Source organism: Sceloporus occidentalis, unplaced genomic scaffold (assembly GCF_023333645.1).
Source record: "Sceloporus occidentalis isolate IW3139 unplaced genomic scaffold, rSceOcc1.0.p SCAF_26, whole genome shotgun sequence".
In the NCBI taxonomy this organism is placed as follows: domain Eukaryota; kingdom Metazoa; phylum Chordata; class Lepidosauria; order Squamata; family Phrynosomatidae; genus Sceloporus; species Sceloporus occidentalis.
This window is the reverse complement of record NW_028317006.1, coordinates 11497055-11641233: the sequence shown is the minus strand read 5'-3', so window position 1 is coordinate 11641233 and position 144179 is coordinate 11497055. Positions and strand designations below refer to the sequence as shown.

General features: G+C 39.3%; 1 protein-coding gene across 1 annotated transcript; it reads left to right on the top strand.

The window, feature by feature from the left end:
• Positions 1 to 70001: 70001 nt before the first annotated feature.
• On the top strand, positions 70002 to 136556 carry LOC149300168 (anthrax toxin receptor 1-like). Its single transcript, XM_089485581.1, has 18 exons — positions 70002 to 70138; positions 88267 to 88338; positions 88455 to 88526; positions 89787 to 89868; positions 90295 to 90328; positions 91216 to 91295; positions 93620 to 93688; positions 94628 to 94708; positions 98851 to 98911; positions 99823 to 99921; positions 100156 to 100225; positions 101269 to 101347; positions 103514 to 103609; positions 107586 to 107627; positions 115641 to 115736; positions 117153 to 117320; positions 120515 to 120595; positions 136281 to 136556. The coding sequence occupies exons 1-18, from the start codon at positions 70002 to 70004 to the stop codon at positions 136554 to 136556; spliced, it is 1695 nt and encodes a 564-aa protein (XP_089341707.1).
• Positions 136557 to 144179: the final 7623 nt, after the last annotated feature.

Here is a 144179-nt window from a genome sequence, read left to right as displayed (position 1 = left end):
CAGCGCCACTTGTCTGCTTATTAATACATCTGCGCCACAGATAGGCGGCCTTGACGTTTCCGTAAAACATAATCTGTTTTTCCAGAGGCTTGACCTATAATCTACGGGGGGACTTGTGTCGTGTTGCGCGCTTTGCACCCAAGTTCACACGGACAAGTTCTGACAGCACGATGGAGGCTAGGAGGCAAGTGTCATTAAGTACGAAATAAAATTGTCTGCTATAGCCAAATCCCTGTTAGAAGGACAATTATTTTGGCACACAGTAATGTATACAGTGGCGTCAAACAAGTTATGTATTATATTGTGTTATATAGTTTGATGTTTATGTGATTCAAAGTGATCCATTTTAAATTAACATCTGCAGATGTTCACAACACAAGTACATAGAATTCACAACAAGTAGATCTTTCCACCTGTCCAGGGTTTTTGAACCGTAGATGTGTGTATCCCATATCATTGTGACTCATGTAACTGTGATGAAAACTAAATAAAAATATTTAAACATAAAACAATGTATGTACTGCATTTTATTCAGAAATAAGGATTATCTTGACCTAAAGATAGACCTCACCCTTAAAGTGGGATGCATTTGGAAATAAAATCTGATTTAGATTAAGTCTGGTAAAGTTCCGCCTATAGGCTGTTCGTCAGGTTTATGATTGATATATTTAGGGAAAAGGGTGAGGCTCATGTTCAGGCCAATATGACATTTCCATTCAAAAAGTTGAAGATGGACACTTGTTTCTGGGAATGGGTAGATGTTTGGGGCAAAACCATTTTGGATTTTAAAGTATCTTTGTGCCTTAACTGTACTTTTTTTTCAAGGAAAATTGTGAAGTTTCAGTTGTGAATTGTGAATTGTCAGTTTTAATAAACAACGTTTGAAATCATTTTCTCAATCACACAGACAGGGAACTTCAAGGGCTTCACATAAAGCTAACTATAACAAAACACACTGTTTTAAATGATGCTCTGTTTCACATCTCACTTAATGCTAACAGTGAAATCTCATTGGACTTCCCCTTTAAGATTCTAAAACCATTCATAAATTAGTTTTTGGAGCAGCTCTATGTCATGGACATATACAGTATTTACAGTATTTGGCATTGAGCCAATGCATATTCAGCCCACTTGGGCACCTGCTGAAGTAGTAGATTGGTGTGTATGAAATAATGCTGGCCAGAGGACCACCGGTGCCAGTCTGGGTCTGAATAAGGTGGCTTATATGATTACATAAATACCCATAAAACAGAGTTATGATTAATGAGCCACTACAAAGTGTATTATATTTTGGGATATATTGTATTATTTATTAATTTATTATGTTTTTATAGTTGCAGGATTGTGTTAGAATAGAAGCATACAGTACCCCTTCCGCTAGACATGCACGAGAGCTACTCTGCAGCAGCTAGTGAGCTACCAGTAGCTTGCAGGCTACCTATTGGAGGCCCTTATATAATGACCTTATATACAAGATTTGCATTCTTAATACTAAATATTCCTTTATGACCTTCTCACTCTATCTTTAAGGGCAATCATTTCGGGGAAAAAATGCACTTTTTAATGCAAGTATTGATTTGGTTATAAAAGAGTTAAACACAGAGAGCTCCACATTAACTCTTATTTTTTTCCTTTTAAACTTCACTCCAAAGGGAGGTGGATTTGCCGTTGACAGAGAGGGGGTGGAGGTGAAGGGGGGCCTTAGGGAATACACATCACATTACATTTTCTCATTGGTTTTGCCAAAACTGTTTAATTTTATTCATGTGTTTCGGATGCAAAGTCAGCATGAAAGCTCAGCTCGGAGCTCTAATATTCAGCAAGACAGGCTTGATCTGTGGGTTTCCTTTCCCCTGGTCAAGTGCCTGGGTTCTTAGGAACTTCACAATTCTTTTTTTAATTTTTATTTTCCTGTCTATAACTAGTGAAATGTTTTGTATATTGGGTTGATGGTGTGATATTCTACTTTAATTCCGCACAGGAAACCTTTTCCCCACACTTGGACTGACGTTTCCAACTGTGTCTTCGGAACTGGTATTCTCGAGCGCCCGGTTTTTAAGAATATGCCTGCTTGGGTGTTTCAGGACTGAATCTCTGTTGAGGTAGAAATGTTTTGTTGAGGATGCTGGTTGGCATCTATACATTCATTGTATAAAGGCCTGCTGCTGACTCTTATGCTGGGTTCATTGTAGCTTATTCATTTCTATTTGTGAGTATGGAGGTGGTTATTTCTAGGAAATTATATTATGGCCTAGTCATACAGCCAAGGGTAGACTTGGCCAAGGGGCATTTGCCCCCTGGTCCAGGCATTCCCCTAGGCCTGCTGGCTCACGCCATTGATCAGTTTCTCGGTGAGAGATTGACTGATAAGAGGTGAGGTGAGAGCAAAGTCCTCTCTGTCTATGTGTAGGCTATGTGACTGTGTGCGTATATTTCTGTGTATGTATAAATAAGTGTGCATGTATGTCTTAGTGCATAAAGTAATGTAAGCAAATTTAAAAAATAGATGACATTTGTATATTAATAGATTCAAATTTGAAACTAGCATAAAGATGTATTTGCGCGTGTGAACATGTGACTTCCCTAAATGTATTGGTGCAAATCTAGTCCATGAACCCTTGGTCTTTGCTATCATTCAGTAGGCTTGCCATCATTCAACAAAACCTGGAACACACACAAGTCCATATTTTCAGTGCATATAATGGATTTTACCGCATTATTTATCATTAAGGCTATAGACCCTTGGAAATGGTTAGTTTCTACCCTATACATTCATATATCTACCATATGTGCTGGAATAAAGTTGTATATGTGTGTACATTTGTGTATACATTTGAGTAAATAAACAAAGTGTAAAGACAGTAATGAACAGGCTCATAGGCCAGGATGATACCCAAAGGGCCACAGTCTGGTGATTGCCCCCCAGGCAGGTGGCTACCAGCAGTCTCTGTATACCGGAACCTTAGTATGTGGAATGTGAAGCACGTGGTTCTTCCCCATTTATTACATGGTCCTCCGGCATGTTCATGAGTTCAAGATAAATTCTACATTGGTGATTTCTGCTCTCTCCGCTTCATGTGTTAAGAAGGTATGTTTAGTCTTTTGTTAGCTAAAAATCCAATCAGGTTTGTTTTAAGATGATGATCAATACTTAACGTTCATGAGCATTAAGCTGCATAATGCAAGACAGCGGAACATAATCTGAAGTAAAGACACCAACATAACATTTTGGATACATGAAATAAGAATACTAGATTCAAAGATAAAATATGTGAGATGTAATTCTTGTGTCCAAGCATTATTAAATCAGGGTTACAACTTTTGATTGGGTTTATGGTTTTGAAGTCACTAACTTCTCTACATTCAATGAAGTTCTAAGACAAGGGTTGGAAGCTAAAGAATAGCTTGGTTTAGGCGAATTAAAGAAAGGAGGATGTTGTAGCTGCGTTAGTCACTGTAGCTGTGGGGTCACTCAACCCGCTCAACCCTGCATACTTCAGATGGGGTTTAACACGGATATGTAACTAAAACACAACAATTATCCATGTTTTACAAAAAAGTAGATGGGTAAGTTGTACATCCTGCAGTATAATTATATGATTCAATGGTGGATGGGTTACAAATTCCATATTGTTCTGCCATTGGGTTGTGGAGCCTCATGTAACATAGTAACATAGTTCATAAGGTTGAAAAAAGACCAAAGTCCATCATGTTCAACCTATATACATATTGTGTCCCTACTGTGTTGATCCAGAGGAAGGCAAAAAACCCTTATGAAGCAGATGCCAATTGCCCCATACCAGGGGGAAAATGTGATTTGTAGTTCACCAACATATACACATTACAGATTCTGGAAAGCATGTTATTCATGTTTATTTTTTATGACATGTTTCATAGGCTTAGACACATCATGTGAGTAGTTGATGGAATTATACATTTAAACATACTGCATTAAACGTGAAGAGGACTCTGTTCAAAAGATTTTGTTTCCTAAAGCAAGGAAGGGTATACAAGATAATTGTACAATAGCTTATGCAATATTCACTCAGCTATTGGGTATAATAGACTGCCAGACAGGCACATATTTATTTTGGACCCATTTCGCCAACAAACGGCTTCCTCAACTCGGCAACTGAGGAAGCCACATATTGGTGAAACGTGTCACGTGGTGCAAGTGGCCAGAACATTTAGGTTACAATCTTAAAAATTGCGTACACTTTACCTAAGGAAATCTATATTTTTTCTGGAGTTAAACTATTCATAGACACCTAGCTTTGGCCAAACTGTGCATCACATAAAAAATGTAGTGGTAAAATCACAAAAAAAATCCTCAAAAGCCATTTCCTCCTATAATTTTCTTCAGAAATCCAAACCAAATAGTAAAAGCAATGAAATTTTTCTTGAAAGCTCCCACCCCCCTTAGCAAATGTATGTAATAGATCTGGTAACACATATATGCAGATTGTACAAGTAGCCAACATAGGTGACATAGGTCACATTATAACTCACTTTAGGCACACATAGGAAGGACGTAAACACACAAACTATAAGCAGAAAATACACATGTCCAGAAGTGCGGCACCCTTTTTGCACACCTAGTGTACCTACATTTTGGGGCTTCAACTCTCACCACACTTATTTTGGTTGTGTTTTCAAAAAGGTAATTTTTTTATTAAATAAAATAAATATATTTATATAAAATTTGCCTCTTTCTCTTTTTCATTTATTTAAATTTTTCATTGATTTTACTAGGAGTGGGATGTCATAGCCCCTGATCCCTGGATGTCAGCATTGACATTGACAGATTGTTTCGCTGGTTACCATGGTAGTGAGCAGCCATATTGTCTGCCTGTGCCATGGCCCTAAATACTGTCTAAAGGAAGTAATCAGGGTTTTTTTTTTTAACTTTAATGAACTTAGAGAGAAGCTGCCGATTGGCAGTTTCTCTTCTCCCCCACACAGTGCCTCACATTTAACAGTAATCACGAGGCATGTGTCTTTGACCAAAGTCTCGTGGGTAGTATTTCACTTGGAAGACTTCCGCTTCAGGAGGTAGGACAAAGCTGCCCATCAACCTAGAAGGGAACAAGCCGCCCACTACACTACAGAAAAAGAAATTACATTTACATATAAAACCATATTCCATACCTTCCAACAGTCCTGAATTTGCCAGTACAGTCCTATTTTTGGGTCCAATGCTGTAAAATTTGGGTCTGTCCCGGCTTATAAATACTGCCTAAGCACAATGCATTACACTGCGCCCAAGCGGCGTTGTGTTTACGTTGTGTTTACGTTGTGTATGTCTCAGAGATACTCACAGCCGAAACGCTGACAAATGAGCTCCAGATACCCCAAGACAGAATGGGGTGAACTTTAAAGTAGGTGGAGTTGCACAGTTCCACAGAACTCCACCCAGTTTAGGCTCTACCCCCTTTATGTCCCAGGACACATGGAGCAAAAGTTGACCAGTATAATATTCTGACCAGTCCAATACACCAATGCACCCAGTAACCAGCCTAACAAATGCTAGCGTACCACAAAAAACAATCACATTAGACATGTTTTCATCTCATTACAGATTCATCTAGTTTTCATCAAAAATATAATCCAAAACATTTGTTTAACAAGACCAAGTCAGGATGTACTTAGCGCACTATGCTAGTTGCCAGTGCAGTGTTCCAATTCTAACTTTGCCAGTGTCCACTGCTTGACTCCCACCATGACTTTGCTCTTAAATGTTCCTGCGTCTGATCTGAGTTCATATCTTGATTTCATTCAAAACAGATGTAGTGTCTGAATTCACTCATCTATGGCTGGCTATTTTGGCAAACCACTGACTCCCTTATCTGCTGAGTGCTTCTCAGACATGAAATACGCTACTATTAGAAGGTAGAGGGTAATACATTAAAGGAATTTAATTTACTTGGGACAGCAGGGATCAGAACTGGGCTTTGTACTTTATTAGGCAACCCATGTGCTTGCCTAAGAGAACATGCAAAGTACTCAATTCAGCTTTAATATTACTAAATATAAATTGTGCTTTGAGGGCAGTCCTAAATCTGCACCACTACTGGGATATAAAACAATACCAACATGTGGGCTCCAGCTCTGCCATACAATTGTCCACTTTGTGCCTAGATTCCACTCTCTATCTCACCCTGCTTTCCACGAATCTTCGTCTGGCTGCCACTGAACTTCTCAGAAGACACAGAGAGAGACAAGTACCAAAGAACATAGGATGCATTACTTTTGACTAGCAAGTATGATGACGTGTAATGATGACATACAGGCAGTAGGTAAAAGGTTTCAAGAATGGCAGAAATTGTGACTTGCTAGAAACATTGACAACCACAGTTGTTTGCATTGATAGAATATAGCCAATAGCAGGGGAGGGCTGGCAGCCTAAGGCCTGGGGGCAAGTCTAGTCAAGTGGCCCATTGTGCCACCAAAGTGGCTGCGAGCGACATTGAACGCGGCCGTCGTGCGGCAGTCACTCCACTGGCGCCTAATGAAATTAAAGCGGCCGGCGTGCATGCACCGCAGCGCCCAATAGCCGTGCCTCAGCTCTTTATCCCACCCCTTTTAAGACGTGGGACGAAGAGCTGAGGAATGGCCATTGGGCCTGACTGCCGCACGACGAAAGGGCGTACCTAGAGTATTCGGCACCTGTGGCAGATCCTGTATGTGGCACCCCCACCCACACACACACACACACTTTAAAAATTGCATAGTTTCTATGGTTAGGCAAACATTGACAGGGGTACAGCAAAATTGTTATCATTATATACTGAGGCACACATTGACGGTGGTACAGCATAACTATTATCATTATCTACTTAGGGATTATGCTGTACCACCGTCAATGTGTGCCTATACTATATACTAAGCCAAACATTGATGTGGTGAAGGCCTAACACTTCAGTGACTGGCTTAGTACATAGTAGGGATGCACCGAAATGAAAATTCTGGACCGAAACTGAAAATTCTGCATTCATTTGACCGAAAACTTTTAAAATAGTTTATTAAAAGTAACACACCAAAATTAGACAAAAAAAAAATCAATAACAATATTAATATATATATACATATATAACAGCAATCACAATCCTATCATGCCCAGGTTCTAGCATATACTGGCTGACTTAGCATGATAGGCGTGTGATTGCTGTTTGCAATCATATATATCTATTAATACTGTTATTGAATTTTTCTGTCCAATTTTGGTATGTAATTTACTTTTAATAAAAGTGTTGTTAACACACCATAGTTGGACAAAAAAAAAATTGATAACAGCAATCACACTCGTATCATGCCTAGACAGCCTCCCTATGCCATGCTATCCCCCCACACTTCCATGCAATCTCAAACCCTGATTCACAAACATTCATCATAAACTATAGCATAACACCCATCACTCTCACACACTTACTAATATTTTCCTACCTTTCCTCTGGCACTGTCACTTTTCCTCCTCCTCTTCATTCTTCCTCTTCTTCTTCTTCCTCTTCTGTGTCCCGTCCTTCCGATGCAGAGAGCGCGGAAGACGGTGGGCGTGGCTTCAGTGTTGTGCGCCGGGATTTGACATCAAGTCCCGACACACAGCCACAGTTGCCGGGCGCATCGATTTTGGAGGCGGACAGTCCCGGTGGCAGCCGCTTAGTTTTTAACTTTGCGGCTGCCATGAATGTTCGTCTGCCGGCCACCCCGCCGGCCCGGATTCAAGGCGGCCTGGGGGGCAATTGCCCCCCTGCCCCCCGGCCCAGCACGCCCCTGGCCAATAGACCAACCACTAGGTGATCCAATAACTCTGTACATTTCATATGTATAGGCAAATATGATTGTATGTTGTACATATATAGAGAAAGTGACCAGCCCTTTCATGCATCGATTTGTCACAATGTATGGATTGAAAATCTTTTGTTCGTGTTATCATCACCCATGATCTATGATCATCAAATGTAGAAGTTACAGAACAGGCAGGGATTGGCAAGTGTTTTCTGTTATAAAATTCGGTATTTTGACATCAACGCCACATAGACATCCGGTGTCTTCCACTTTCCTTCAGAGATTCCAGAACCGTCCTTTGCACTTTGTATGTTGAGGGCTCATTGTTTTAACCTTTCACCCTTGAAGTATTGTGGCAGTGCCTCTGGAATGTCATACACAAGATTGAAAAAGAATAGATACATTTTGCTTGGCTCTTATTCACCCACACATACAGAAAGTGGAAAGAGAGACAGATAAAGAAGAGAGTGCCCGATAAAGAAGCGAGATGCCATGGAATGTGGAAATGAACGCACCTCATGTGCGTCTGCAATTGTATTTTCTTTTGAAATTGAAATGGATGTGTGCTATCAATTACTAAAGGAACAAGACAAGACTTGCATATTATGACCAAGTATTCCAGAACTGTATGTGCTAGCCAAAGTAAAAATTTACACAGACATTAAACTATAATGTCTACAGTAGTCAGAACAGTCTTTATGATAATGGGTAGATGTCACTTATGGACGTCCAGGCCATTTGCTTTTTATGGCCTCATTTCAGTGCTCTATAGCACTCCAACAACTTTTGAAATTACAAAGGAGCTACAATTTTTGGAGGTGTCTTTACAGGTGTTACCTGGGGCAAGGCCTTACACTGAGACATACTGACTTTTTTGGAGATATTAACTTAAGGCACAAGGTGTTTTATGTACATAATTTAGTGCTCGTACCCAACAAATATTATAAGCTCTCTAAGAGACTTTTTAGGGGTAGAAAGAGGGACAGAGGTATTTGGATCATATAAAGAGACTATCCTCCATAGGGGGAAGGTAGTGCCCTCAAGACCCATTCTCTAAATGTACTGCGAGACGCATTGGTCAATGTATGTATGTATATAGGTGGTAGCCATGAATGCCATCATTAAGCACCAGATGATAGTTGGAGAACCAGCAGATCTACACTATAAAAAGCCCAACATGGTGGACGGCAAGTTGAACCCAATACTTTACTCGGTGTGCTTCTATATAGTTTTATTACAGAGAGACACATAAAGCATTGGTGTCTCTCTCATTTGGCTGCGGGTGGGATGATTGTAGAAGGGAAAACCTCATAAGATTCTATTTCAGTATAATTAGGATTGTCAAACTTTAGTGCATATTGTTCCTTTCTAAGCCATTTCAACGAGCTGTCTCTATTCTAGCCAAAGTATCAAAAAATCAACTTAACCTCATCTGCGTTTTTTATTGAAGGCACAGTAAACACTAGGGGACCTATTTAACTGAAGATGATTATAATAATTGCCTTGCAGGACAAAAAATATTTTCCGTATAACTTTTTAAGCTCCGCAGGTGAAAGTTAAATCTTACCTTATAATAAAAAAGCAACATTGATTTTTTGTGTACTATTTTTCACAAATAAACCTTGTGAAATAGACGTATTTGATATAGCTCATCCCACGTATATAGCAATGATCGCAGACCAAGGGTTCTAACTGGTTAACTGCCATGTGTTGGGCAGAGGTGTCTTAAGGGGAAGTATCAAATTGACTGGTGTGTTTTTGACAAGTTACAAACCCGCTAAACTATCTGTTTCACAAACATCCACCTTATCAGCTTCTGGACATTTCAAGAATTCCAGAGATATCATTACGAGGCTTCTTCTAAAAGCAATCTGTCTTAATTAGCGGTCATTTATATCAAAGTTATTGCTCACATGGAAAATTCCGTGTAAGTTTGTATTTGGGTTATCTGCTACATTTATCATACCCATAGAAGTGTATATATTATTTTATATCCTGCATTGATATCAGTACCCCTGTAGAATATCCGTTAAAAATGTCGAGGTAAAGGAAATAAAATTGAGATAATAGCTTCACAGTTAATGGCAAGCAGGTTAATGGTCTATTCATTCGGAGATAAAGTATTTCATGCATTTTTCTAAAGTATTAGAAACATAAAGATTTGGATGGATGTATATAACAACAGATCGTTACTAAATGGCCCCTATGAAAAAGGTACCTAAACTATTAACGGGAATAAATCACACTGTTCCCCTTAAAATTAAGTTTTTAATGAATTATTGCCATAAAAGATAAGGAAGGTGTTCTCATCAGACCAGCTCTGTATGTGCTGCAAGCTGACATGAAGACATAGAAGACTTAGAGTGAGTACTTTTAATGCGTCATTCTGGAAGTTAACCAAATATAGGAGTATCATGCTGGTATTTTTTTCAATGCAGATGTACATTTCAGGTTTCCTACCTATGTTGGTAATTAATTACCTACTATGAGTTCACGCATCCTTCATACGGTGAGGGAAAACACTTTAGATGTGCTGATCAGTAACAGGAATTATGTGTACTAAAAAAAATGTCCGATGTGATCACCTTAATCCCAATCTTCTAGGATTCTAGCTAGAAATTATGGCATATATTAAAAAAAGTACTTAAAGTTCATGTTCAATTTCCTTTGAGAATACAAATTAGTTGTCGCAGTATTTATATCATATAGTACAGGTACAGGGTTGCATGTATTCTTCACCAATTTAGGCATTGTATAATATGTCACCCAATTAAAGTGCCTTGCCATCTAATCTGAGCATTGTTTAAAGCACCTCACTGTATAAGCATCATGTCAGCATTCACATAACATATTGAAACTACACAGCTCACTTTACTTAGTTTCAAAAGCATTTCTGGCACAAAAAACACTCATATTTTCAGGAGACCTTTGAAGCCCATCACCTGTTTGCTATTTTTTTCTATTTTTTTCAACAGCAGACCTCAGGGAACCTCAAAGTGTCTTTGACTTTTTATAGGTTTGGTAATTCTTTAAAATATATTAATCGTACACAAAACTACAAAGACATTTAAATTGATATGTAAAAACATGGGACTATATAGAGTGCAGTGAAAAAGTATTTGCCCCCTTCCCAATATCTTTTATTTTTGCACAATTACATTTTTTAGATCATCAAACTAATTTTTTATATTACACAAATATAACCTTAAGTAAACAAAAAATCCCCCTCTATTTCTAGGGCTCTGGGTCTCCAGCAAACTACAGTGATTATCTGCAAATGGAGAAAACTTGGAACGGTGACCTTCCCAGGAGTGGCCGGCCTAGCAAAATTCCTCCAAGAGCACATCAACGACACATCCATAAGGTCACAACCAGTTATTCGTTTTAGGGGCAATTACTTTTTCATATGGGTAATATACTGTAGGTTTTGATTAACTCCGTACCTTCAATAAATGAAATGATCGTTTAAAATCTGCATTTTGTGTTTTCTCATGTTGTTGTCTTTGTTTATATTAAAAGTAATTGGATGATCTGAACCATTTAAATGTGACAAATAAGCAAAAATAGAAGAAATCGCAAAAGGGGCAAATACTTTTTCGCAGCGCTGTACTTTTCTTCCTTTTGTTGTGCCAAAATGTTGTACATCAAACTGGTACAGATAGACAGAGATGAAAGAAATACCCTTACAAATTTTAAAGAAAAACTGATGTGCTGTTCCCCCAAATGAACCAACCTTTTTTTCAAGCAGATATGACTGTGGAATTAATTTCTTACCTAATTCAGGCTTTAAAAATCTATGCAAAAATCTAGAATTTGGAAGAGACTGATAAATATTTAAAGAAGCTGCTCCATAGGTTATCAATTGGTTTCTCTCGTATGTTAAGCACATAAACCTTAGCCGATCCCTCATTTCATTCTGAATGTTTCAATAGATACATACAACACAAAAACCTTGAAGAAGCTTTTATATGACCACAACCTATCAGCGCCTGCTTCTATATCACTTGACGATTATGTGCTCCTGGCAAAAAAAATAAGAATAAACCATAATAAGTTATTAATTATTTCCTTATATGATTTAGACATTCAGCTGTGCTCAGGGGCGTACCTAGAGTATTTGGCACCCGGGGCAGATCCTGTAAGTGGCACCCCCCCCCCAAAATTATGTTAAGAATATTTATTGCACCAATTTGTAAACTGTATGTCAACTGTAAACAACAAGAAATCTGAAAAAATAAATTAATAACTTATAAGTAAAATAAATACGTTTAAATAACATTTACTGAACATATAATAGTGCTTTCTTTAATAACCCTCCAAAAAAACCAGCGTCCACATTGCCCACATAGAACCTGACCAGCACCCAAATTACACACACATAGGACGTGCCATCTTTGCCCCCAAACAGCCCAGCATGAGTCAGCATTGTTCCCAAACAGCCGAGTGTACGCCATCTTTGTCCCATGAACACGCTACCTGTGCCATCTTTGTCCCATAAACACCCTGCCTGTGCCATTTTTGTCCCATAAACACCCTGCTTATACCATCTTTGCCTTTTTGACAAATCAACTATACACCTATGATTAACACAAACACTTTTACAGTCACTCACTAATTCACTTTCATTCACACAATTCATTCACACAATCATTTATTCTTTCACACAAATTATTTACACATATTCATTGATGCATTCTCACAAATTCATTAATTCTCTCACTCATTCAAACAATTCATCCACATAATAATCCATTCACTTTCACTCTCTCATTCTGACTCTTTATTTCAATATTCTTGCTACCCTCCTTTCTCCCTATCTACCCATTCTCACCCCCTTCTGCCCTATCTACCCCTTCTCACTCCCTTCTCCCTATCTACCCCCTATCTCCGTCTCACTCCCTTCTCCCTATCTACCCTCTCCCCCCTTTGAAGTTCACTTACCTTTCAGGAGTCCTGCGGTGGGGGTGCAAGGCCTCTGTCTCCCAGCTCTGCCACTGTATGGAACAGTATAGAGTGATGGGAGTTATGATGTACTTTAGAGCATAATTATATAATGAAAAAGACATTGGAAATGGTACAGCATAACACCCATCACTCTCACACATTTACCAATCCACATTTACCAATCCACATTTACCAATCCACAGATTCCACACATACCAATCCACACATACCAATCCACAGATTCCACACATACCAATCCACACATACCACACATACCAATCCACAGATTCCACACATACCAATCCACATTTACCAATCCACAGATTCCACACATACCAATCCACACATACCAATCCACAGATTCCACACATACCAATCCACAGATTCCACACATACCAATCCACAGAGTCCACACATACCAATCCACTCTCACTGTCACTCTCACTGAATGATTTCCTACCGTTCCTCTTTTCTTCTTACAGCAGTAAGCTCCTTTTCTTCCTCTTCGCTCCTCTTCTTCTGTCTTCTTCGCTCCTCTTCTTCTGTCTTCTTCCGGTTTAGAGGGCACGGACGGCGGTGGGCGCGGCTTCAGTGTTGTGCGCCGGGATCTGACAACAAACCCCGGTGCACAGCAGCAGTTGCCGCGTGGATCGCAAGGGAGCGGTATCGGGTTGACGCAATATTTTAAATAAATCCTGTAATTCGCTTTCGGAGGTTAAATTGCTCCATTTCATTAGTGTAAAGCAATGACTCACTTTTTCACTTGGCTTGGTTGCTCTTATTTTTCAGTCTATATCTACACTGATTTCCTATAGCCAGAGCTAACAGACTACAACTGCATCCCAGATGTCCCATATGTTTCCAGTTACCGTCTGTACGCAAATGCAAGACTAATATTGAGCAATTAGATTTAGCAACAACAGGCTCTTACACCACTATCCATGTTTTACCATTTCAATAACACACATCCAAATGGCTCTAATACAGGGAACATAACTGCACATGCAGTAGTCACAAACCAACATATCACAAATAAGAGTGCTCTGATGATCATCAGCCACTGGATGACCCCTTCCCTCACAAGTGACGGTTGTCAGGGGGTCACCCAGGTCATACAGTAACACAACACAAACATTAGTAATACATTTTTTTATATTTTATATTTATTACATTACTAAATACTATCAATGATTAGTGACACTTTAGGTTCTGTCTCACTGATCAATGTCATTGGCTTAAACTTGTCACTTCCAAATGATCTGCTGTCAATTTTCCAACATTCATTTTTTAAGTAATTAATTGCTATCTTGTCACAGATTAGTGTCAGTTTAGGTGAATGATCATTGGTCTGTCTCACTGATCAATAGCCAGTAATCTGATCATCATCCCTGTCACTAACATTATTCATTGACTGTAACCTAACATCTAACCGTACACAACACTTTCACTACCTACTAACAGTACCCCAACTGTACTCCGTACACGATCCCCTACTAGAAATAATCGCTAAGCTGATTTGTTAATTGTTTGCATGCTAGTTTGTTTTGAGACACCAAAGTAAAAAGTTTTTAAAAATGGAGCGACCCGCAGACTATGAGGCTCTCTTTTCATTACTCATACCTCCTGTCCAAGACATACGTCCATCCCCCGTCTTATCGGGCAAGCTGGCATGGGGCCCTACAACAAACCTTTGAGGACGATGATTGGTGTAGAGCGGCGACTAACACACATCGCATTACTGCTAGCACAGTTATACGAGAGCGGTCCTACAAGGTTATTGCTCACTGGTATCTCTCACCGGTGCGGCTTTCCAAGCTCTGCCCTACTTCCGACGCCAACTGTTTTCGCCACTGTGGCGATGTGGGCACTTATCTCCACGCCTGGTGGTCCTGTCCGCTTGTCCTGCCTATCTGGTCCAAGTTTTTCCAGGATATCTCGACGGCATTGGGCACTCCGGTGACTGCTTCCCCCCAGACGGCTCTGCTGAACATGGATGTGTCGATAATGCAGCTGTCTGTACCTGGGTGTAAACTGATTCATCGGATCTCTGCCGCTATTAAACAAGCCTTGGCCAGGAGGTGGAAGGGAGTCCCTCCAACAGATGCTGAAATTCAATCCAATATTTGGCATATCCTCTCTATGGAAAGGATTACGGCTAAACTTCATGATGAGGATTGCTGCCTTTGCCCAGGGGAGCTCTGTTTTGCCGTTGGTGTCTCTCTGACTCACCGCTGGTGTGAGGTCTGTCCTATTGGGAACTTTATTTATTTATTTATTTAGTTATTTTTTTCTTCTTTCTCTTCTCTTTCTCTTTTTCCTCTTCTCTTCTTCCCCGCTTTCTCATGGTCATCTGCTCCCCTTCCCCTCCCCCTCCCCGTGGCTGCCATTTGCTGATTATACAGTGCATATGCCATCCCAATCGTTGTCTTTCAGCGCCTACGGCGCCGCCTGACGGCTCTGACGCTCTGCACAAGCGCTCATCGGATCACAAAAAAAAACAAAATCAGAAAATACTGTGCTGTCTGTTTCTCTTTTACGCCATTCGCTGTATTGCTGTCGACACCAATAAACATGTATAACATAAAAAAAATAAAAAATAAATAAAAAAAATGGAGCAACACCAGAAACATAAAAGAAAAAGCCCCAACACTGGGAAAGGAACTTCAGAAAAAAACATGGAAAAAACCATGAAAGAAAAATGGAGACTCCAATGTGTAAAATGTGAAAAGATAGAAGAAAAACCTCAATACCCTGTGTTTCTGTTAGATTTGTGGTTTTGATGGTTCATTTTGAAAGGTAAATGGGGTGTATTTGAGATAATTGGGCAATTTGCTTTCAAGGAATACATAGATTATGGAGGTTATTTTGATATTTAGGGGTAGTTTTACCCCCCAAAAGAACTTGAAACCACTTTGTGCTCTTATGATTTTGGAGTCTCTTGTAGCCATGTAACAATGAAATATCACATACATGTGGTCTGTATGTGTTCAGGGCTAGTGGAAGATTATTATTTTGTGTTTTCTTTCTTGTTCCAGGCAGCCCAGCATGCAGCATATATCCCAAAATGTGCCTGACATGTGAAAAGGTACAGAAAAAATACACTTGTCCAAGTTCTCAACTCAGGGTTTCTCATGGACACGTAATGCTAACTTACTACACATATGTGGCATATATCAGAAGACATGAGATATTATTTTTTTGGTTACTTTCTTGTTCTGGGTAGGTCAGGGTACAGAATCCATGCTGAAATATGCCTGAAACATGAAAAAACAAACAAGAAGTATCTGTTCTTGGAAGATTTGTGGTTGCTCTGTCCAACTTAGAAAGGTGAGCAGGGTGTCTTTGAAAACTTCAAGGGGTGTGCTTTTAGAAAACATATAGTTTGGGGGGAGGTTAAGGAGAATATACTCTGTGGAATTTACACTTTTATAACTAAAAGTAGCATTAGAATCATCATTCATAATGCTAGTAAACGTCTACACCCTTCAAAAAAAAATGCCTGGTGGATTGGTGCCCTATATTCCCAGATCTGCTGCTCCAACACACAGCATAAAAACATAACCTGCGGCTTTAATACTTTGTGACAAGACTGTTTTATGTACCCTCCATGACAATGGCTGTTTTAACATTTCTGTGGTATTTATGTATATATTTTCGAGACAAGAAGGGCTTTCTTTAGATACCCTTATTTTGATCATATAAAAAAAACACTTTTTCTGACTTTTATTTGAAAAGTATTTTACTCGTCTACAAAAGCTAATGAAAAAACTGCCAGATAGATTCTAATATTTGTGCTGATTTTAGAAATACCCAATGTTTTAGGGCAATAAGTACAAGTAGCGTATTGCTATATTAACACATTTTTTTTAAAATCTGGTCATCCTGCGCCCTGTTTGTGGTAGTAATTTTGTTTGTGTTTTTTCACACACATTGTACTTTAGCTATGAATTTACAGCTCCAGGTATATGTCACTGCCAAACAACACCCCTATATGTGTTCAGCAAAATCTACAGTACAGTTATATCTCCCTTCAGACCATACAAAACACAAGCACTCATAGATTGTTGCCATACAAAAGGGAAAGTAAACATTTTTTCTATTTATAGTTTTATTGGTGATTCTCCATTTTCATGCAGAGACAGTTTACAGCATAATAGAATCTCAAATGGAGCATCCATTTTAAATAGAGAAACAATAAAGTACAATAATTGGAAACCAAACATGTCTTGCAGGACTTCTGTTATTTTTATGTTATGAAATCTGTATTAAAAAAATACAGATTTGTTAAAATGTAGTTGCTTTACACGGCAGAGCGCAATTAATGTTTTGTCTAAGTGGATCAGAACCTTTAATAGGGCCTCTATTACATCCGCTTGCAGCATGTTCCATGTATCCACCAAACTTTCTGTGCCTCAGGATTTTCTGAACCTGCAGCTATAAACATTTGTTACTTAATACGCTGTTCAAAGGTTCATATGTAACAGTAATGGCAAAAATGTGTACATGTTTTCTAAAGAAATAAAAAGACATAAATATATATTTTAAGTACACATGTGTGTAAACTTAAAAATATATTTTGACATAAACATTTTTTTTTCCCTCTGCAATTACCATCTTAGCTCCCACGCAACTATAGTATATAGAGAAGAGGCTATAGATGGGACATTTTGTTGACCAGAAGAGTAATCTGCCCCCTAGTGGATCCCTCTGTACATTGAAGGGTAACTGGACTTCTTATCTTGAAGACGGTATTGGTGTGACAAAGCGACAAAAGAGGGCAATAGTGTTTCCAACTTCATAGCATATTTAGGAGAGCTATGTGCGCTTCCATGGAAAATAAACTGGAATTATACACTTCAAATCAGTTTAATTGTATGAAAGATATTTAGATTAGACATAGTCTAAATGTAGATTGTTCCTTCAAGTATAATGGAAACAAAAAAATGATACGACTGCGAACAGGAAGTCAAGATGGCTGCTTCTGTACTATACCAAAACATGTGTTTTTAATGTGGTTTTTTTCATACCAACTGTAGGATTTGGGCAAATGGCAGGTATGCTTTAGGGAAACTCCAAATTTAATAAAAACATTAGTAGATTCGTAGAATAATTTACGTTAAAATAGTTGGGGAAAGTGCAAATAATCTTAAATGGATTGCAAAATGTAATTTTGGAACCACGGCCAGATTTTGTGTGGAAATTCTGTGAGAAAATACAGGCACGTGCGTAGTGAAATATATATTCCAGATACACGGGAGAGCTTTAAGCTAGCACTCTATGTAATATAGTAAGGACGAGCAGTCAGGGGTGGATTCTCGACTAAATGAATTACCTCTCCTGAAAATATATCATGTACAACATCTACGGGCTGTAAACGGCTTTGGGACACTGCCCTATGATGCCTGAGATTATATAAGTGGAGTGTTTGAGTAAAACAGTTGATCTTGGCTCTGAATGTTGTCCAGCCTATGACTTGAGTAAATACGCTGCGTACAAACAGAGTTTCCCTTCCTCCCAATGTCAGATACATTAGGATTGCAAATTAAAATCACATATTTGCTCTGAAGGCTGTACCGGGGGTTATGAGCTGCTAATTTGATTATTATCGATGTGATTCCAATACCAACAAAGTTCTTACAAACTGTAGAACCAGATATTACAAGAGTAAGCAAACTAAGGCCTTACAGCTGTTGTTGGGCTGCAAATCCCATTATTCCAAGCCAACTAATGAGGGTCAGAAAAACAAGAAGGACCACAACTTTAACTATGATTTAAACCTTTTAGTGGCAGAGAGGGTAACAGTGATCTTGTTGCAGTGTCTCTTCAACATTTTGGGAGCGACACTTATAACTAGACTTGGGCACCAGGGGGCTCTTCGTGTTCGTCTTCGTGCTCGTCTTCGGGGAAAAAAAAATCTTCGTATTCCGCGAATATTCGCCCGTTCCTGTCTTCTCTTCGGGCGAATATTCGCGGACATTCTTCGTGCTCGTTTAATCTTCGTTTTCCTCCTGGTTGCCTAGCAGGGGTTAATACGGGGTTAATAACACATCACAGCAGCAGCAGCTGCCGTGAAGGTACGTGTGTGCAGCTCTATTGGTCGTTTCGGCAGGGGGCTGGTCTGGCATCAACGAGTGAATTGCAGAACTGCAGAATGCACTTCATTCGTTGATGGCAGGCGAGCCCCCTGCCGAAACGACCAATAGAGTTGCACACACATACCGAGGTGTACTGTCCATAGATGTTTAATAAAAGAATAGGGAATATTTTACATTTTTAAATTGATTTTGGACCACTTTACATGCCTAACATTTGCTACCTATTTACAATGGCATACTTTGCAACAACCCAACTTACTTATTGGACAGGACTGGAAAATAGCAGGACTGTCCACCAAAATCTTGGGTGTGTTGGCAGGTATGCTGATGGAAAAATGTTGGACAAGAACTAAAAAATAGCTTAGGGTTAATGTACGGTTATGTTTAAGATTAGTAGCAGTGCACTGGTTTGGTTAAAGATGGATTATGTCTAAATAATAATAATTTAATTTTAATGTTTTTTTTAAAAAAAAAATAGGGGTTTATTTAAATGTATTTTAAAGTTAGATTTATTATTTAGTACTTGATTATATTTATTAAATGTTTATAGTAGCGTTACCTACCGAGCTATAACTACCTATGTGTATTTGCATTTTGCATACCTAGTTTAGCTAAATTAGATGGGACAGGACTGGAAAAAAGCAGGACTGTCCCTGAAAAAGTTGGGTCTGTTGGCAGGTATGTGGATGGAAAAATGTTATAGGGTGAAGTGTGAGTTATAGTGTTAATGTAATGCTATTAGTGAGTGAAGGCCAGGGCAAATAACAAGGAAAAGGTCCTTGTGTTTTGTGCATTGTAAGTGTGTGTGTATGTGTGTTATGTGTGATGTCACTGTGTGTTATATGTGTTATATGTGTTATTGTGTGTGTTATGTTTGGTTGGTTGTGTATCAGAAGGAAAATAATGAAATGGAAAAGGAAATGGGAAAGGCAAATGAGTGGGCAATTGGCGACCCGCTCACCTGTTTCACCCCAGGGCAAAGCACCCAAACACTGTCAGTCTTAGACGTTTGGCAGCAGACTTCCAGAGCTCAGACACAAGGCCCTAGCGTAAGCTGGCCACTCCGGCGGAGGTAGCAGGCGTTGCCACACCGCAAACAGAGGCAGCCAGGGGGGAGAAACTGCCCTTACCATTAGGGACATTTTGGGCATGACTCTAGCCAGGAAGCGAACTGGCAGAGAAGAGATGCTGGCACCACCACCAGCAGCAGCATTGAAAAGGCGAATGAGTGGGCAATTGGCGACCCACTCACCTGTTTCACCCCAGGGCAAAGCACCCAAACACTGTCAGTCTTAGACGTTTGGCAGCAGACTTCCAGAGCTCAGACACAAGGCCCTAGCGTAAGCTGGCCACTCCGGCGGAGGTAGCAGGCGTTGCCACACCGCAGACAGAGGCAGCCAGGGGGGAGAAACTGCCCTTACAATTAGGGACATTTTGGGCATGACTCTAGCCAGGAAGCGAACTGGCAGAGAAGAGATGCTGGCACCACCACCACCACCACCACCACCAGCAGCAGCATTGAAAAATTGGAAAGGCGAATGAGAGGGCAATTGGCGACCCGCTCACCTGTTTCACCCCAGGGCAAAGCACCCAAACACTGTCAGTCTTAGACGTTTGGCAGCAGACTTCCAGAGCTCAGACACAAGGCCCTAGCGTAAGCTGGCCACTCCGGCGGAGGTAGCAGGCGTTGCCACACCGCAGACAGAGGCAGCCAGGGGGGAGAAACTGCCCTTACAATTAGGGACATTTGAGGCATGACACTAGCCAGGAAGCGAACTGGCAGAGAAGAGATGCTGGCACCACCACCAGCAGCAGCATTGAAAAGGCGAATGAGTGGGCAATTGGCGACCCACTCACCTGTTTCACCCCAGGGCAAAGCACCCAAACACTGTCAGTCTTAGACGTTTGGCAGCAGACTTCCAGAGCTCAGACACAAGGCCCTAGCGTAAGCTGGCCACTCCGGCGGAGGTAGCAGGCGTTGCCACACCGCAAACAGAGGCAGCCAGGGGGGAGAAACTGCCCTTACCATTAGGGACATTTTGGGCATGACTCTAGCCAGGAAGCGAACTGGCAGAGAAGAGATGCTGGCACCACCACCAGCAGCAGCATTGAAAAGGCGAATGAGTGGGCAATTGGCGACCCACTCACCTGTTTCACCCCAGGGCAAAGCACCCAAACACTGTCAGTCTTAGACGTTTGGCAGCAGACTTCCAGAGCTCAGACACAAGGCCCTAGCGTAAGCTGGCCACTCCGGCGGAGGTAGCAGGCGTTGCCACACCGCAGACAGAGGCAGCCAGGGGGGAGAAACTGCCCTTACAATTAGGGACATTTTGGGCATGACTCTAGCCAGGAAGCGAACTGGCAGAGAAGAGATGCTGGCACCACCACCACCACCAGCAGCAGCATTGAAAAATGGGAAAGGCGAATGAGTGGGCAATTGGCGACCCACTCACCTGTTTCACCCCAGGGCAAAGCACCCAAACACTGTCAGTCTTAGACGTTTGGCAGCAGACTTCCAGAGCTCAGACACAAGGCCCTAGCGTAAGCTGGCCACTCCGGCGGAGGTAGCAGGCGTTGCCACACCGCAGACAGAGGCAGCCAGGGGGGAGAAACTGCCCTTACCATTAGGGACATTTGATTCATGACACTAGCCAGGAAGCGAACTGGCATCGAAGAGACACTGGCACCACCACCAGCAGCAGCAGCAGAATTGGGAAAGGCGAATGAGTGGGCAATTGGCGACCCACTCACCTGTTTCACCCCAGGGCAAAGCACCCAAACACTGTCAGTCTTAGACGTTTGGCAGCAGACTTCCAGAGCTCAGACACAAGGCCCTAGCGTAAGCTGGCCACTCCGGCGGAGGTAGCAGGCGTTGCCACACCGCAGACAGAGGCAGCCAGGGGGGAGAAACTGCCCTTACCATTAGGGACATTTGATTCATGACACTAGCCAGGAAGCGAACTGGCATCGAAGAGACACTGGCACCACCAGCAGCAGCAGCAGCAGAATTGGGAAAGGCGAATGAGTGGGCAATTGGCGACCCACTCACCTGTTTCACCCCAGAGCAAAGCATCCAAACACTGTCAGTCCTTGGCGTTTGGGAGCGGACTTCCAGAGCTCAGACACAAGGCCCTAGCGTAAGCTGGCTACATTGGCGGAGGTAGCAGGCGTTGCCACACCGCAGCAAGTGCAACCAGGGGGGAGAAACTGCCCTTACCATAAGGGACATTTGAGGCATGACACTAGCCAGGAAGCGAACTGGCAGAGAAGAGACACTGGCACCACCACCAGCAGCAGCAGCAGCAGCATTGGAAAAGGCGAATGAGTGGGCAATTGACGACCCGCTCACCTGTTTCACCCCAGGGCAAAGCATCCAAAAACTGTCAGTCCTTGGCGTTTGGGAGCGGACTTCCAGAACTCAGACACAAGGCCCTAGCGTAAGCTGGCTACACCGGCGGAGGTAGCAGGCGTTGCCACACCGCAACAAGTGCAACCAGGGGGGAGAAACTACCCTTACCATCAGGGACATTCGAGGCATGACACTAGCCAGGAAGCGAACTGGCATTGAAGAGAGACACTGGCAACACCACCAGCAGCAGCAGAATTGGGAAAGGCGAATGAGTGGGCAATTGACGACCCGCTCACCTGTTTCACCCCAGGGCAAAGCATCCAAGCACTGTCAGTCCTTGGCGTTTGGGAGCAGACCTACAGAACTCAGACACAAGGCCCTAGCATAAGCTAGCTACACCGGCGGAGGTAGCAGGCGTTGCCACACCGCAGCAAGTGCAACCAGGGGGGAGAAACTACCCTTTCCATTAGGGACATCTGAGGCATGATTTCAGCCAGGAAGCGAACTGGCAAAAGATACTGGCACCACCACCAGCAGCAGCGTTGGAAACGGAAAAAGGTGAATGAGTGGGCAATTGACGACCCACTCACCTGTTTCACCCCAGGGCAAAGCATCCAAAGACTGTCAGTCCTAGGCGTTTGGGAGCGGACTTACAGAGCTCAGACACTAGGCCCTAGCGTAAATTGGCTACACCAGCGGAGGTAGCAGGCATTGCCACACCGCAGCAAGTGCAACCAGGGGGAGAAACTACCTTAAACATTAGAGAGAAAAAATTTAACTTTCCAAGCTAAGAGCTGGGTAACCCAATTTGGGCAGATTGAATTTAAGAAAGGCAATCTGCTCCATCAGATGAGGTGCCATGCGTGAGCGCTGTGGACTCAGTATGTTTCCAGTCATAGAAAACACGCGCTCACTTTGAACAGTGGTTGGCGGACATGATAGAAGCTGCTGCGCAACCCATGAGAGTGCAGGCCACACACTCTTCTTTTCATCCCAGTAGCTAAGAGGATCAACATTAGGAGCAGAAGGAACTTCACAGAGGTAAAGTTTGACCATTTCAGCAGCACTACTCTCCTTTCTGCTGCTAGCTCTGTCAGATGGTCCAACTATACTGCCAAGTGCCTCTTCCCAAAACGCAGCTGCTCCACTCTGCAGCTGTGTTGTGCTGCTTGTGGCACTGCTGCTGATGCTGCTGCTAGGGGTAGCAGACCACATCATCTCTTCCTCCTCCTGCACCTCACCCTCCTCGGACAGCATTCCCATTTTACGCTGCCAGTCACGCACCTTGTTGACCAATTGCTCCCGGTAGCTACTGAGAACATTGAATTTCAAAGCTAGCTTTCCCTTAATTCTTGGATCACAAAGGCACGCTAGCATCATTTCGGGACTCTCTTCCATTCGCTTGCGAAGGTGTACTTTTAGCAGATCCTTCAGCTTCCTGACTATGGCTGCTACGTCAGGATGTAGAGTGCCACCTTGAACAGCCTCACGGTTTCCAAGGAACACATCCATCTTGCTGCCTAGATGGGAGAACACTGGGATTACCTGGGCCAGACTGGCAGTGTTTGAGCTTAAATTTTCTGTGGCATCCCTGAATGGTTTAAGGACTGCCACTAGCTGGGCGATCACTGTCCAATCCTCCCTATTCAATGGAGAGGTAATCCCAATATTGTGCTCTGAGGCAAGATTATGGATTGCCCTCTGCTGCTCCAAAATCCTCTCTAGCATGTCTAACGTGGAGTTCCACCGTGTACTGACATCCTGACGTAGGCAGTGTACGGGAAGACCTGACCTCTCTTGCTCTTCCCTCAAAAGTTGGCTAGCCTTAACACTATGGTGAAAGTGCCCAGCGATCTTTCTGCAGCGGGACAGAACTACTGCTGCCACATTAGTTCCTTCTGACATTGCTGCCTTCACTACAAGATGGATGATGTGGGCTGCACAGCGCACACCAACAATATGACCATCTCGCAGCGCTTTCACCATATTGGCACCTCCGTCAGTTACCACAAAACCAACTTCAACATTGGTGCCCGCCTCTGCTCCCACCCAAAGGCTAAACATTTTCCTAATCGCATGCAGAATATTTTGGGAAGTGTGCTTTTCATCCATCACTTCTGCATGGAGAAGGAATGATCGGTAGCCTGCTGCAGCAACTTCCTTAGACACACCGGGCTGCCACCAGTGTGCTGTCAAAGAAAGAAAGGCATGCTGGGCGCTAGGTGCACTCCACAAATCTGTAGTGAAATGAACACACTGACCAGCAGCCTTGGAAAGCTCCTCTTTCACTGCTGCAACACAGGACCGATACAGCGAGGGGACAATGTTCCTGCTGAAAGTGGAACGTGACGGAACTGTGTATTGTGGAGCCACAGCCGCCATCAATTGTTTGAAAGGCTCCCCTTCAATCATGGAGAAGGATGCCCCTCCAACAGCAATGAACTGACCAATAAGTCGCGTTACTTTATTGGCCTGCTGTTTGGGCATCGTTCTCTTGGAGTGGAATGCCCCAAATTCTTCCAGGGTGGGCTGGGCATGCAGTGCTCCAACCTGCCTTGGTCTCTGGCTGCCAGCACTAGTTGCTGCTGCTGCTGCTGCTGCTGCTATTGGCTCAGAAGAAGAAGCTGTTGGGGTTTTTCCACGGCCACCAGCTATGCTGCCTGCACTAAGTTTTACCTCTGCATCTTTCCCCAATAGCACAGCGTTGTGTTGAGTGCTGAGGTGATGCTTCATGCTAGCACTGGTAAAATGGCCAGACACTTTCCCTCTGCTTATTAGCTTCCCACAATGTTTGCACTTTCCATAGCGCCCTTCTTCAACATTTTCAAAGTGCTCCCAAATTGGGGCGCGCATAGCCTTGGAGTGTGCCTTGGGTGCTGCTCTTACTGCTCGGGGTGGATGAACAGAGGCAGAACTAGTGGTGGTGGGACTGGTGGTAACAGTACTGGCCATAGTGGGACTGCTAATTGCTTTAGATTTGCTAGGTTTTGCTGCTGCTGCTGGTGGTGGTGATGGTGATGATCGTAGCGGAGAAGGTGGAGGCTCAGGGGAAAATTGTGCACTAGTCATTTGGACACTGCTCCCTGAGGAATCTGATTCCTGACCACTCATCTCCTCTACTTCCTCTGGCTCATAGTCTAGCTCTTCATTAGCCAGATCGAATGGAATTCCTGCTAGGCTGGAGCTAAGACTGATATCGTCGTGAGACTCGTGACTAGTAGTAGTGCGAGCAGGAAGAATAGACTCTGCACTTGGCCTCTCAGTCTCAGGCTCCTCTGCTACCTCGCTAGGTGGAGTTCCACTATGTGTAGCCCTCTCTCTAACTGTCTTTACAAAAATTTTGTAAGGACTTGGTGGCTTGCTAGAGGTACTAGGAGGACATGGCGTGGCGGTACCAGTGGGAACAGTAGGCGCAGCACTAGTGGTGGTAGAGGCGGGGGTGGTGGTGGTGGTGGTTTTCCCTACAAAGGAATGAGATCGCTTTGGTTTGGGACCCCTCTGAGTCTTGCTGCTAATTTGGCTCTGCTTGGTACCTTGCATGCTGCTGGTGGATGGGGAAGATGCTGCTTGGGGCAAAAGGCACTTCTTTTTAGTCACTGGGCTGGTACTACTTGTGCTACCCTTTAACTTTGAACGTGCTTCTGGTGCTTTAGGCTTTCCGTAAAAAACCATAGAGCTTGTGGGCCTAGCCGCACTACTACTGCCTGCTTTTGGTGCCTTTCCTTTACTTGATGATCCTTCAAGCAATGCTTCCCCAAATGATAAGCGAGAGCTTGGCCTACTTGGCCGACTAGACTGACGCAAAGGCTGCATCTTAGAGCTGGTGGTGGTGCTGGTGGTGGTGCTGGTGGTGGTGGTGGTGGTGGTAGATGGAGCTTGTCCCTCCTTAGTCCCAAAAGGAGGATCCATTTCAAATTTTGTGTTGTGTGTGTAGTGTAGTGTAGTGTAGTGTAGTGTAGTGTTTAAAAAACTATAAAAAAAAAAATAAAAAAATAAAAATAAAAAAAAGGAAAAACGAATTAAAGACAAAAAAATTAGAGGAAGTTCTCTTCAGTGCTACTGCTTAAAAAGTAAAACTATGCACTACTGCACTGTGCTGTGTGCAATCTGCCAAAATCCTAAAGTTATTGAAATTATTAACTCAAGATTAACTATTTAATAACTAGCAGTATTTTATTTTTAATTTGAATTTACACGGGCCTAAGAGCTTAGCCTACCACTATGCTAGCCTAAAGCTATATTTCCTTACTATAAGTCTACCTCTAGGCAGACGCTCTCAAACCCACTAAGCTAAAGTGAGGTTAAATCAGATTCAGTATATGATTTATTAATTAATATTAAGTTATATAATATTAATAGATTAGAACTAATTTACTTATATATTATGTATTATAGATAGAAGAATATAGATTATGAATTAGAATTTAGAATTAGAATTACTTATATTATAGATTATGAATTAGAATATTATTATTTATAATATATTATAGATTAAGATTAAAGAAGATTAGAATTATTTTAGTACTACAGCTAGTAGCTTGAAGCTTTGCTTAGTACAGCTCGTCACAGTCAATTTTTCTTGAAAAGAATTAGAAATAAAATAAAATGTCACAGCAAAACAGTTATCTTCACTGCTTGCTGCACTCACTAGCCCAACAAGTTCACTTCACTGATGGACTGAGGTGAGCAAAACACTAAGGGTACTTTTAATAAAATTGAAATAAAATGTAAAATAAATGAGAAAATCTTTGCAAAACAGTTAACGTCACTGCTTGCTGATCAAAAAAAAACACAGCACTTATGCGGCTGCACTCACTAGCCCAACAAGTTCACTTCACTGATGGACTGAGGTGAGCAAAACAAATGAAATAAAATGAAAGATTAATTAAGAAAAATTGACTTGGTCTCTTACTGTTGCTAAAACAAAGCACAAACTATAGAGCTGCAGCACCAGTACTAATAAGATTAGCTGAACTATACGCTAGTAGTAATTAATTAATATTATTACTTTTATTTATAGCTAATTTAATTAACTATTAAGATAAGAAAGAATTAGAGAATTATTGATATTACTGATTTTAGATTAGACACTAGTAGATGTTCTGAATGTCTACAGTACACTCTACACTAGTATACTATTACTAACTATAACTGACAAATATATATATAATTTTATAATGAATTCAATTATTAATTATATTAATTAATATTACTGATTTTAAATTAGACACTAGTAGATGAATGTCTACAGTACACTCTACACTAGTATACTATAGTATATATATATATATGACTGACAAATATATATATATATATATAATATTATAATGAACTATTAAATTATAGATTCTATTAAATTGTAATTTATAAATTCTATTTAATTTATTTAAGCAGGACAGGCAATAGGCACTAGTGCCAGCCCAGGGCAAGGGCACCCCAGTGCCACTGAGGCACTGGGTGCACTGTCAACTCAACAGCACTTACACTAAAGTTGATGACAAATTAATTTTAAAAAAATTAAATTAATCAAATTATTATTATTAAATATATTAATTAAGTAGCACTGAAGTGAGGATGAAGTACACAGTGAGAAATGGCAGGCTAAGGCTTACCAGTCTCACACAGAACAGAACAATCTCTCTCTGTAACGCTCGGATGCAGCACAGCAGTGTTGCCAAAGCAGTCACAGCGAAAAATGAATGGATCTCTCAGGCAAGCTCTGGTCTTATAAAGGCGCCTTCAGAATTCAAAAACCAGCAGCACAGGCATTGGACGAGACCCTTAGCGTTACGTCACAAGAGTGAGCTGATTGGACAGACGAGGATCAGCTCACTCCTGTTTGAAATTTTGGCGGTTGCGCGGCAAAAACGAAGACGATCACGAAGAATCTTCGATTCTTCGTGATTGTGAGTCTTCGTCTTCGCCTACGGTTTGCCGGCACTGTATTCTGTTCTACGTTCCTTCGGAACGAACAAAAAAACGGCCTCTTCGTGCTCGTTTTCATGTTCGCCCGAAGACGAATGCACAAGTCTACTTATAACCCTTTTGAATTCTGGGGGTCAGAAATTAGCTTCCCCCAGGAAGGCCTGTGATGTTTTCAGAGTTTTGCCTTATAAACCGCTTACATATAGAAATATGTAGGTAGTTGGGATAGAGTAAGTTATTCATAATGCCTACTTCAAGTGTGAAAAACATTTATTATTATTAATAATCCATACTAAATAAGAAAAATTACACAAAACTAAATTATTTTCTTATAAACACTGCCCCCCCCAGTAAAAGTGGCTGTTCATGCATAAATATTAGACACAAACCCCTTGTAAGTGACAGTACACAACTTAAAATGGGGGTTATATGTCATAAGTAAAACAAAGAAACACAATGTAGGTATAAAATACATATTTTCAAAATTTTTACACCCTTTCTGTATTTGTGCACCTGATTTTGTTGTGCTGGGGGTCATAAAATCAGTAGTCTACTATAGCTAATTTACCTACTTTAATGTAAACATTATGTTTACATACATTTGTAGGTATTTTATATGTTTCTTTTATTTTTATTTATTTATGGTGAACATGTAAATTAGCAGCTATGCTAAGCTTTGGTTATCATATACCGATCCCTGCTTAAAGGCAAATATCTGAGCAATTATTTTTTAATATTAATTTTTAAGATTACAATTTTAACCTCTTTTCAAAGCATTCTCATTTAAATGTAAATGTGAGACTTCCATAAACAACATTAATCCTGACTGGTATGACTTGACTGTAGTAAAAGGCATTAATGGAAAACATCTAACTTCCTTAATGCATTTTTTTAGTTATGAGACAAATTGCTAAGGATTTAAAAATTCCCAAAGAAAAAAAATATCTAAATGCATACCTTGTAATATATCTAAAAATCACAATAATCAGGATAAACGTGCAAATTGGTCAGCTGCACATGCTCAGAACATGTGGTATTCATGGTGAGATATATGTGAGAAGTTCTCAGCATAGCACAGATGGTTGGCTAATGATAACGCTAGTTATGTTCTTTAGCCTCTATTGATTAATGTGATATTTTGTTTTGATGACAGGTTTAATTTTATTACCTAAAACTACAACACAAATAAAAATCATGTTACTCAGCCGCACCCTGCCCTCTGGTTACATCTGCAAGATGGGAACATGGATACAACAGGTGTATGCAATTAAAGGCAGTTAAGTTAATATGTTTGGAATCAGAATGGTTTAAAATAAAGGGCTTTTTACGCAGATGAGGGAAAGCCAGGGAAATATTCATAGGGATAGGCTAACCTTGGAAGACTCGCAGTATTAGAAATGTTATATCAGAGAATCAACCATCATCTTGGGGGGTTTTAAGACATCAATGATTCCAAACTGATCAGAGTAAATCAAGCAATGGAAGGGGCAAATGTTGTGGTATGGTTGGTTTTTCCTATCGGCATCCGTTCACTACAAGGCTTGCAGTGGTCTTGAAACGTTTATTTATTTCAGTGTCCTAGCACAGTAACATCACATACCCTTATGAACCTGGTTGTATGCTAATAGCGGAGCATGAGTAACATTCTGACCCTAGGACAAACTCAGCCAAGTGACTCAGTAGTATAGTGCCACTCCTCTTCTTCCCTCCTTCTAATGCTAACATGCCCTCATCAGTCTCTCTCACAGTCAATGGTGCAATCATCTCTCCATCCCTTTATCCTCACCGCCTTGGTGTAACGTTTACCTGACCTCTTGTTCAACCCGCACATTCAGTATGTCTCAAAAAACTGCCGTTTCCATCTTAAAAGCATTGTCACACACACAAGACACCACTAAGGAACTTGTTGTTAGGTCAAGGCTCATGATTGATTGATTAAGATGAGATTGTCATTCTTGCCGTAACTGTACACACCAGAGGGAGCCAGAAGTTGCAAGAGCCTTCTGTGCCTAAACGCCATTGGCAGGCATGTTGCAGGTCAGGGTATAGGTGGAAACGTCTAGACAAGCTGAGGGAAGCAGGGTCAACAATAAGCCAAGGGTAACTACTCACTGAATAGTACAGTATAACTGTGCGACTTCCTAGTGTCAGGGCACGGATCTGCCCCCTCATGAGCAGGAACAACTGTTCCTGCATCCTCCATTGCCATAGGGATGTGTCTGTATTGAGAAATATTCATGACGTGCAGTCTCTTCCATCATCTACACATCCAGAGACAGCAGTAGAAATCCACTGGCAGAGACGCACATCCAACACATGATAAAAAGTCCCCCAAAAAATGGCAAAATATCTAAAAAATTGATCCCTCAGAGTAAGGAAAGAGATGGAGCGACAACAGAGGTAGAGTGGCCACTGATACCTGGAGTAAGGAAAGATATTGAGTTACTGAAGTAGGGCACAGGGCAGGCACTGGCAGACAGACACATCAATGATTTATTGTTTCGTGTTGTCCAAAAACTAGTTTTTTGCTGGTAGCGTAAATGTGCAGCTGTCTTAAACCCAAATCAGGGATAGTTTTTTAAGATTTAAACTCTGAAGGATAGATTGGTTTTCAGTTTTTAGTGTACCAACATAGCGTATTGATATTTCAAAACCATTTTTTCCAAATCTTTTCATTCTGCACCCATGAGGAGATCTTCAAAGCTGTACAATTCAATATACCATCAAACCATATATTTTTGTTATTTTTTGGTATTTCCATGCACTAATTCTACCACCAAATGCGCTGTTCCATTAAACCCAATTCAGGAACAATATAAACACAGTGTGTGCATGCACAGCACACACTTGCGTTCTGCCCAATTTGACACAAATATTTAATTATCAATGATTTATTGTTTTGTGTTGTCCAAAAATAAATGTGTTTTTTTTTCTGGTAGTATAAAAGTATTCCTAATTATTACAACTTAATGGGAAAATGGGAACACATGTAAAGAATTGGCTCCTGAATTTATTTTACATTGAAAAACAGCCCAGATATTAATAAAGTATTAGATAAAATGTAAAAAGGTATGCTGCATTTCCTGTATATCAATGATGAACTAATACTATAGACTACAGCTTCTCCAATCCAGCCCACAGTCTGTTACTGTCACTGACTGTCTCACTCACCAATGGCGTCAGCACACTTATATACCTTATGCTTGTCCCTCCCCTTGTAAATGCTGATTGGCCAGAGTGAAAAAGTAGGGGAAACTTCACGGGTTATTGTACCCATCGCTCACAGCCATAATCATTAATGAGACCCCCCCCATTTTTTGGCTAATTCAGTCATATGTACCGTCCTACGCGCAGTCCCTCCAACCTTGCATCGTCAAAAAGCGCCAATACACGTTGCAATGGTGGCATAGCAAACAAAATAACAAACCAACAAGATTTTGCCATTTATTTTCTTTTGTTTCAGCAGAGATTCAGACAAAAGCACTAAATTGCTAAATTCAATTGACAATAAAGTTTGTACCAATATGAATAAACAAGTCTAAAGATTAGCTTATGTGCTTTGAATAAAATACAGTATTAAGAACACCGAATCAATTAAAGTACCTGTTTATAGGTTTCATACTCAGGACTGAGTATTTTTTTGTAATTATAGTTGAATTGTTGGCCTACTAGCAATGGGAATGACCTCGGGGAATATGCACCCTTTCTCACGCATGTCACTTCTCAGTTCTGAACTATTTAGTCGGACAATGAGCCATTTTAAAAATGCAAAGTGTGTTCAGCTCAACAGCGAACCAACAAAGCTTTAATAGTTAATCCTATGGTGAATCCCCAATCTTAAATCACTGTTGCCATCACAGACGTAAACTCCGTTAGCAAATCGCACCCATTAGGCGAGTCCAGTTCCTAATGTCAGAACAAAAATTCTTACAACCTCAAATGAACATTTCTGCTTAAGCCTCCCCAGTGAGGTGTAATAAAATATGATTTTTTGGTATTTTTTTTTCGAATTCATGAATGTGTTTCTGAAAATAAGGTTTCGACAAAATGATTACATGATTGAATTTGATACCGAGTTCTTTCCAGCCCAAATAAATGTCATCACTATAGTGTTACACGGTCATAACGGGAAATTTGAGGGATGCAGAATTCCCAATATGTTTTGAGGATTAACAAAATCTGGCAAAAAATCTTGAGAAAGAAACGTATAATTGTATTTAACTGAAGTTTGAAAGATTTAGAAGAAATGCACAGAAAACAATTTTAACACAAAGTTGGTGGATTTTCCAAAAACAAAAAAGTGGTAATGTGGCGAGCCAGTCAGTGGGATGAAAGTCTTGGAGCCCCGTTTCACCTAACTTATCCCCGACTTACATTCCTTCTCTACTGATGAGCCGAAACAAACCTGGTGGTAGAAAAACTCAATCTGCAATGAATAAAAGTGATAAAAAGTGCCTGAATGACAGTAAGGTACTGCAAATCAGGGTTTGTTTGACCTGATAGGCAACCAATATAGAGCAATAACCTCCACTGGTTAATAACCAACAGGAAACTCCATACATCCCTGGTGGAGGACATCAATGAAATGTACATCCACCCAAAAGAGTTGTGTATCATATCTCTGTTTGTTTTGGATTAAGCTCTATTCAATCCCAATAAATAAATTTGCTTATTAAAAAATGTAAGATAAAGTTATCAGCCGTATGCGTCACTTTTCCACTGGTGAATATGCTGTGTATTTAACACCCATTCTCACTCATTTATATATATAGCAGACAGAACCCTTCGAGTCTCCTGCTCATACAGATCCTTCTCCAGGCAATATGAAGGCTCTAGTAAGTATTTCATGCTTCACATTCACCAGCTCTGATATTAACAAAATAAAGAGAGATCTATCATGCGATTTCTCAGGCACTTCATATATAAGATTAAACTGCAGAAAATATGGCTTTTTGTGTGTAACATTATACAGATAATATACAAAAATACATTGCAAAGTTCTTCTGGGAACTAGAACATGAAGAAAGTTCTTTTTTTTACTTTGATAAAGTATCCTTGGAAGCGTTTTTTTCTTGAAGTGCTTTAGACTGCATTATCAACACATGACACGGATAAAAATGATATTTTCTTGGATTTCAATATCTTGTCCGTACAAAAACATAAACGAAACCTTAAAAGATGATCAGATGATTCACAGGAATGCCCCGAAGTGTGATAACCTGGAGATCAACACTTATCCTGCTCCTATTGTATCTGCATTCAGGAAGCTTCTAACCGTCATTCTTGTCTCTGTCCTCTTTGCAGATTCTGCTCGCTGCCCTCCTTGGAGTGACCTTTGCAAGTGATGTAAGCTGGTGCCTTTAAAATATATATATTCTGTTTGTTTGCTTATCCATACTTTAGATTATGTCTTCATCATTACTTCTTTTCTGTTAAATGACATTTACTACATGACAGGGCCAAACTGGTGATAACGAGGCGGTCTTGACACCTTAAGGCCAACGGCTGCCTAATGACGTCAGTACGGTCGACGGCTGGAAATGAGAGGCAGCACACTATATGCGTGGGCCAAGAATATCCAGCCCAGGGCCGTGTGAAGCTATGTAGGGAAGCAGCCCTGGTGTGCCAGATGATCAGAATTCAATTCTTCAATTACTTAAATTATATATTCCAGATTAGAAATGGCTTTGTTTAAATTTTTTTTTATTTAAAACTCACGAGAAGAATTTTGAATCTTCTCTGTTTGTAGATGCTATGATGAACCCAATAAAATAGGAGGACTGTAAGTAATGTTTAGAAGATGTGTTCGGAAATGCCTTATCACTCATCTTGCTTGTTCTGCATATTTCCCTGTTAAAGCTTTAGTGTGTTATATTGTATTTTGTAGACAGTCGACATCAATAATCAGGGAAACACTGGTTCAAACGTCCATCAGACCGTTAACATTGATAACCATGATAACATTGCCAATGTGAACCAATTTAATGGCTGGCACTCATGGAACTCCATCTGGGATTACAACAGAGTAAGTGTCACTTATAAGAGCAAATAAAAAATATGGGGGATGGGAAAATAAGCAGGTTACGGGATCGAGAGCTAGCACAAAGGTAATTAACCTTATTGTTTAAATCCAGGGTCTCTTCGCTGCCCGCCTCATGTCCAAGAGAGCTTGTGTGGTGAGCAGGATTAACAGAAACGTGGTTCCCAGCTTAGAACAGCTCAGCAAGGCCAGCCAGGAGAAGCCGGTAATGTGAAATGGACACCAATCATAAAAAATGTTGCTGATAGGAAGATATATATATATATATAATTATATAAAGGTAGAACAAACATCATCATCTCGAACCAAACATGCGTTTATTTCCATTAGGGATAGAAAGAGTTGAGTATGCCTTGATATGAATATTTAATTCTTACATTATCTTTTAAAATCTGTGATTCACTGCAAAACTGTATTAAAACTATAAACTGTTTTTACAAGATAACTTTCCTGAATGGAAATTGCTTGATTTTAGCTGTTATTTTTTTTGCTAAAAAGCATTGCTGGTGAATTTGATATAAATTCAAAAAAAAAGGGACTTCACTGCTCTGTCAGATTGTAAATAAAATGACATGCAAGTCAGAACAGTCTTAATGATTATTACATTTATATAATTCAAAATGTATCTATAGCTTTTTATGTAAAACAGCTGATGTTTTTCCTTTTGGTTTTAGGATCTAATTTGCATTAACATCTACAATAATATAACTTGTGTTAATTCTTCTTTTAGAACCCTAATGCTCCCCCTCCACGAACCCTGACTTACACAGTGTCACAGACACGGGTTAAGAATGTGGCCCAGTTTGGCCCACATATCGAAGCCCTGTGTAAGGGAGTACCAACTTTCTTTGCTCAGGAGGTACAAGGTGAGTCCCCTACAAATCTGTACTGGACAGGTATCCATCAAGTATTCATTACGTTTAACTATATGCACCCGTAATCAAAGATACACAAGAAACCTATTGACACCAAAATATATGCACAGCAAACACACACAAGTTTTATTAGTACTATGGAACGGTAAATTTTATAGCTCAGTCGCTTTTTAATTATTTGTAGAAAAAAATTGTAATTCATATGAAATGTGTTGAGGAACCTTCCTATCCTCTTAAAGGGTCTCCTCTACGCATCCTATGTGTATAGCATGGGAGCAGCCATCCTCATGATGAAGAATAATCCTGTAGATCTTGAGAACAGGAAGTTATTACATTTAAATGAACTAAAATTGTTACATATCGTTGTTTTCTTATGAAAGTAAAATAAAAATATACGTGTCACACATGTATCCTCTTATGAGCAGACATTACGCTAAAACTCCTCTTGGTCTCTCTTAGGTACTGGCTTATTTTTGAACTGGCATAGCTGCACTAATCTCGGGATCTTGCGGTTTTTGGGCATCTCTCTTTGTGGGAATATTGGATGCTAAACCTTCTGCCCTGACTCCTCATAATCTGAATGAACGTGCCTGGCCGGAGTGATTTCATCCCCTTTCTTCCATCTGATCTTTTGTTTTATGTTTCCTCTTTTGTTTGTCCACTGGTTGGAGAGTCTGTTTGTTTATATAAATATTAATATGAAAACTTGCATTTCTTAAATAAAGAGCTTTCATTAATACATTTGCCTTGGTTTTCTAATTATTCTAAATTCTTTGCTTTCGCTCCATAAAATAATGCCTTTTTATGTATTTTTTTTAAGAGGAGACTGAAATTTTAACAAAATTTCACTAAAATATTTAGCTGTACACGTTGTCTTTATCCAGTATAAAAATCTATAAGAGCTAGATTATTTGTCATACTCCATATCAAGAAATATAAATCTCATCACTAATATATATATATATATATATATATATTATATAGTATATACATACATACACATATATATATATATATATATATATATATATATGTGTATAGATACATACATACTAGTGGACATTACTACAAATGTAATCTAAAAGTCTAATTTCTACTTTCAAATTGTGTTGTGCTTTATGACAGCCTACTGGGGCCTTTTTTAAATGCAGTTTTGTTTAGATTACCATGCGTAGCATAAAATAATTCACCAATGAATACATGGTGATTGATGTGCTTTTTACAAAATGTTTAGAAGGATGAAATGATATAGTGTTTCTGATACATGACATTATTATATAAACGCTAGACCGGTAAGAGCAGACAGCCCACAAAATATAGATATATGTGATCTTTTACACATGTCAGTAACATAGAAGGAGGTTATTGGTGGGTATGTGAGGTCAGCAGATACTTTGCTGTTCAGGGACCAAAACCTCACTTTTTTCTGGAGAATGGCAGTTATAGAAAGAAATGGTCCATTATTAATGTTATTTTTTTAAAGACATGTTAAAACTCACATGCTTACAGCTCTGAAGATTTACAGTTACAATATTATCCCCTAAAAAACATGATGCCCATTTAGGTGAAGGTTGTAGTTATATATTTTCGTATGAAAACGATATATGGGTTTGAGGACATTTTGGATCCCTGACCAAATGCTGATATTTAGATTCGCCTCTACAACTTTGTTGAAGGTGATTCAGGCATATTCTTGAAACAGGACTAACGATCACAAAGCTATTAAAACATAACAGACCTATGGATGATACTGGATCTTTGAATAAAATGCACTGAATGCCCAATAATTCTTGGTGACCAGGAAAAAAAGCTTTATTGTGTTTCCAAAAATATATTTTTCTAGAAGTGTGTTAGAATTGCTAAGTCTCCCAAGACATTAATTTCCAGGCAATACATCATATAATTGCTTAAGTCCTGTTTTTTTAATTGTGGATTTTTTTAGGTTCACAATCCAAACCATCAAGTTAGTAACTAGACTACTTACAGAGGGCTATATACTTATAGGGACTTTTAAAGCTCCCCAGGTATAGTCGTTATAGTGGCATTTACAATTAGTCTGGTCCCTTTACAAGAAATATGACATGCTTGCTCTTAAACGCAAAGGGCTTCCTATCATTTTTTTTAGTAAACCTCATCATCCTCAAAACACTTTTTTGAAGTCCTGATGTGGCTCAAAAACAGTTGTAGAATGATTGTGTGTTACATATTAGAACAAACATTTAGACTATTTATATGATAGTTGGGTAACCTCTTGCATTTTAGTGGTCCCTTGAAGGAAGCTCTATTAATGGGGGCTATAGCCCTGTATAAGCTGAGAGACAAAGGTTACCTTACCCGTGTATATACAAAAAGGACAGTTTGTGGGTATCGGTAAATATAGATTGATTTAATTTGTTGATATGGAAGTTTTGTGTTTTGTTGATTAAGGTTTATTATCAGGGCCGGCCCAAGGCAAAATTCCGCCTGGGGCGAATTTTAAAATGCCGCCCCCCCCTTATCTACCCTTCCTCTCCCTCCGTCCCTGCCGCCCCTCCCCCCTTATCTACCCTTCCTCTCCCTCCGTCCCTGCCGCCCCCCCCTTGTACTTGCCTCTCAGCAGTCCTGCAGCGAGTCTCCCTGTTCGGTCTCGGTGCCGGCTTGTAATGCTGAGCGCCGGAAATCTTCCGGCACTTAGCATTACAAGCCGGCACCGAGACCGAACAGGAAGACTCGCCGCAGAGGAGAGAGGGGCGCCGAGCGGGTACTGACAGCTTGGTAAGCGAAAACCACTCGGCGCCCCTTTCTCTCTCTTTCGCTTAAAAAAAAAAATAAAAAAAAAGGGCTTTGTGCCGCCTGGAGCGGTTGCCCCACTCGGCTCCATTGTCGGGCCGGCCCTGTTTATTATGAGCTCATTCGTGTTGAAGGAATACACAAAGCGTTTCAAGCGGATAACATTGTTGAATCTCTGTGGTCTGAAAATAATGTATTTTGGGCAACATGCTCCATATTTTCACTTCACCCATATGTTCTCCCTTCCATTTCTAAATCAATCCTATCTTGTCTTCTAGAGCCAAGTTTATACAGCAGCGGATGCAACACCAGTGGAATCATAAACATTTTGGGAATTACCATTTGCGGGGTACCCACCGGCTGCTAATTTGCTTGTCTATGAGAATGTAATTATTCTATCATATATTTTGTTTACAGTCACAAAACTAAATAAAACACTTTTCCACGCATACCCCGTGACAGATATTTCTATTATGAAATTGCTTGTGCAGAGAAAAATCATACACTGTAAATGTTATTCATTCGCTTTTTTCTAAAGACTTAACTCTATAAAGGAATCCGTGCTTTAACTAGTAGTGAGACTTTTATATACTTTCATCGCTCTAAGTATTTGGAGCGGAAGAGCCCCAGAAAGGGCTTAAGAAATAAGTCATACAGTAAAGTCCGCTGTTTATGGGTGAGTTTAATTAAATGCCGTGACGCAGCACGAGGATGTTGGCACTTTAATTTCTAAATCATAGTAATTTTTTCCTGCTTAACATAAAATTCTCATATCACTTTTATAACAAGGGGGAAGCTCCGAGGAAATGGAAATAAATACAAAAAAATGAATAAATATTTTTTTCAAATAATTATAGAACTTCAGATGTGACCGCAGTTTCATTTTAAATGGGACAGAAATGTGCATGTTTTATATGTATGTAAATACAATGTATTTTTTTGTTGTTGTAAATTATGGTTTTGCGTCACAGACAGGGGTAATAACAGACATGCATTTCTAGATATTCTCCAGAGAGGAACAGTGTAGTAAAATGTATACAGTAAGAGTAAACTGCGAGTAATGACAAGCCGGAAGGTTTGGGCTGGGTTTATATAGAATTTGTTGACCAATTATGACAAACTGAAGACGCATTGATTTGATCGAAATGTAATATGATAATAAATATAGCAGCGTTTCAGTAGCACTACAAAATACCAGTTTTTACATTAATTTCCATTGGAATCAATTGTTAAAACTGTAAATATTCTCACCATAAAAAAAATGCTATTGCTTATTAGTCGCAGGGAAGTTAGACCTTTTAGTCGACCAATGTTCTTAGTCAAAGACGATGAGTCACATAAGCTTTCAAGATCTCAGAGGTCACAAGCTGCTTCTTGTCACAAATTTCTTAGTAAATATTTTCAAAAAACGCATCTAAAAACATATGGTGGGCTCATGAAAAAAAAAGCTTTCAAGATAGGGTAGGGTTGCCACAAGTAAGAAATGACAGAATAAGGGAATGGACAGACCGCATGAGACAACTTGTGCTGAAGAGCATTATTGTTTTTTATGGATTATTACACAGATTTGGTTTAATAGATAAAGAAAATACAATGAGAAAAATGCAAAATTCCCACTGTGCACTTTGGATCCAGATGTATAGCTGCCAAATTGGCCCATGCAGAGTCGAGACATATCCCTGGGTGCCGTAACGGTTAATTTCCATCGTCCATCGACTATACCTGGGAACTTCGCAAGGCTGGCCCTTGGGAGCTCTCCCTCTCTTACTCTTTATAGAAAGAAGGGAGGTGGTGTATCTGTCACAGGAAAGGGCAGAGACAGGAATGTGTGGGACCTGGGCAGGGTGTGTATTGGCCAAATTGTGGTGGCTAGATGACTGGGTCAGAGCAGCTCCAAAACTGCATCTTTTCTGGGGGCCTAGGCTCATTGATTCACATGGAGGGCAAAGGCTGGCCCCTGTGGTCAAATCCAACAGATGAGCTACTGTAGCTAAAAAGGTAATGCTGGTTCTGATAGAAAGGTGTCAGAACACACAGTGCATCACAGTTTATTGTGTATGGGGCTGCATAGACCACAGACTGCTCAGGGTGCCCATGCTGACCCCTGTCCACTGCCAAAAGCGCCTACAATGGGCACGTGAGAACTGGACCACGGAGCAACAGAAGACGGTGGTCTTGTCTGATGAATCACGTTTTCTTTAACATCCCGTGGATGGCCGGGTGCGTGTTGGTCGCTTACCTGGAGAACAAATGGCACCAGGATGAATCCATGGAGGCCTCACCTTGCAATTTACAGGACTTAAAGGATCTGCTGCTAACGCCTTGGTGCCAGATATCACAGCACTCCTTCAGAGATCTAGTGGAGTCTTGACGGGTCAGGGTTGCTTTGGTGGCAAAAGGAGGACCTACAGAATATTAAGCAGGTGGTCATAATGTTATGGCTGATTGCTGTATGTATTTTTTTCTCTATAAAACCAGGTACTGAGACATCTTTGGTATCAGATCACATACCTATTAGACAGGTACACACATAGTATTTGTATGAGATTATATACCTATCAGACCTAAATGCCCCATGAACCACTGACTGCCAGTGCTCCAGAGGCAGATCTGGGGCATTAGTACGCAGCTTCTGGTTGGATATGCCTGTTCAAATGCTACATGAGCATAACAATGTAACGTGTGGCTTAACTTATCCTGCCATCGACCACACTCATGTCATGAGGGGGCTGCCAGCTTTAAAGTGCCAGGGCCCACTCATCATCACCGCTCCTTATTTACCACTACTGCCCAGGAAAGAATGCAACGTATCAATATACAAATAACCAAACTCCTAATGCTATAATTTTGCAATGGTTCCTTCACATTAAACCCATTTTTGCTGATCTGAAACCTCTAACTTTTTCATATAAAGATTTGTTAATTTGTAAAGATCTGGTGCCATCTAGTGGCGAGTTTGTAGAACTACACACCTTATTGGTAATAGCTGATAGATCACTGAAACCGATCTGTCATGTTCCCAAATCCTGCATTTGCTTGTTTTGGTTGCATATTGGTCATTTCAGCAGCACCCCAAAATGTGTGTGCTTGTTAGCTATTTTTTTCTGAATGAGCGATGTCTATTTGAAACGAGAAACTAGAAATGGCAATGTGTCAAGATAAGCAAAATAAGTAAAAAAAAAAAAAAAGTTCACCAAGTTTCCTTCCATGCTGCAAACTGACAAAAAAGAGAAAAAACACATTTTACCTCCACCCCACCGAATCTACGTTGATTTTGGAGCAGGGTGCAGTGATGTCTACATTCCACCAGGTTCCCTGTTACATGAATGAATCAGATTGTATCATTAATTCCAGCCCAATCTGTCAATAAGTCTGAACTCAACAAGATAAAAATTATCAGTAAGTACGTCAAACACTGACATGGATCTCTTCCAGAGCACGGTGTGTGTGTCCATGTTATCATTTGGCATCAGGTATTGATGACTGATTAAGAAATGAATATTCATTCAATCATTCGCTTCAATGAATTATCTCAAGCAAAGAAATATCTATAGGGAGGCACCGCTGGCGAAGAGTCAACGCACAGGGAACAGCACATCAAATGCTCAGCCAGGCTTTACGTCTTGATTCCCATTACATTTTGATTCACTTTGTGTTCAATTTGGATACATTCTTTACAAGGTGTTGTGGTCATAACTGTATTTAATGTTATTTGATATTTTCAGAACTCAAGAATTTATATATAGCAGTATAGTAGGATATTGGGAAGATGAGAAGGACAATGAAATCATTTTTTAATTGTAGAATATATATTCTAATTCTTGCACTTATTGGTAGATCTGGAAGAAGAAACCAAAAGCCATGTTAAGTAACTATACCGTTCAAGTCCCAGCACCACAGGGAGAAGTTCCCATTAAGAGAAGAAACACAAGCGATGACCTGGTGACATGGGGGGGGGGGGGGGGGGAATCTACATGCAGATCGGTTTTAGTAATTATTTTGGTCTAGGAAATGTAAAACTAGCAAGACATGCTTGGACAACATATTCTATATATCAGTGCACACGCATTCAAGAATGTCCATGGTTACCGTTTTGGTATACTTATGGTATGATTTTAAACTAATGAACTAAAAATGAAGTACAACCAGAAAGGTGTTGGCATTAGAAACACACAGAAACGCATAAGAACCCGCTCTACACGAGGAAGCTATGCGTGTATGAGAATCATCACGCAGCATGCCGGCAATCAGTTATTGGACAAAGGAGAAATGCCATAAAGTGATAGTAAAACATGTCTTAATGATGAATAAAAAGTCCTTCTCCCATCAAGGATAGAAAAGCGGAACCTGTGCCATTGTAAAATAAATAAGCACCATTAGTCCCTTGTGAGCAAGCAAGTTTTCTCTAATTATAGTTAAACCTGTAGATAACCTTCCCGTTCTTCAAAGTTCTACTGGCAGTCACATAGATGACAACTAAGAGCTAATTGAATGTTTAGTGGGCATTGTTGAGAAGGTCCGTATTGAGCTACTCAGGGATGCCCCTGGTGTCATCTACTACATAGATTGGATGTATAGAAAACAGTTGTTGGAGGCATTTGCACAGCATGCAAAAAGTAGCCACACACAATCTAGATGATGCCACTGTTCCTAGGCCATGCTACTGGGACCCAATGCATAAGCAAGCAACCCGTGATTCATGCTGCTTTACTTCTGAGATACCACTTATCAAAATGCTTGGTTGGACATACATTGCAAGCAACCTCATACACAAATGAGCTATGCTCCAAAAAAACAACAGATATTAAGTATCGTCTTTATTGTTATGTTAGTTCTGTGTATAAAGTGACATTAAACTTTTCTTTAACCCACTTTTAACAGTGAGGATCTAGAAGTACAAGTTAAGTAATTACGTTTTTACGCAAATGTTTGCGATAACAATTGTGCAAACCTCATCTTTTATAAGTAAGAATGCGTTTTCTCACGGGGAGGGGAAGCTCCTCTCGTTTGTACCGAGACCATTGATAATGTTCATCTTTGGTTATGTTCTGAAAAGGGTCTGGGGCAGGGCTGACATTATTATTCAACATAAGTTATCTGTTTTATAAGGGTTTATTGGAGTGCGAACCAGCCGGCCAATATATGTCTCCATTTCTCCTTTATCATGTCTGTATTTTTGATGGATGTGACCTTTTGCTGTTTATTGCTCAAATGGGATTTGACACCAAATGCTGTAAACGTCCCCCGTCGATAAAAAAATGCGTTTTCTTTTATTTTTACTTTAAGTTGCATGTCTTTACAAAACATTATGCCCAATACTCCATGAGTAGGCATAGTACCTTTCCAGGCCACTCTGAAGTAGCACAACACTCTGCCTTAATGCCAATGTCTTCATACATTTGGCCACACATTTTTGGACAAACAGTAAGTTGAATGACCTTAACATACCACAATGAAATAATTTTTAACACAGGAACTCTCGTATCTATCGTTAATAAGATAAAATCCACAATGTGTCTTTTTATTCAAGATATGGATATGATCCAAGAAAAGATTTGGACGCTGGCATGTTCTTTCTCCATCGACTATATAAAGGAGGTTCAGAGAGGGGTCTGTACCTTTTCTTTTCACTCTAACCTTGATTTTGAAGAAAGGCAATCAAAATGCAAACCCTGGTATGTACGGTTATTTTAAAATAAGATTCCTTTTGGAGTGTATAATTGTGTGTGATGGATTGGGATGTCCCGTCTGCAAAGGAGTCACAGTCTACAAAAAAAAGGTGGTAAATGGGTCGATATTGCCTAGATTAATAATTTAGCAGATCGTACACCTGTACATTTATTTGTTGAGAAATCGACTAGGAATATGGGTTTAGAAAGAAAAATCAGATCAGATTATAAACAAACATATGGTTATGTCTGATAATTCTATGAATATAACTTAACATGGATTTATTCATTTCAGATCATACTCACCACCATCCTTGGAACCTTATTTGCATCATCCCTTGCCAACGATGTAAGAATGGATTTTTGTTATCTCAGTTCAAAACCATGTGTCTTTAGTTTCAGCGGCTTTTTAACCCCTTAAGGACAATGGGCGGTCCCTAAACCCATTGAAAACAATGCATTTTGAGCCTGTACATGTACGGGCTTTGTGATTAAGGGGTTAACGGAGTTTGATTAGCTTGGAAATAAATAGATGAAATGTATAAAATTGATTTCTTTAGGAACACAGTATCACAATGTGAAGAATCAGTCCTTTTCTTAAGGAAGTTATGACAATGTCATTTTTCTTCACAGAATGTTGACATTAATAATGAAGGGAATGTCGGGAGCAACGTGCACCAGACTGTGAACATCAACAACCAGGATAAAGTGGCCAGTGTGAACACCCTCAATGGATGGGACTCCTGGGATTCTATCTGTGACTATGGCAGAGTAAGTGCTACGGGACACTGTTCACTGGCATTGGGTAGATAACCCTGGATGGATGAGCCTTTTTCCAAGGGTCCGAGTAAAAAACGATTATAAATCTATAAAAAAGACATTCTTAATAAATACTGAATTAAAATAATTAGTTGCTACGTAATTTGCACACTCCTTTTTAGTTAGATGACAGCATGAATAAAATACGTCATGTAACTTACTGTTACTTTAATATGACTTTTCCTTATAATTGGTTATAGAGTTTTCATTTTTAATTAACAAACAAAAGATACAAAGGAAATAGTAGGTAATAATCAAAATCTCATACACATGTAATAACACCCACCCTACGGCAGCAGGGAAGTCAGTTGAGGTCAAATATGTAGTTTATAATGTCTTACCTGTTAGTTTTGACTCTATATCAGTTTCACTGTCCTAGGCAAATTCAAAACTTATAAATTAGTCAATAGCTCAAATAGAATTTATCTTTAACAAAATGTATCTATTTTCCCGTATTTTTATACAAGGGGTTTGTTGCAACTAGGCCCTTTGGGAAGAAGATCTGCGTTGTGTCAAAGATGGATAAACAGGTGTTCCCAGGTCTGGAAGCAATAAGCACAACCACCCAGCAGAAGCAGGTAAGGACTTAACGGTCTTGAGGGTAAAATATTGACTGTGTAAGTGCCAAGTACCATTGCTTTGTAACCTTAACTACCGAGCTGGCGGATGTAAATAAACTGAAACAGTTAACTTTATGTATTCAGAGTTTGTGCATGCCTTACATTAATCTCAAAGGCCCAGTCTTGACCATTTTATTTTTAGTGTTAGTAAAGCAAAATAGTTGCTAAATTGTCCTTGTTTTGCAACTAAATATGCAATAGTTTGGCACTTCTCAGTGCTTCCACCTAGTGGTTGGCTTCAGCAATTAACCCAGACGTGATGCGGAAGCCTGCTTCGAGAAAAATGTTCGTTCAAAGAACATGTTGCACAAAAAAAACAGGCCGTGGGTTACCCTTTAAGCCAGTTTAACATTGGAAAATATTTTCGCTGTACTGAAGATGTGAGGAAGTTCTAATTTACCAAAAATAGAAAAAAATATATAATTATGACATCCTACATGGAAAAAGGACAAGCGCTTTGAATCCATCCAAATAGAATTTTTTACATTGTCATATGCAAGAAAAACAAATGCCTATGGATGCGACCAGCTTGGATGTATTACATTTCTTTGATCAAAGGCTATATATTATTTTCCCTCATTTGTAGCTTTCCAAAACTCCAGTCTTGTTAAAGTACAACATCAACCAGGTTCCTATTGCCAATATTGGAATATATGGTGTTCACATTGAGGCTTTGTGCAGAGGAATCCCATCCTATACAGCTGAGGTTAAACAAGGTAAGAGGTGTAGCTTTAATTGCCTTTAGTGTTACATGTCCTGTTATTCATCAAGGTTCTAGTGACAATGCATGTACGGTTTGAAATGTATATATGTGATAAGAGTGAGTAAGTTGGGATAGAGCTGTTGCTGTTAATTCAGTGTTGAGTATTCTAAATGTTTTTCAATTGTATCTCACCCGACACAGGACCCATCTCAGATATTGCACTTTGTGACACCGGCAGCATCTTTGACTTTGGTGGCATCAGCTTCTGCTTTTAGATTCATACATCTGTTCCTGCAACAATGCAAAGTTTTGATTCTTCGCACTCAGACTACAAGGATGTCTCTGAACCCATATCCCAATTCCTTTTTTTGTATTACAAATAAAGCATTTCTATAAAATGTTTGCTTGTCTTTCATGCTGTCACATCAAGTGTTCTTTGTAAATGTGGTTCACAATGAGAGTTTCATGGGGGGGGATATTGGAGCTACTTTGGAGGTCAATCTCTCCAATCGGCCCAGGATTCCTTCTGCCCACAAAAACGTGACTGTATTATGGAAAACTAGATTGTATGGTGGTATGTTTAAGACAGTGACCAAGCATTCACACGGAAACAAAAACTGTAGTAAAGAGTATAATACCCAGAAAGAGGTTTTTAAAATCACAGTAAAGTACAATCATCACATATGATCATATTGTGTGTTGGACAGAGTGAGGTCTCTACTCACCCTACATGCCTACTCCATATCCTTGATATCCCCCTGCCTAGCCTGACAATACCTCCATGTTAAGGTCATTATTCGACCTGATATACAAAAAAACATCTATGCATTCTTTGGTATATTTACTTGTACCGCCACACCATATACATATATAAATATGAAAAGAAGAATAAAATTCTGAAGATTTAATAAAAATATTAAATGCTGAGAATCGAAGACACTGAGAGAGACATCATTTAGGAAGGGAACTGAGGGAACAGTCGGTAGGGAGGTGTCTCCAAGTACAAGAAAGATGGCGCTAATACTCTGATGGTTTCTGCGTAAGAGTTAACATGAAAACATGCTCAGTACAAAGGAGTTCTTTAAAAAAGGCAACAGTGATAAAAAGAAGGGTGTCACAGTCTCCTAGCGGATACGTTTAAAATGAACAATTAAGGGACTAAAATACTACTAGATCCAAAAAAAAGAATATTGGAAAATAATTATGGAGGAATTACCATAAGTAAAGCAAAGATTTAAAAAACTGGACAATCACGACAAAGGCACATAGAGGTAGTGAAAGATTTTTCAGATTCAGGTTGTCTGAATGACCATGTTAAGACCACATGCCTTACCAAATGCTATTATGTTTCATACTTAAAACTCATTGGTGATAGCTGGACCCAAGATGATGCATGGATATTACGTTAGATTTAATAACCTCTAACAACGTTCTAACCAACCAAAAAGACTGAAACCCTACTAAGGGTATTTTGTAAGCATCCTGCAAGAGTTTCTAAGAAACCTATGCCTAATAAAACAGGCTTATGTTGATAATAAAATGGGCTTTTTTACAGTCGTAATGAAGTTTGGGGGATACAGGAGGAAGGTCTAAAGTGAAAGCAGGGTTTTATTGATGTTGTACATCTCTCAATGTGTGAGAGTCACTGGTAAATAAGAGTGAATTGCAGTGGACTCTAGGTCTCCTTTTAAATATAAAGGGACGTTTTCAACGCTGATGGTGACAGAAAAATCAACAATTATTACTTTTTATTAGTTCTGTGAACGACACAGTGTTCATTGGTACGCAGCTGTCTCAGGACAAATAAAACAGGAACGTCAATGACTTCTGTTGAGTTCCACAGCAAGCGTTGGCCTCCACTAAAAGCAAGTCTTTTAATCCATCTGTATTTATGTTTATCTCTGAACGCAGAGTCAGAGTGTATATGTTTCATGTTGGATTGTTGGGTCCGGAATTTTAGTAAATGGCAATTCAATGGATGCCCATTATTTTCTTTAAAGTAGGGTTACCAGATGACCTTTTTAATCCAAGGACACATGAAAACTGTATTTTGCAGGTCAAGATTAAAGTCACTGTCACCCTGCGTGTTGCATTTTTTTCATGGCTCCCAGTTGAAAGGGGTCATCAGGTTCTCCTACTGTGTTCCCTTTTAATCGGCCACTTTCTTAACCCATTTGTACGACCAAACATCTGGGTTGATTGAAATGTTTCAGTCACATCATCTCAATTGAGTCTTGATCAACGTTACTCAGTACTCCACACCTTTAGCTAATAATGGCGTATACTATACACCACCTCAGGAATCAACTGACTGATATCGCCTAACTTTCGGAACAGCCCTTTCATTTTAATGAGAAAGTCACATAAAACTGGGTAGGGCTTCTCTGTCGTATCTTGAATCCCATACTCGGCATATCAGCAGAAATAGCAAGTTAACTAATTCTAATACTGCTTGGCAAACATTATTTTTTTGGCTGTTCCTTGAACAAATAACAAGTGTGTATATAAATATATAGATGCCACTGGAGAGTACGTTACTTTTTCAGTCTTCATTACCAGGACAAAGCTCCAAAATGAAATTCCTTGTGAGTACAAATTATATTATTTCCATAAAACAAATTTTTTTTTTCGGTGTCATCCGCAACAATATAACCGCCATTGGTGTAAAATTCTATTGTAGATTGTGGCCGCTGCTCTCCTGGGAGTCTTCCTGACCCAGTCTCAAGCAAATGATGTAAGTAAATATGTTCAGGTATTTTTTTGTACAAGACAACAAATTTTAGGAACAATTTACAAGACAACTAATTTCAGGGACAATTTAGAATGAACAAACTTAGAAGCAGCAACCTCTATGGAGGTGGCAAAGCCTAAAAAATATGGCAGTAGACAATCTGATGCCAACTGCATTAGCCAAGAAAAGAAGTTTGAGAAATGAAATGTTTTTAAAGCAGACAGTATTATAAACTACAAATTGCATACAATATATTGACCAAAACACATCAATGACCTTGCCTTGCATATACGTTTAGAAATAATATTAGCACACGGGTTACCGATACAATGAATATGCCCAAATTGACATGAGATTCTATAACCATTTTGTTTGATTATTATTTGGGAGTAGGAACTGCACCATATCATACCTTCTGTCTAATACCGAAATGTTTTTATTTTCCAGAATATCAAAATCAACAACTCAGGAAATGACGGAGGAAGTGTTTCCCAGAATGTCAATATTAACAACCAGGATAACATTGCCAGTATCAACAACTTGAACGGCTGGAACTCCTGGGATTCCATCTGTGACTTTGGAAGAGTGAGTAATGTATAATAGCAACAATATATAATGATAATAATAGTAAACCGCATATCTCTGTGGAAGGAATGCCAGGCCACCAGCAACTGTTAATTTGTTGGATTGCAAAGCAGTTTTGTTGAATAGTAGTTGCGTCTGGCCATTAGCGATGTGGTGACCTCCATAGTATATGCTATGAAGCAATATCCTGGTGTTCTCCACAAAGAAGACCTACAGTAGAGGCTCCCTTGTTCTGGTAGGTCCAGAAAATGTCTGGGTTATTGCCCCAGGTCATGCCTGGGCCGCAAACCCATTTTTTACTATCCACACTAAATAGTTCTACTCTGAGTGTGGTTAGGCTTTTCTTACATTGATTGTACCTGTATACAAGAATAATGCAAAGAGATTCTGTTCTGTCATGTCATATTCTTTCATTCTCTTGCTCTTTAGGGATATGCTGCCACCAGACTGTACAACAAGAAGATCTGCGTTGTCACTAGCATGAAAAAGGGTTCCTTCCCTACCTTGGCACAGCTGAGCGCCATTGCAAAGGATAAAAAGCAGGTGAGAAATACTAAATATTCATGCTTTGTCAGAAACAGATATTTGTTCCAAAAGCTAAAAAATGTTTTATAGTAATCAGAAATATACATTCAAAATGCACAGTTACTTATTTGGGAGGTTTGTTCCTTAGTTGCTAAAAATATAGAAGTTGTAAGGAAATGTTTTTTGTTGATCCCAACAGACATATGTCTAGGGTTTTTGAACGTGTCAAACCTTGTCTCAAAAGCCCATAATATCTGTTGTATTACACCGTCAACATTCATGACATAGGCATTTGGTTATCCTAAATCTAAAGACGAGAGCCAAGGACTAATTAAGATTTGCATCTTTATAGCCGGAGAAAAGGGCAGATATAGCTTAGCTTCTCGATACCCTTTCCAAAAAAATATGGTTGTCCAATGTAATAATTCATGTTCTTGTTTCTAGACTGCACCCAATGCACAGCTGGTGACCTATACAATTAACCAGACTCCAATTGTTAATATTGGGGAGTATGGGCAGCACATTGAATCTCTCTGCAAAGGACTTCCAGCTTACACCGCTCAGGAAATGCCTAGTAAGTGTGCTTCTCATATCAGTAGGAAATGGGTAGAGGTTTAGGTTCTCTTCATCGCTTTCACATGAGGCAACGTAAATAACGGTTAAAGTGGAACATAAATGGTGAATACATGGAGATGCCTCATGGTTTCATACTGAATTGAAATTGAGATGCAGTGAAGTAACATGGATAGCTAATGGTCCACACTGGTGGTCTTGTTTGTTATTAATGCTGTTTGAAAGACAGACAGATTCTTACTGGAATCCAGAAACTACTTGATGTTCAAGGAATGCACATAAATGTAGTTGTACTGATTGAAAGGTTTAGGTATGAAATCTTCTATAATGCTCAGTAGGTAACTATTGATATGATGCGGAAAGCTTGAATCCTTAATATTTAATGTTATTACCGGTAATATTGTAATGTTTTTCTCTGTACAAATACTAAACAAATAGTAAGCTAGATAAGTTTACTAAAGATTGAGTTGTGGTTTAGCTCATACATATTGTGAAAGTTTGAGTTCGTACTGCATTACATGCGATTGGTATATGAGAGATCTTAGCTTAAGTCATAAATGCCGTTTTACTCAAAAGGCAAAGCTGCTCATTAATTATTAGACTTGTGCAACAGGATTTGTACACATTTTAATTATAACCAATTTGTGCATTCTTATGAATGTTTAAAAAACAAGGAGGGACATATGTCCCAAAACCTAGGTAAATATGTCCTAAGTTTTAAACATATATTTTGCTTAAGATGAAAACTAAAATGTATAAAATACACAGATCTTTGTGGGAAGTCAGATATATATATATATATATATATATATTTATAAAGTATATAAATATGTAAAACAGTAAAAAATGTGTACACTGCGCTTTTAATCACAGCAGCTGCAGCTTCCCTCTCTAGAATAAAAATGCATACAAATATAAATACATACAAACAAACAAAAGTGTGTTGTGCACTTAATACACCTTAGGTGTGACATAAATATTACAAAATGGCATTTTAAATCTTCTAAACAATGTTCCAAATATGAACATAAAAATAGAAATAGAATATAGTGAAATATGTTTATATAAAAAGAGATATTCGGATGGCTGTGGGTAATGGTCACTCGCTCTGTTTTCCTGTACAAAAATTCTGCCAGAAGACCCTTATATAAGACCCTTAAGGTCGCTGTGTTCCTTCATACAAAGACTTGTATTGTCATTCAAATATGACAGGTTTGTCATTCAAACAAGGTAGAGAAGTATTGCCATTAATAAAAACATACTTATTATAAAAAATATTTCAAAAAAGTGTTAAAAGGTGTTCCTATACAAGATAAAGCCTGGCTTCTCTCTGCTCACACTATATATATATATATATATATATATATATATATTCCGATTAAATAAATGCATTTTTATTGGGTTTTTTTTGTATTTAACTATGGAGGGTTTAACTAAAATCTCTCCAGTGAGAAACACAAACTAAGCTTTGGTCAATTCAGGATGTTTCAGGAAAACAAGAGCAAATAGTAAATATTAATAGTAATTACCCTTAATCCCAAAGATGAGTATGTAAAATATCTTCAGGTATGGATATTTAAAAAAATTGTATCTGTAAAAGATGATAAGTGGTAACACCATGGTAAAGTTTTCTAGGTAGGTCTTCCCTTACCGTAGGGTGCAATGTACCGACATCTACTGATAGAGCGGGTGACATTATCAGAATAATTCTATAGAGGCATTCGTCTTGCAGTTATTTTATGTTTATTAGTTTCATATATATATATATATATATATATATATATATATGATGTCTAAGACAATTTTATCATGAAACAGAGTAACTATTTGGAAACCTGTTGGAAAGCACTAAGGACACATTTAATATAATCATTGACAACTGTTGGTAAATATTAAAGTTCCCAATAGTTCCCAATGAATTGTAGAACGTGGCAAAAAAGGTTTCGAGGTTATGTAACTTTAAAAAAAAAAAGACTTTAATTTGCCATTTAAATTAATTTTATATTCTATTAAAAAAATCACCCTGCAAAAAAAAGGAGGAATATCTGTACGAAGGGCAGAGAAGAGGTTGTGTTTCTGCTTTTTATTATAACAAGCATATCTTTTCAGATTTCGAGGAGGGGTTTTCCTTGTGCAAAAGCAACAGTATCATCACAATTTTGGGAATCAGCTTCTGTTTTTAAGATGTTCATTCAAACGACCACAGCCTTCTGAGTGGACGCATTGAGATGCCCTTAACCTATTCCACCTGTGGATTCTCTTCATATACTTTCAATGACATAAAATAAAAACATTGCTCTCCAGCTATTGGCTGCTTGTGTCTTCTTAAAGTAATTGCCAGATCAAAATATGAGATTAAATACAAGAGAGGAATACTTATCGTTGTGTTGCTTATAGGCTACCACTTTTTTATTCAGCAAAGAGAAAGAATCAATGAGTAGAATCAGAGGTTATTGCTGAACTGCCAGTTGGGTTCATAGTAAAGAAAAACTTTTATGTGACTACCAAAATCACTTGCTCTAGATAAGTACAGATAATATTTCTGCTATCTGCATCAACATTCATCCTCCTGATGTTCTATTAAAAATTGTTTGTAAAAACGTTCTATTCATTTCCACTACTATCCAACAACCACAAAGTATGTAATTTTTGTTTTTTTGCTTGTTTTGAGAGTTTGAGTGCAGGTATGAAATTTCTTTGATAAATATTTCTTTGATTGAGGGAACAGAAAAAGTCACTGACAGGTTCCTTATGTGTCCTCCACCCAGCCTCTTCTATTCTAATCCCGAGATACTTTAATGTATATTTATGTGGTTCCTCTTAAGTGAATAAAACAAAACATTTGTAGTGTTTTGTTTCATAGTTTATCAGTTTATTTTCTAACAAACCTCCCTTTTCAGGTACTGGAAGAGGATTTGCACGCTGCTGCAGCTCCAGCATCATCACCGTTTTGGGTATCAGCCTCTGTTTTTAAGATACGCAGATCAGTTCTCCTCCTTGACAAGATCGCTGCACACACCACCTACAGTTTGCTACAATGAATACATTTTCATTCTCATCTCACTTCGAATAAAATAAGTCTTTGGGGGACAGGTGTGTGTTTTGTTTTATATGAGGCACACAAAAATGAGTGTAACCACCTCTAGGCAGTAGTAGGCACCATACTCATCCTTGGTTACCTCTTAACTGCAACAGGTAAATTGGATGATTTTGCTATTTCCATGACGAAAAGTCAGGATTTTATTAAAGACACGGAGGCGAGTATTGCTTAACTCTTTCTTTACGGAAAATAAATAGCAGCAAGAATATATGAATAAAAATTTATAACATAATGAATCAAACCAAGTACAACATGTGGCCCCAACAGCCAATCCTTAAGCAGCATCTTGTATAACTGTCAGCTCCTCCTCCGGGGCCTCCTCTTTCTTTGACTGACGAACGTGATCACCCGAACAGAAAACAGAGCAGTCCTCCCAATGCGAACAATGAAGGCAGCAAAAACAGGTGTTAACTCCACCTCGAACACGGTCTTTCCAATGGCACAAGTTACACTGGAAAAATACAAGGTGACAGTAAGGGAGCATAGGGGTAATGCATGGAAATGAAACAAGCGAACCAGCATAATGAAAACATAGAGATCCCCATATGATAAAACAGAGCAACGCATTAAGAAACAAACATACGAAAAACCAGGAATCTGCATACACAACGTCAAAACTTACCATACAACTCATAAACATCGACCAAAACTTACCATATAACCCACAAACATCGGGTGGGAGAGAGTTCCACGACACAAGGGTGGGAAGCAATACTCGCCTCCATGTCTTTCGTCATGGAAATAGCAAAATCATGCAATTTTATGACAAGACACGGAGGCTCCTATTGCAAGTTTAAAGCTGATCCATGATAGAGGCAAACATATGTGGAGAAGGTTTGAAATAAAATTCTTTAAATGTAGAATGTCTGGACCAATCTGCCGCTTTCATCAAATCTTCTAAACAACCACCGAGTGACATGACTTTGGTTGCAACCGCACTTCTAGATGAATGAGCCCCAAAAACGGAGGTATCCACCCCCGGCGAGACCCAAAACACGCTTTAACCATCGTGCCAAAGTCGTTGAAGATACCGGTGCGAATGAAGCCTTAAAGGAGATGAAAAGGTTCGGAAAAGAAGAAGATCTCAAATTCGAAGTGCGATCTTCATATTCCCGAAGGCAAGCTACTGGACACAAAGAAGGATTAGCAGGAAAAATCGGATAAGACACTGATTTGATAGAAGTCTTGGTGCATCTGGAGATGTTGAAAGTAACTCCTTCGGGACCGTAAGAACGTCCGTCAATGTCTAGGGCACGGACATCAGCAACCCGTTTGCATGAAACTAAGCAGAGTAGAGTAACCAACTTGGCTGATAAATCTTTCAGGGAAAGATCTTCATTCGAGGGCCATGAAGCCAGAAAAGAAACGACACAAGAGACATCCCAAGTGGACGACTACCTAGGACGAGGGGGTCTGCTAAGCCGGGTGCCTTTCAGCAAACGGCACACCAAAGGATGCTTCCCGACCGGACATCCATCTATACCTGCATGGGAAGCTGAAATTGCAGAGCGTTAGACGTTGATGGTTCTCTAGGCCCGGCCGTCCTCGAAGAGAGAAGTGAGAAATTGAAGAACCGCGTTCAAAGGTGCCGAAGTGGGATCCAAGTCCCTAACCACGCGCCAATCAGACCAAACTTTCCAGGCTGATCCATAAGCCTTTCTAGTTCCCGGGGCCCAAGACTCTGCCAGAAGACGCGAAGTCGTGTCCGATACTCCGTGGAGAGTCCAAGGTCCCCGGAAATTAGCCAAGCTACTAGCTGCAATGATCTGTCCTGAATCAGCGGATGAGGTTGACCGTCTGGGTCCAGTAGAAGAAGAGGTGATGGTGGCAACAATCTGGGGTCGTCGATCGACATTTCCAGTAGTGGAGGGAACCATGGTTGCGACCTCCATAATGGGGTGACAAGGACCAACTGGATACCCTGACACCGATTTTGAAGTAAAGTTCGGGGAATCATGGAAAAAGGTGGAAACGCGTAATGGGTGCCCCCGGACCAATCCTGCGTGAATGCATCCACTGCTAGCGCTTCTGGATCCGGCGGCCAGCTGAAGAAGTCCGGAAGCTGGGTGTTGAGCCGGGATGCAAACAGGTCTGTACATAGTGGACCCCAAAGGGAAAATATAGAAAGGAACACCTTTGTATCTAACCTCCAATCGCTGTAATCCCAAAGGTATCGAGAATTCCAGTCGGCCAAGGTATTGTGGAGCCCGGGTAGGTATTCCGCTTGGACCGTAATGTTCCTGTGCAGACAGTAATTCCAAAAATCCAGTGCCAAATCCGCCAGAGCTTTGGAGTGGGTACCCCCCAAGTGATTTATGTAACGTACCGCGGAGATGCTGTCCATCCTGATTTTGATGCAGATGTTGGCACAGTCCTTGGAGAAGCTGCGAACCACGAACGATCCCGCCAGAAGTTCCAGGCAATTGATGTGAAGCCCAGTTTCCGTCGCTGACCATCTGCCTCCTGTAGCGAAACCCTCGCAATAAGCACCCCAACCCTGCAAGCTGGCATCTGAATCTATGGTAAATTTTGGCTGAGGACCTATAATGGCCCTGCTGTTCCAAGCGTCCAGATTCTTGATCCACCAGTGTAGTTTGTCCTTCGTTTCTGTATCCAATGAAATTAGATCCGAATAGGACGCTCCCTCGCGGAGATGGGCAATCTTCAGATGTTGAAGGGCCCGATAGTGGAGGGGGGCTGGAAAGATCGCTTGGATAGAAGATGTCAACAATCCTACAAGCCTGGCAAGGAAACGAAGCGATATGAGCGGGCGTCTGAGGGCACGTGTCAGTTCTTTGCGAATAGCACGAACCTTGGAAGCCGGGAGGCTGAGTGTCCCTGCCGTCGTGTCCACCATGAAACCCAAAAACTCCATTGTCTGGGACGATTCCATGCATGACTTCTCCCTGTTTATGAGAAAACCTAGATTGGAAAGGAGAGAAATCGCCAACTGTAGATGAGATAACAGAGTCTGACGATCCTGTGCCATGATCAGCAGGTCGTCCAAATAAATAATGAGTCTCACTCCTTGTGTGCGAAGCCAGGTCACCACTGGACGTAATAACTTGGTAAAGCACCAAGGAGCCGACGAAAGCCCAAACGGAAGACAAGTAAAACGCCATTTCTGATTTTTCCAATAAAATTGAAGGAGATCTCGAGACTGGTCTGCTATGAGTATAGTGAGATATGCCAACTTTACCAGCCAATCGCCTGGTAATAGCAAATCTCGAAAGAGATGAATACCCTCCATCTTGAAGTGCTGGTACCGGACCAAGGTGTTCAGCGATCTTAGATTGATCACCGGCCGAAAACTGCCTCTTTTTTTCTGAACCAGGAATATGTTGCTGACATAACCTGGAACCCCGTCCTTGGCTATTTCTATAGCATCTTTCTCCCTCAGGGAGGTTAACTCTAAGTCTACCAAGATTTGCTGGTGACTCGAAAACAAAATAGGGGTAGGCATTGCTGTCTGGTAAGGAAAATCTACTAATTCTATGACGTATCCCTTTACACAGTTTAGGACCCATATGTCTGCCGTGAGACTTTCCCAAACATGGAAAAAAAATGACGGAGACGTCCGCCCACCTGAAGATGGAAAGAAGGGATGGTTAAATGTGTACTCACCATATGGGAGTCTATGTGAACCTCTGGACCCTCATGGTCTAGCTCTGGACGGGAAGAAAGGTGAAGTCTGCTTGAATTCCCGGTTATTGGGGAATTGCGAGAAGGAGCCTCTGGAAATCCGTGAGGAACTGGAAGCATTGCGGCCGGCCAGACGGCCCCTGAATCTGCCGGCCCTGGTGGAAACCCGATTCTCAAAAACACGCTTCATGGATGATTGTGCTTTATCCAGAGCGGTGAAAGCACCTACAAACTTGCCAAGCTCCTTAATAAAGGAGTCCCCAAACAAAAGACCTTGAGCATCTTTGCCTGCCTCTGTTAGCGCTAGGTTGGCTAGTTTAGGTTCCACCTTTAACAGGATAGCTTTACGTCTTTCAATACAAAAAGAAGTGTTTACATTTCCTGCAATGCAGATAGCCCTTTGAATCCATCCCAAAAGGGTATCAGGTTCAATGACCGTAGCGTTCTCTTTGACATTAGCTGCCAGTTCAAATAATTTGGTCAAAGGGCCAAATATATCAAGGTGTTTATCTTGGCAGGATTTTAGCGCTGACTCTAAGCCTTTCCTGGGATTCCACCCTGCTTTAGCTAAATACTGGATCATTTTGGGATCCACTGCAGGGGTTTCACTGACTTTATTGGGTACAATAGGTCTCGGGCATTCGGCCCTGAGCTTGTTCCGAGCAGACTTACTCAGTAGACGTCTGACCCACTTCTCAAGATATTGGGCTATATGGGCCTCTGGTACCCATTCCGCTGATCTCGGGTGATGGAGATCTTCTGGGTCAAAGAGAGCCTCACCCTGGGGATCTAGAATTCCCTCCGAGTTTGGGGTAGAAATAGAAACCTGTTGGTCCTTCTGTTTGGAAGGACCCGGTTCAGAGAAATCTAAAGGCTCCCCATCCAATTCCTCGTCTTCTTCAGAGGAAACCCCCGACACCGACCAAACCTCTTCAGAGGAATCAATTTCCGATTCAGAATCCTCGGGGAGCGCCTTGGCGCATTTCCACCGCCGCGCCCGTTCTGCCTGACGCGGATAGGCTCTTTTACGTGTAGGAATCACGTAGTCTTGGGCGGCATGTACATCGCCAGTCTTAATAGTTTCTGAGGTAGGGGGGTTAATGTGTTTCTGTTTGGCAAGCACCTTTCTAGGTGCTGCTGCTACAGAGGCTGTGGTGCATGGTTCATTAGAGGGATTAGAGGCACTATGGAGCTCTTCCTGATGACAGGATTTGAGAGCCTGAGCAATAGAGTGAGATAGTGTAGAGGTCATGGAGCCCACAGCTGCTAAAATGGCCTCAGATACAGATTTATGGAAATCCCTCTGTTGATCTGAACCAGAAGAGAGTTCACTCTCTCCAAAATCCCTGGGTGGCATCTGCCTGAACTCCAGAGGCGTAACCTCCTCAGCCTGAGAAGGAATCTCCTTAGTAGTCTTGTGCATGATGACTACAGTAAAACTAGAATGTTTAGACCCAGAAGAAATAGCTGGAGTCCAAAACCTAAATGAGTAAATCAGGTTGGGAACTTACCCCTTCCTGATGGAGAGAGAAAGGAAAAAAGACCGGTCACAGAGAGAGATCGTGTAGAACTGAGGGGGCGGGGAGAAAACGTTGGCGGGAAAAAACGTGAAGCCGGCCGTTAGAGAAACAGCGGGTTCATAAAGAGCAAGGAATGAAAGAATGAAAACCGCGAGGCGGACTATTTCCAGGGGTTTCGCGTAAATCATACGCGAAAAAACCTGAATGGAAAACGGCAGTCTCGAGGAATAAAAAACGGAACCAAAAGTGCCGAGAAAAACGGGGAAGGTATTAAGCGACGCACCTAGAAGGCGAAAGGAATCCTACGGCATAACGTAACCAGATGAGGTAAAAATATATAGTGAACGGGACCGACAGGCAAAAACCCATAAAGACATGCAAGACAAAAGGTAAGTATCTCTAAACGAGTATAATAAAATTATTGGTAGTAAATATAACAATTTAAATAATTAAATCGCAATATAGAATACACTGGAAAAAATACTTATCTGATCCAGTGAGCAGCAAAGAAAGAGGAGGTCCCGGAGGAGGAGCTGACAGTTAAGGATTGGCTGTTGGGGCCACATGTTGTACTTGGTTTGATTTATTATGTTATAAATTTGTATTCATATATTCTTACTGCTATTTATTTTCAGTAAAGAAAGAGTTAAGCAATAGGAGCCTCCGTGTCTTGTCATAAAATCACGCGCCGCCACTTTTCTGGGAGATCAGGGAACTCGGAGATTGGCAGTGCCTCCACCTAGCTGACTGTCTGGTGGGGATATGACAGTGTGCCCATCAAGGACATACATAAAATGGTATGCCTCACTATAGACAGTATCTTGTGAACTGAATGGTGACAACACATGGCTAAAAATGCAGAATACATTGGAAAAGGTTTTATCTCAATGCAATACAATCACAAGTAGCAATAACAACACAACTGAAACTCAAACCCCAATTTTAACCACCCAAACCAGATTTTTCACGTTTCATCAAAACAGAACCTCAGGGGAACTTGTCGCTCTCCGCTCCCCTCTCATCAAAGGAAAGCAGTTTTATTGGACAGGAGTCTGGCTTCTCCCTTAAGCTTAGTAATAATTAGTAAGACCAATTATTTGCCAGCTTGTCCCTGAGCATGCTGGATGTTGTAATCTCCGGTCATTACACCTTCCCCCTTGTGAAAGTCTGGCCTTCCATTGGCAAGACAACGCCAGGCATAACCATTTACAGAAAACAATGAGGTTGAACATTTCTAATACATATTATGTTCCTTATTAGCAACAGCATACAATGTCGAGTTGCACCTCATTTAGCTGTAGACAGGATGTAGATGAGATGTTCTAATCTCAAATTGTGCTCCATAAAGACAATCATGTAATTTATCTACAATAACCCACTTCAACACCAAGAACTCCAACTTGTGCACAGGACAGTTTTTTGCTTGCTTATAGACTCCTACCTACATAAGCTACAGGCCTCACACCTTCAGGATACTGCTGATGAAGCACAATTCCAATTCTATGTTTGCTATGAGGTTGATGAAAATGTTTTCCTCCTTCTATTAGTGGGTGTTATTTGAAATGCACTCCTAGTAGTTTTGTATTGAAGTTCCATATTTGCTAACTTGTATAGCATCAAGTCTCTCATTCAGCTTTGTCTCTTGTGCTGATATTCTCTTTTCTTCCAGCCTCCTGCTAGACTTGTAACTCCTTTACTCTATTGATTAATTCCCCATAAGCGGGTGGACTTCCTGGAATGGTTGACCTCAGAACTAACATGGTCTATCATGTTTTGGTCTACTTTGTTGCTAAGTATGGCATTCTGCCACCCCCCACGGTAAAATTTCAACTCTTATGAAGAAGTCAGGTGCACACGCTTTCTCTTTTTGTCTAGTTAACATTACTACATCTGTTCTTCTTATTCTGGTGTTTTATGTTTAGCTCTGGACATCTGTTTACAATTCTGCTTCTAATTAGGCTCCCCTTTTGGTCCATTACTATCTGGTTGTTGACCTCGAACTGTGCTTAGTTTATGCCTCAGTTTTATGCCTGTGTACCATGTTTTGACCTTATAGTATAGGAGTTTGGCTAACGGGATTTTGTTTACTTTTGCCAGTTCACAGACTTCTACAAGTTCATGTCACAGTTCTGTGCCTGTAGATGGCACTTTAAAAGAAGACCAATGTTACAGCACAGAGACGCCTGCCTAACCCGCTACCTGCCATTTTATGTGTAAACTAAATGTCTTCATGGAAACCTTGAATTATCATTATTTATTATAAGAAACAGTGCTGAAGATTAATATCCCCCTACTGTCTATGTCTTAAATTTTTACTAAGTAAATGTTGTGAAGAAAAATTCCACTACTTCTCATCCTCATAATATACAGTTGTGGTCAAAAGTTTTGATCTTCACAATATTTGCTGCTTCAGTGTTCTTAGATATGTTTGTCAGATGTTTCTATGGTATACTGAAGTATAACTACAAGCATTTCATAAATGTCAAAGGCTTTTATTGACAATTACATTAGATTTATGCATTTAGAGCCAATATTTGCAGTGTTTACCCTTCTTTTTTTCAAGACCTCTGAAATTCCACCTGGCATGCTGTCAATTAACTTCTGGGCCACATCCTGACTGATGGCAGCCTATTCTTGCATAATCAATGCTTGGAGTTCATCAGAATTTGTGGGTTTTTGTTTGTCCACCCGCCTCTTAACCAAGTTCTTCAATGGGAGTTTCCTGGCCATGGACCCAAAATTTCGATTTTTTGTTCCCTTAGTTATCACTTTTGCCTTATGGCAAGGTGCTCCATCATGCTGGAAAAGTCATTGTTAGTTACCAAACGGTTCTTGGATGGTTGGGAGAAGTTGCTCTTGGAGGATGTGTTGGTACAATTCTTTATTCATGGCTGTGTTCTTAGGCAAAATTGTGAGTGAACTCACTCCCTTTGCTGAGGAGCAACCCCACACATGCTCTCAGGATGCTTTACTGTTGGCATGACACAGGATTGATGGTAGCGCTCACCTTGCGGATTCATCAGAGAAAATTACTTTACCCCAGTTCTCAGCAGTCCAATCCCTATACCTTATGCAGAATATTAACAACATACTAACCCCAGTTAATAGCAGTCAGTCCTTGATGTTTTCCTGGAGAGAGTTGGCGTCTTTGCTGCCCTTCTTGACACCAGGCCATCTTCCAAAACTCTTTGCCTCACTGTGCGTGCAGATGCACTCACACCTGCCTGCACTGGCTGCTCCCCAATCCCCCAGCCGAATCAACTTTAGGAGATGGTCCTGGCGCTGATGCATTTTTCACAATAATTGAACCTCTCTCCTTGATGAACAATTAGCATAACAGAGTGATCTCCAGCCTTGTCCATGTGAGGTCCATGTGTCCTCACTTGTGTTAACGAGAGAATCACTGAGATGATGACAGCTGGTACTTTTGGGGGATTAAGTTCATTTTCATGGCAAAGAGGGACTGATCACTCTTCATAACATTCTGGAGTAAATGCAAATTGCCATTATCTAAACTGAGGCAGCAGTGAAAATTAATATTTGTGTCATTCTCAAAACTTTTGGCCACGACTGTACAATCTACAAATGAGAGACACGTGTTGCTCATTTCTGGGTGGATGTTTTACTGTAAAGGAATTTTAAAAGGTAATTGAGGTCTCACCCATTGTGCATGTTTACATGTATAATTACTTTCACATGTATAAGCAAAGTAATGGACTTGTTTTCCTATCTATTTTCTGTTCTTGTCACAGAGCAGGGATACACCTTGCCCAGGCCGATTAGGTAAACACAAGGTACTATGCTCTAAGCCCTTTAGCCCAAATCAGCCTACAGTTTAGACATTATTTTTATGTGGAGATTTGCAGCAGTGAAGCGACTTACTTTACTGCTCGTTTTTATTGCAGCCGTTTTCCTCCTTTAGCCATTTTGCCTTTTTTATTCACACTTCTAAAGGCATCCTTTTGGGACCCATCTGTCCAGCTTTCCTCCCCTAATGTCCCTGTTTTCCATGAGTTCAGCATTAACAAGACGTTGCATGACACGGATGGATCAAGAGCCTGACTTAGGGAGGGGCCCTCACACTAAAAGACACACCCAAACACTCACACCACCACAAACACCCAGACACTCACACTAACACAAACTTCCATATCCAATCACTAACAAAAACCCAGACACTTGGAGAGATCCTCTGATTTCCCCTTAATGGCTCAGGAAGGTGAAGAATGGAGGTCTGCGCTGACCTCATTCCAGGTTTGACTTAGCTTCCTCTCATCTCTAACGTTGGAAGACGGCTATTGGGGGTAAGGAGTCAGGTGACCAGACTGGGTGCCACATGCAGTCACTGTGGTCGCACTTCAGAAAATGGGTTTTTGAATGCCCTTTTGATATAATAGCATTGGTTAGAGTTACCACAGTACAGTGATTAACATTTGTACTCATATTTGTCATAATCCCCATCACCATTCTCCTAAATGAATGTTGTCTTTAATCAAATACTAATTTGGTATGTTTCCCACCCATGTTCTGTTTACACTTTATTTGCACGTATGGTTATTCCTTGGGCAAAGGAGGGGGTTGGGGGTCATGACAGTATTACCTATTAACCGAGCCTATTTAACAAACACGTATCACCCACTCACAGGGTTTACTCTGGCGTAACAAGTAGCTCTTATCTCAGGGTGATTGTTGAAAACTTGAAGCGCGAACATATATAAATGGGCAGCTAAAGACGGCTCAACCCTCAGCGCTGTCCTGGTCCTTGAGAATGAGCACAATGGTATGTATATCATGAGTATGTGGGGAGTACATATTACCATTAGATTGTAATACAATGTGTATAACATATAACCTATGTAAATCTTAAAAAACAGTAATTACTTATAATAGTAGTGTCTATGTGCAGGAAATGTAGACAAGCGACATAAAAATGAATGAAACCTATGCAAGCATCCAAGTCCAAATTTTTATGAAGCTTGATATTTATAATGTCTACTTGCTAATGTATACCTTTTTTGTTGCTGCCATATAAATAATTGCACTAAGTGTGCAAAGGTATAAATCTCTCTGTAGTACTTGCTACCTGGGACACAAATACGCCTTGAATGAGCGTTTATTCCCTTAGAATAATCTGCCAGCAATGTCTCGAGTTCTGCTTGTACTCCGCTCTTACAAATGACTGTGTTTGTCCGCAGATTCTGCTGGTGGCTCTGCTTGGTGTTTTTATAAGCCCTCTATGGGCAGATGAGGTAAGAGATCAATGTTCCTTCTACACGGCATTCAGAAAACATATACCTGGCTCTCAGAAGTGTTATATGTGGCTATAATAGGCAGTAAGGTAAAGTACTGTAAATAACACATTCAGAAGATACACCAAAAGAAGAGCATAAGAATAAGGCACACAAGTTAACCCAGGCATTTAAAGCATATCGACTCTTGGCCATTGCTTGCTCCATGAAGTTATAATAGGCATAGTTTACCATTATCCTTAATGGCACTATTGGCAACTTTTCTTAATGTGGAAAACCAGATACTTTTAAGAACCCTGGCTATTTATGCTATAGACAGGCCAGAAAATGTTTTGGAGAAATGCATTCTTTCCATGGCTGCCCTAAGACAGAGGCAGTTAAGTTCTTGTCCAGTGACTTAAGTTGAGTTAATGAAACATGGTATATGACGTATGCTTATAATTTTGTATGTTCCAGTCGTATCAGTACATCAATCAGGAGGAAAATGGAGAGACCGTATATCACACAGTGAACGTCAATGAGCAAGTCAAGATTGCAGTGTTTAACGTGTATGCCGGACGACAGACATCAAATGCTGTCTTTGACTACAACCAGGTAAGAGGGCATTTAACTTCTTAAACTGTTATGTGAGACTTAATGAAACAGCTAATAATAATTACTTAAATTACATGGAAATTGAGCTTTAACGTGAGAATTCGTCTTTATATTGGTTTCCCCTTAAAAAGTTCACTATAATATTCTGTTGATATTTTTTACTGGCTGGCTGAACTTCAGTAATAGTTCCCTACACTTGTGTTTAAATACGTATATATGTATAGAAAAAAAGGGAGGAGGTGGAAAGTTCCACCAGTCTGATAAGTAAAACACTTAGTGATAAAGCAATGCAATGGCTTTTTCGTAAATAGTGTATAGTTTGTATATATACTGTACATAAAATGACACAATCTTTAGGCTCCTGCCTGTATACAACATCAAAATAAATGGATCCATGAGGATATTTTAAGTACTTAATGTACTAGTTATTGAAACTGTCAATTCTTAGTAATTCAGATTTTGGGAATAATAATGAATCCAGGTTACTGGAAAACTGTTATAACCATTATAAATCATCATGTGTTCTCCCTAGAATATAATCGCCTACCATATGCCATACAGAGGGATCTGTATACTTGCACACATGGACATTAACACCTTCCCTCACCTTGGAATCTTTGAGGATTTCATCCACTCTAAAAGGGTAAGTATCACCTGTCTGCCTTGGGGCACCTGTGAGTTTTTTGTCCCTAGAATAATACAAGACTTTTTTCAATACACAATCCTTACTAATTGTCGGACCAATATGTATATTGCTGGAGAGAAAGAAGATCTTTAAAACATCTACATGATGTAACTACAAAAATGTTAATTATAAGTCAGAAGTACTTAATTCATTTTTATACTTTTTTAAAGTTATGTTGGCACTTATCTTTTTTTTCTCTTCTACCTTTTTTCATGAATGATCACAGGAGAAGAAGAAGGACCTGGCTGAACTCCGTAAACACTATGAGGTTACTAACCAGGTAGTAACTAACCTGGCCCAGTATGGAGGTGCCGTAGAAGGGCTCTGTTGGGGAATCCCCACCTACTGGGCCACGGAATATGCCAGTAAGTTGCCTGAATATACCACTATGCCGTGTGATACATTTCTAAAGCACATTCCATATACTGTATATAGACATATCTACATACCTGGGAAATTTCTAAATGAGCTGCTTCTGAGACTCTTGAAATATTAACCATTTAATAGCCCATGAAGTAGTGCCTTGCCAAATGTGTAAACCAAATAGCTCTTATACTGGTCCTCATGGAAAATCTTGACTGGTCATTATTTAAAGGAACACTTAATTGCATCACCTGCATTCAAGCAAGGATATCAATCATAGCGTACTGGAAATAAAAACACCAATTGGCAGTCTTATACATGGTCACAGCAGTGTAGAATAGGAAGGAGCCTGCTCCAGATCCTGAGAATCTACCCTTTCACTCTGAGACCTGTAAGAAATTATGACCCTCTTACAGGGTTATTCTTTTAGGGAATGTGTGACGAATAAAGCACAAATACAAACGTATAGAAAAATGTATATTGATATTGAATTAGGCTACTGTTACCGGTTATAAAACATATAACATACAGAAAACGTTTGATAATAATACAAAACAAAAGGGATACTTAAGCACATTCTTGGGAAACCTCTCTCAGCTCACAGGCTTCTCCCGAACGCCATCTTGCGCAGCTTTGTTCTGAGTCTCCTGACCCAGGACACTTCTGTTCACTGCGCTCTCCTTTCTCAGACTCTCTTTTCTCCGACTCCTCTTTCTCCCAGAATCTTCTTTCTCTTGCAGCCCCTAACTAGTCATCCCAGAATTCCTTGTACCTCCCAGAAAGTGGTTCACCCAACCCCTCTTTCCAGAGATTTCCTGTATGACCCAATTACGGAGGAGACAGGTAGTCTATGCAAACATGCACACAGTTATGTTAATATACATCGGATTCAGTTGTCTGACCCCCTGTGGGGTATCCCACCTCTGTTGGAGCCTTTGTTCCAAACCCTTTGTAATGCATTACTATGCAAGTTACCTTACATTGTAAAACCAGATATCTCACCTTATAGAAACCCAAATCGTCCCCAAAACATTATGCAATAAATGTAATGTCCCATTTTAAAGGCACTCTTCATTTCTTACAGACCCCAAGATTGGGACAAAGACCTTGAGACCCAGGGTCAAACGCTAAGCGTTTCCAGTTATGCATGTGTATTTCTCATATACCAGAGTTAAAATTTAGATTAACAAAATATGTGTGGCCTATTGGAAACAGAACTTCAAGGTTGCTTATCCGCAGCGACTGTGTGTCACATTCTAAAATAGAACACAATATATATATACCGTATATAAAAATACTAATGTCTGCTTCCTTACAGGTCCAAGGACAAAAGGCATTGGTGCTAGTGGCTGTGCAGGAATTAAGTTCCTCTTCATACATGTTGGGCTGTGCGGCGGCTTCCATCTGTTCTAACCTGGTCTGTGTGTGTGCAGATATTTTGGTGCTTATATATCCTTACATCGAGCCAATAAACAATATGAAATAAATAAGATGAAGCTAAACCAATGAACCCATTTCCTTTGCCAACTTGCCATATAAAACACTGTCTTATTTTCACCAGACAACTGTCATTATAATATGTTTAAAACACAGATATAACTTGGGCCAGATATATAGCATACTATCCCCGTAGCGCAAGTTATGTCACCAGTAAGGCTTCATCTGCTGCTTATATTTATGAAATATCGTCCATTGATAAATACTAACAAACCATTTCTTGGAAGTTCAGGGTCTGCTTTCTAGTCTTGGAATTTAACAGGCACTGTCTATACGGTGGAAAATCCTGCTTTACGCAGGTCGATCGGTTTAAATACCATGAGATAAGGATAATATTATTGTTTTCAGAAGCTGAAACAGTTTACATAGTGGAGAACAATGCTTCATAACATTAACATTGCATTTCAAACACATTAGCTTGCTTGTGCCATTACAGAGGGGAAAGCTCCATTAGCAAATCATATAAGAAAAGCACACATTAGTGAAGAACGCTATTGTGTTTAATTCAATGGAATGTCTAAACCTCAACTGGTGTTTACAGAGATGATTAACAATTATTGTTATTAGGAATTATTAAATTATACATACATTTGACACATATCAAATAACTACTCATATATATGCATGCATACTTATGTATGTATAGAGTTTAAAAAGATTAAGAAAAATGAGCCATATTTTTCAATTAAAACAGAAATCTGGCTCATGAGAAGTAGACAAGGTCCTAAGAAAGCCTGAATACAGAAACATATACAGATCAATATATTATACATCAATATATACCGGTATATATAAGGGAGAACATTAGATCGTAGTAAAAAAGCACAGTGCTGAGTGTTGGTTTGAGTCCCATTCATGTTTCATTAGAAAAAAAGAAATGTTTTATGCGTCTCGTGACTTCTGAAATGCATGTTTTGTTGCGAGATAATTCCAAGTTCCTCCGACAAGATGAGACTTTATGGCAGGATATGGATTGTATTACTCAGGATCAAAGGCATATTGACCTAACGCTCGGAGATTCTGTCTAGAGCTGAAAGCTTTCATCAGTTAAAAATGTACTGATTCATGTATTTTTCCATTAGAAAATGGTTATTTCGGGGCAATTTTTTGAAGAATTGAGTTAGACTATAGAGTTTTAACATAACCTTGACAGGAACTACTAACCCGCAGGCAAAAAAGAAAATAAAGACTTCCATCTACTAAGAAGCATTGCAAGAATCTGGGTCATTGCTATGCAGCGATGTGTCACATATGGTTTTGGGTAGAAAAAGGAAGTGGACAACCTGCTGGCACTGGCATATGTTTTTGTCTTTCCTACAAACACAAGAACATTCCATGATCTTCACACCATAATCATTCAGTAATGTTATGAGCTGAAATGTAACTTAACAAATAAGTCATCACACTACATATGTGTTATCGAAGGGAGCATATAAGTCTATTTTTGTTTCTAATGGCAATAAAACATATTTTTTAGTCTTGGAGAGTACACTGACAGCAGAAGAGTTTGTATGACAGGTACTTAACATTACATTTTTGCAAGCGCAGTTTAGATTTTGCATTAATTATTCCTCTACAATAATTAAGTACACAACCATCTAATAGCCTATTTTGATTTTTTTTCAGTCTTTTGTTATTAGCTTTATCTTTATTTTATCTAGGATATACAGTTATATGATATTACACAAAATAATAACACAGAATAGTTATTGGCCTCCATTTTTCATATTTAAGTATGACACTCATAGACATACCTTGGAACACTCCAGGTTTCACCCAAAGACTGTGGGTGAAGCGCAGCTTCTTTGGGTCTCCTGGTCACAAAGGGGAAACTCCGGGTCGGGGAAGCAGCGTGCCTTACTCCCCAACCACTTCCCCATTAAAAATCACGTGTGGGACTGCCCACTGATGGCGGGACCACCAACTGACATCAGCAGGACCTCCTACCTGCATACCGCAATGGGGGGCTCTTGGTAGTTGTATCTAGAAAGTTCTAAGGGATGCTCACTCTCGTACAACACAATACTATTTACATAATAGTGTGGTGTAGTCTTACCTAGGCCTATGGAGACAAGTCAAAGGGGAAGATTTCTCTGTTGGGCAGTCGGGCTCACCCATATGCTGCTACCCCATGGACTGGATAGGGAGATCAGATTGGAGGTCTGCTCAAAGCCATCATGGTATCATTGCCTGGTGTCATGTATCCTTGAAAGGCTTAAAATCATACCTGGGAACTTCTTGGCTGACGTGGGCGGTCCCGCAGACGTCGGTGGGCAGTCCTGCTGACGTCGGTGGGGTTCCCGCTGATGGCAGCGGGAAACACCCCCATTTAAATAAAAAAATGGGGGGGACTGGGGCGTGTCAAGACCCCGCTCCCATGACCCGGAGGATTCGGGTGTTGACCCGGAGAACCGGAAGAGCAGCGCTCACCCGGCAATCTCCGGGTCAAACCCGGAGAGTTCCCAGGTATGCTTAAAATGTGATATCATATCTGACTTTGTGACCTATTATACACACTAATGTAATTTAGAAGAACGATAATGTGTTTAATTTGCCTAATTTAATTGATACATATCATTTCAGTTGCTTCTAAACACATTATTGTAACTTTTACAGCTGTAGAATACTGTGACACACTCATTCGGCTCAAATATCCAATAACCTCTGTCAGACTAATATTTTTTTATATATATTATGCAATGTTAGTTAGTGTTATTCTACTAACAATGAATTTATGCCAGATACAGACCACACATATTGGATTTTGACATCAAGTCGTGTAAACTCAGTCACTGTTAAATCAGTCCTGCTGTACAAAAGTGAGCTAACAGCCTGGTATACAAAGGGTTAAGCGAAAATATTTTGATAAACACATTAGAGACTTCTCTTGCATTGTCACGAGGCTACCGCAAAGTACAAACTATTTTTGTTATTTTACGCCTGCATTCTGCTCCTTTATCACAAGATGTCAGGATGTATACGGTTTTTGGTCTATGTGAAATAAAGAAATAAAGAAAGAAATTACACAGGTTTAGACAAAGCAAGTTTTTTTTTCTTTCTTCAGGAAGAACTTTTTTTTTTTTTTTTTTTTATCCCAACAGAGAAAAGCAGTGCCTCCTCTAAGCAGCATACAAATGTGATGAAAACGTCAACCAACAACAGAGAGAAGGTCTGCGGGGAAGCAAAACTGCTGCAGGCAGCCTGTGAAAAGGAAGCATAGCCAAAAACTCAGACATTTAGATATTAACAGTGGATTTTGGTGGCCCTCTTAGTGGATTGTGCATTGGCGAGTCTTTAAAAAAAAAAAGGAAAGTTTTGTTGCCTTCGCACAGCTTGGAATCACTATGGCTGGACCCTGTTTTGGCTTTAAACCTTTGCTTTTTGCCGCATTTATACTCCTCTGTGATGGACAAGGTGGAACTGGAGGACCCAATGGTCATTCGTGCTATGGAGGCTTCGACTTGTACTTTGTCTTGGACAAGTAAGTCTGAATTTAGCATTTTGGCACAACTTACGGTAAAATATCACATCTAACACTTGCATTTCAACCTTTTTACACTTAGGGGTCAAAATTTTTAAAAAGTACCAAAATAGCATGACCTAGTTCTGAATTAAGCATGGATATTATAAATATGTCTAATGTATCCGCAATCTTACTGTATTAAAAGTAGTTAATAATTTTGCAACTATTTCTGTATTTCGGATTCTTTGTCCTTTTGAATGGTATTGCTTAATTTTTAAGCTATACTTAAACAATGAAGGTTGCCTGACTCTAAGGTAGTTTTATATGGAAAAACAGATTTTTTTATTGTTTATATAGTTGATGACATTTGTCCAAAAGGCCAGATAACATGAAAAAATACTCTTTGACGTGAGGCCAGTTAATGCAGCAGCTAGTGTAGCACCTAAACTACCTATGGTGACACCTAGATGAGGTCATCTAGGCTCAGCCACCATTAAAATAACCAGTATATTAATAAAAGTCGCTGCTTTAGAGTTTTATTTCTTAAATTAAAAAAAAATGTTTGGTGCATCTGTATTGCAGACCTTTACATTACCTTTTTTATTTAAAAAAAAATAAAGTATTCAAACACTAGTTAAATTACACAATACTGTCTTGAATGTACCCAGTGATGGGTGCCCCCACTCCAACTGTTCCCCTCGCCCCCCCAAAAAACCTTGGATTCAAAAGAGAGTCCAGATTCATCAGTGGGATTTTTCTATTTCAAAAACATACTCGGAACAATCATATTAGATTCACTTTTAGTCCAGCTGTGAGACTTGTGGTAACCAACTCCTGGATTCCCATGAGGTACACCACATTGCTGGGGGTGAGACAACATTGACCAAACTTCTAACCATGTCCTTTAATGGCTTCTTGAGATATAAAGCTTATTCTAGGTCATTGCTGACTGGCTGTGCTCTGCATATAGCCCAAGGCATGGAAAGAAATAGCTGAGCCAGCTGTTTTCCTTCTTCAGCTGAGAGTACGTTTGGGATAGAGCCACCGAGCACTGCATTGACTTGCCAGATGCGCTCCTGGACAACTTCACAGAAACTTTGTCCTAAAGCAGTTTTAAAGAGGATAAGAAATAACTAGGAAATAACTAGGAATTAACTACATTTTTGGGCAAAGATGCATTTGTTAGTTTGAATGCTACAGTTAATATCACACACCACAACAGCATGTTTGGATTGTCCTACGCGACGCAACGTTTCTGTTCAATATAAACTTGTAAGACAGAATCCAAACTCTTGGGATCATGGTAACCAGTGAACTCAACTGGGGATCGGGCAAATCATTTTAAAGTTGATGTTTAATGTTTAATACAGAGAGCTGGAGATATCATTAGAAACTTCAGCTTTTCGGCAAAAGAGGCATACGTCTTAGAGGGCGCAAAAGAGTTGGTCTTTAAAGCTATGAAATAAAATCGCAGCACCTCTTCTGCTAATAATCTTGCGGTGTGGGTTTGCAACATTGAAGAGTGTTTGTCTACATGCCATGGGACAGTCGTCACCGTGTCTTGTGACATCACTTGTGGTCCGTCTAAGCCTGTTTCCACCAAAAAGTTAAGACTTTAACTCTATTTGCCAAGCTCTATTTAATATACAAAATTAGCAATTCACTGCTTAAACATTCAGTTTAGAACTTGTTATATCTGGGGTGCCTTGGAGTAAGAATATTATTAAGGTGGAGGTCAGAATGTTAATAAAAAAGCTTTTTAATGATTTTTTTTTTTTTAGTAAGATCACTAATAAACAAAGCATACTATATATAGTGATATAGTTGGAATAGTCTTGCAACAGACATGGTAGAAAGACAACATAGGTGAGATGTTAAAATAATTCTTAGAACTTGCATGAGCTTATCATGAACGCAAATAAATGTATGCTTTTAGATTGACTGGAGAATTGTGATACTTTTTTAAGACAACCTACCGGTTGAGACAATTATTTTTTGAGCCAATCTAATGTTATAATTGATGTTTGTACTACTGCGTACCAAAGTAAACAGGCTAAGATAAGCAGATCCACAATATAAACGCAGCTTTGCAAAATCTGAAGATTAGATTTTCCGTGGAGTCGGCCAGTAAATCTATTGTTGACTGTACGAGTAATTTGACAACCCCAACTTTCCAATCACTTTCCAGAGCTTTGTTTCCAAATCTTCACTCTTGATTGCCAATGTCACATATGGACGAGATCTAGGGTTATCTCAAGATTACATGTTCCTTTTAAATGTTAGGAGGATGCAGATGTTAGCAAACAAAAATTGCTTACGTGTGATTCAGGGAATGAAGACAATGTTCTTCACTCTACGAACCTCCTTTAATTGCGCATGTGCTAATTACAAGAATTAGAGTATTATGAAAAAAAGCAACACAAGATCAGTCCAATTATAATAACACTCCCCTGGAAGAGTACGAATGTATTTTAATATCAACGGGCGCAACAGGCCCACTTTTCGTAAGTGACATTATATCCCAACGATAATTACTTTCATCTTCCCCTTCACTATGGGAATAAGAATAAAGAGCCTCCCTTCATTGGATGGCTACCTTCCTGAGCATTATATGTTCTCACTTTTTCGCTGATCAATACTGCCAGAATACAGAATGAATGCATAATACAACATTCCTTTGGACTGAATTGCAAAGCTCTTGACTCTTGAAATCAGTTGCAGAACAGAAAAGACCATATCTTACACGTGCAGACTATTCCAGTTTCTTTAGACAGAATGGGTCCAAGATGTGAAACCTAATCTTTACCCAAATCTCTCTTTACGTAATCATATTGTGTTAATTTACTGAGCTGTATTGTGTTTTAATAGCAGGAAACAAAAAAAAACTTGATTTGGCTATGAGTTTTAGGTTGCGAGCAGAGTTGCTTTCACCAAAGTTGTTGAAAGGTGGAGGTAAAGGATAGCTAAGCTTTGTTGAAATGGGTTAGTGAAGAAGTTAGTGCTGGAAACTCAATAAGTGGTATTTTTGGGGATTAGATTGGCACTATGGCACCCTGTGCATCCTGTGAGCAACAAACCTAAACTTGGTGAATTAAAGCCTCAATTCTTCCCAAAATTGCTGTCTTTGTGAATCAACCCCAAAGACCCAAAGCACTGACATGCAGTTTCAAGCTAAATGAACACTAGAGTCCATACCACAACCCGAAAATAATCCGTTACCAAGAACCAGTGTGGTTTTTAAAGGATTCACTTATTTACCACCATAAAACGCTTTTGTGTTCATTCATCAGAATAACACAGGTGGCATATAAGTTGGTCTACAGTATATACATTTTTTAACATATTTTTGGAACTTTCAATTAATCCAATAACATGCAACATATCAGTCTACAAGGTATATGAAAGCTCAAGCAGGCTCAAACATGATGAGAGGAATTCATCATGTTTCAGAGCTAAAGCTCTACAGCTGTGAGGTCATTTTTTGAGAGGACGCCAAGTTAAATATATAATTATGCCCAAGCTAATCACTGACATAAACCATTCAGTCCGCTCTCCTTCCCAGTGACGTTCTGCACATATCATCTGCTCACCGCTGGGGTTTACAGTTTTAAGTGCGGCCAGCATTGGAAAAGTTAACCCCTGCTCTGCTTGTCCCGTCAAAATGAAATGATGCAGTGGGTCCAAAGGCACAGATCAGTGTTCACATGTCAGACTTTGTCAGTGTTCTGTTGTGTTATGAGCTTGGACTTGAAATGCAATTTTAAGATATTGTCACGGGAAGTAGAAGTAGGTGGTGTTATATATATAGATGTCATATAGTGAATGACTAAGAGCTAAACAGAACAGAGTGTGATAAAATAGAGATTGAATGAAGCAATATGATGCTACTGGGCACTAAAATAATAACGACAAGAGGTCCTAAGGATAATGAACCATTATTCCATAATTATTAGTAATAGAACGTGTTGGAAGGAATGGTTATATGAAACAATAGGAAGGGTAATGGAGGGGGTTCTGAGAAGCTGTTGGAGAGCGGGCAGTGCCATGACACAAGCCAAGCCAGGGACAAGCCAGAAACCTGAGCTCAGCATGCTGGGCTGCCCATGAGCCAGTTTGGACTTGCCCACCAACTACAAAGAGTCCTCTTGCGCACAAGTGAGGACCCGAAGAGAGAAAGGGGAGAGGTATTTTAACCAGTTCTTGCAGCAACCTTCCTGATGATTTGGGCTTGAGACCACACAGAGTCACCCAACTCTAATATACAGTCAAATAAGGTGTTATAAAGAGAGGTTAGACATTTCTAAAACTTGTCTTTAAGGCGGCCTATGCTCTAAACCACTGAGACAGAATAATAACTACTTTTGTACATTCACCCGGTATAAATCAACTAAGTAAATGATTGTCTTCTGTTCCACCTGGAGTTAAAATTCTACCCACATACAGTCAGGGCCGGCCGAAGACTTAACGCCGCCTGGGGCGAAGTTTAAAATGCCGCCGCCCGCCGACGCCGGGGGGGGGCGGCATTATCTACCCCCCCCCGGTACTTACTCTTAAACAGTCCTGCGGCGAGTCTCCCTGTGCTGCCACGGTGCCGGCTTGTAATGCTGAGCGCCGGAAATTCGCGTCACTTCCGGCGCTCTGCATTACAAGCCGGCACCGAGACCGAACAGGGAAACTCGCCGCAGAGGAGAGAGAGGGGCGCCGAGCGGGTAAGCGAAAATCACTCGGTGCCCCTCTCTCTCCTCCGCTTCAAAAAAACCAAAAAAAAACCGCTTGGTGCCGCCCCTTCTGAAGTGCCACCTGGGGCAATTGCCCCAGTCGGCCCCATTGTAGGGCCGGCCCTGCATACAGTAGGTCTCCAGCATGTGCAACTATCCCTTTAAAGCCCCATGAATATTGATTACCAGATGTTGGAGTTTTGTGATATAAGAAGGAATGGGAAGGATTGGCAGTCTGGTATATATCACTGTGCTGGATACAGATTAATCAAGCCTTAGCTAAACTGATCTAAGCTAAACTGCTGAGCGTATGTGACTGATGGATACCTCCCAACTTCTACTTCCGAGCTTGGGAGGTAGAGCATCACTCAAACTGCGCACACAATTCTGCGAATGGATTCTCCAGTGTGTGAAATTGGGACCGCAGGATTGATGACTGACTGAGCTGTACCTCTGTCTTGCAAAGCGAGACAGAGGTAGAGCTCGGCAGGACAGTGGGATATAGTGGCAAAACCGGCACTGTTGGACAGTTGGGATGCATGCTGGGAGTGGGACCAAAATCCTTCTCTGGTAGAAAAAGTCCCACGTCCCTACTTGCTTAGAACCTTACTTGAGATCTTCGTATGAGCTTTGGAAGGAACATATACTTTAATTGAAAGTTCAAAGCTATAAATAATGACTCACGGCATCATAACATAAACCCGGCATCTTCTCGGTGATCCAATGTTCACTTAACAAGCCTGTTTTCTTAGAAACATAGAACTATAGCATTTGACAGTTTTGCCTATAAGATCCATTCGGTCTATCAAATTTTTTCTAATGTAAATACTTACTCCATCATTGCCAGTGCGCAGAAATGACAGGATAAAAGTATGGACCCATCAGAACGCTGGGGCCCTCAGAACAATGGGTCCCTAGAGCAATTGCTTTGTGTGCTCCGCCGTTAATCTGTTCCTGCCCATGGAACTCTTTTTTGGGGAGTGAGTATAGCAAGCATGAACTTTAGAGGGCATGAGATGTGGTCAGCATAGTTATTATGCTAACTTTGCGACCTTTTTCACCTAGCTCAGCTTTTTAGGGGGTAAAATAGTCCTTTCCTAAAAATATCTCTAAAAAAAAAGTTCTAAATCAGCTCAAAACCAACCAAAAAAATGTAAAGGCAGTTTTAATAAATGAATGCCAAAAAGCTGCGAAGACTTCATGAAAACAGGGAAGGATAATAGTTTTAACTTTTATGTGTCAGTAAATAATGACTATTAGTCCAACAAAGATGTTTTCCAAAACAATTAATTTTCTTAATGGCCACCCATGTATTCTGCACTGAAAGGTGGAGGTTGTTTTCTGATATGGACAAGTGCTTTCAACATACACACGGCCCCATATGGAACAAGCTAAAAACATCTGGCCTGTTACTCTCTAAAGAAAACATTTCCAGAAAACCACTGAACAAAAAAACAAGTTGTTGCGTCACCTTGTTTTTGTTTTAATTAGGACATAGTACCGCTTGGTGCCCCAGATTTGGAGACAATCAGGATATTAAAGCGGGTTTTTAGGTTTTCCTTTGGTAATGCAGTGGTTAATGCTTGTTAACGTAGTCTCTGCTGGAACACTATTCTATGTATGATACAATAAAGCCATAGACCTCTTGATCCTGCTACCCTCCAACTTCAAAGCACAACCTCTTACTAAAGCTCCTTTGGGATCCCACCCTGACCCAGGTTAAAGAATTTTCTTCATATGTATGTTAAGCGCATCCATGTGTGGTGGCTATTTTACAGGTTTTTCATGAAATATGGCATCTCTATGTGTTATGAGAACATTACTTTGACACAAAGCAGTCTTTTTCTTTATGAATTAGGTAAGGTAAGTAGTATCACTGAACAAAGCCAGCATTGTGATCTTCTTATGGACTGCCATCAAGCTATATTCAATAAACTCTGATAAGCTGTATCACGCTAGAACTGAGCACGTTTCCAAGGGCTGTGCAGAGACCAGCAGGGTTCTCTTAAGGTGAATCTTCACCAGGTTTTAAATTAGTAACATTTTACTTGGGCGGCCACTTTTTGAACTTCAGTCAACGCCCAAGTCCATATCAATCTGATTTTCATTCTATAATCATAATGTTGTGCTGATCTCAGCAGAATTTATATATTAGCAAATCTTTCAAAATGAAACGTTTTTCATTGCCCACTGGAATTTTCAGAAAACAAGGTGTATATTCTGATCTGCAGCTTCTTAACTGATGATGCCAGCTGTGACGGGAAGAGGTGTGAGCTACCTCCGCTATCTTACTTCCCTACTCCTGCATCAAGACATTCTTGCGTTCTCTCTCCATATCAATAGATAGAATTTTGTTAAAACCCTCTTTATTGATCCAGGATCATTAATTTATCTGCAGGAGTAGTTCACTGGTTACACTTTTTCAAAGATTACAAAAGCAAATTAACAAATGAACAAACATGGATTCACTTAGGAACAGCACAGATGAACTTTCTAAGTGGCTGTCTTTCTGGCACTACAATTGAGCCTTCATGGTGGCTTAAAGGCACTGGAAGTATTCAATGATTTCTCACCAGAAGTTTGGACCAAATGCCATCCTAATGTGCTCTTTACACCATGCTAAGTAACAACCTAGTTTGCATGATCTGGGAAACAGGGGGGCTTTGGCAGCTCTGCATTATGTTTGTTTACATTTCAAAACAGGGAGTGAAACAAATAAACAACTAAACTAGAATACAACGCATCTTTCTGTTCTTCTTTTCTCCCCCAAAGTTACTTTGGTTTGGAAATTTTTGGTGGGTATGAGTACATCACAGTGTTCTGCAGCCCTAGACCTCACAGTAACGTGTATGTCAACAACAGAAAGTGTGTTGATATGTTAACTTGCGTTAACATTACTCTGTTTAGAAGCCCATTATAAACAATCTTCAATACATCACTGGTACACAGTACATTAAAAAAGTTGTGGAAAAGTCCTGTCCCCTAGCCATGCCTCTATTCACACTCCTTAAAACAAACATGTTCTTCTTGGGCAATTGGAGACGTTGGGTGGTATGGAACAAAGGATTCCCTCACCTAACACCCAAGAAACGCTGCACAGGGGCCAGAGCCGCCTGGGGTGTCTGGACCATGGGTGAGCCAGCACTCACCCCGTTGTGTAGAAGGCAGTCTGGTACCTGACAGAATTGGCATAAAAAGTATAAAAATAGACAGAGTACACAATTTTGGGGGACAAAGGGCTCCTTGCCTGTGGTGGACCACTATGACCGGTCCTGATGCGCCCCCCCGGAGGCTGTGGTCTCATTTTGACATATGTTGATATAAACGTTTCTCCGAGGAACTTCAGCAGGGTAATTTCTATTGCCTTTACTGCTATTATTAGCTTTTTATTTACACCGGGCTTTAAAGGGGAATTAAGAGGCTACTGCAATCTCACCCTGACAGGCAAATACATTAGGAAGAGAGGGCCACGCTTAGTGTTTAGAAAGCATTAAGAAAGCTGTCACAAAGTTTAGACTTTGCGTATTTTAGGATCGGTGACTCATGCATTCTATGGAGATCACTTGATAAATAGACCCTTAAGGATAGATTATCATAAGAAAACAAAACTGGGGTACTGAGCAATATTTTACCTAAAATGATGGTGTTTGACACAGTCCAAGATTTTCCTCTAAGTATAATATTACGTACAATGCTGTGCTATGCTTTTTCCTGATTTATGACCATAAAATGTACTAGATTTACTCGCTCTAGAACGTTATTTGCAATGGATATTTCTTAGAGCTGTAAAGAGGCATTGAGGTTGAAACTTAATACACAGTGATACACAGTACGTATTATTCATATAACTGTCACAAAAGGGGTTGTTTAAATTGGTTAAAACATAATCGCAGCTGATTCCATAGCGCTTTACAATCAGAGTCGGCAGGATAAAAACGTAAAAATCACAAACAATAACAAACTGGCACAAAAGTAGAAGAGGTCTGTTCTCTTGAGAGCTTACAATCTAGACGATGAACCAGCCATGGCGAGGAACAAGGCTGAATCTGCGCATGAGCTGAGACTCAGATCCTCGGAGGCATGCAAGATACCGATGGAGAAAGAGGAGGAATCACTTCCTCCATTTGTGCCGGCTGACTTGTGTCCCTCTTACTTGATAAACTGGGTTGAACCATGCATTTCTCTGGAGTCTAGATCAAAGCCATAAGGGTTCCCAAAGAACAAAAGCTGCAGAAAAAAAGAAAGAAGGACTTCTTGTATTTCTTTCCACTGATTATCTCCATAACACAAAATGTTGTCAACTTATACATAACAATATGTTAGTAGAATTGTTAAATCAATTTATTGATATACCGTATTTGCTCGATTATAAGACGAGGTTTTTTTCAGAGCAAATGCTCTGAAAAATACCCCTCGTCTTCTAATCGGGGTCGTCTTCTAATCAGACCTCAAATAGAGGTCTGATTATGAGACTAAGATCCAGATCCCCCGCACCGCTGCAGGGGACCTGGATCCTCCTGTCTCACCCCCCCCCCCCCATCATAAACACTTACCGGTGCTTCCTGCTGTATTGCCGGGGCAGCGGGTTGACGTCTACGCGATCCGCGTAGACAACGTCCGCTGCAGCCGGAAGGAGGTGTGGCTAGCAGCGGGGGTTGTCTGCGTCCGTCGCGGATACCTTCCCCGACTGTCAGAAATCAGAGTTCCCCGCACAGGTGCCGGAACTCTGATCTCTGACAGCCGGGAAAGGTATCCGCGACGGACGCAGACAACCCCCCGCTGCCAACTCCACCTCCTTCCGGCTGCAGCGGAAGGAGACGTCAACCCGCTGCCCCGGCAATACAGCAGGAATTTGGAAGCACCGGTAAGTGTGTGTGCGTGTGTGTGTTAAATGGGGGACATAGGGCATTTCTGGAATGCCTTATACCCCTATATGCCACTCTGGCACTTAGGGGGTTAAAAGGCATATTATGGGGCAGAGTGGCATATAGGGAGTTATAAGGCATTTCAGGAAGCAGAGTGGCGTTAAGGGGGCATTTAATAGAGCACTCTGCCTCCTGAAATGCCTTATAGAGTGCTCTATACAATGCCTTTTAACTCCCTTAATGCCACTGCCTCCTGGAATGCCTTATACCTCCCTATATGCCACTCTGCCCCATAATATGCATTTTAACCCCCTAAATGCCAGAATGGGATATAGGGGTATAAGGCATTTCTGGAGGCAGAGTGGCACATAGGGGGTCAAAAGGCATACCATGGGGCACAGTGGCATATAGAGGGTTAAAAGGCATATCATGGGCCACAGTGCCATATTGGTGTGGCAAGCCTGGGGGCAGATGTGCGTAACTGGGGGACAGGTTGGAAAATACAAGGAAATAAAAACAAAAAAAATATTTTTCTCAATCATAGCTTTTATTTAAAAAAATAGTTTACATGAATTAACATTTACTGGTAAAACTTTTTTCCTTTAGGGTCGTCTTATATTCAGGCTTTTTCTTTTTTTCCTAAGTTAATATTCAGATTTTGGGGGGTCGTCTTATAATCAAGCAAATACGGTATATAACGCCATCAAGTTACCAAATGTCCTCCTTTTCTTTCTATGGCTAACAGGGTACAACTCTTTATCTTCTAGATTGTGAGATCATTTGAGCAAGAGCCCTCCTCCCTTTTTGTTCCTGTAAGTCCAAATTGTTATATGATGCATTGCTCGTTATGTCCTGTTTACCAGTTGTACAGTGCTGTGGAATATGATGGCGCTAAAAAAATAATTATAAAATTGAACAAATGACCTGGTTGTGTGCCTTGAGAAAGACAGATATTGGAAAAAATGACTACTGCAAGGATTATTATAATAATTTAAGTGTAAATCGATATACACTAAATTGAAGTTATAACGTCTACTGTGGAGCAAAATATATTGTAATAATGATGTAATGTTCACTTACATCACAGAGACATTCCATACCAAATCACTATGCATGTAGTTCTCATTTAATATTATAATATAATAATTGGCAGTGTCTCTAATCACTTTCATCTGATTGTTATGCAAAAGAGACATCATTATTATACCATACTATATGCTTGTTATATCCCAAACAGCATTTGATTAATTAACTTACAAACTGCAACACCAGGGACCCCATGGACCGTTAGAGAAGGGGTAATATGATTGCTGGCCTAGGTCGGAGCTAAGGTCTTCCAAGCAGTCTTGGAATACCCAGTGTTTTTAAAGTGGGTGAAGGGGGGATCTACTTCTTTTCCGCCTGGTTCCTTCAGGACAGGAATTGTTCCCGTCCACCCACCGCTTTTTTCTTGGGCATTGGTGCTTTTTTCTATACTCTTATTCGTTTTGTAGTCTCAGCGGTAGAGGAGTTCTACTGGAGGCTGTGCCTAAATGGGCTTGGGGATCCGGTTCCAGCAGGTGGCTTATAGCCCCCTCTGGACTGGGACCCTTCGTTTACAGAGATGAGAAGCAACTGTTTGGCTCAAGGCAGCTGGTGGGTTGTTTATGGTTAAAGTTGTATGTTAACTCTGGCATGGGAATATAGTAAAGCTGCAGTCATTACCCTTACCCACATCAATGACTCATGACTTCATTTCAGGGTGAGTGGGTTTAGGGGTTGTGGGATTTAAAGGCATTAGGCCTCAGTGAGATACATATATAATTATACATGTTCATGATCTTTTACCTTTCTTTTACGTGGCCTAATACTAATACAGTACCAAGCTTATTGACAATTTTATGAAACGTAAAAACAGCAACATTTTTCACTTGGTGACGACCAATGCATTGATTCATGTATTCAAGTTCTCCTTAAGGTGGGAAATGCTGACACTCAATCCAGAACTGCGAAGACATCCATGGACATAGAGTATAAATATAAAAGTATTTATTGATTTATGGTGTTGACACAAAACACCATGGGGACAAGGAAGACAGCGGTAACTAATGCGTTTTGCTCCTAGCAGTGCCTACTCATAGACCATAAAAGCGAGCACTAGGCGCAAAACACATTAGACACTGTTGTATTCCTTCACCCTAGGGCGGTCTGTATCCTGACTGTTTATGAGTTAATACAGACTTTTATATATTATTATTATATTATTATATTGGGACCTTTGGTGCATAGATGACTTCACTGTTCTGTACTCATTGCCGTCAGTATTCTCCACCTTCAGGAGGACTTGCACTGAGGATTTATGGTATGCACCTTGGAATTCAGGCTACAGAGAAGGTAAAGCATTATTAAAATTAGCTTTATTTGTATGAACGAAAAGCCTTTCTGTCTTATCATATCGTACATATTTTAGTCTGTTGGCATTTTAGGGTGTATTAACTTCCCCTTAAAACACACACAAGCATGCTTAAAAGAAAACTTTTTCCATAGGACATTACTTTGGCCACAAAGTTTGAAATAGTCTTTGGAAACTATAGCCCATAACATCTTTCCACTTTTCACACCACGCTGAAATCATTAAACCACCATGGTAACCAGCCACAGATTCATCTAAATCTCAGAATTATTATTTTTTTTTTATCCATCTTGCAAAATTTTGTAAATGCCTCCGGGAAACTAAACAGCTAAAACTATGTAGGTGTGTTTAGAATTATCCAAGTGTCCAAAACAGCTGCTTGGGCAGGGGGCCAAAAACATTACAGGAGATTGGTCCTTAAGGCCTTAAAAGAACCAGACAAATATATGCCATAAAACAGATGCTGAGTGCTATTTCATATGGGATGTATGTCTATTGGGTTTCCTGCTCTACAAGTTTCGGCAGAACCTTAAGAAAAGGAGCAGAGAAGGTACCATCGAACACTGTACCCGTATAAAACTACAAAACAAGTTTAAAAACAGAAGGCTTAAAGCCTTAAAGTGGATCTGTCATCCAAAAAAAGTACAGATGACAGGCTCCATTGCAAGTAACCATGATATATTAACTATACATTGTGCGTATACATATATATATATATATATATATATATATATATATCCACCCAGCACCATGTATCCTTAAAAAGCAGAGCGCTAGGATATCACAACAAGTAAGATGGCCATGTAGAGGGGCAGCTGGTGGCACTGCCCTGGAGTAGGTCTAGCGCAGGACTAAACGTAAATAAATCATTGTATCTGGTAATTCTTCCTACATAAAGAAAGTGTAATGTTTGAGATATAATCCTCTGCATGCATTCTGATTAAGCAGTGCAAGATATGATTACTTATCCAGTGTATGATGTCATTGTAACTGGATCACCAAACTATTAAGGTAAATGAGCAACAGATGAGTTCCTTGAAATCGAGAAACTTACATATTGAATTAGGGATGGATTTGCTACAGATGAAATATCAACCCCTTAGTTCCCAGATAGATGTTCAAGTTGGTGCAATGGAAACACTGTGTAAAGCATATGGTGGTGCACACTCTGGTTTAGTATGCATTTCTTTCCTTAGTTACACCTAAATTGTTTTATTTTGTCATGGAAAATATAATTTGATGTTCATTAACTACCAAAATTCCATAGCAACTCTTGGAGCTCAGCCTTTAGAAAGTATATTACACTTCCACCCATACAAACCCCTACAGAGAACAGGAGGATTCATTGTATACCCAACCAAACTGTCATGCATAAAATATAATGGGATAATCCTACAGCACGTTATTGTACATTGTTTAAAATATAGTTTTCATATTTCAAAAAAGTTATTCATGTAGAATTAATTAATTAGGAAATTAATGGTATTTATATAATAATATTTGCAAATAAGTAGGTGAAATTATACTGTGTCAATATACACATATGCTATAAGACAAATGTAGCTATCATGGCATTTAGGTTATTTAATTATTTTATGTATTTGTAGTCCCACACAGTGTTAATTCCCACACACACACTCCAAAATCTTGTGGGAAGACTTTTGGGAAAGTTTTCCACAAGATTTTTGAGAGTTTCTGTGGGATCTTTTTCCTATTCATCCAGTAGAGTATTTGTGAGGTCAGACACTTATGTTGGATGAGAAAGCCTGGCTCGCAATCTCCGTTCCAGTTCATCCCAAAGGTGTTCAATGGAGTTGAGGTGAGGACTCTGTGTGGCCGGTCAAGTTCTTCCACACCAAACTCACCCAACCATGTCTTTAAGGACCTTGCTTTGTTTTGCAGCACTATATGGAAAAAAAGTATTGGGACATACCTCGAATTAGTGAAGTCAGGTTTTGAGCTAGGGCCATTACTTCTAGTGAAGGAAAATCTTAATCCTTCAACATACCAAGACATGTTGATATGCTTTCAACTTTGTGGGAACAGTTTTGCCTGGAAGATGTGTTGTATAATATATATATATATATATATATATATATATATATATATATAAATTTTTTAACATTTATATATATATATATATAGCTGCAAAGGGGGGACCAACTACATATTAATGCCTATGTATTTAGAATGTGATGTCATAAAAATCCCTGTTGGTGTAATTTCCAAGACAATATTTAGATTTATGATGCAGATTTAAAAGGCTACAGTAGCAAATCAGCCTCATGCCCACCTGTGTTGGATTTTGTGCCTTTGATTTTAATCGAGCACCATCAGTCTCTTTTATATCTTATTGAAACTTGATTGAAAATCTATATGTGAAAGAAAAACTAGGAAAGTGTTCCTTAACAGTGACTATTATTTAATGTTCTACACAGAAGCTAATGCATGTAACATCTCAAACCACTTCTTCTTACTAGCAGTATACATTCTAAATGGTTTTCTCCCCAGTCTGTTTTCTTGGTCTTATAGAATAAAGTGATTTGATAAGTATGAGATATTGTATATTTGGCTTTGGATAGTTACATCTCAGCAGAGATTACATTCAGACAAGTTTTACACTAGTTATGTGCCCTCTGACATTGTATCAGAATCTGGTATACTCTGCTTGGGCATTTGCCAAAACAATTTTACAGGCTGAATACCGAGTGCCCATCTAATTTCCTGATATTTGTGTTATTCTATCATACACATACCTGGTGAAATGCAGCTTCCCTGAGTCGCTGGGTCAGTTTTATCTTACTCCAGGTAGGGGAATGCCATTTGGCCGTACCCACTTCCTTCATACTACCTGCAATATCCCCTCTTACTAAATGTTTCTGGGCTAGCCCCACTCCATATGCAGCTAGCCCCATGCACTGCTAGCTCTACCTTCCCGTATGACTATGCTTGACCCTTCACAATGCGGCTCCCCTAGAAGAGGAAGAGCTCCATGTAGCCAACCCTGGGAAGTTCTCAGTAATGGTCATACATCCACTTGATTATGGAACTCGATCATAAATGGTTGAGTAGAATTGCAGAAGAAAGAAAGTGGGTTAGGCGATTGTGGATTAAACATTCCAGTAGTTTAGAGGTCAAAGAAGAAAGAAAGGACTGACAAGAGAAGCAGGCATTTTGTAGCAATTCTACACCAGGATGCCAAATTAAGAAGTACTTTGATGGCTTTTTTGTGATGACTGGATCCATTTTCTGCACCTTTTCTGGGTCTTATTTATAGTATCTCTGTAAATGTTTTTTGGACGGGACTAGGTAGTGCACGTTATACATAAGCTCTGCCACTTGGCTGTACTTGCACTCTGGTCTGAATGTTGTCACCCCTTCTCTGGATAGGACAGTAGTTAGAGGATGTTTCTTTCAAAATGTAAGCGATAAAAGCATGTTTAAAGAGGGGTGAGAACATGCCACTGGAAAGAGAAAGGTTTAATAGATGAGTTAGAGTAGTAGAGCGTAGTAAAGAGTAGGATATGAGAGGGAATGGTAAGGTAGGAGGACAACAGGACATCCAAAAGTCCATTAGGGGTGACAGGAATAAGAACACGCCAGAGCTCTGAAAACACCCAGATATGTCCAGATATGTTTGATACAGGTGGATCTGTATGAGAACAGGGTTTAAAATCAGAGCATGGCCAAGCCTTGTTTAAATGGTCAATGTGTTAAGTAGTTTGGCTGAAGATGTTCCCAAGCCATATTTGTTTAGCTAATGTGGGATATTTAATTTATTTTACTGGAAATAACTTATGTTTAAGGAAAATCTCAGAGTTTTGGGAAACATGAGACGTGTTAAACGTCTCACCCACACACAGGGACGACCAATGCAGCATATACAGCCGCAATGCCACAAGCCAAGGTCATGGGCTAATTGAAAAATGTTAGAAGAAGTTTTGATGGTTTTAAGCCATGCAAAGCAGAAGAGCAATTGAGACATTTTCTATGCCACTCATGTCATATACAGTATTCTAAACTCAATGTTGCTGAAACAACATATAGATAGTTCAACAAGTATAACTATTTAATAATAGTTTGCTCATACAACCCGAATTTTATGTTATGTGTGGCAATAATACCTTCTTTCAGGATAAGATTTTAGGAGACACAGATATTCTTAATTGTCATCTGCATTCAAGCACGGATTTCAAATGTTAAATGCCAGTGACGAAAGCCCCAACTGATGCCTGCGGGGGCCAGCATGGCCAGAGTGGGTCCTGACTGGGCTCCCGAGTAGGGCCAGGCTTTTTGGTGCCAGTTTTGGTGGGTTAGGGTTTTAGGGAAAAGTTATTTAAGGGGTTGTGACATGAGGTTTAGGGACATTTTGTAGTCACCTTACCTTGTGTTGTTTGTCCCGCCCTCCCTCCTTGTTTATTGGGGTATGTTGTATTAAGTTGGGGTACTTATGCTGTCACAGACGGGTGGGTAGCTTACAAGGCACCTAGGGGTGTGAATGCTCTGGGGGAGAGCATTTGATGGGAGGTTCCTGGCAGGTGGTGCTGGGAGTCTCAGGTTTGGGTTTGGGCATCTTGGTATGTCTGTCCCTGTGTGGTGGTTCCTAGTTTGCCTGGTAGGCTTTATGGTCTGTTAATTATTTATGTTTATAGATGTTATTTATTATATTTATGTGTTCATTTGGTAGTCTTTGCCCTGTTAACGCAACAAGGTGTTGGGCCTAAGGTTGCATAGCATTTATTAACCAACCGTAGCATTGGTTAATAAATAAAATCAACCCAAGTTTTATGTGTCTGTTGTTATTGGGTACTTGAGTCATGGGATTATCATCAAATCAAATGAGTATAATGTAATTAAATATCATTGAATGTAAAGGCATCATCTTCAGACTGTGTAGAGTTATTGTGTTTTGCACATAACTGAAGTCTTCATTAGGGACCCCTGTATGTTCTTTGATATTTGGAGAGCTGTTAGAATCTTGGGGGCTCTTAAGCATAGCAGGGACAAATTAGAAGATGGGAACCCTTTGGCAGCTTCGTAAAAAAGCAAATTTTTATTTATAATATATATAATGAATGCTAATGGTGGAAATTGAATGTCAAACAAAGATTTGCCTTTCATGTTGGTCACTCAAGACTTGACCTTCTTGACAATGAGCCATCTTGAAATAAAGGGCTAAATAATAAGCCTTATTGTCTGAACTGCACAACATCAGCAAAGTTATTAACAAAAAATATTTATTTTACAAGTGTTGTGGTTAAGCTCAAGATGTCTATTTCTTCTCTGTCTTTGTGACTTTGGTTCAGAAAACTCACTTATAAAAGTTCATTGGAGCCCCTAGGAGGAACACGTTGCATCTTATTGTACAGGATTAGCCTGGCTGCTCTTATTTCCTTGGTTAAACAGATTGCTTGAAGGAATTCACTGTCTCCTACTCTGTCTCTATCCTTGGCAGGAGAGAATGACTGATCTGCTCACTCAGCAGCTTTCACTTCATAATATTTATGGGAACTCATTAAATCCACATGATAAATTTCAGCTGTATACTTGGCCAACATGACTGCAATAAACAGCGAGTGTAGCGGATATAGAGAGGTCTGCGATTCATTGTCATGCTGATGGCTCTGTGGCCTTAAAAGTTTTTAAACTCTGAGGTCAGGAGGTAATTCTTTAAGTGAGTAAAAAAATACAGAAGTATTTATCATTCAAGGTAGAGAAGTTTCTTCGTGTAACCTAAAGTTGAATGCTTCCGATCGTATGAGAGAAGTAAAGTATATGTTTCTATAGGCATGCACAAACAGACGTCACACAAAACTCCCCACCAAGATAATATAGATTTTTATAACAGTAATATCCAAAATAATCTATATGGGACAAAAGGCCAAGAAATTTCAAGCATGCTGTCTATAACTTAACAATAGATCCAGGACCAACAGCCCACGCTGCCCACCAGCATACCTGGGAACTTTCTACATGAGCTCACCCTGAGACTCTTTAAACATTACCCCTTTAATAGACAATCATGAAGATTCTAGTGACTCACCAAATGTGTTGCCCAAATGGCTCTAATACAGGTCCTCGTGGAAACTTTGACTTGTCATTATTTATAGTATGACCATATCACACCATTATATCACACCATTGATCAAAATCTCCCTTGTTTCCCTCTAGATCTGGAAGTGTTCTACACCACTGGAATGAAATCTATTACTTTGTTGAACATCTGGCACAGAGATTTATCAGGTGAGTTTTCTTCTCAGCCCCGACTGCAATTAAGAGGGCCTTAGTAGTAAGATAAATTCGTGGTAGGCTGGTGAACCATCACTATGGCTTTCTATTTGTCTGCTCTATCATTTCAGTCCACAACTTAGGATGTCTTTCATCGTCTTCTCGACGAGAGGATCCACCTTAATGAGGCTGACCGATGACAGGTAAGAGCCAGATTTGTATAAAAGCCATGAGTGGCATATATCCATATAGATAAATATTAAATGGCACAAAAAGTTATGGTTAAGATTTGTTCAGCTATTGGTAAACATATGCAAGAAATACAAAAAAGGTTGGGAATGTGAATTTTGTATCAGGTATCATTTGTGGGACATAAGTAAGTCTACCCGGCAAACCCTACTTGACAAATTACTCAGAGATATATACAATAAACCGAGTTTATAGAGGAGGCGGGCATTTAATTTCCCTGATATCATTATATGATATATTATATGTACTGTATGTTAGCATTTCCTGCTATAGGCCTGCGCTGGTCCTGTATAATGCATAGTTAATGTCACCTCGCCAATTGTGTTGTGCAGGTACAGCGCAGCCCTATGGCAGGAGTGGTTCTCCAGCAAACTCCTGGGTTTAATAAATACTCAGAGAGCGGGTAGGTAAGAGGGAGAGATATGTTTTCATGAATATGAAGGGGGCATGCCAAGGGAAGGGTATGAAGATGATGGAGAAATAATTTTGGGTGGTTATGGTGATGATGTTTTGTTAGGTGGTCGATGGAGGGGGATGATTGTGGTTCAGTATGGGGTGATAATGGTAGGGGATGGACATGATGGTGGAGATGAATATGGTGATGATGGTGGGGGTATAAAAATAATGGTTTGGAATAATGATTGTCTGGGGATTGGAATGAATTTTGATATGGTTGGGTATGATGATGGTCAGGAAAGGCTCTGCACTTACACACACATCCATACATACACACGTACACACTCTTAACACCTTAAATGTACATCCATGCACACAGCCACTCGAACACCATACACTTACACATACACATGCACACATACATACACAGCCAGTCTAACACCTTACTATAGCGATCAATATATTTGGTATTATTTTATTACATACATTATGTATGTGGCGTTATCAGACGCAGGTGGAGCCATTCCATAAAGTTCCAAGGTATGCTTAAAAGCTTTGCACGAGTGATCACTGAATGTACCTTGTGCTTTTTGCATTTCTGGGCAGGATTTGCATTCAGCAAAATGTATCTCCTGCTAGGGATTTAGCTGGGGGGGGGGGGTTAAATACCGAATGTGTAGAGAGTCTAAGGAATCCCTCTAGGCATTTGTATCCCAGGGGAAAATGGAAATTCTTAAACAGAATAGGTAATGTATAGCTGCTACATTACACGACGCCAATTTACAATGTAATAATAAAAATAATAAATGTGCTCACAGAGAGCAGATCAGACTTGGCTTGGAGGAGCTGCGTAAAGTTCTCCCAGGAGGCGACACATACATGCATGAAGGTATTGAGAGGGTACGTAATATGACATTTATATTCATTACAGACTGAATGCTGAAGTGCACAGTTCCTTTAAATGTGATCTCATCCTATACTGTACATACCTGAAGCAGGTCACGTACCTTTTTATAAAACTGCTTATATATATTTCAGACTCAGGCCAATCACACTTTACATTTGCTGGACCTAGTAATGTAAGTGTGTTCGAAAAAGTGCTGTTGGCAAATAGTTGATAAATGATCTGCTTAAGAATTTAAAATATACCCTTTTTGCATTCTTCTGCAAGTATTTGGAAACAATTTTAATTTTAAATGCTAACGTTAAAAAAAAGATTCATTCTTGCATAATGATTTTAGAATTTTAAGTGTAAATCTGGCGACACAACTAGAAGTCTGTAATAATAATCATTGTAATAATAACAGCTTTTCACTCTCCTTTTAGGCAAGTGAGCAAATCTATCATGAAAGCAATGAAGGTAAGAAAAAATAAGCTTTTATTTATAACTATCTTAAACATACGTGCAGAATTAGGTTTTGGGGCAACCCTCTTCTCCCTCTATGCTTAAACGGTATATAAGATCTCCCTTGAGCATAAAGATATTGGGCGGTAGAATTTCCACCACTATGTGCCTAGTCCGTGTGGCTACCATTGTATTGTTGGAGCTGTGTTTGAGCTAAGGTTAGACGCGCAGTTTGAAATGTCTCCTGCACTATATGTAAAAGCTACGGCGGTGTCCAAGGCTTTATGAAATACAGACCTATTTGTGGGCAAGTATGTAGCGCTAGTGATTGATGCAACAATGGATCTTCCTTGATGGTTTGAGATGTAGTTTGAGAGCATAACAGTCCATCATTTCCAGTTATCTCTGCCATTCATGCTGGACACATGGAACTGTTGGACTCGTGGGTCCGTATATTATTTCACATTCCCCACCTACTCCTTGATCGCACTAAACTGCATTTGTATATGGTGGACACAACGTCAAATATTGTTCCTTTCCACCATGGCAGTATTCACGTGTACCAGGCCTATTTCATTGCCCTCCATAATGCATACTCAATGTTTGGTTTCGGATTTACCTATCCATTATTCAGTGCCAACTCAGCCTTTCTACACTGAAGGTAGAGTAATAACAGAAGAAACGTTCATATCGCCTGCAAATTATTGGGTTGATAACATTGAGTACCCGGCATGGACTTTACCGCTAACGCTCTGTGGTTTTAGCATGCTGGGTAAAACTTGCTTTCAGTTAACGAGACCATTTGGAGATAAAGTTAGTGTTTATTAGTTGTTTTCCACCTCGTGTGCTCGTAAATCACTTTTAAGATGTTCTGCTAACAAAATGCAAGCTTTCTTCCACAGGCTACAGGACAGCAAGTGTCATCATTGCTCTGACTGACGGGGAACTCCATGAAGATTTGTTTTACTATGCAGAGCGGGAGGTAATAATCCAAATGTGCAGCAAAATGAATACAAAAGAGGCAGCATTCTGTACAATGTAACATCGCTGCCTATCTGTTATCCCCTCATTTTATCCACAATGCTATATGTAATTGTTATCATCAATGCGAAGGTCTGGTTACCCTAGTTTAATGGACATTTAAAGCACCAGAAACTTGCATGACCTCTTCTAGACTGAGGAAAGGAATTCTGAAAATGAAGTAAAATCGGCCATGTTGGCAGCTGTTCGTCATCATTGTCACTTGTACATCAGATATTCCAAAGGGTTAAAATATATATTTACAGTCATGGTCCAACTCTAGTGATGAATCAATCGGATAACAGTTTTTTGACGCCAGATAAGAAGCTTAAAGTATTTCAGTAAGCTGCTTTTTCTCTAGAGGGGAAATGGTTAATATTAGCGCATGTATAATATATTTAAGGAGCGTGCCAAACTATTTGCACTGTTTATTCCGAGGCGAAAGCTGCCAGTAATAGGACACATTTTACCTAGTTTACCAAGAGCAATTTTGGTGCAAAGTTTTAAAAGAAGTCTTATTACCATAACAACCAAAGGATTGGTTCAATCAGCAGGAATAATCCATAGGGTGATTATACCACATTTTAACCGTTTCAGTGTCAAACATGTTTTGGCAGAATGGATCTCAGAAGCCTAATATAAGGGCCACTATCGGACACTTGGCACTCAGGGGGTTAAACCTTTGCACGAGCAAAACTCTTTACAAATAGACCCATTTGGAAAATTAGGGGGGGGACAAAATTCATTTACAAATCTATAAAAGCCCACAGCTAATTTCTGCATGTGTTGGACCGTGAAGAAGGCTAAATAGCATAACACGACATTATGTTTCAGCTTAACTTTTAAACATGTTCCAAAAAAAACTTTAAAACTTTAAACTCAAAGAAAACTGAACCCAAGGTGTTGGATCTGTTTGCAAACTCTTTCCCCCCCAAAACAAATATTGCTGATGTTTCAGCTGGTGTACATGTAAGACTAGCTTTCCTCAGCCATTAGATATGTTTTGTTTAGAATAGGGACAAACCTTGCAGTTTTAAAGTACATTTGAAAAACTCATTAGTGTTTGTACAATGCGAAAAGACATCTTAAGTATGAAGTTAACAGTCCAATTTTATTTCAATAAATTACTGAAAACACACTAATTTAAAACAGAGACGTTACTTTCACTGTAGTTAATAAACACTACAAAGAAACGTGTAGATCACCTAAACTAATTAGAACTAAAAAAATGTTGGCTGAGGAAGGGGGATGTGTGTGAGAGTGAATGTGTGTGTATATATATATATAATATAATATAATATAATAGTATATGTATACATATGTGTATGTTCAACTACATCGAACACCTTTGGGATGAACTGGAACAGAGATTACGAATCAGGCCTTCTCGTCCAACATCAGTGCCTGACCTCACAAATGCTCTACTGGGTTAATGAGCAAAAATTCCCACAGAAACTCTCTAAGATCTTGTGGAAAGCCTTCCCAGAAGAGTGGAAGCTGTTTTAGCTGCACAGGGGGGACCAACTTCATATTAATGTCTGTGTATTTAGAATGTGATGTCATACAACTCCGTTGTTGTAATGATCAGGTGCCCCAATACTTTTGTCCATATAGTGTATATATGTTTACGGTGTTAGAGTGACTTTATGTATGTGTGTGTGTTAGTGTAGCGCTGCCCCAGACTATCATCATACCCCCAACATCCTAATTCATTTGGATACCCAACCACAATCATTATCCCTAAACCACCATATTCATAACCCTCATCAACACCATTATTTCCATCCCCTAGCATTGTCACTCCATCCCCCGCCGTCTTCATGCTCCCTTGCATAACTTCTCATCTTCTCTATATAATACCCTTCCCTTAGCATGCCCCCTTTCATAGTGATACAATATTCAAGAATAGTTTTCATTAATTCATACAATTTAAAACAGGGGCATAGCTGGAAACCACAGGGCCCTAGGATGACGACCACATATTTCATATGTTATTGACGAGCACATGCTAAGTGGTCCCCTGCAATCGGTGGATAATGTAGAATGCATAACTTAGTAACCAATTCCCATGCATGGGAAACTCTCTAGGTTTGACCCGGAGTCTCCAGGTGAAGTACTGTTTCTCTGGGTCTTTGGGTGATTTTCATCTTTGTCTATGTAGGGCAGTGGCATGTACTCATACTCACTTCTCACCAACATTATGCCACCTTCACACCTACTTTCACTGCTCCCCAACCCATTGTGTTTCTCCTACAGTTTATAATTATAATTTACTTTGTCTCATAGGCCAATCGATCCCGTGAACTTGGAGCACAAGTTTATTGTGTCGGTGTAAAAGACTTTAACGAGACTCAGGTACTGTACATTCGCATACCTTTAGCGACAGCCTACCGAGTAAAAGTATTGCACAGAATGGTAAAAATATGTCCAAAGTAGCTCTTTCAACATGCCGTCTCGTATGTTTCGGCACTCTAGAAATGGAGTTTGACAGCTCTCTTGTGGCAAGGCAGAGCATTTTAGGCATGTTCCTTCCTGTACACAGGTGAAAAAAGGATGGTATCGGTGGTTATACCACCTACTCTCAAGCAGGGTAGCCTTAAAGCCTGAGCTGTCATGGATGATGTTACTAAGCCTCATTCTGTGGGACCCAACTATTTAGATTTAATTTCTTAGTTATTTTAAAAGCAAGTTTTAGAAGCCAGGGGTGCTGCCAAACTTTGAACGTTACTACATTTTCGTTTAACTTTCCTTGACATGCAGTACATTTTGTGTTACTTTCCTCCTTGAAATTTAATTGAGCATAATGAAGAATAATTGGTACAACACACTTTTTGAAACCACAGACCTGTATTTAGCTTGGACGCCTGTTGGCTGAGAATACTTTTTTTATTCTTTTTTTATTCTTTCCACTCAGAACAACTGAAGAAGTAAAAAATATTTTAGTTAATGAAATGCTTAATCAAATAGTAAGATTTAAAGTTAGGCAAGTTCTATATTTATATCTACTAAATCCTATACTGGCCATTGGTTCATTGGGCAATAGACTGGTCATTGGGCAAACTGGCCAAGTGCCAGTCGGAGGCTCCTATTTTCCTGTATTGCAGATATAATTCTTTATAATTTATAGTGTAAAGGTGATGGTTGTACAGACACACTGGCATTCTGTAGAGGTGCAAGTGCATAGCATGTAGCCCCTGCTACTGTGCCAGGGCCGATTTAAAATGCCAGTCTGGACTTGCTGCCAATTCATGTTAGCTTAAGTGCCCACTCCTTTTCTTATTCTCTCGTTCTTAGCTGGCACGCATAGCTGACAGTAAAGATCACGTCTTCCCAGTCAATGGAGGTTTTGAAGCTCTTCAAGATATAATAGGCTCGGTGAGTATTGTTCTTCTATTAATAAATATGCTCCGTGCAGAGGTTTTATTGTGGGAGCGAAATGTTACAACATGTTGTGATGTTTCCTTGGGCTAGAAAAAAGGATTATCAGCAGACTCAATTTTTAACACATATGAAGAATGCTTATTAACTATTAATTTAGAGTTCATGTCATATCCTGAGGGTACATATCGAGCGGGATCCTTTTTGAAAGGACGCAACAGAAATTTGACACAAAGATCAAGTTATAAAACACATAATTAAACATATTCATACACTAGAGTACATTTTAAAACTTTTCGCAACAGAAAAAAGAATGATCAGATGGCCCCTCCCGTAAGAATACATAAGGCATTGTTTGAATGCAGTCTGACAATATTTGTCAGTGGGTAAAATGGGCATTCTGTCAGCCTTTTCAGAAAGAAAGTTACATTTTTAATGTTCCTTAAAGGGAAATACTACTATATGTATAGCTTAACAAAATGTTAAAAATCATCTCTGTTGTTACACTTGGATCTCCAAGTTTCAGGTTATTGTATCACTTTTTGCATAACTTTTCGGCAGTTCTTGAGGTCCATAAACAAACCACCATTCTGTATAACCTTGCCTCCTTGCCTTAAAATAAGTCGCATGTTAATTGACACCCCTGCTCAAGGATATCAAAAAAAGGCCTGTTTGTGGTCCTTGAGACCTAGAGTTTTTCATCTGGAGTTTGTGTGGTGCTTTTTCTTAAAGCTCTATGATGGTCCATTGGCCAGACTAGCATTTAGCATTTTATTTGCTTAGCCCGATGTGTCCGAATAGATGTATTAATCCGAACAGGATTATTTAGAAAACACTTTATGCCTGAGAGACGTAGAAACCAAAGTGACTTCAGTGTTTCTTATTGAATCTTCAATTTTAACCTCCTTTATTATATTTCCATATAAAACTGTTTAGCAGTAGACACATTGAATCCTCTGCCAACAGTACGGGTTTTAAAAGGCATTGCGAGAGGAGCCCTGTCCAGGGGGGGGGCAAAGCATTAAATATTTTAAAATAAGGATTCTTCTGTTTATGTATATTTTCCTTTTAGTAATATCTTATACTTACATTTATGCCTTTTGATGTTCATTAAGTAACAGTCTAAAGTTTCCTGTACAGAATGGGCCACCAGAGTCTTTTTGTGTTCCAAACTAGTTTTTAAACATAGCCACGGGAGGCGCTTAGACGTTGCAACCTATATAACCATAGAACACTGCTGCCAATACTTTACCAACTTTACCCACATTGCCCATGCACCATACCTATGCCTTGCTTACAAAGTAGGACGGGCACACCAGCCATTTTTCCATGGACACTTATACATTCCATTTATAACTAATTGTTTCCATTCTGTGACTTTATAATATACTGTAGGGTCACACTTTATATGTGTTGTTCACTAGCAAGAGAACATGATGTGATCACCATAGTGCAAAGTATCTTGTTTTAAATTGTTTTATTATTTTAGGTATGTATAAAGTCACATCAGATAGAATGATTTAAGGGCATTGCTTTTCTCTAGACCAGGGGTGTCCAAGTTTTTTCTGCAGTGGGCCACTTCATCAGAATTGTATACGTGCGAGGGCCGCACTCATTTTTCACTGAGAGAAAATATGGCCTTTAATAAGATATGCAGATTAAAATAAAGTAAATGACACAAAACCTTTACTTTTCCTCTCACTGATTTCTGGGATTTCTGGGCCTACAAATTCAGGATTCTGGAAAAGTAAAAATAAAATAGTTCTATTTATTTTAGGGATGCACTAAAATGAAAATTCGGGACCAAAAACGAAAATTCAGGGTTCACTTAGCCGAAACTGAAAGTGACCCCCCCCACATTTTAATAAAAGTAAGTTACACACCAAAATTGTACAAAAAAATTATATATTTTGATTGTTAACAGCAATCTCAGGCATACCCAGATTCCAGTATGTACTGGTTGGCTGGGCATTGTATTTTTAGTCCAATTTTAGTGTGTAACCACAATTGGACAACAAAAATCAACAATATGACTTGGCATGATAGGAGTGTGATTGCTAACAGCAAACACACTCTTTTTATACCCAGGCAACCAGTAAATGCTGGAACCTAGGCATGATGAGACTGTGATTGCTGTTAGCAGATTGCTGTTAGCTGTTAGCAATCACACTCCTATCATCCCAAGTCAGCCAATACATGCTGGTACAGGGTGGCTGTGAGTGCAGACCCCATACTGCTGGCAGCCTCAATACACAAGGGGGGCAGCTAGCCAGGTTTCAACATGTACTGGCTGACTTGGCATGATAGGAGTGTGATTGCTAACAATTCAAACACCCACCCCCTTACCTGCTCTACAGCTCTCGATGCCGCTCACAGACTTCAGCAGGGGGCGCGGCCTCCCTCGTTCTCCCCACAGAGGAGGCAGGACTGGAGCAGAGAATAGCCCCTCCCACAAGTAAGCAGCAGGGCTCTTGTGATCCTGGCTGCCGATCTCACGCGGGCCGCACCTCGAGGTTCCGCGGGCCGCATTTGGCCCGCGGGCCGCATGTTGGACGCCCCTGCTCTAGACAGTTTCATATGAGAAGCAGTAACCGTTTTATCCTATTTGATGCATTTGCATCTTTTGTCAGCGACTGAGGGTATGGTGTGCAGGAAGTGGATTGTAGCCACTTTTCTACTGTAAGGAGGCCAAAAACAACAGCCCCTTCATTCATCTGATGAGCTGATACACTGAAAGAAAATAGAGGATGCAGACGTCTAACTAAAAATGGTTTCTTTGTGGGATTCCTCTCTCTTGCGTTGGCAGATGATCAGAAGTCCAGCTACAGCAGTAGACTCATTTCCCATGTTTTAGCACACACCGCCGCTATGTATACGGCAGCTGGAGGGATTCTGCTATTGTATACATTGTAAAGTGTTGGGGATTTGAGCCAGAATACAGCTTATTCATAACTATGAATCTGGCAATGTCAAATAGGAATTGGCTCTCATGCCACAAACTGATGGCAAGATTCCTTGACTTGACTCTGAAGAGATTACCGTGCAAGGTTCCATTATTGCAACCCGGGGCAGTCAAGAGGGAAAGCTGCCCCAGGATGAGGGGTGCCCTTGAGCAGCAATGCCCCTGCAGATGTGGCAACAGAACAGGGCAGGATCTCTGACCTTGCCCCAGATGCAGAGTTAGTTAGAGCCCCGACACAACCTCGGGCTCGTTTAGAAATTTCGTATTGGTCAGTTTTATTCATACCGTAATTGATGATTGATCCCTATTCCTTTCATTGAGTTTGTATTTTAGTTTTCTCACCCGTGCTGAATATTTAAGAATATTATTTAAAAGCAATTAAAGGTGCCAAGACACTAAAACTGTCGGCTCGAAACGGTTATTCATGAATTGGAATTTTTTTGGACAGCCGGAGTCTCCACATTTACAAGCACTGCAAAAATATTTGTTTTTCAGCATAATTAGTTGTAAAACCAAATATAATTAGCATGTTCCATCAAAGCAAACAGATCTCAGCCCGATCTCCTGTTGTGAATTTCACAGACTGGAATGTTGTTTTTTTTGGCCGCACAGCCCCGTAGGCATTTTATTTTGTCTGGAGATAAGCATTTCATGCCAATCTAAGTATGCATGTTAATGAGCCACACAACACGAGTCTCAGCTCTTGAGAGCAGATTTCAAAGGGTAGGTATGACCTAGTATGGCTATCCATATGGTTCATACGGACATTACCTTTAGTATGTTCATTTTCCATAATACTGAGTTGCATTAAAATTCCTTTAAGCAATTTAAGATATTCTTTTACGTTTTGTTCCCCACATATATTTTTTATATGAATGCTACAGAGCGCTGCATACCTATGGGCGGAGGTCTGGACACCACTAAATAAATTATGTAATACAAGAGAAGCTAAGGGTTTTCAGCATTTTGGGGGCTATCCAAGCATCTGAAGGCTGCCAGTTGGACACAAATGATGTAAAAGGAACTTGAGTTCTAGCATAGTCCTTCTTTAACGCGTATTCTCATAGTGGCACAATAACTTTGGGAAGGGTTTTAAAAGAAATATGATTACAAAACAAATGCGTTGTCCTCTTTATCTGTGGGTGCTAATACATATCTGGTTTTCCAACACTTTTAGATCCTGAAGATGTCCTGCATTGAGATTCTAGCGGCCGAGCCTTCCAGTATATGTGCTGGGAGTAAGTATGTGAACGTGCGGAAAAGGAAAATAAATCATTACGTAATTTTATAGTTAATGAACATGAAGTTGGACATTTTATTTCTCACCATTTCAAGGAGCTTTACAGAAATGCATTATGAGACCAATTCCTATGAGATATTCCTGCAAGAAGAACTGAGCAGGCCCCCGCAAAAATTATCAAATTACTGAGAAATCTCCCAACCCTAACCATGCATTGCACTAAAACAAATTAATTCACCTCTCAGGAAGAGCTCACTGGGGGGTCAGACCCTTCATAATGCATAGTAAAGTTGGTGAGTTGAAATATTCAAGTCAGCTGCAAACCCCCCAGTATGGCACAGAGAAAAAAACGTAGACACGTAAATAATAAATAAGATGATGATGATTGCTATACTTTTTCCAACTGTACTGAGGCTCAACTTATGACAATATGATAAACACTACATCCTATATGCAATATGAATATGGAGAGGTTTGCTGCTGCATCAGGAGAGGGCAGTGTACTAAATGAGTAGATATATAGCTTATATACAAGTATTTATTGTTAATAATATTTCACACCATAGCTAGGTATTACATCGCCGTTTAATAATTACGTTTAGTACATTTAACAATTTGAAGTTGTTTACCTTCATGTTAGTTTAGTTTCGGTTAATCTAAACTAGTCCTTTGTCTAGTTTTTTTTCTAGAACCAGAAATGTAAAAGTTCTTCCTTTTTATCACTGTTTACGATGTTTTAGACCATTCACGTGTATTTAAGGTACAATAAATAAATTACGCACATCTAGTGTGCACGTGAGTATAGTGCCCGGTTGATATAACTAAACATTACAATGAAGGATAATTACGGTAAATGATAGTTGCCTTAAATTTTGTGTTTTCAGCTTGTTTGGTATTCTTCCATTTCAGCGTCTTTCCAAGTCGTCGTAAGAGGCAACGGTTTCCGATACGCGCGGAATGTGGATCGCGTTCTCTGCAGTTTCAGGATTAATGAGACGTCTGTGCAGAGTAAGGAAAATCAACAGCGTGCCTATACCTATATGCACTTAAAAAATACAGAAACCTTATAAAAAGCATACTCAGATCAAGAAACCAGTGCACGCCCAGCAAACGCTATTTAAAAGCACCTATCACATCATGTGACCATATATTGCTATTTCAAACCCTAAACCCCCAGAGTTTTTGCTGCTAACCTAGTTACTTTATTTCTACTCACTAAAAACATCTTACTTTTTATCTCAGCAAAGAAGCCGTTGGTTGTGGAGGACACTTACCTGCTTTGCCCGGCACCCGTCCTCGAAGATGTTGGCATGTAAGCTTTGACTGTATTTACCCGGAGATCGGGCAAACAATATTTTGTGTCATTTCAGATTTTTAGTAGAAAATATAAAAGTTAAACAAAAAAACATATATTCCAACTGCGATGGTGTATAAATATATCTATGTCTATGATGACATAGAACAATTAATAGTGGTGAGCTCTAGAAAATTGAAAAATGGATATTTCACCTTTTGAATGCCTAATGGAATCAACTCAAAAGGTTAACTATTCCCCTTAAGACAATCTGAGCTAAATTATCAGTGACGGATAATTCAGTTCTGCCGTCTGAAGGTTGAGACGTTATGGCTTCCAGTGGTGGGAAGAGACTGAGTTACAGTGGGTCAGTCTTTTTGACCATCCAACACTCCTCGTTAGCTTCTTGGCAAGGTTTGGTTTCTAAAGTCGGAGTTATGGATTCATCTAATTTTGTTGGCCCTTTATAATGCATAGTTATTATTATTTATTGTTTTATATAGCGTCATCATATTCCGTAGTGCTGTACAATGGGTGGACAGGACATAACAAGTATTATATATATCATGACAATTTGACTTACAGAAACAACAGGTGAAGAGGGCTCGGCTCAAACGAGCTTACAGTCTTAAATGAATGAGATGTCTGGAATTAAAAATTATTGATTGAACTATGCATAATGTGGGGCCAGCAAGAAAACTTGTCAGAGCTGACCCTTCATAATGCATAATAAAGCTTGTGGGTTGAAACTCTTTTGCAAACACTCTTGCAAACTCCTGTTTTATGAGTAGTGCTAGAGGGAAATGTAAATAAAGCAATAATGTGAATTTGTCTAAAATCCAAAACAGCCACAGAATCCGAGCGGCTCTCATCTTTTGGCGTCCGGGCAATCACCCAAACCCGTCTCTAATACCCTTCAATGAGAACGTATACTGTTAGATAATCTACATCGTAGCACTGTATGCTGGCCATTAATTCCTTAAAAGCCAGAGACGTGAGCAATGCCATGTTGAGTAATTCAGCACTGCAATGACCTACTGTCCTACTTCTTCTATCCCCAGGGAGGCTGCTCTCCAAGTCAGTATGAACAATGGTGTGAGCTTCATCTCCAGCTACGTGATCATCACCAGCACACACTGTGTGAGTCTTCATAGTCATTTATATTTCTCTTTTATTTATAGCATTGTTTTTATTTTATTTTTTTAATTCAGCGAGATTCTGAAAAAATACGATTAATTTTAACTCGCTAGACACTATGACAGTATGACACTATAAAGGCAAAGAATAGGAATCCCGATGTTGCAATGTTGTTGAGATGAAACCTTCTGACTCCCACAATTTCATGGTTTAGAGAAAAATCCCATTTAAGATATATCGAACGCATCAGCTGCAACGGCTTAGCTGTGACTAACGCACAGTCAGCAAACTACTGCTAGGAAACGTTAGGTAAACGTTAATACATTTAGGACTTTTTCTTAAAGGCAATGTGTGACCTTCTGGTCATGAAGCTGTAAAAACAAAAACCACATTTAACAGAACAGTTTCCTGGCACTCTTTTTGTAATATTACACAGTAAATGTATGCCTATGTTGTTATGAGGCAGACTCTCCTCATGTGTAGTCCCCTCTATGATTATTCCTTACAATCGTGAAGGTATACATTCATCACAATATATATGGGTGAAAACTTCTATTTAGATTTATTCATAAAATTGTTTATTTACACACACATATATACGGTATATATTATCTTTTCTCAATGCTATGAATGGTTAAAGTCAACAAAACAAGGTCAATGGGAACAGATATTTTCAAGGATTCCAGCACTAAAGTTTTAGAGATGTGTTTTTTTTATACAGGTTAACTAGAACCCACTAAACGCCAGGGTGATGTACCGATATTACTGAAGTGTCTTTGCCTTGGCTTCTTCTTCTTCTAGGGGTACTTGGTATTGGTTGATACTGGCAGTACTTGGCTCGGAACCTGAAAATTATTGTTCATGTTTGGGAACAGGTTGAGAACCAAGGCTTCACAGGGTCCAACTTGGTCATACATTTACATTTGTCCATGTTTTGTTAGTGGCTTGTTGCAGTGTAACACAACAACGTATTCATTTTACAATATAGTTATTTCCACGCAATGTTCTTGTATATTCCAAAATCCTTAACATTGGCCAAGATACCAGGCCTGCGAGACATAACTGTCTTTAACAGCTTGGTGGAACCTGAATTTTATGGTGCCTCACCCTCCTTAGGTCTGATGAAATCTCATTGTCTATCATCTCCATTTTAGCTGCAGAGTCAAGTTAAAATCAATGGAGACTCAACTTGGCATCTCTTCCAGTTTCATAATCTTAACTATGTAGTTGATAATTAGAATGCACCCATAAAGTGCAGGTGTTCATTTTAGGAGCCCAATAATGCATGTTAATGTTAATGACTTGGTTATAAACTGGAATTGTCAAATATATTTTATATATTTTTGCTAATGGATTTCTGTGTTTAAGGGTTCTGTGTATCAGGGCTTTGCAATGCTCTCAGGGCTAAAACAAACATAATGAGCAAATCATGCTAAATCCTTCTGTGGTGTTAGTTTACTATGCTTTAAAAAGTTTTTAATTTGTTTCATTTTCCATGTGAAATCAATATAAGAATACATAGTTCCCTTAGTAATCATAGCAGAGGCAAACATCATGTTCTAGAGCTTTTTGTTCTAAACCATGATGCCAAGAACCCTTACCTGCTCTAATCAGAATGCAGAGGGGATGCCACCGTGTATTATGAGTATCCACATACAAAAAAGCAGTAGAATGGCTTATTGCAGTTCATTACTTCAATCTTGGTTCAGATATACAGTGGATTATCTTTACTGCCTGGTCACAGATTGGGAAATAACAAGCAGTAGGTCATAGGCAAGATTTGCCATACAGACAAACTAGGGCACTAAGCGGGTAGGTAGCACCACCATCCAGTTTCCTCCTATGTTTTCAAGCAACTGCATACAGGAGTATGGCACCAGAGACACAATTTGTCTAGGGGGGGTCAGAAACCAGAGGGCCATATGCATCCATTTGTATGAACTGTTTTGGTTCTATACAGAATAGCATGTTGGAAATATGAAATGGAAGTCTTTGGTCGAATGTGATAAATGTGAATAGAACCTTTAACACCTTTTGGGAACCATAAGTCTTCCCTCTGTTCAGCTCTGGGCAGACTTCTTGTCATAGCAATAGCTTTGTCTCTCCTTTCTTGTACCAGCTTTTCTGGATATGACACAGTCACAACATACTTTGCATTATATCTCACAGGCAGATGGGACCATCCTGGCAATAGCCTTGCTCATACTCTTCCTTCTGTTGCTGCTCGCCCTGTTGTGGTGGTTCTGGCCACTTTGCTGTACTGTGGTAAGTGTCAGTGTTTGTCATCTTAATGTTGCACTCACCTTGAAAGTAAAATGTCTTTGACTCATAGTATCTACAGGTCCTGTACAGTATATGTGCATAACATTATTTTATGTGCTAATTTTCCTCAATAATAAATGGTAACATATTTCATTAATTCTGCTTTTACTGGCATGAGGAACATAATGACATTAATATAGTTGGTCACCCCTTTGCAGCTATAACAGCTTCCACTATTCTGGGAATGCTTTCCAACAGATTTTGAAGTGTGTCTGTGGAAATTTTTGCCCATTTATCCAGTAGAGCATTTGGGTCATTGATGTTGGAAAAAGGCCTGGCTAACATTCTCCTTTCCAGTTCATCCCAAAGGTGTTCGGTGGAGTTGAGGTCAGGGCTCTGTGCGGTCAGTCAAGTTCTTCCACACCAAGCTCATCCAACCATGTCTTTATGGACCTTGCTTTGTGTGCTGGGGCACAGTTATGCTGGAATAGAAAAGGGCCTTCCCCAAACTGTTCCCACAAAGCTGGAAGCAAAAAAAAATGTCTCAAAAAGGACATTTGTAAGTGACCCCAAACTTTTGGACAGCAGTGCATATATAAATCACAACAAAATAATAATAAATAATTTTAATCAAAATCCCAAAAAGTGGTTTATTCCATATAGACATTTCAGTTTCAACCAGAGACTCAAGACAACCTACATAGACAAATAATTCAATATATAGTAAATATCGGATTTAACCCACACGCCTAACCACACCAAGGAACCACCTCCTGGTCATGACTTTCGGTTACAAAATATCTGATGTGTAATTTAATCATAGTCTACATAATTGACACAAGTAACTTTTTTTGTTTTAAATACAAAATGCTAGAATATTCAATTGATACAGGGTAATAATTAACCCTTATTACTGTACTAAAATGACACATGTACACAACGGATAATCATGGTTGCCATAATGATGACAAACCTAATTATGCAATTTAAGAATAAAGTAAAGATAAAACCATTCAATAAAAACTAGCAGATTATTAAAGTGGCTTCAGATCTATTATCTGAAGTCCAAGAAACACGACCATGGCAGATTCTCATTTAACCCTTTAGGTGAAAAATGCTTCTCTGCATAGTAGTTGCCTAGATCTATTGCCCCCTCCATTAAAGAGGTGGTTCATGATCAATCGCTATCGATTAACCAAAAAATAATTTCAACGATTAATTTAGGAATAAGTAGAGAGGATTAACAAGACATGTACAGTAGTTGGTCTTTAACATACTGCATGTCCTTAGTTCGCTCATTTTAAATGTATTCTGGATAAACCTTTGTCCTTTCCGAGTGTTTTAATGCATTCTACTGGGTGGTTTATTTATGATTGCACTGAGTTTTTAAAAGAATAATATTTTGTCACATTCCGTTACCACCCTTCAGCGGCTGAGTAATATCTCTTGGGTCAGTTATTGCGAGTTCCTGCCTCACTGTGCTGATCATACACTTTTTGTTCTCATCCAATCCAAAAAAACAGAACCTGTATGTCTTCTTTAAGAAGATAAACACTTATTTCACTATTGAAAACTAAGACATGATTTGGAGATACCCCTTCATGAAAAGAAGAACTTTGTGTCAAGACTTTGGAGGTGGTGGCCCATATAGTGAAATACAAGTTATATCATATAACATTTTAAATGCTCCAGAGTCTTTAGTCTATAAACCTGAGTGATATGTAACTCTAAATTGTCTAATAATAAGATTAGGCAAATTAAAAATGATTGAAAGCTGTTGAAAACTGATAGGAACTGCAAGCTCAGACACATGGAGAGGTTCAATCAAAGAGAAGATCCAAAAATATTTAATTACATTTACAGTCACTTATATGAAATATAACGTTAGGTAAACCCACTGTAATCTTTACTAAAAGATATGTACGCAGAAATCTTGATACATTTTCTTTGTATAGTGTGATGACATTTAAAGTCAGGCACGTCAATGTTGCTCTTGGCTGCTAACGATCTAAGGGTTAATTACCATGGCTGGGTGGATGTAATAATCAGTTCTTGGAAATCTGGCTTGCGTGCAAAATTTGGATAGAAAGTAAAACCTAGCCCTCCAAATCCAGACCAGATACGTCATCTGAGAGCAACTGAAATTAGGTCTCTAGGGAGCATCCTGGCAATGAGCATCAATCTTAAGCAAAATATACAAAACTTAAAGAATGTTCATTTTATTTGTTAGTATGACAAAAAAAAGAATCGATGAATTCTTTGTAAAGAAAGACTAGCTTTGTATCGGGTATACATTGTTCTAAAACCAGTTCTGACTTCACGCGTGGAAAGCATTGATATCGGTGGAAAGTCAATTTGAGACAACTCACTGATGGTCAGAGGGCAAATTGCCTTAACGTGGCCTTTCTGAGGTTTTTCTGATAAATGCAGACCAAAATCCAAAGACACACGTATTGGATTTCCTTCGTTTTATGGTAGTCAGCATATTCTTCTCACATACAGTATTTCTTACACTGTTACCATTATATTTATATGTGTTTCCTGGATTTAACATAATGCATAAAACAGAGGTTTGTTTCTAAATGGAACATTTACCTGTCTACAGTTTATACTACAGTAAGGAGGTAGATTGTAAGATGATATTACCCACGATGATATTCTTACATCAAAAAGAAGAGGCACCCAGGAGCTCTTTGTCTGATGTTAGTTACTCACATATGATTTTAATCAATAAAGGGACAGTATACTGCTTTAAGCAGACTCGCTAACATTGAATGCATTTTAAAGTACTTAAACTTTACCTACCGGCCCCTCAAATCTCTGTGATGGAAGTGCGTTGTGCGCATACACTATTTGACCAAACATAGGTGGACACTCCAAATTACTAAGTTTAGGTGTTTCCACACCCTTTGTTTACTGATACATAAAATCAAATACTTAGGCAGCCGTCTCCATAGACAAACATTGGCTGTAGAATGGGTCATACTGAAAAGCTCAGTGACTTTAAACATGGCAGTGTCATAGGATTCCACCTTTGCCACCAATCAGTTTGTAAACTTTCTGCTCTGCTAGATCTGCTCCGTTCCACTGTAAGTGCTATTACTGTGAAGTGGAAGCACAACAGCTCAGCCACCAATCAGTAGACCACGCACACTCACAGAGCAGGGCTGCCGAGTGCTGAAGAGCGTAGAGCTTAAAAATCGCCTGTCCTCTGTAGCACCACTCACTACAGAATTCCAAACTGCCTCTGAAAGCAACATCAGCACCAGCATTATGCTTCAGGAACTTCATGAAATGGGTTTCCAATGGCCAAGCAGCTGCACACAAGCGGAAGACCACTATGCGCAAACCCAGCCAGCGGCTGGAGAGGTGTGAAGCACACCACTGCTGGAGTCTGGAGAAGGGCAAACATTCTCTGGAGTGATGAATCACGCTTCACTATCTGGAAGTCTGATGGATGTATGGTGGATGCCATGAAACGCTACCAACCAGTGAAGGGAAATCATAATGCTTTAGCATACCAAGATATTTTGGACATTGCTATGCTTCCAGCTTTGTGGGAACAGTTTGGGGAAGGCCCTTTTCTATTCCAGCATGGCTGTGCCCCAGTGCACAAAGCAAGGTCCATAAAGACATGGATGGATGAGTTTGGTTTGGAAGAACTTGGTCATACACAGCCCTGACCTCAACCCCATAAAACATCTTTGGGATGAACTGGAATGGAGATGAATCCCTCTATACATTTGCATGCAATAAAGATAAAGTATAAGGTGACACTTAGCTATCAGACACATTAAAGTGCATGTGATGGCTCCAAGTACACATCAATTAATATACTTCTCCTCTCAATCTGGCATGGCTTATTTGTCAAATTCTTATATATAAAAATCTTATCAATGCATTTGTTAATATAATCTTATTGTTTTATTCCCCATGTGTTTATTATATGTAATCCTTTTTTTATGAATTTTTTCCCCAGATCATCAAAGCACCTCCTCCACCACCAGAGGAAGACAGTGAGGTATTTAGCATGTTTTTCTACAAATGTGTTTATAATAACAGGTTTCATTTGCCCTGAGTGCATTAGTCATACTGAGGTTCTTATGCAAGAGTAATTCTTTCTGTTCTAAGATTTATTGAGAGGGAATAGAATATTCAAAAATTTGACCCCCTTTCCTTAGCAACAATTCAGATGAAGGGCGCAAGTAGATGAAGTGGGTCAATAACTAAACAATGAGTAGTAGGCGAGTTGAGAGCTTGAGATGAAACAGCAAGAGCTTGCGATATATCATGAAGGATACAATTTCCCTGCAAGAATCATCACGTTAGCCATGAGTAGTGGCTGACAAGGTAAATCATTACCATTATGCAGGCCTATCTAAATGTTCTTAAGGATGGACCCTTTATAATGCATAATATGATGAAAAGGTGAATCTCAACCTCAGCTCCCTTGTAACTCATGGTTTAATTGATAAACCATCTATTCTAAGTCAGCTGAAAGAGCCGCTAATGCAGCAACCGATAAGGACAGGCAACCCTAACTCATTTTATGCATAGTGCAGAGGATATGGGACCTGATTTCACCAGCAGAATCTGTAAGTGTTCCCAACTACTTGTAATTCTGTCACCTACATTTTCCTTAATTAGGAAGTAGTATATATTCCATCGCTGTTTAATTCCTTTAAATAAGAAGCTCCAGAACTTTCAAAACATGGAGCATACACTGGAGAGTAGACTAAAGTGTAATGAGGGTTATATGAGTGGCATTTCGAAGGTTGCTCTTTCTTGAATATACAGTAGCTCAATGATACCCATTTCTGTAATTCCAACATATATTCATTGTATAAACTGTTGTGTAATCTCAGTTTGTGTTACCTCTCAATTATGATTTTCTGGATATTGACAAGAATATCGCTTTTTAAAGTACAATGCTGTCCGTAGTTGAATTGTATGGTACTTCATGGTTTAAATTTGTTGCCCATTTATTTGCAGTATGTTACACAGTTGACAAGAAGGTGTTCAGTTATCAGAAATTACAGCAAAACTTCTATTTTCCTTTGTGTGTTCTCGATAGATTCATATGAAAAGTTAAACGCCTTCTTTTTTTTTTTACTAAATGTCATAGGAAATGTATGCCTTAATGTTTTTTCCATATGGCGTGCTGCCTGCAAATAATTTAATTGGAGTGTTTTTTGGGATGTTAAAGACAACCAGATGCTGATTCCCTGCCCCCAGAGGTTAAATTCTGGAGTGGCATGAGGGGGCAACGGGTGAGGACATGTCCTGAGATGACTGAACATGCATCATCTGGTGTGGGTTTCAGTATATGAGAGCAGAGGTACCCCGTGTGGAATGAGGAGAGCGGTGTTATGAGGATATTCAGAACATAGTCATAGAATCACGTGCTATCACACACAGGGAGACTTTATGCATTGCAATCCCGTCTTCCATTATATGGAGTGTTATGGATATTTTATATACCATTTTTGTCTGGATGTTTGGAATATATAAACACTAGGATACATGTATTGTTTGTTATCAGAAGAGATTATATGGTAAAGTTAAAATGTATTATTTATCCAAACTAATGGGATGAGTAGCCAATTAAATTTGTTTGGGATAGCTAGCATGAAGAGCTTACAGGCTAGTTATATAGTGTTTTTAACTAGCTAATGGAGCTTACATCCTGGTGGGATTGCTAGCTATGGGCAGCTTACGATCTGGTTGGATGGCTAGCCACAAGAGCTTACAGTCTGGTGATATAGTGAGATATCACATATCACAGTTATAGGTACTTTTTGGCTATGTTGTTAACATGAATCCTAATAGCTTCGTTATATATGCGTGGAGTGATGAATACTGATGACTAGGCATGGGCAACTTGGGTGATCAGCTCCCTGCAGTCCTGTTGCTCAATGGGCCAATTGACCTCCCCAACCAGTCTATTTATGCTATGGAAGCTATGCCACCTCAGCACAGCCTCCATAGACTTCATTAAAGAGATTGCGCGCCTTTAAGACACAGCGAGCCGGTATATGATGTCATATGCCATTGCCCAGTTTCTTAAAGGTGTGAAGCTGACCATGAAGGAAGAGGCGACTGGGGGCGCTGTCCTAGGTTGGGTCTAGGGCCACCGGAAAGGTAAATACATTACTGTATGCATGTTACACTGTGCTACCACATCAAGTGCACTCTGGGTTCACGAGTTAATCACCCTTTGTCCTACAGTGGAGATTAAGTTTGACTAGAAGTTGCCAAGTCAGGGTTGTGGTATTGATGTGCCTTTTTGGACCAAATTCCACTTAAAATGTGTTTTTATCATTTGTGTCCTCATAAAGTGTGGTCTGGGATAGGTCAATGTTAGATTCCTTTTGCTGCTGCGTTTGTGTTTGCGGGATCTTATTTTCTTGTTTAGTCTTAAAAGTGTTTGAAGTTATTTCAGTCTCCCCGCTGAGCGTGCAGAAACATTCAGATGTTTTTCTTTGACATGCCCCAAGCTGCCTTCTCATTCCCTTCCCTGGATACATGTTTAGCAGGAGCTTGGCTAATTCTCTATCAAATTGCATTTATATTACAATGAATAAGACTTTCATTAAGCAAAAAAGGAAATATGTCCTCAAGAATATGACTTCTTCAATACATCAGAGCCCTCCATCAAGTCCTTGACACTACCTTGCGCTCATTAACATATCTTATATGTGCATCCGTTTCTTAAATGTTGAGATATCCTTCTAGTATATTAGACTGCTTCCTCTTAATGTGATAGCTCACTCGGTGTGAGACTCCTTTCCAAGATTCCAGAGAGCACCTAAGCCTCTTAGGTGTTAAAAAACATATGTCACTCCATGAACAGAGAGATATTCTGGCATAGGCCAGCAAGAGCTAGCGCGGCAGGTCCAGAGTGCTTTAGCCCCTCTGACATCAAACCAGGTCACCTACTGGACCCTGGCTACCCATTTACACCGTGGAGGAATGTGTCTGGCCAACACAGCCAAAATAACACAAGTCCTTAATAGTCAAAACACTGCAATATGACATCATACACCAGCAGTGGCTAAGGGGGGCATCTTACATTGGTCGACTAAAAGGTATCCCAGACTTCTATAGACTTCTTTTAATGTTTTAATTAAGAGACAATTTTGCTGGTAATATTTAACATTTTTCTCCAGTAGTCAGGCGGTGTTCCTAATAGCGAACCTTTACTCCGTAAGGTCTGATGTAATAAACGAGAACATTATTTACATCACACTCTCGCTATTTGCTTACTGCCTCCCAGACACATCATTAAACCTAAACTACCGTATAAGCTGAGTCAAATACTTTGCCTAAGTTTGACCTGGTTTCTAAATAAACACATATCTGTGCATATGCGTATCTTGTCCGCCTAATTAAGTAAAAAATATACTTTATCCGTGTTTGTATAAAACTTGTGTCTGCTTGGTTTCATTCTAGCCTCATAGTTTATAGCTGGCGGCGGAGCTTGGCTTTTATCATTAACACAGATGTTTTAATTATAAGGGAGCACTGAATCAGCACCAGCCCTTTTAATAAAGCTTCCAGTACCTTAACATGCGGGGACATGCAAAAGTAAGACAAAACTGCATACTGCGTGGAAAGATGAACTTACCCTGCTGGCCTATGTTTCTGTAAGAGATCCAGGGCAATGTCAGTAATAACTTATACCCCTACAGTTTGGTTACCTAGAACCCTCTGAGTGGGAAGTTCTCATACTCCTGTGATTTTGGCATTTTTTTTACTAGAGCTCAATGTCCAAAAACTGCCTATATTTCCAAAGGAACTCAATAAGTTCCCAGGTAAATTAAAACTTCATTAATATTACTCTCCCTACCGAGACATGACTTATGGTGTCCTTCTGCCTGAAGGCCACACTCCCAATTCACGTACAAAACTGCAAAATGCAGATAAGAATGGTCGCATCATTTATCCAGAAGACAATAAATAAACTAATAGGTCCATGTCGACACATTGAAATATATATTCAAGTTCAACACAGAAACCACACTAAGCACTGACATTCATCAAAGAATGTTTTTGCTGCTCGTACCACCACGTGAGGGCAGCATCATGCCCTCACATCCACTATTGAGTTATGATCCACCATATAATATGATTGTCTCTCCCCATGAGAGGACACAGACTCCAAGCCATATGCCTGGAGTGTCATCAGTGGCAGGAAAGTGTTCTCATTAAAATCCATGGGTGCGCTTTCAACGAATGCACTCAATGGTCTCAGTAGAACCCTGCCCAAACAGTTTGCCGAGCCAGAGCTGGCCGGAGGTGAGTGTATCACTTGCATGGAGATATGTCCCAACAGAGCGCGGGCACGACGACTAGCTGGGTTGTCTGAAAATGGGCAAATGCATATGGTGGTAATATTCCATGGATATAACTCTTTTAAGATTTTGCAAAACCCGCTAGACCAGTGCAGGTATGGCCTACATGGTAGAAAGCAAGATACAAAAGGCTGGTGCGTAATAGAAAATATTTTTTGGCACTCGTTTAATACAAAATTATTTTAGAGAAAATATTTTTCCCCTCTAGGGTCATAGTATAAGCCTGCAATACCCTAGACCCTACAAAACACAGAAAAAAATAATAATAATAATATAATTTCACTGCAGCAGAAAGAAAATGGGTCAGAATTCATAGTTAAATTAGGAATTCTGGTATCTATCAAGCTATGAAGAAAATATATTTTCCACTTCTCACTAACTGGAGAAAATGAAGAGTGGATTTAATGATTAGAAACAGATGAGAGGAATGGTTTATGGAACAGAGAGGGTGTGGAGTCAAATGCTATAACTCATTAAAGAAAAACTGGTATATATTTAAAAACACATTCACTGGAGGCAAAGGGTTTATGCTGGCCAAAATATTCACCTAGTGATATAAAACTGTAAAGTTGCCACACAAAGCATTAGAAACATAATCTCAATTATTTTGTTTTAATGCCTGCATACTGTAGAAGAATAATTAATTATTTCAGTCTGCAATTAATATCTCTTTAGAGATCCCTTAACAGGGAAGCAATCCACAGGCATGCTAGCATGTTTGGGAAGAAAAACAGGCAAATCAATAAAACCGCAGCATTACTGGTCCATCATATGCAATCTGCAGACATAGCTGTTGCCATTGCTGCAAAAAAAAATCCTTAAATATTGCTGTTTTACTGTTATTTGAGCTTTGAGAATGGAAGAAAGTAATAAATCTGCTTAAAGTCGGTGTGTCATTTTACCCAGCTTTTATATTTTGCAGCCCAGCACCTTAATGAACATTTAATTCTGTTTACAGATCACAATAAGTGATATAGAAGTATTAGAACTGAGGAGTGAGAAAATGTTACTTTTGTTGGATTACTTTTTTCCTGGTGGTGACTATGTGCAGATGCACATAATTATATCTCAGAGATAGAGCTTCTTACGACAAAAGGTCCCGGGGCTTTGTAGACCTTTAGAAAATATTAACCATAACAAACCAGTAGGACAACAGAAGTTTTACTTGCCAATGCAGCACAGCTAGCATCCTGTTAAGTAAAACAGGGATAGGCAAAGACATGGTTGATGGCGGACATTTTTAAAGCCACTGGACACTATGAATTTTTGACAATGCTCAGATAGTTCCACTAAGTTAAAACTGTGTTAGAATGAACAATTTTATTCCTTTCAGGGCCATACACAGCTATACACTTGCCCTTACATGTGCCTGCTCATACACACACATGCCTGCCCATACACACATATTTACACTTGCCCTTACACACAAACATCCTAGCATACTCTTGTCCTTACACACAAACTTGACCTAAGAACACTCTCTCTTTCTTGACTTCCTCCGTATTTCTTCCATTTCTCTGATCTCTTCTCTTTCTCCCTATCTATGTCTTTCCTATTTCTCCCCTTTTCTCTACCTCTGCCCTTTCTCCTCATCTATCCCATTTCTCCCTGCCTCTTACCTTTCTCCCTAACATTTCCTTTCCTTTAATCCTGTGATGGGGCACGAGATCTCTCCCTAGACCTCTGTTTCTTCTGTAACTGAAGTTCGTGCTCCCTTAACCCTTTGCTTCTTAGAATTAGATCAATGATTCATTATGCAGGACCAACTCAGCCCTTTGTGGGAAAATTTACCTAGCATGACCCTTCATTATATATATAGTGAAATCATAGAGTTGAAACAACAACTCTCCTGCCAATAAACTCAACAGGCCCCAGGTCCTACTTCCAAAATAATCTGATGGCACATTAAGCTGCTTAGCAATGGACAGGTCAGGGAGGGCTTCAGTCCTGAATCCTGATGCTAGACTGTAATGCACTGATAATTGTGCTGATCCCTTAATAAAAACTAGGTATTGCTGGCCCTTTATTTGCAATATTAATCTATTTTGAAAAGGCACAGTTCTAAAGATTATCTGATTCGTCAGAGAGAAGCGCTGCATACCTATGTGTGATCCAGCTTTGCTTTGATTAATATGTTTGTCTCATATATCTCTGTTAATCCAAACAGTGTCGCTGATCGTCTGTAAGCAGGATTGCGCAAGAGCTATCAGGATAGATTTTTACAAGTGGCCATTTCAGTGCAGTGCTGAAATATAATTTACTAGTGGAATGGAATGTACCCGGGACGAAAGCCTTTTTTATAATGCTGATTTATGTGTTCGGCTCCAGTGTGGTGCAATATTGCATTTATAATACGCATTCATGTATAGGGTCCGAATTAACAGGAAAGAGGGGGGAAGAAAACAGCCTGGTTCTTACCATAGCTTTTCCTAAACTTAGCCAGTATTTTCATTACTGTCAGAAGTAAGCTATTTTATGTTATTTATTGACTCATCTATGTGGAAAGAGTACCCATAAATGGGGCAATTTAATGCGGCTGCAAAGGTAGAAAGGTACACACTCAGAGGCTCCAATCCCTCAGATGTAGCCTTTGTCACAAAACTAGAACGCCTCTGTATTTTTTATCCAGAAAAACGTAATGTTACCTCTAGTCCATAAATATGAAAAGTAGAGCTGTCACATCCATAGCCTTTAGCGTATTTCCCTATATTTATAAAATCCATCCAATACTAGCATGTTTCTTATTATTAATATTTTTATTATCTTTTATTAATTAAGCACCAACAAATTACGCAGCGCTGTACAATTTAAATGCGGCAGTTAACACACATAACAAATATACCATACTACATACAGATAAATCAAGAGTTGAGAACCCTTTCTGTAAGCTTGCCATCTAGCCTAATGCTACTTGTATAAAATGTTCCAGGCAGGAACGATAGACCTTTGAGTGCCCTGCTCCTGAGCTTACAATCTAAAGGGAGCAGCATGGGTAATTAAAACAAAAGTGGAGGTGAAAAGAGGGCATAGTAGCTCTCGTGTAGCAGTAGTAAGGGTTAAGAGGTTTCATGATGCAGAAGTGTAAATAAAATGAACACAGGTGTGGATGAGTTAGCGCTTGGCTTCAGATGGTGGCTAGCACACAGCTTGTGACGTTACTGAAAGGCTACAAGAGAACAATGAGAGAAGAGAAATAAGAGAAGGTTTTTTAAGGTAAAACGGGGCAGTGTTATGGCTGTAGGAGATCAGACGGGGAGGGGATCAGGACAAAGGATTGTACATTTGGAAAGGTGAATACTAACGCTTGGCCAAAAAAGAAACAATCTCCCCAAAAAGTATTTGGTACATATACAGGAAAACATGCATAATTATCCAAAATATGAATTAAGAAACTTGCTTGCAGATCTGGCTAGCACGCAGCTTGGGGTGTAAGAGAAGACTATGTTGACCTCTCAACAGAAATGAGTATAATGTATGACAAAACCCGTGCACCTAATTTCTGGATGTGTGAATGCCATTACATAGGTTTGTTCCATTTATTCAGTTGTAAATTGTGGAATGTGGGAAAGTGACGCGTCCGATATAAATGCCTGATATTGACCTCCCCAGGTTATTGAAAGTTCTGACAGATGTTACAATGATACAATGTTTCTAAATTGAGTTTGCTTTGTTTTGTACAGGAGGAAGATGATGATGGTCTTCCTAAAAAGAAGTGGCCCACTGTTGATGCTTCTTACTATGGAGGCAGAGGTGTTGGTGGCATTAAGAGAATGGAGGTGAATACATGTCCCTGTATGAACTAAACATATTTGCCAGCTGTGACTGCACTATAATGTTGGTTTTTATTCAGGCTATCATATTATGTGCCTAATATGGCTTTTTGCATTTTATATTTGGTTTTGTTGCATAACAAAGAATGATACAAATTATTGCAAGATAACGGATTATCTATCTATCTATCTATCTATCTATATTAGACTTGTGCATTCGCATTCGGGTGAACATGAAAACAAACACGAAGGGTGCATTTTGGTTGTTCAGCCCAAATACGTCAGCTGCCCTTTGGTTGATGCCAAAGGAGGTCCCTGCCAGCGACCAATAGAGTCGCTCGCACGGACCATTAACTTATGAATCCTTCGCCGTCAGGAGTTAGAGGTCCATATGAGCGACTCTGTTGGTCACTGGCAAGGAGCTCCTCTGGCATCAACCAATGAAGAGCGGCTGCCGTGTACTGTTACCGCGTTAACCCCATATTAACCACTTCTAAAAAAACTGGAAAACACGAATATTCCCCTGAACTGAACACAGGAACTGGTGAATATTTGTGAAATACGAAGATTTTTTTTCCCCATGAAGAACTGTTACAAAACCTTCTTACAAAACGTATTGCACTGAAGACTACAGAGAGGATCTACATGACTGATCTAGTGGGATCTAGCATATCACCTTGCATATCAACTTGAGAACACAGCTGATCTAATCTAAATTTAATAAGGGAAATTAATGCAGCCGTATCAGCACAAGAGCAGGTAGAGTCTTCAGCCGATACCTTTTATTGGGAAAACTTTGGGAAAGATATAAATTCACACAAGTGTTTCCTGAAAGCGTATGTGACTTTACATCTTTTTCTAAGCTGGCCCAGTAGAAGGTATAAACTTCAACTAAAGTCTCTACGATCTAATTTTTGCAATCAGAGACCCACCAAGCGAGGCTTAAGCTGGAAGGCATGAATTATTGATGTTACAGAATTCTATGGAAGACGTTAATTAAAAAAAGATTTATTATTTTTGAGGATATGGTGCAAAATATTACAATATAAAACAGTAGATAATGATGCAATGATCTTACAATTTTTCATATTAGCTGTATAAAGTCACAACAAGATAAGCTTACAGTACAGGGGCATAACTTAAACCTAGGTCTGGGAGATGATAGGGGTTACCTAAAGGTATTATCAGAGAAGCTAACCATGAATGAACTCCCAGTGTTTTAATTACTAGTAATAGAATAAATATTTTTTTAAAATATTGTGTTTTCTGTTTTCGTTACTGTCTATAACACTGTAGTTAATGCTAAAAGATTTTTTTTTTATTTCCATTGGACCGCTTCATTAATTTTCCATTAATAACAATGTCCTAGGATGTATAGTAAGTGCTTGGGGTTTCCTTTAAGCAAATTCTTGTCTCTGTCAGGTGCGTTGGGGAGAAAAGGGTTCAACCGAAGAAGGCGCTAAACTGGAGAAAGCCAAGAATGCCAGGGTGAAGATGCCAGAGCAAGAGTATGAGTTCCCATCGCCAAAGATTCTCAACAACAACCTGGGAAATTCTTCTTCCTCCCGGAAGTGGTACTCCCCAATTAAGGCAAGTTGTAAGAACAAACTAAAACAGAACTACAAGACATTAGCAAGTAATACATCTATTGATAACGGATAATCAGTTTTTAAAATATCAACCAGTTGCCAAAATGTGAGATAATTAAACAGTTTGATTCATTGTCTATTGTGATTTTATGTAGCTTAAACCTTATAATATAGGAACCCTGCTCCTTCTTATTTTATGCAGAAAATAACTGTATGCATAATGTAAATACTGTCCAGGAAAACAAAACAAAGTTGTTTCATAGCATCATCTGTTTTTATTTCTATCATGCGGTAGCCAGTGATTTTTGGACTAGGGGTATATCCTTTGATTATAGAGTGGAATTTCTATTTCGTAACATTTCACAAGAAGTCTTGCACAATTACTTAAGATGATTTGGGTAATGGATATTTACTGTTTTGTTTATTGTATGCTTGCTTATGTTTCGATAATAACACTTTGGCACCCTGCTGGTAAGAATGAAATAATGCACGCCTTTGTTTTGAGGCTTACACGTTGATAGAAGATGGGGTGAATACTATACTACTACGCTAATAACATGTGCTCATTTTACCGATGATAGTAGACAGGCATGTCGGTTGTCTCAGATTAATAGAAAGTGAGGCGGACACATCCCGCATAAATCTCCCCTCTTTATGAAATGTTAGCATGCATGGAATAGACAAAGGGTTGCCCTGAACATTTAAAAGGACAAGAACCAGGGTTTCTAGTCCACTAGGCAAGCGATGTCTCCAGCATCCCCCCTTTTTATATTGGGTAGAAGAAATGGGCTGAGTGGATGAGCAAATGTTCTGTATTTTTTTTACTTCCCTCTTCATTACTCAATTTTGAACATGCCTCTGTTTTTTTTTTACATCTAATATGTTTATCCTATAACATGTGGAATCATTTAGATTTTTTTCATGGATGCACTGAAAATTCTAAGGTGCAATCAGGTCCCCAAAGACTCTGCATTTTACTGGTGGTAGTGATGGGTGAGCTAAGTTGTTTTTTTTCACTGTTGTCCTCAAATTATTAAACATTTAATCTATTTTTAAAATACACATGTAATTTTACTTTTTGGGGGATTAGTCCACATTATTATTTTGGAGAGAGATTTAATAATTTAAACTCAGGGTATATCTGGCTCAAAAGGGGATAGCTTTTTTTTTATGAAACTTTTCCTCTTAAATATATATATATATATATAAATATAGTTCGGTCAGATTACTGCTACATTTCTGCCATTATACATTAAATAGTAGGCAGATCTTGCAATGCATCAAAGATAAAAGCAAAATTAAATTAAATAACACAAAGTAGAAGTTAATGGCAGTTACCATTTACTTGACCTAGCACATTTGCCCATTTTCATTCAAAAATCAGTTTAATTGAAAGTATTTTCCTTCAATTCATGCAACAAAAAATACTTTACTAGCATAGCATAGGCAAAAATAATTTTCAATGGACTGGAGTCTCTGCAGAATGAGACAGTCTCCAAATTCTATTAATTAAGACATTTTCAAGAAAAGAAGTAATTATATGAATGAGTCTGGATCAGACTAGGGAGTTAAACGTGAAGATAGCTTCATTCAGATGCCCATGTAATAACGGATAAGACCTCCAGCACGCTTCTCCTTGATAATAACCATATGTTCCTCTTTGTTGACACAAGCATAGCTCATCCAGACTGCATCTTGGCAGCCCACATTGGATCATGTGAATGTCAAGACTGTTTTCTGGTCCATGGTAACATGAACACAACATGTTATGGACACTATTGGCTATAGAGCCAAGGCAAAATCATGGAACGTACTAAAATCTTTTAGAAACAGGAAACTCAGATGTTGACAACAAGAATCTTCAGTCGTGGACTGGAAACTTTATAGCTTGGCAGACAGTCTGACTAGTTTAGAAAGTATTTTATTATGGAATGGTATCCACCATAGGGATATTGGTCTAGGGTTTGCTTAATTGAGTTTTCTTTAAAATTAGGATGGACATTGCACATTGACAAGTACTGTGTATTCTGAGAGTGAGTAGCAAATTGTTGATTACCATCAAGGCTTGTGAAAGTGGTCAAACTGGTTTGCTTTCTCATAAATTGAATAGTATGTGATTGGTTATAATTCAGTTGTATTTATTACGTCCTTTAAATGGAATTATATCCAAATAATCTCAGTGTGTTTGAGATTCTTACTCATTATGAGAGTATATCTTGATCAGTTCCTGTATAAATGGTTAATTCCTTATTCTGCATCTAACTTCACCATGCCCCATCTCCCTTGCCTACATTTCCACTTTATTAACATCAACAGTTATCCAGTCTATATGTTTTGGTATGTTTTATGATGATACATATTGGTAAAACATTTAATACTACATTTGCTCTACAGTTAGACTTTCTATAATCGACTGGATGCTGCAGAAAAAATACTCATAACATATTTTCACTGTATTGTTTTCATTTATTGTCCAAATTGAATGTCATCTAGCTTTATTTGCATAGTATAAGTGGATAGATTTCTTTTGCATTCTCTTGTCTATAATAAGAATTGTTCCCACCACCTTTTAAATGTTGCCCTTATTAGTCTGGGATATTTTTTAGTCTACCCCCAATGCATTTACAGCATGCACATTGGAGAATACATTCTGTAGCTATTGTAGTTAGAACATGAGGTTTCGGTCTCCTCTAAGTCCTCCCCTGGCTGCCTCTACTGAAACTAGGAAGAATTAGTATGTAAGCTTCTTGAGTAGCACTCCCATTAAAGCCACGGAAGCAGTACCCAAAATATCAGTGTTCAGATAGTAGACCCATTGTCTGAAATAGTCTGTTCTATTGAGCATGTGCAAGGACACGGAGGGCAGAAATCTAATTTTCAGTAACACCAGTAAGAATAAATGCTCCAATTTGCATGCAAAAAAATACAGTGGAGTCAATGCAAAATACACTATGCATTTGTCATGGTAATATGGCTAGAGCCCTACTTTAAAACATTGACAATGTTTTACAAGGAATTCAAAAATTCTAAACATCGCCCTTATTTACTAAATCTTGCACGTATCCTTTTATTGTGTTTCTGGCGCATACTTTTTGCACACTTTTTTTTGTTTTTGTTTTGCATGGAATTGGTTATTACATTTCTAACTACTTTCATGATTAGCTAACACTCTGCTGCCCTTTTTTTCATTTGCAGGGTAAACTGGATGCATTGTGGGTCCTGCTACAGAAAGGTTACAGTCGAGTGTCCATAATGCGACCTCAGCCTGGAGATAAGGTACAGAGAGTGTTCACTTGTCTATCACAAGGTGTAGTAATTACATTGCTATTTGTCTGTAGTGACTAAAGTTTTATTCCCACTGTCTTATGTCATCTGTCATGAAAGGCCCTTTGTATAAGACCCTTTGCAAAATACTTGAGGACTTTCTGGGTTTGTCCCGAAGTCTCAGGGTCAGTTTCTCCATTCTGTGGGCAGGGGTTGGGCCACACCAACTCTCTGCCCTCTTCCCTCCCACACTCCACCCACTAAAGGCTGTATGGAGCTAGCCCCACCTCTATATACATTAGCTCCTCCCCTTCACTTATACACTCCCCAAGAAGAGGTAGAGCTCCAAGTAACCTTCCCTGAGAAATTTGTTCAATAAACGATAGTAATTATATATAATTGTTTTGACCTACAGACTCTGATTGTAAAGAGCTTCAGAATGTGCTGGAGCTATATAAGTAAATGTCATTATATATATATATATATATATACACCTGACCTGATGAAAGTCAAATAAAGACTGCAAAAGAGGAGTTTGTATTTATTGGAAAAAGACCTAGAGTGCTGGTAACTATCCATAGACTGTGTATATTACTTTGCCTTGTTACCTAGCACCAGGCTACAACAGAATTGGTTTGGAGTGCAATGGCATATTTTATATATACCTATATAATATTCCTATTAATGCCCTAAACATTTAGTGCAGGTTTCCATTGTGCGTTAGTTACATTGCACCATTAAACACCACTGGTTTTGGTATGATTTGTGCCAAGGGGATCAAGTTGCCCTTGTGGTGTCTGGAAAATGTTGCCTCAATGTAGAAAACTACAATTGGTCCAAGTAAAGCAAAAGGTCACATGACCCACTGCTGCTATCTGTAAATGAAGTAATGCTGGAGAGTTACGAAATCCCTGGCACTGACCATTGATATAAAATGCCTCTTGCTTTGTTTGTGAGCTAAGTTTCGCTGCATTTTCTTGGAATATAAACATGAGCTCATGGTTTAATTTATGCGGTTAAGAAAAAAAATACATTTAATCCCAAGTGTGGAAGTCATGAATCCGGATAAAAAGATTCCATGAGTGTTTTTGCTGTGATTTTGGAGCACTTCACTGTGCATATTTACTAAGGTCGAGATTATATGTTTCTCTCCCACAAATCAGCTCATTCATTACCATACCCCAAAGAGTTCTTCTCTTCAGGCACCAAATAACCCCGTTCCACCTTTTCTACCCTGATGCGGAACTTTTATGGTGGCTATGAGTGTACCATAGTGTTCTACTGTCCTTAAAAACATGACATGTAAAGATACAGGAGAAGATGAAACTCTGTAAGTAAATTCTAAATACCATACTTTTTGCGAAATAAAAAGCTATCAATAATTAACAAAGGGCATACATTTTGGTGAAGCTCTACCCCTAGCCACAGCTCCCGCTACACCCCAACTAAAGTCTCTCTGGACATTTAAAAATGGCCAGAGAGACTTTAAAAAAAATGGTGACCATTGGCTCAAAAAGCCTGTGGTAGCATTGCTTCCCATGGGGCAACCATGTTGGTCTATATAAGAGGTTTCTCTGACAACCCATAATGCTTGCAATTCCATTTCTATTATACAGTATATTATATTTTGGTGGGTACTACTATGACTGGAAACATTCCGTGGCAAGATTTCTAGCATGAAATACTCTTCTTCTCAATTCCAAGGGGAAAAAATATTTAAGAAATATATAATATTAAGGACAATCCTACTGGCATAAGAACGACGTCTGGAAGAATTCTGCAGCAGCAGCAGCAGTAGAAAGAATATTAGTAAAATGTTTAAATGTTTGGGATAAAAAGAAGGCAACATGGACAGAGTAGACGGGCCAACTGGTCCTTTCCTTATCTGCCATCTAGACTTGTGTTTTTTCTCAGTAGGAAATGCTGTTGTGTTCCTTTAATCATGTAGCAGCAGGGCTCAAGGTTATTATCAGTCACAGCTGATTCCAATAACCGTCTAAGCTTTTGGTCACATGGGGATTCCTGCGGTAAGATCACATGCTCGGAAGCCCGGCACTCAAACTTCAATCGCTATTAGTAGTTATTTTTACAGTTACTGTGGAGGAGGAGGATCTTGAGGAACCAGACACATCACAAGGGTATTTTTATTAAGTAGATACACAAGTTTAACTAGAAATGATGTATAAAATTTGTATTATTGTTCAGTTTTACAATATGTGCTTTCCTTAAATTGAACGTGTGCTTTTAAAAAAAACAAAAACCCAAAGAACACTATCATTAATAACAATAACTATTTTATCATCCTTTTTATAGCCGGTATCCATAAGCTGTGTTAATATTTTTTATCCTACTTTAGTCTTCAAACTAATTTTCTTAGGAGGCTTGTGTGCAAGTAAATCCCACTGGCCTCTAAAAGATCAATTCTCGCTAATGACCGGCAACAGTTAAAAAGCAAGTTTGAAATAACATATCTATGTATATAATGTATATGATGAGCAACCAATCAAGATGAGAATCCTATTTTGGTAAAGATTATGCACAGGAAAGATTGCTAACAAGGTGAGCATCATAAAGGTTTAGGGGATGTTATACTAACTGCCTGCCATTAAAATGCAAGTAGGTTTTCTACATGGAAAGTACGGGCAGGTGTAAGGAAGCGCACATTCAGATTCAGGTTTGGACACAGAGAAGTGACGTGGGATTTCTCTGTGTCCGAAATATATACACATTCAGATATGCCTTTTTTCCCCCCAGTGATTATTTTTAAAGGGAGATTACCATTTTATGAGCGTGCTAACCTGCCTTCCATTGTAATGAGATTAGCAAACCTTCTAATCATTTCCTGTCGCTGACTACCCCTCCTGTTGGCATTCAAGTTTAATGCCGGATCATATTATTTCCCGGGGAATATACATTTTAATGCCAGGTTAGAAAGGCACTGTGTCTGAATACACTATGCGTGCTGGCATCTCAGTGCAGACTAAATCACCTCTAAGAATCGTAACAGAAGCACCAGAATCTTTTTGTTAACATCTGTTCTTAAAGATATCCTGCTTCGTTTCAAAGTCATATGAAAATAGCAAAACCAAAAATGCTCCTTTTGGTATCTATTTAAGGAAAAGGGGAAATAATAAAATAGTTCACCCAGATTATACAGTGTTCTTGTAATTATTATTCTGATAAAAGAATTGAAAGAATGTATTTTCGCCATGACAACCAATGGAACGGTCCTGATAAATGGATGATTCGTTTAGTTGCTATAGTGATATGACTGGTTTTCAAACGGCAGCAGAATCGCTTTTTCATACATACTCCTCGATATTCCAAACATTAGTAAATCCGCATCTTAGTCTGGGTTGTCCTTGAAAGAAGAAAAAAAGGGTATAATTTAGCATTATTATTGTTTATGTGGGGATGATGGAGTTAAGTAATGAGCCCCGGACGCTCAGCATAGATATTAGATGTTTCAAGGGGCAAAAAAAATACCATTTTATGAGCAGCTGCAGAGTGATCCGGAGAACACAACTGCCAAGTTCAGCTAGAACTGAAGTCAAGTATTAATGGGATTTTTCACTGGGTGGAAGAGTTTTATTGCGATCACTGCTATTTTCCTGGAAGTTAAGGCAAACAGGTGCATGATTAATTTAGAATGTGTTACCGCAATTTTTAGCACTTATAGGGATAGATTACATCCTGCCTTTACTTTTTCGCCAGGCCTTCAATTAGATTGAAACATAGAAACTGAGAATTTAACTGCAGATAGGGATCATTCGGCCCATCTAGTAATTTTTCCTTAAGTAAAGCCTTGAACCGTAATCAGTTATTGGTATTGTTTTAGATTCAGGATAGCTTTATGCCTGCCCCGTGTATGTTTAAATTCTCTTACTGTATTAGCCTCAACTACTTCTGATTAGAGGCTGTTTCATTTCTCTATTACTTGCTCAATATAGTAAAATTTTCTTACATTTAATCTAATTGCGAGTTCCTTAAAACATAGTATTAGATTATAAAGAGTTCATCCTTCTGATGTTCCTTTTCTCTTTATATAAAAACACTTTTTTGCTAATCCACTTGTTTGCTGAGCACTGGTATACTGTGCTGTTTTAAATCACGTGTATCAATATAGTGTTGTATTGGAGGTTCAAAAGTGCATAAAAAGTAACAAAAATATATACGGTTATCTCACATTGTAGACCTCTATGTCTAATAGTTGTACAAGCCTTCTAGACCATGGCTCCACAAACCCCAACGCAAGGCCACCACAGTGAATAGAAACCACTTCCTGGTTGCCATCATGAATTCAGTGTAGTGGGTGCCATGAGACGCCCAGTTAGGTCACATAATGCATGCTATGCGACCCCACTGGATGCCTCATGTCACTCGCTTCACTGCGCACACACAGGAAAGCACAATGTCAATCTATGTGTGTGTGTGTGTATACTGTAGTATCTGTGTGTGTGTGTGTGTGTGTGTGTGTATATGTATAGTGCTAGAGTCAGTGTGTCTACTGTGTTGTAGTTCCAGATTCAGTGTGTATGTGTCCATAGATGTTATAGTGTGTATTTTTATGTATATGTTTAGGGCTATGCAGTGTGTGCATGTGTATACGAGTGTAGTGCTAGTGTGTATGGTGTTGTTTATGTTACAGTATGGTATTAGCATGAGTGTGTATGTCAGCATATAGTGTTATATGTGCATAATAGTGTATAGTGAAAATAAAAAAATAATGTTGGTGCGCTAAGCTAGTCTCAGGCTCAAATAATATAAATGTGTAAAATGAGGCCTATCAAACAGGTGTAAGCATGCTGCAAATACAGTGTATTGGCTTACAGTGTATACAAAAAACTGTCTGTGCTTCTCACCCTAATAAAGTTGGCACCAAATATATAAACATAATATAAATTCGAGGTTTTGGTCATATGAATTGGCTAAAGCATAATTAAGCTCACCCGCCACATCAAGGCACACTCTCAATAGGGTGAGAACCTACTCTCACCTCCTACATAGTGGGCACACAAAGCAGTTTATACTGCTACCAAAACCTTATTAACGTGTTGGGGGGTGCATTTAAACCTCCTCCCAATTAACCCCTGGACAGCAAGCTGCAACCAGACAAATGAGGAGCCAACCTCAAATTAGTTTTTTGTATATTAGTGTAGTGTTAGCATGTGTGTGTTATTGTAGAGTGTTTAGTGTTTGTGAGTATAATATGTTATCATGTGTCTGTTATTGCATGGTGTTAGAGTGTGTGAATGTATCTTAGTGTATGGGAAGGCTCCACAAACTCCAGTGCCAGGTTGGGTAATATATAAAAATAAAAACATGATTGGGAAATACTTTTTTGGCTAGCTCCTAGATTTAAACCAAATTTGATTAGATTTTAGTTTAGGAAATAGATGGTTTCAATTTGAATTTGTTAATTCTTTGACATATTACCTTACCAAGAATATAAGGAATCTTGATTTGCAAACAAACATAGTGATTACTTGTTTATCTTAGCAGTGCTAGTAGGGCTATTACTACCTTGCAAATGCATAACATTACATTCTTCATGCTGATTTTTTTCATTATTGGCTTTGCTGGCCACTTCACTAGACAATGTATATATGAAATGTAGTATCCTAAAAAAAACCACACTGCTGCATTTTTGCCAAACTTAACATATGTTTCAAATTTCCTTGGAGTAAGTCCTTCTTTGGCTAAAACATCGCTGGCTACTGCTTAACACACTGTTGTCTAATGTGAGTAATGTTTCTTGATAATGCTTCAAAAGCTCCCAATCTATTGATATGAGACTTAGAGATTTCTAGTCCCCAGTCTTAGCTTTGAACTTGTCAGAGAAATGGCACCATGTGTGATTTCTACCAGTCCTGTGGTGTACCATGCTACACAAGAACTAAATGAGCCTTCAAAAAGTGTTGGTCTTGCCAGATACTCGTAGGGATCTTTGTGTACTGAATTCAGAGATTAGTGTGTATTCTCAGCAACCGTGGAGTGGGAAATCATTAACTGGTAGTTGGGATGTTTCTCATTGTGTGGGGGCTCTGTTTAGAAGAATCAGTGCAAGTGCAGACATCAGAAACAGCTATGATTATTAAATTGTCAGCTGTGTAAACACCATGGGAGGTATTGCCAGAATGTGAGAAAACTCTTTTGAGACCAATATTTCCTTCACCCCAACATTAAACTATGCAAGACAACGGTCAGTTATTTAATGGGCTAGGTAAAAAATCTTTAACTGTTGCATGTTGTAGTCAATTAGAAGCACAGAAAGAGATAGTCTGCTAGTATTGTCATGAGAAAGATGTTTAGACCTATTAGTCTCCACATCTGTGTATATAGTAAAGCCATTACTAGTAGAGAAGGAAAGCGAAGTCATCTACTAAAGTGGGGAATCACTACCTCCAGCAATCAGAAATCTCAAACCAGATGTCAGATACTTCCATAAGTATGCGTATGAACTTTATCTAAAAACCTGGATTTTCTTCACTGCCCTGAATACTAGGATATACTATTCAGGGAAGTGAAGAAAATCCAGGTTTTTAGAGAAACTTCATATTTTCTTTGATATCAGCTGGTTAAAAACATTAAAAAAACCCTCATTTATATGGTCCCATTTCAGTAATGTTAAGCCATTTTAGGTCAACTTGACTCAAGTCAACTCAGCTGTCAGCTTGTAGCAGATTACTCTAAGGTGTTTACAGTAATAGCAACTTATCTAATCATAGAAATTCAGTGTGTCCAAAAAAATGTGTCCGACTGAGAACTACATTAAATAGGAAGAGCTACCCAACTCGGTGACCAACTCGATAGGTCTGACTTGCATCACAAGCTCACATGATCTAACCACTGATGATGCCACCTGCTGCAATGATAGACTTTAGAATCAACTCAATAGTTGTTCGAATGGAACTCAAGTTGATCTCAACAGCCTTTCCGCAGCAAATATATATTTTGTGAATAGAAATGTTTCCGTTTGAGCTTACATAGTCAAGAGGTTTTGACCGACAACTCAAACTTAAATGGATCGACATGAGTATATTTTTGTGTTAGGTAACTGATAACATTTTTACAATAATTGTTGTAAAGAAATTGTTTTTGGATCTGGATTTCACTCATAATAATATTATTCGATGTGTAGATGATCTTGTATATTTCCATACATCCAAAAGCTGTAGTTTACTACATGACAAACTAACTGCCTGTTAAGGGTTGTTTTATATTGAATAGTTAGAGAAATGAAAGTCCGCTCTAAACTTTTTTACAGTGAGCTGATATCCTCATGTGAACCTCGACTTACTGTCAGCTTTCCATACTGAGCTCAGCCAAAGGAGCTGCCATATATTTCACATATTTTTGCATCTCACACTAAGATTTGTTTGGGCCTCGTGGAACTCTTGTGTTCCAGCAGCTGGTTTAATTAAGGCACTTGTGTCATTACTGGAAGGAAGCTGAGATGCAGGCTCATACTTTTGATCCTAACCCTTTCTCCACCATAAGATCACTTTGGAAATTCCCTAGCGGAAAATAGCTTAATGTACCGTTGGTATATTTGTATACAGTAAATAGAATGGTTTTTCTCAAAAGTGATACCTCAAAACTTTGCGTACTAATTTCTTTATATTGCAGAATTCAGAGGGACTATTTTATTATGTATGTTTATGAAAGGAAGTACAGATTCCATTGGGAAAACGACAAATTAATATTAGCGTTTGTATATAGAAACAAAGAATTTGATGGCAGATAAGAACAATTCAGCCCATCACGTCCAAGAGTCTCACAGGGAGAAAAGCAGTATAAAGACTGATAATTATTATAATTATAAGGCAGGGCTTGACAAATTTGTTTTGAATCTAGGAGCCAGCCAAATATGTTAGGAGCCAGGATTTTTGTTTAAACTAACAAAGTTTTATTTTCTATATTATACCAACCCATAGAGCTTTTCTCTTTTGTAGAGCCCCAAGCCATCATGAAAGCTACTTGGGAGGCTTCGTATAGTTCTTTTATATCAGGGTAGCCTAAACCCCCAGATTCAATAGGTCTTTTAAGAAGCTCCGAGGGTAATCTTATTATTTTAGCTGCCCAAACAAATTGAGACAGTAAATTTTCCCATTTTAAGATAACATCTTTCGAAACATAAAAAGGTATTAATCGAAAAAAATATAGAATTTTGGGAATTATGTAAGCTTTAAGAATATTAATACGACCCATCCAAGAGGTTTCAAGTTTCATCCATTTTGCAAGAGAAGATTTTATTTCTAGAAAGAGTTTCTTATGATTTATATCAGCAATATCTTCCAATATAGGTCCGATTATGATCCCCAAGTAATCAATTTGATGTATCTGGTCATTATTTTTAATATACCCATAAACTGTAGATATCTGAGAGTCAGAAAGATAAAACGGAATCATCTGAGTCTTTGATAAATTAAGTTTATAATTAGAATAGTGTCCAAATTTTTCTATTCCTTTTAAAAGAGCGGGGATAGATATTAAGGGGGCAGATAATGTTAGTAAAACATCATCTGCATATAAGGTAATACTATATTCATGTTTATCAATATTTATACCATAAATATTAGAAGAGTTTCTAACATAGGCTGCTAAAGGCTCAATTGTTAAAGCATATAACAAGGGAGCTAATGGACAACCCTGCCTTGTGCCGTTATAAATATGAAACATATCTGAGTCTAGAAAAGGGCCTCTGATCTTTGCAACCGGAGATGTATATAAAGCCATAGTTAAGTCATAAAATAGACCTGTTAAACCAAATGCTTGAAGTGTTTCAGCTAAGAACTTCCAATTAACTCTATCAAATGCCTTTTGGGCATCTAAGGCTACTATAACTGAGGAGATTTTATGTCTATGTATATGTTCCATGATATTGAAGATTTTGCGCGTATTTTCTTCTCCCGCCCTGCCAGGAATGAATCCTGCCTGATCTGGATGTATCAAATCTCGTATTATTTGAGCCAATCTAGAGGCCAAGATCTTAGAATATATCTTCACATCTAAATTGATGAGAGATATTGGCCTGTAATTAGCAACCAATGAAGGATCCTTCCCTGGTTTAGGAATTGGTGATATACTCGCCTCCAACATCTCTTTTGGAAAACTTCTTCCAGTAGAAATAGAATTAAGAGATTTTGTTAAGATGGGAGAAATTACTGAATTCAAAATTTGAAAAAATATAGCTGAAAAACCATCAGGGCCTGGAGCTTTCCCTTTTTTCAAATTAAGAATTACAATAGTAGTTTCCTGAGTTGTTAGTGGTTGATTTAATTGTATTAATTTTTCTGCAGAAAGTTTTGGAAGATGCAAGGTCTCTAAAAATTGAGCTATGTCAGTAGTAGCAATCTTAGGTTCGGGTAGATTATATAAGGTTTCATAGTATTGTTTAAAAGCATTACCTATCTGTGTTGGTGATATACAGGTAATTCCATTGTGTGTAAATTTTTTTATTCTAGATGAATCAATATGTGCCTTCAATCTTTTAGTAAGATTTTTCCCTACTCTATTGTTTCCATAGTACCAACTGGATTTCAATCTTTGCATTATTGTTTCAGTTTTAATTTTAAGTTTAATAATTATCAATTCTTTAATAGTCTCTAACTGCTTCAAGAAATCTCTGGATGGATGTTGTTTGTTTAGTCTCTCAAGTTTTGCCAACTCAATATATAGATCGGCAAGTTCTTTACCTCTCTGTTTTTTAATCCAGGCACCCTTTTTTATTAAGTATCCCCTAAGAACGCATTTTAGGGTGCACCATAAATTTAAGTCTGAGGTCTCATTATTGTCATTCTGCTCCAAAAAAGATGTTGTTTGTTTTATCAAATCTATCTTATCGGATTCTGTTTTTAAAAGAGATTCATTGAGTCTCCAGCGAGTTCTTGTTCTATATTGAGGATTATTCTTGATAGAAATAAATACTGGAGCATGGTCAGACCATGAGATGTTTCCAATTAGAGAAGTAGTAGAGATTTCTAAAGAGTGACCAGGCATTAAAAAATAATCGATGCGTGAATATGATTGGTGCACATTCGAGAAGAAAGAGTAATCTCTTTCCTCAGGGTGTTGCACCCTCCAGACATCATAAAGGCCGTGTTTAGACAAAGACTCGGAAAATGCTTTGGCCCTAGTTTTCAAACACACATCTGATTTACGATTCTTCGAGGTCTTAGTATCTTTTTCAATATCAATTATGCAATTCAGGTCGCCTGCTATAATCAGTGAGCCTTTAGAAATTTTTTCTATTGATTCCATAGCTAAATTAAGAAATCTTGTTGATCCCTCTGATGGGGCATAAAGGCTAACCAGAGTATAAGTAACGTCATTTATATTACAGATTAGTATAATCCTTCTTCCTTCCTTATCGGCTTCATGATGTATATACTCAAATTTATTTTTAGTTGATATCAATATAGCTACTCCCCGCTTCTTTTTATCTAAAAGAGAAGATACATAAACATGTCGGTATCTATGGTATTTCCAAGCAGGTTTTTCTATAATTTGATTCCAGTGTGTCTCTTGGATAAATGCAATATCTATCCCCTCTTTAATTAATGAATCATACAGATATGATCTCTTATATGGAGAATTTAAGCCCTGTGCATTGATTGTCATCAATTTAAGGGACATGGAAAATTTGTTTTCCCGTCCTCCACCAGCACTGCTCCCTATCCCTCAATCTCCAACTAGAAAACACTTGACAACAACATTCATAAACAAAAAAAACAATCAAACCCAACACACTATGCAGGAAAAACATTATTTCCGTCATTAGTGTGAGGAAATTCCTTGAACCAGCAAGGGATGAGGACGTGTTTTAAGGCCAGCGAAGGTAAGGAGCATAATCAATTCTTGTTTCATAGAAATAGTATAAACTATATCTGTCTATTCAGATATCATATTTAAACAAAACAGGCAAAAAAAAAAAAAAAAAAAAATTAAAGAGAAAAAAAAAAAAAAAATATCATTAATCCTAAAAAATATACATACATATACATATATACCTATATTAATATATAATCATAGATTTTTATCAATATATGTATCCGAAAGGAAATTTATATTAATAACTATAATAGAAGTCTCCTTCTTCTCAAGTGATTTGTGCTAATAAATTTATTACTATCCATCCATATATATAATATGTCATAAGTATATATTAGTGTCTTTTAAATTTTCCTATCCTAGTGTCTCAATTCTAACTTTATGAAAATATCTTATCCAAAAATTATCAATAGTTATATACCTCTGTGAGATTCTATAAGTCCATAATTATATCTAATCTTTTAAATATTAAAAAAATAAATAAATAAATAAAATAAAAAAAATAAAATAAAAAAAAATAAAATAAAATAAATAAATAAATAAAAAACTTGTGGGAGTCTATATTCTAATAATCTATTATATCTTTTATATTGTTATCAACCATTTATATCATATCCAATCAATATATTGCCAGCTTAGTGACTAGACTAAAATTATAGCACATAACACATAATTTCCAACCAGTATATTACCAACTCAATGAGTAGACCAATCATAATATTTCTCAGTTAGAGTAGTATATTAGGTAATAGTACTGTAATATCTTATACTTTATATAAAAAAAAAAATTAAAAAAAAATGTATATATATATATATAAGTATATGTTAGTGTTAGTATATGGTCATATATTTTTGTCAATGTATATATCAAAAAGGAAATTTATATTAATGGCCATAATAGAAGTCTCCTTCTCTCAAATGATTCTTTCTAATAACTCTATTACTATTCACCCATATATATATAATGTATCGTGAGTGTATATTAGTGTCTTTTAAATTTTCCTATCCTAATATCTTAATTCTAACTTGTGAAAATATCTTATCCAAAGACTAATAACACTTATATATCTCTGTGAGTCTCTGTGAGTCCCAAAAAAAAAAAAAAAAAAAAAAAAAAAAAAAAAAAAAAGGTTTAAGAATTTGTGATAGTCTATATTCTAAATAATCTATTATCACCCATTTATCATTTATATCATATCCAACCAATACATTGCCAACTTAGTGACTGGACTAAAATTATAACACATAACACGTCATTTCCAACCGGTACATAACCGAATCATATTTTAGGTAATAATATGATAGTATTTTATACTTTATATCATGATAAAAAAAAAAAAAAATTCTTCTAAAGATTAAGTCTTATATAGTAAGATTCCATTTCAATAAATTGTCCTTTGCTTGTATAGGATCATTGCAAATATAGATTTTCCCTTGATAGTTAATTCGCAGTTTTGTGGGGAAACCCCAAGAGTAAATAATATTATTTTGTCGTAAACAGGAAGTGATATCAGAATATTTTTTTCTGTGCGTTCTGGTTGCACGTGAAAGATCAAGATATGTAGTTAAAGATGCGAATTTTGCAATTTTGGTAGGGTTCCTTCTCATTTCTTTAACTAGATCTTCTTTAATTCTGGAGTTAGCAAAACAAATGATAACGTCTCTAGGTGTATTTGTTTGTGTCCAATTAGGAGGTAGCGGAAGTCTATGGGCTCTTTCAATTAGTATCGGGCCGTATTTTGGACAGTCTATATATGTTGAAAGTAGTTCCATTAAATACGGTTCCAAATCAATCACATCTTCAGATATCCCACGAATTTTAAGATTTTGTCTGCGTGACCTATCTTCTAGGTCTGCAAGTTTAAGATCTTGTCTTGTTAAATCTGCTTTTAATACTTCATTTTGAGATTGGAGCTGTTTAATTTTCAAATGTAGCATAGTAATTTCTTTTGATTGAGCCGCTAAAATGACCTTCATGTTGGTCATTTCCTCCTTATATTCTTTAAGATTATGGTCCAGATCAGCTTTTATTTTAATATATAAAGAATCTAGAGCCATCATCAAATTGGTTTTTGTAATATAATCTGGCGGGTTGGTTGTGCTAATCTCACTTAGTCGATCTGGAGACGATTTAGATGATAAGACAGAGGTATCCGTTTGACTTTTAGGAGAGTAGTAGGCACTAATTGGAGGAGGTTTCTTTGTTTTCACCGACATTTTAGATTTTTCCTCTTTATCCCCCCTACCAGATTTGTCACCTTTTGGAGGCATTATCATTGTCCACTTTTATCTATACGAGAAGAGACCTTTAAAGGTCTTTACGCCTTTAGACCAGAATCTATTTAAGACAAATTAGTGTATATTATATGTAGATCCATACACATCAGATTCAAAGAGATTGAAAGTATAATCTTCAATAGCACAAAAAAAAAAAAATAATAATAAATAAAAAAAATATATATATATTTATATATATATATATATATATATATAGAGTTCGTCTGTTTCATGTATTTCTTGTTGATTTAATTCAGATTTTGGTAATTTCATTTAAGAATGTCAAGAGTGTAATAGCCAATAGCCAGGGAACTCACGATTACCGCTTCCAGCTTTTATTGGTACTCTGCCATGCTTAGCATCCGCATCCAGCCTCAAAAAAACAGCTGAAGCACCGCCGTCAAGAGACTCTCGGAAACCAAAGGCTCGCTGTCCAGAGTCAAACAATCCCCGCCGCTCCACATCCAAAGCTCAACACTCTACACTCTATCTCCACCTCACCCCCCATCAGGGGGGAGAACAGCGGTCAGCAGTTGGCGGTTGACGGCCGATGGCCGGTGGCTGGTGGTTGACAGCCGATGGTCGGAGGCCGGTGACTAACGACTGGCGGTTGGCGGCTGACGGTCGGCGGCTGATGGTTGGCGGCTAGCAGCTGGCGGTTGGCGGGTAGCGGTCGGCGGCCAGTAGCTGGCGGTTGATGGCGGTTGACAGCCGGCGGCTGGCGGCTGACGAGTAGCGGTCGGCGGCCGGTAGCTGGCAATTGACAGCCGGCGGTTGGCGGCTGGCGGCTGGCGGTCAATGATCAGCCGTCGGCGGTCGGCCCTCAAGGCTGCAACGTTCCCGCGCTAGTCATGCTGCCCCTTCTCCTTCCACCGGCCCATCAGCACGCCTCAAACGTACGTAGCTGCGTGACTACGTCATCACTCAGTTTTATTTTCAACGACAAAAATGAATGATGTCCCAAGGGAACCCCCCCCCTCCCTTAAATATAGGTCCACTTTCCTTGAATGGCCGCGAAGCGGTAAGACCGCTGTGTGTGCACGCCGGCCGCTTTAATTTTTTATTAGGCGGCTGGCTTGTACACACCGTGCTGCACCGTGAGCATGTTGGACACCCCTGACCTAGGCGCCAGGACAAAATTCTCATCCCAACTCACTCCTATCACGCCCAGTCACTACACAGCACAACTCACTCCTATCACTCCCAGACAGCTTCTTTCTTCCTCCTCGTTACCTTGAGCAGAGCTAGAAACTCCAGAAGAAGCAAAACGGGGCGGGCCAGACAAGCGGAAGCAGGCCAGGAAAGGAAGGGGCGTGATAAGACAGACACTCAGGGGAGTGGCTGGGAGAATGAGAGAAATGGTAGATGGCAAGATAGTTCCTCCCCTGTCTCTCTATTGGTGCTGGCTGCTGCAGGGGAAGCTCCGCCCTTTTGAGTAAGTCTGTTGCTGGTTCCCCGTCACAAAAGCCCCTGACCTGACCTGGCGCCTGGGATTTATCGAGCCCTCTTATAAGGCATGGACTAGCAAGGGGTAAAAAGTTGTTTTAATTGCAATTCCTCATCTGACCACAGGAGGTGTCTAGATTGAGCTATTTCTTAAAAGAGCATTTTTTGCCCGCACTGGATTCTCCTTTTCATTGAATTGTCATAAATACCGTATAAGACGACCCCCCAAAATCTGAATGTTAATTTATGAAAAAAAGAAAAAGCCTGAATATAAGACGACCCTATAGGAAAAAAAGTTTTACCAGTAAATGTTAATTCATGTAAACTATGTGAACAATTGTTTGTTAATAAAAGCTATGATTGAGAAAAATATTTTGTTTTTGTTTCCTTTTTTTTCAACCTGCCCCCCCAGTTATGCACATCTGCCCCCAGGCTTGCCACTCTGCGCCAGAAATGCCTTATACCCCCTATATGCCACTGTGCCCCATGATATGCCTTTTAACCCTCTAAATGCCACTGTGCCCCATGATATGCCTTTTGACCCCCTATGTGCCACTCTGCCTCCAGAATTGCCTTATACCCCTATATGCCACTCTGGCATTTAGGGGGTTAAAAGGCATATTATGGGGCAGAGTGGCATATAGGGAGGTATAAGGCATTTCAGGAGGCAGAGTGGCGTATGTAGGGTTAACAGGCATATCTGGAGGCAGAGTGGCATTAAGGGGGTTAAAAGGGATTTCATAGAGCACTCTGCCTCCAGAAATGCCTTATGCCCCCCATTTAACACTCCCTCCCCCCCCTCCTCCAAACTTACCGGTGCTTCTGAGTCCCCCGGTACTTAGTCTGGGCAGCGTGTAGAGTTGTACGCGATTCGCGTAGTAGACAACTTCCGCTTGAGGTCTGATTATAAGACGACCCCGATTATAAGACGAGGGGTATTTTTCAGTGCATTTGCTCTGGAAAAAACCTTGTCTTATAATCGAGCAAATACAGTATTAACATTCCTTTTACACTAGGTATTTGACTTCCCTTTGAAGACAGACTAAAATGTATATAATACTGAATATGTTTTAATCACTGTGTGCTTAAAGTGGTAAAATGATAAAGACAAAACTAATTCTGATTGTATGTGTTTTTCTAGGGTCGTTGCATAAACTTTACAAGGGAAAAGAAGACAGCGCCTCCAAGATACCCCTTAAACAATGCTCCTCTAATGTCTTCTCCGTCCAGTCCGATCTATATTCCTCCGCAAAGTCCAATCTATAAACCGCCTCCTCCAGTAACGCCTCCTCCTCAACCCCTACATACTCCACCCCCTACTCCATCTCCAACAAGTTCTCTTCCCCCACCACCCCTAGCCTCTCCTCCAGTTAGAGCTCCTCCTCCAAGCAGGCCCCCTCCCCGCCCATCCATTTAGAATGATGAGTTCTCCAGTGTTTATAGGGACGCTGTTGGGGATATTGTAGACTTCATCTTGTCTCTTGGTTGGATTTGAAGTTCGGCAATTTAACAAAAACAATAAACCAAAACCACTTTTTTTACTATATATTCTATAGAGAGACTGATTCAGAATAACCAATGGATTTACCAACCCTTGGCTCAAAGATTTGAATCTTACTATATAGATTTTTCAAAAAAGACTTTGTCTTTAGACCATGGAATCACAGTCTGCATTTACAACAAAGATAAGTTTCAGAGGAAAGCTTTTTCTGTCTAACCTCAAAGGGATCTACTAAGCTAGGTACCAAAACAGACTGGTATGGTGCATATATTGATCTACGGAATTATTGGTTTATTCTGGGAATCTGTTTCTTTAGGATGTCATGTAGGTTTGGGGTCTAAATATAAGGGAGCAAAGCCAAGTTAGCAGCAAGAACGTGCAATGTGGTAAGGTGTCTTGTAAAGCCTTGTGATGGACACTCGCTTCACGTTATAACAGAAGTTGTTCTCCACCAAATGAAACAGCCAGACGGGATTCAAGCGTTTTCCCATCAGGGCTTCCAAATAACTTCTGTATGTTTCTTTGATAAAAGTCGAATGTTAGGTCACTAGGAGATTAAGAAAGAAAAGACTCTCTGGAGCATGTGTAAATGTTGGATGAGAGCTCATGGACATGTCAAGAGTGGAGTTTAAAGCCTATATGGGACCTGATGATTTATAGCAGCAGAAGGCTGGACCTTTGCAATTAAATGCTCTGATGCTGCAGAGTCTTTAATAATAGATTAAGTTTAACAGATAGGCATCGCGATGCGTTGCTGATTTCTCTCATTAGTAGGGTAATTAATATCTATGTATACATTAACATTAGTGTGTTTGGGTTTTTTAGATAGCATAACATAGAGGATATTACTTCTTGTACTCTGTTTAGGGCACTCAGTAATGTCAGTCGTGGGAGTTAATTTCTTGTTTATTTGCTTCTTTTGTGAATAACTTTTTGTATGCATTCAGGTATATTTCAATTTGTAAAATTATTAGCAGTAGAAGCTATACGTTCCCAATTTTACATTTATTTCAGTACATCAGGTATGATACCTATTATTGGGAAACAAAAAAAGAATAGAAAACATTAAAGTGTCCTAATGGCTTTTTGGTGACGACCAGAAAAGGAAATAAAATCACTACTAAAATAGTGTGGTCAACCATGTCATTGTATAGATAGTTAAGGTAAATTATTTCCTTCTTCATTTTTTTATACATGCAGATAATGTAAATGGGAATTTGGAATATAATAAAAATGTATGTTTCCACATAAAACCAAAACCTAATTTTTTAATTGGACTCTAATTTTATAACATATTTAATGTGACCATATGTGATCTTTACCCTTGTTTATGATGAAGACATTTACAGCCCTTTTACCTGCTAATTGTATAACCTTTGGTGGGAATATGATCTACACATGCTTCACTTCTACAGTAAGAAACTACTGCCAAGGAAAGTTTACTGAGCACCACAATTTTCAGGATTTTCCACAAGGCTAACTGCAGTTTCATTGAATAAACCTGTTTGTTATATCTGCAGTCAGTAAAACATTTAATATTATTTTTAAAAAATGCAGGATACCTGTAGTTTATGTGCCTATGGGCACATGTGATGTACAGTATACTTGGCCCTGGAAGTAATAAATATTATTGATATAATGTGGTATTTTTTAAACATGTCTGCATACATTCTTATTCTTGATGTAGATATTATTCTCTGCTGTAAACCAACAAGTCAGACAGTGTTTATTTCCATTCTATCTGAGCAGCAGATGTAAGTTATTATCATACATGGGAATTCTCATCATGCCAAGCAGTGCTTGCTATAATATGTTTTTCATATGTGTGTCTTCCGCTTACTGGAATGTAACCACTTAATGTGTAATAATTATCTGTATTGACGAACATCCGTTTTACATGCAATAAAACGTTACAAGTTTGGGATATTTCTTATCTGGTAGTAGGGATGGTTAAGTGTTCTAAAATGATCGAAATAATTAAGGATATTTAAGTAAGCTTGAAAACGTTGATTTGGGGTTCAAAGAATGTTAGGACCAAGAAGATAAAGTGATCTTTATGATGGGTAGTTGGGTATTAGTTATTCTGATACCAGGTCTTCTGTTTTTCTCACATTACACTACATTTACAGATAAGAGCCTCACCTGAGCATACCTACCAAAAAAGCCCTGAATTTGCCCAGACAACCCCAAGAACTACGCATATAGCTGCTCTCCAATAGGACATTAGAGATGGCAGGATGCCCTTGAATGCTTATACTCGCAAACAACTTGCAGATTCAGAAAACTGTGAGCTATTTGTGAGGGAATGCAACTTTAAATGTTGTGAGTTACAGGTGAGGACATGTGTGTTCAATGTTAACTCACATGTCCTTACTGAAAAATCACAAAATATTCTCTCTTTTTTGAGTGTGGGGGGGGTTAAGCATCACCTTTGAAAAGGGAACAGACCACATCCTGTGCCCCATCCCATTGAGGCGATTAGGTAACCAAAAATTGAAGACAAATCCTATTTAAACTCTGGTAGGGAGTGAGGTCCAAAGGGTGCAATCTTTAGGGCAAACAAATGATTCACTTACCTTTAAATGGCCTATGAAGTGATAATCAACAGGAATTAAAAGGGCACTGAAAAAAATGGTCACTGGCAGCTTTAGGAGTGTATTTATATACTAGTGTGCACCAGTGGCCCCCAGTGTAAGAATCCTGTATTGCATCCTTCATTGACTTCAAGGTTTTCCATGCAAGTCTATGTCGATTCTACAAGCCTTTTAAACATTCATTGGTATTAACAGTGGTTAAGAAAGCACGGTTTGGGATTCAACTACATGATTACATTAGCAGTTATAAAATCTCTGACAGCTAAAAAAGGTTACGTAGAGGTCAATAGGAAACAACCTTGCCTAAGCGAATCAATACGGTGCACAGAATATTAGCACATCCTAAAAGGGAGCAAAAACCACCCAAAGGTTTCAAAATAAAGCATTAGGTAAGTAATGCATACTTAATGTCTTGTCTTAATTCATGTTAAACCTTTAATTTCATTCACATGGAAAACTGGGAGCTCTGCAATGATGTTGTTGTAAGCAGTATAGAGTACAATATTGTACAAGTATGGCAGTAGTGTGTTGCCGAAAAGGCTGTGTATTGTGGCCTTATTTTTCGGGAATAGACACTTAGGTAAAATGTGTCTAATGTCATGAGTGGATTATCACAGCCTCTCTTGGTCCATTGATGCTAGAGTGTTGTGGATACTTAAGAAAGTTATAACAAGAAAGCAAAGACACCCATGGAAAACTTAAGGTAGGTTTTCCAACACACTTCAGCAAACACTAGCTAACTAAGCACACAACACTAGGTATCCTACTGACTACACAGCTATAACCTTTAAGTGGATACATTTTAGTCAGAATGTTAGGGTTCCACTCTATCGACCCAGACTTTGTTTTTATTATTCCATGTGTAATGTCTATTTGCAGTCTTTAGAGGTCACCTGTCAGAATACAGGAACCATGGATGCTAATTGCCTAACCAGCTGTACCTGAATGTTGTCCTCCTCCTTAAATACCTGCTCTGCCTCTCAAGCCAGGCGGATTGTATGTTTGTATGTATGTGAACACTATTGTGGATGTAAGCATGAATGTCTATGTATAAGTGTATGTGTGCATGGATGTCTATGTAGAAGTGTATGTAGGTATGGACGTCTATGTATAAGTGTATAATGTGAGCATGAATGTCTATGTATAAGTGTATGATGTGAGCATTAATGTCTATCTATAAGTGTGTGCTAACATTAATCTATATGTGAAAGCGTTTGTGTGTACAAACGCTTTCACATATAGATTAATGTGAAAGCGTTTGTGTGTACAAGCATGAATGTGTAAGTGTTTATCATAGATGTGGGGTGAGATGAAGTGTGTGTTGCATGAGTGCATAAGTGTTTTTGTGTGTTAGCATGGATGTGTAAGTACTGTGTTTGTGTGTGAGCATGAATGTGTATATATATGTGGTGTGAGAGGGAGTGTGCGTGTTAGAATGACTGTGTACATGTGTGTTGGTCAGTATGAGTAATTGTATGTGTAAGCATGTGTATGTTTGTTAGCATGTATAAATGTATGTGTTTATGTCTATGTGCCAGAGTGTATGTTGCGAGGGGCAAAGAAGGCACAGACAAGTTGTTTGGGGGCAATGATGGCAAAAACAAGCTGTTTGGAGATAATGATGGCACAGACCAGCTGTTTGGGGGAAGGATAGCGCAGGAAGAGTGTGTGGGGGCTAGGATGGCACTGATAAGCTGCAAAGGTGCACTGTGGGACATGTTGCTTGGTGCTTGCCTAGTCACGTCTTCTCTGCCTGAATTGAGGGCAATATGGTGGTGCTTGTAGTGGCATCCCCTTCCCCAATTGGAGGATTAGGAGAGGGCTTTCACAAAAGCAGCCATATTTTCCTAAGGTGAACTGAGGGCAAAATGCTGGCGTGGCGGTGATGTCATCTCCCCGATCCTCCAATTAGAGGAAAAGAATCTCCGCAAGCGCAATCATATTGCCCTCAGTTGGGGGGCTTTCGATGACATCCTCTTCCCTCATTGGGTGATCGGGAGGATGTCATCACAGAGCCGCCATTTTGGCGTAAGATGACGGGTTATGTCTGTCGAGATGCGGACAACAAAAGAAGATTAACGGGAGAAGATAGACGAAGAAAATGCAGAAGTTATTGGCAGAAGCGGAAATGGTCGGCAGAGAAGGTAGGGAAACATTTAGAGAGCATGAGAGAGAGTGAACGAGAATGAGAGTGTGAGAGACGTTTTTGCTTTTTTTTTTTTTTTCCGATTAGTGGGGATCTGGCCTCATTTTCGGGGCTTCGTACGAATCCCTGAATTTACCAAATTTGCAATTTGTACGAATCTGAATACACAAGTCTAGTAACCATGCATGTTTCACACAAAGTTCATATACATAACTTAACTTAGTGGATAAATAACAGAGCCTTTTGCTGCTATTCACAATCTTTTTTTTTTAAATGACAATATTTACAAAACTAAAGGAACTTTTGGCAGAGAAACTGGAGCAAGTAATCTTAGACTGTCCCCAGGCATTGGATCATAAGTTGCTTTGTAAAATCCATGCTTCCCATGAAGCAAAATAAATCAATGTATTTTGTTTCCTGGCACACACTTTCTAAATGGTTAATTAAGGTAACCATGACAGAAGGGGAGGGCCGGCATCATTTGGGCTAGAGGGAATCCTAGCCATGTAGCCTGTTAACACTAAAAGGGCCTGCACAGAACAGGAGTCCCAAAATAAGAGCATGGAAAGAAGATTTAAAGATTGTGTAAATTTTGTACAAAATTCTTGTTAGTCTAGACCTTTAGACTCCCTGATGTGTATCTACACAATGAGTACCACAAAAGAGGGGTAAAAGCCTACATTTATCAAACCTTTGTGTATACAGAATAAAATTAGAAAAATATATACAGTAGAAAACAACCTGTATTTGTAATAGTTGAAAAACAGGACATGCGTGGTTACATGGATAGTGTAGGTAGGTAGGCTAGAGGTGGCAGGGTCTAGCTGAAAATCTATGAGCACAAAAAGGGGGACATTTTATTAACTGTGGAGAGCAACAACCTCATCTGAAACAGTGGTGTATTTTGGTTGGATCTTCCCTATTTATGACCCCAAGCAGAAACCCAGCCATATATTTTACAGCCGCAGCGACCATTCTGTAAGCCGTTTAAGGATGCACAGTGCTAGGTATAAGGTTGACAATTTTTACCAAGCCATTTCGTGGAAATCTTTGAAGGGTTGCTCCCAGGGACGTGGTCGGGGGTGCATTTTGTTTACTAGAGAGAAAGAAGACAGAAAAAATGAAAGACAAGCGAGAGGAGAGAAAGTAAGAACAGAGACCAGAGAAAATAAGAGATGGAAAAAAAGTTGGAAGAGAAAGGGAAGAAGAGAGAAAGAAGATGGACAAAATACAAGAGGGAGAGAGAAAGGTGGAATGAGAGGAGATGAAAAAGAGACAAAAAAAAGAGGAAAGTGAGAGGAGAGAGTTGGGATGAGTGTAAAGAAGAGAAGAAAGAAGGGAGGAGAGGAAGTAAGAATAGAGAACATTGAGAGGAGAGGAGACACAAACACACACTCTAGCACACAGACAATTACACTAACACACACACATGCAGACACTAACGCACACCCAGATACTCATACTAACACACACCCAGAGACTCACACACAGACACTAACACACAAACATCCATATGTACTTACTTACCATGTGTGTGAAGCCTCAGCCCATCTTCAGTGCAGCTTGCACTCTATGCCCTGGACTTAAGACCTACCTTTTTATACCAGGATTGTCCCAGTAAAACCGAGATGTGTGGCAAGTGGCAACCCTAGCTGGGTAGAGCATGCTATGAAGGCAACACCAACTGGGCACAGACCTCTATAATGTAAAAATACACCACTGGAAAAGGCCATAGTTAAATATCCCATTAAATATTGTTTAAATATTGTCAACCAGCGGATGATGTTCAAGCTTTCTTAACTGTACCTTACTTTAGCCAAACTAGTTAAAACCCTGGACCCCCTCCATTTGTGTGCCTCCTTCTTCTAGACCATCGAAACTAGGGTACTGGCTAGTTACAGGAGACTGGCTAGTGGAAACGTCTCATACATAATGTTATAAAACAAAATAATGCATACAAGTAACCTTTCACGGTATCATCATATCCTCAGAATAATGGCAGAATAATTTGTATTGCAGCTATAAACTATAATATATAATTTTGCATTAAACTTTTCATTATAGCAAATGTTCTGTTTGACAATAAAGTAGGTGCTAATAATTTATCAATAAAAATTACAGAACAAAAACATTCCAGAGAGAAAATTTCTCCAAAGTCCCAAGAACTGTGTTTAACAAAAATAAAATCCTGAAATCATTCACCAGAGCTGGTAACGGCAGCCAAACTCCTTCTGTGCCTCATGATGGCTTTGTAGAAATGAACTGCAATGGAAACATACTTAAGCCATTCTACTTGCATGGGATAAAAGCCTGTGAAATTTCTCGGGGAAAAAAATGCTTTTTTTGTACTGCGAGACAAATGGAGCATGATTCTGGATTTCATCATATAAAGTGCAGGAGAAATGGTCCATAGTAGGCTTTCTGTATACGGGGCCAGCTCTAACAATTACTCGTATGTGTAAATACCAGGCAGATTACTATAAAATAGTGGGTATTGTGAAACATGGGATTTAAATGAAATTATTTTATGTATGTTCATACTTAGGGAGAACATTCATAAGCCACTGACTCTGTCCTTCTGCTGGATGAAAGCCCACTGTCTACAAATCAAACTGGGAAAATCTAATTCACGTCAATGTCAACCTCCCCGTCTTCACACCTATTTTCCAGGCGTTTTCCCTGATTCAGTAATTTTGGCCCAGTGCGGTGCAAATGTTTTCAGAAAAATAATTGAAGGTAGAATTTTTAGGTGCTGTTTCACCTACTGTGCTGAGACTGCCGCACTCCAGTGTCCCTATA

Excerpts from the sequence above, each read along its gene's own strand:
- LOC149300168 (XM_089485581.1), top strand. The coding sequence starts at position 70,002 with ATGGCTGGACCCTGTTTTGGCTTTAAACCTTTGCTTTTTGCCGCATTT. Across the intron at positions 91,296-93,619 it reads TTTACTATGCAGAGCGGGAG|GCCAATCGATCCCGTGAACT; the intron begins GTAATAATCCAA and ends TTTGTCTCATAG. Across the intron at positions 99,922-100,155 it reads TAATGAGACGTCTGTGCAGA|CAAAGAAGCCGTTGGTTGTG; the intron begins GTAAGGAAAATC and ends TTTTTATCTCAG.